We start from the raw sequence: 144,179 nt of genomic DNA on the forward strand, positions 1-144,179 counted from the left end.
TATATATATATATATATATATATATATATATATATATATATATATATATGTAGATTGTTCTGAGTTCGGGTTTTGCCCTGTGTAATATTTTGCATGTTTATGCGACGTTTCGGTGAAATCACATTCACCATCATCAGGCTGAAGTTTCCAAGCTTCGTGCTGTTGTAAAATGGAATGTTTGCAACTGTCATTTCTTCCTAGTATATAGTGTGGGGGTGGAGATTTGGTTTGAATGTAGCAAATAGATTGGGTGATTATGTTTCAGTGATCTGATTGGTTGGTGTAATCATAATTATTAGAAGGATTGACATGGTGATTTTTATGAAGTGTTTTTTGTTTAAGGCTGGTTTCCAAATTTCAAAATTCCAAATTCATAATTATTAGAAGGATTGACATGGTGATTTTTATGAAGTTTTTTTTTTGTTTAAGGCTGGTTTCCAAATTTCTGGTAGGCGGGACGTGTCATCTCTTTTATTTATGCAAAGGGGGCTCTTCTCAATTTCTATGGCTTCTAGAGCAATTCTTCTATATAAATTCTCTGTTTTGTGAAGTAATTTAGTTTTTTCAAAGTCAATTTCGTGCCCTGTTTTTTTAATGTGCTGGACAAGGGAGGAAGTCTTTTCTTCTTTTTTAACTGCATTCACATGTTCTGCAATGCGTTGGCTCACTCTTCGGTTGGTTTGTCCAATGTATGTGGCTGCACATGTTTTGCAAGGGATTTCATAGATTCCTTGGTATTCCAATTGGATTTTATCTTTGGGGCTCCTTAGGATATTAGATATTTTTTGGTTGGTGCAAAATGAAGTTTTGTTGTTATGTTTGTGCAGAATTATACTAATTTTTTCTGTGGTGCCCTTGATGTAAGGGAGGATGGTGGTACCATTGTCCTGTTCTTGATCTTGTTTTTTGGGGGGTGTCTCTTTTTTGATTAGGTTTGTGATTGTTTTCTCTTCGAATCCATTAGAAATTAATACATCTTTGAGTTTGTTCAATTCAGTTTTTAAGTGCTCATGGTCAGCTAAGCGTTTGGTTCTGGTGATGAGAGTTTTGGCCACTGAGGTGATTTGTGCGGGGTGGTGGTGTGAGTGTGCATTTAGATAATTATGAATTTGGAATTTTGAAATTTGGAAACCAGCCTTAAACAAAAAACACTTCATAAAAATCACCATGTCAATCCTTCTAATAATTATGAATTTTGAATTTTGAAATTTGGAAACCAGCCTTAAACAAAAAACACTTCATAAAAATCACCATGTCAATCCTTCTAATAATTATGATTACACCAACCAATCAGATCACTGAAACATAATCACCCAATCTATTTGCTACATTCAAACCAAATCTCCACCCCAACACTATATACTAGGAAGAAATGACAGTTGCAAACATTCCATTTTACAACAGCACGAAGCTTGGAAACTTCAGCCTGATGATGGCGAATGTGATTTCACCGAAACGTCGCATAAACATGCAAAATATTACACAGGGCAAAACCCGAACTCAGAACAATCTACATACATATACCCGTGAAAATTTACGAAAACATATATACAGTGGTCCCCCGATTATTGCGAGGGTTCCGTTCCAGGACCCCTCGCAACGATCGGTTTTTCACGAAGTAGCGCTGTGGAAGTAAAAACACCATCTGCGCATGCGCAGATGGTGTTTTTACTTCCACCGCAGCAGCGAGGAGCCGAAGATTGGGGTTTCCCCGCCGCCCACGCAAACTCCTCGCTGCTGCCGCGCCCGCCGCTGGTCTTGTCTGCCCGCCGCTTGTCCGCCGCCTGCCTGCCCGCGTGCCCGCCGCTCGCCCGCCCTTCGCCCGCCCACGCCGTTCGCTCGCGCCACTTCCCAGCTGAGTCCTGAAGCCAGAAGGCAAAGGCGAACTTCCGCGTTTGGCTTTGGGACTCAGCTGGGAAGCGGCGCTGGGGTTTCCATGCCGCCCACGCAAACTCCTCGCTGCCGCTCGCCCGCCCTTCGCCCGCCCATGCCGTTCACTCGCGCCGCTTCCCAGCTGAGTCCTGAAGCGAACTTCCGCGTTTGGCTTCAGGACTCAGCTGGGAAGCGGCGCTGGGGTTTCCCTGCCGCCCATGCAAACTCTTCGCTGATGCCCGCCGCTCGCCCTCCCGCCAGCAAGAGGGGGAAGACCCAGGGAAGCCGCCCAGCAGCTGATCTGCCCGGCGCCATCTGCGCATGCGTGGCCATAGAAAAAAGGGCGCGCAAAACTGTGTTTGCATTGAAATATATGTATTTATTTTGGGCACATGTACACTAAATACAACTTGTTATTTTTATGGTATTTTCTGTCAGATCCACAGTGACTTATTCATCCCAATTATTTCTAAGGAAAAAATCACCAAATCCCTAAAATGACCATTCATATTTCTTCCTGCTATAATTTGACAATAAATAAAATACTTGTGAAATAGTAGCATGGCACTGATGCAGTTAGAACAACAACAACAAAAATCAGTAACATGTTTATATTTCATATATTTCATGTTTTCACTGTCAAGGAAATATTCTCTATATGAAAACATAGCAGTGGTTGTAATATGTAAATTCAAGTGTGAAGTTGTAATTTAAGAAAGTTGCAGCAAGCAGCAGAACCTTCACTTATATCCAGATGCTCCTCCAAATATTTCAGGCAAATTTAGCATTTTCAAAGTTGTATGTCTAAAAATAAATAAATAAGCAGAAACGAAATTGCATTATTATTTATTGCCTATTGCGCAACCTCATTTCCAGCACCCCATTTTCCACATATCAAAAATTTTCATTTGAGTGAATATAGAGCTCAAACATAAAACATAGAATAATAAAGTTGATATGGATCTTTGAGGTCATCTAGTCCAAACCCCTGCTCGAGAAGAAGATCCTATACCTGCCTGGGATGGCGAACCTTTTCAGCACCAAGTGCCAAAAAGGGAACATGTCATGCTTGTTTGAGTTGCGATCAGGAAGAGGTGGCCAGGGGACACCCCCCCCCCCAGAAAAATTAACTTCTGATTCCTGGCACACACGTTAAACCAATCCTCCATGGACTGCACTGGCTCCGAATTGGTCTCTGGGCACAATTTAAGGTGTTGATCATTACATTTAAAGCTTAGGGCCAGGTTATCTTTGAGACCGCTTTCTGCCACACAACTCCCAGCGACCAATGGAGATCCCACAGAGTTAGTCTCCTCCAGGTCCCGTCAGCTAAACAGTGTCAGCTGGCGGGCCCGCAGGGGAGAGCCTTCTCTGTAGCTGCCAATTGGATTCTCTGGAACCAATTACCTCCAGAATATATGACTGCCTCCATCCTGTTGGCCTTCCGAAAAACAGTTAAGACCTGGCTTTTTCAGCAGCCATGGGAGTCGTTGAACTCATGGTTATTATCTGTGAGATTCGGCCATGGAATGATATGTATGAGTTTTAATTTAATTTAATTTAAGATGTTTCAATGATTTTATTCTGTTGTTAAGCCGCCTGGAGTCCTTTGGGAGTTGGGTGACATATAAAATTAATTAATTAATTAATTAATTAATTAATGCTAACTCCCCCCCCCAACAGGCAGAAAAAAATTGTTTCCTCTGGGGAAAAAAAATAGGTGAAATAGTTTTTGATTTAAAATATATGTGCATTCCACTAGAGGGCAGAATGTGCTATTAAACAATGAGTAAACTTCATAATTTGTAGTCAATAAAGATTTGTTGAAATATTTTGTTTGTTCTTTGTACTAGAAGATCTAATATATAATATATATATAATATATCTTAAGATAGTGAACTGCAACTGCAACTAATTGCATCAAAATTTAAGAAACTTTCTGCGGACATACGGTAGGTTAAATTTAATACATTTAAGTAAAACACGATGTTCAGATTGAAATGCAAGCAGACATCTGGTTACATTTTTGACACTATTACTCATGTCATGAAATTAAGTGATATTCTTGATAAGGGTCATGTATATCATAATAATCAGTAACTACTTTGTGCTATAAAGCATTAAAGAGCAAAGATGGAAAAAAGAAAAAAATATAAGCTGGAAAAGATTAAATAAAAATTATATTGAATCAAATTATCGATAATAACATTAATTAATATGAAGATGAAATGTTGTATTTATCCAAATGGTTTACTTTCCTCAATTATGAAGTGAATCAGTAGAAACTTTTAAACTAACTGAGTCTGTTAAGCCCAGTTTCTGTAATATTTAATGATTGCATACAGATATAAATTATCATACAATGGAGAATAACTCTTCAAATATGTACATAATTACTGGGTGTGGCTAAGTTTTCTCTTTTGAAGAAATCTCAATCACAGGAGTTCCTCTTATTGCATCTATAAAAGTTAGTTACTTTCAACACAAAGATTCTTCATTCCCTCTATAAATCCTTCCCCCCCCTTCTGAAACAGTATACTTAATTAATATTAGCATATCCTGGAAAGTTGTTATCAACCTATCAGTTTATACCCAATTCTTCGGAGAGGAGTGGCATACAAATATAATAATAATAATAATAATAATAATAATAATAATAATAATAATAATAATAATAATAATAATCCTCCATGGACGCTGGGCGCAGTGCCAAAGGATCTCAGCGGACATTTGAAAACCATCGGAATTGACAAAATCTCCATCTGTCAATTGCAAAAGGCCGCTTTACTGGGATCGGCAAACATAATTCAGTCTTAGGTGCTTGGGAAGCGCCCGACTGGTGATGAAATACGAAATCCAGCATAGTGATCTTGTTTGCTGTGTTGTATTGACATAATAATAATAGTAATATTAATAGTAATACTAATAGTAATACTAATAATACTAATACTAATATTAATAATACTAATACTAATACTACTACCAGTGTTCCCTCTAATTTTTTGGGGGGGTGGGCGGAAAAGTATAGTGTCTGAGCGGCAGTCCCTTCGGGACTGGGCGGCACAGAAATAATAAATAAATAAATAAATAAATAAATAAATAAACAAACAAACAAACAAACAAACAAACAAACAAATAAAAAACCCACCCTGTTTTGCCTCAGAGAATTTCAAAATAAAATACTGTACTGTGTGTCTATAACAGTGAGCTCATAATAGGGCAACTCTATCAATATCAAAATGCCACTTAAATAGTTGAGCTAGTTTCAAACTAGATTTTGATTTTCTTTCTCTCTTCCTTACTCCCATTCTTTTTCTTTCTCTTTTCCTTCCTCTCTTTTTTCTATCTGTTTCTCTCTCTTCCTCTCTTCCTCTCTCTCTCCTTCCCTCTCACTCTTTCCCTCTCGGCTTCTGGGCAGATTTGGAAAACTCTGAGCTGATGATGATTTTTAAGTGAGCGATTGCTCACTGCTCGGCTTAGAGGGAACTATGACTACTACTACTACTACTACTACTAATAATAATAATAATACTAATACTAATAATAATAATGCCATATTAGTCATCCTGAAGCCGAAGAAAATATAAATGTAATAAATGTATTACATTTAGAATTGAAAAAGTAAAAATTCAGCAGAGAGTTGTAGGTTTTTTGCTGTTTGCTTTGGCTGAAGAAGCAGATTTTACTAAATCGACATTAGTCTTGACTGGCTTTGTTAACAGAGTGTAAAAATGAACATAAAAGATTGGAGGGATAAAATGTAACTTTTGCTACTGAAACAGAAAACATGTAAACATTTGGGGGACAGAGGGCATAGAAATAGAAATAACAGAGTTGGAAGGGACCTTGTAGGCAGGGGTGGGCTACTGCCCGGACGGGGTGGGGGGAAGCAGTGGAGTAGCGAAAATGAAGCTTCACCCCAGAGCACCCAATTTGCACTGAAAGATGTTGAAAGAAAATGCAAGGCATCCTGCATAAGCCATGCCCAAAATGTCGTAGTAAAAATTTTGGAAGCCCTTCACTGCTTGTAGGTCATCTAGTCCAACCCCCTTCTTACACAGGAAACCCTACACTACTTCAGACAAATGGTTATCCAACATCTTCTTTCCAACTTTCAGTATTGGAACGTTCACAACATCTGGAGGAAGCTGTTCCACTGATTAATTGTTCTAACTGTCAGGAAATTTCTCCTTAGTTCTAAGTTGCTTCTGCCCTTGTTTAGTTTCCACCCGTTGCTTCTTGTTCTACCCTCAGGTGCTGTGGAGAATAGTTTGATTCCCTTTTCTTTGTGGCAACCCCTGAGATTTCAGCTTTCTATCTCTGCATCCCAAATCCTCTGCTTTCAGTTTGTGGTCCAGCTAAAGCTCAAAGGCAGTCATCTCCTTAATTCAAAAATCTGATAATTACATAGAGTTAACTTGGAAAATGCCTCCAAAACTTTTGACGCCTTCCATCTTTTAGCACGTTAAGCACTAGAGGCATAAAGAACAAAGATAACAATAAAGTTCCTTGGTTCCTCTATTTGTTGTTCCTTGAGGCCAATTAAAATGATATGTACCAGCTTTGGAGTTGTAGAAAACTATCTTGGCACCAGAAGTCTTAATAAGGAATAGGGAGGATACACCTCTGACAGATGGTTAAGACCAGCAGTCTGGTCAACTGCCAGACTTTGCATAAGTGTTTCATATAGCCACATTAAAAAAAGCAATATAGTAAAGCCAAAAAATATCTAATATTACATATCACGACCGCAGCCAGAATTACCTTCACCCAATATTGGAAAAATACAGAAAACCCCTCAGAAAAAGCAGTAATTAATAAAATATATAATTGTTCCAAAATGGACAAACTGACAATGGAATTAAGGGGCCAAAAAGATTCATAGTATTATGAAATATGAGCACAATGGCACAAAAGATACATAAAAATCAGTAAAATAAAAAATATAAATATGTCAATATGAATGACTTGATTTTGTGACTGTTTGAAATAATACAAATATTACTGTAATTAATTAATATGCATAATAAGATTTAATGAAATATCTGATGTAGCAATGCAGAAATACTGAATGTTTGCTGATATTATAATTTCTTTGTTGTTGTTTTGTTTGTTTTTATTATTATTTATTTTTGTTGTTATTTATTTGTCTGTTTTAAAATATATTTGAAAACCAATAAAACCTTTTCAAAATAAAAAGTGTCCATAGTCAGATTACTTTTGGACACTATTATTAGAGCCAAGGATCATCTCAGAGAGCTAATAGATACATAAAGGAAACTCAGTTTGAAAGAACTGGACCTGTTGACCAAACCATAATGACAGTATAGGATGGTCCAAATGGCTAACAGCAGCTATGCCATTCTCAATCTCCAAGAGTTATTTGAGCACATCAGTAATTGATCAGTGAAACATCACAAACAAGAATGGGTTTCTCTTACCTTCTCTATTGGTTCTGAAGTGCACATTTACTTATTTATTTATTCGTTCATTCATTCATTCATTCATTCATTCATTCATTCATTCATTCATTCATTCATTCATTCATTCATTCATAGAAACGTAGAAGCCTGACGGCAGAAAAAGACCTCATGGTCCATCTAGTCTGCCCTTATACTATTTTCTGTATTTTATCTTAGGATGGATATATGTTTATCCCAGGCATGTTTAAATTCAGTTACTGTGGATTTATCTACCAAGTCTACTGGAAGTTTGTTCCAAGGATCTACTACTTTTTCAGTAAAATAATATTTTCTCATGTTGCTTTTGATCTTTCCCCCAACTAACTTCAGATTGTGTCCCCTTGTTCTTGTGTTCACTTTCCTATTAAAAACACTTCCCTCCTGGACCTTATTTAACCCTTTAATATATTTAAATGTTTCGATCATGTCCCCCCTTTTCCTTCTGTCCTCCAGACTATACAGATTGAGTTCATTAAGTCTTTCCTGATACGTTTTATGTTTAAGACCTTCCACCATTCTTGTAGCCCGTCTTTGGACCCGTTCAATTTTGTCAATATCTTTTTGTAGGTGAGGTCTCATTCATTCATTTATTAGATTTGTATGCCGCCCATCTCCGTAGACTCGGGGCAGCTAACAACAATAATAAAACAGCATATGACAAATCTAATATTTAACATAATTAAAAAACCCTTATTAAAAACCAAACATACACACAAACATACCCTGCATAAATTGTATAGGCCTATGGGGAAAGGAATATCTCAATTTCCCCATAAAACATATCAATATCTCTGGGAGGAGCTGGTTCCAAAGGGTTGGGGCCGCCACAGAGAAGGCTCTTCCCCTGGGTCCCGCCAAACGACATAGTTTATGCAGTTTTCTTGACAGCATTTTCAGAAGTGGTTTGCCATTGTCTACTTCCTAGGTTGAGGAAGGTCATTCTGCTAGATTGCATGCCTAAAGCAGGACTGGAAGTCAAGTTTTCTTAATCCAACACTTTAATCACTGGATCATCCTGACTTTCTCAACTTTATATAGGAATTCTTTGTCATAAAGAAGCATGAATTTCAATATACAAGTGACCTCAACCTACATTAAGAATCTCACAGGTATGTAAAGAGAGTTATATTTAAAATGAAGTCATTGGCAGGAATAAATCTGATATGTGTCTAATGCATCCTACCATTTTTAACAGGACAATTAAACCTTGAAGAAATTTAAGAATGAATATTTCACTTTATTATTCTTTTTGGTGCAAAAGTGCCAACTATTTTCCTGTGTTTTAAGTATTGAAAAACTTGCAAACATATGTGAAAACAGAAGCTACTAGCTGGTGCCAACCCAGGATGGTGAAGAAAAGAAAGATAAAATTCCTCCAGATCAGCAACTTTGTATTTTGATAACTCAGCTATATTTTTCATGCAATTCATTTTTATTGCTGTATTATATAACCAATCAATAATTCATTATTGCTCACCTCTATTCAGATGCCTTAGGACATTTCATAAGTGACATTTTAAAGGCAAGTTAACAGCTTACGCGAGTAATTTGGGATATCTCGAGATATGAATGATTTTTTTTTCTTTCCCCAAACAATTTCCTTGCTGCTATCAGAATAACAGAGTTGGAAAGGTCCTTAGAGGTCTTCTAATCCAACCCCCTGCTCAAACAGGAGAACCTATATCATTCTGGACAAGGGGTTCTCCAGTCTCTTCTTAAAAGCCTCCAGGAATGGATACCCTCAACTCTGAAGGCAAGTCATTCTACTGGTTAATTGTTAGGTAAATTCTTCTAAGTTCTAGGTTGATTAGTTCCCACCCATTGTTTGGTGGTGGTGCTTCTGGTGCTTTGAAAAATAGGTTGTCCCTCTCTTCTTTGCAGCAGCACCAGAATGACGATATTTCAATTAATAATATTATGAATTAATATTAATAATATTCTATTTAATTAATTAACTGGACAGTTAATTTCTAAATGGGAATATTGTGGGAAAAACTTTGCAAAGAAACTTTGCAAAACAATAATAATAAAAAATACCAGGAGACACCAGAGTCAAAGAAAAAGAACTGGGAAAAAATCACAAAATATTGTGACCTGACATCAAACTACGTGATTAGGGATGAAACATGTGATGGTGCTATTTATTGTCATTGAGACGCTTCTAAAGAATTTTACAAAACACATGAAGAAATTGCAGCTTTCTGCAATAACACTAGCAGAACAGCAAAAAACTGCATTAGTAATACATTTTAAGAGGATACTTGGTTGGTACCTAGGACGCTGGCAGCAACCCGTATCAACCATTAGCACCAGTATGTATGTATAACACATCTTTAAATGTTCAGTTGACTGAGTTTCATATTTAATGAATAAAAGAGATTGTGATGGTGATGGTGATGGTGATGGTGATGATAATAATAATGATGATGATAATAATAATAATAATAATAATAATAATAATAATAATAATAATAATAATAACAACAACAACAACAGCAACAACAACAATGTGGAAAGAAAAAATTGTGGATTATTGATGTTGCCATACCAGGTGACAGCCGAATTGATGAAAAACTTTGCCGATTTCAGGATCTTAAAATTGAACTACAATGACTCTGGCATAAACTAGTACAGCTGGTCCCAGTGGTAATCGGAACACAGAGCTGTGCCTAAAGACTTCAGCCAGTATTTAAAAACAATAAACCTTGACAAAATCATGATCTGTCAGTTGCAAAAGGCCACCATACTTGGATCTGCGCGCATCATTCAAAAATATATCACACAGTCCTAGACGCTTTGGGAAGTGTTTGACGTGATATTGTGATAGAAATCCAGCATATAAATCTCATTTGCTGTGCATTACTGTTTTTTTGTGATGATGATGATGATGATAATGATGATGATAATAATAATAATAACAGCAGCAGCAACAACAAGAAGAACAACAGTAATGTTGTTGCTGTTATTATTGCACAATCAGACAAAAGTTTAAACTGGGCTTGGCATTTTTGTTCATCTATAGAAGTACATGCACATAGTTACACCTACACCAGTTGTTCCATATCAAACCTTTAAAGAAAAGGAATGTTTAATCTTTTCTTAATTGTGTTTTATGTTAGCCAGAGCCCAGTAGGGCTGCCAGCTTCCATTTTCCCTTGCAGGGGGTTGCAGGAGGCCCTGGCAGCCGATAACAGTGCTTGGAAGAGAGTTTGGGTTAGGATTAGGATTAGGGAGAGTGCTCAGGCCATCACTGGTGACCCCTACACAAATGACATCAAGTTGGTTAAGCCCAGCCTGGTCACACCTACCCCAGACCCTGGAAGTCAAACAAAATCCTGATGCAGTCCTCAATGAAATCAAGTTTGACACCCCTGTTTTATAGAAACATAGAAACATAGAAGATTGACGGCAGAAAAAGACCTCATGGTCCATCTAGTCTGCCCTTATACTATTTCCTGTATTTTATCTTAGGATGGATCTATGTTTATCCCAGGCATGTTTAAATTCAGTTACTGTGGATTTACCAACCACGTCTGCTGGAAGTTTGTTCCAAGGATCTGCTACTCTTTCAGTAAAATATTTTACTTATTCATTCATCTATCCAAAAAATGTTTTTAGGGTGAATGTACATGCTTACTGTACGAACATACTAATCCCCAGGAATCATATAATCATTTATAATCTATGGCACAAATTACAGTTTAAAACTGCCGTAGACAACACAAGGTAAAATTTTGAGTACAGTGTCACTTTTATTCTTTGATGTGAAAATCTTCAGTAAGATTTCATCCTGCAGCACAGTTCTCACCATGTACTGTATATTCACAAATAAGTCATATGATACACTATGGGATGGAGCTTAATTCTTATTTTGGATTAAATGTCTTAAACATTTTTACCTGTCTACGCAATCTTAAATGTAAAGCCTTTTGCAACATTCTACCAGGAGAGGGTGATATTGACCTATGAGTTTCTAATACAAGGCCTATTCTTCAATTAATGCAGTTTGGTTTTGATCTGAGAGTTTGTACACATGATCTTAGAACATAGAATTTGATTATTAAAAAACGCAATCATTAACTCAAAACATTTTTCATGAAATTCTGATAGTATGAGTAAATTATATTTACAGAGAAAAATATGTAACATCATCTAGTCATTATATTTACAGAGAAAAATATGTAACAATAACATCTACATATGATACATTTTCAGAACAATTCATTGTATATGTTTTTGAGTTTTTCGGTCCAAAAAACCATCTCTCTCTCTCTCTCTCTCTCTCTCTCTCTCTCTCTCTCTCTCTCTCTCTCTCTCTCCCCCCCCTCCCTCCCTCTCTCTCTCATTATCTCTTTCTCTTTTAATGAGAATCCTATTGTGTTTACATTCCATATTTTTAACTCAGTGATATAATTATTATTTAAAAAGCAAACGCAAAATCCTCAAACCAGCTTTCATTAGATAATTAAATCACAACAATGCTATTTCCAAGATGTATGAGTGAACAATTCCAATCTTTTCATTTTTGTTTTACTGCACTACTTACACAATAAATATTGGAAATAAATATTCGAAGGTATAAGGCTTGTTCATGAAGATAATAAGTCACAAAGGCACTCCAGTTAACCATTGGCTGAGGATTTGGTCTCACATCAGGTCTTCCATATCATAGGTAACCCACCCATTAAGGGCTACTGTTTTGATTTTTTTAACATAAACATAACATTTCTCTTGAGAGAATAGGAGACCTCATATCTGAAAAGCTAATAGTGCACTGAATAGGGAGTTTAAAATAATAGCTGGGATGGTTCCAATCTATTCAGCTACAATTGGACCATCACTCTACGCATGTGTGGATGTGTCATTAATTCTTGTTCAGAATCCAGGGATGATACAGATGACTGATCTCCTTCCCTTTTTATCCATCATCTCTTGTCCACTTTAAAGCTTTAATTGTTCATTTCTTAGTTTGCCTCCAATATTCCTCTCTTGGATTTTTGTCTCTATCTTTTTTTCTTTTTTCTTTTACAAACAATACAGTTTCTGCACAAAGTGTTGTCCAGGTCACATTTGATAGTCATACATAGTTTTTCTAGTACATAATCAATTCCATTATTATCTCTCCATTTCAATTACAACCCATAATATTATCCATATATATTTCTTTATCTTAACTTATTTTCTTTTTATTACATATATAATTTCGCTAATCGCCCAAATTTCTGGTCCCTTTCACTCACATCAATAAATTGTATTATTTACTGCATACATTTCTCATATTTTCTATATTTCTGTATTTCAACTTCTATCTGTATTTTATTTAATTCAATTTATTTCAGATTGTCTTTCAAAATGAAGCTAATTTCTTTTACTCATTCCATCTATTTTCTGTTTTACTCTAGTCAGTATTCATCTTCTTCTCCAGGTCTTATATTTAAAAACTTCTTAATTCAATTAACAATGCACGTTTAACTACAGCAAGCTCCTCAACCTATTTTTTTCTATTAGTTCGGTTTTGTCCTAAATTTTCTTAAATCCTTTAGGCACATATTTTCTCCCCATCTTTAATTATCCATTTTCCTTTAATCTCTCCAAAATTCTGCTTCTTGCTAAATGTCTCCTTTTACCCCATTCCTTTTGTTATGTCCAGGAGTACCAATGACAGGAGATGCCTAGAAAGGCTCCATACAGGAAGTGTTATGAGAACAGGAAAGGGCACCGGGAGAGGGGCGGTAACCTAGCGACCGGGGAAAATAAGGGACAATCATTGGTTCGTTCCTCAGCCAGCTGGTAGTTAAATAGGGAAACCCCGAGGAGGTTTGACAGTTGAATACTGACTGTTGTATTAACGTTATGTTTATGTTGGAATAAAGCAGTTCAAGCAAAGCCGAAATTACGTGTCCGAATCTGTACAAAGCCACTTCACCTTTAACTTCTTATTTTTCTTCTTTTTTTCTTTTTCTTATTCTTGTAGCTTTTCTCTCTAATCCTTTCTCTTTTAAAAAATGTATTGTTTTGTGGTGCTCCCACCCCAAGTTTTTCTAATCTTTCCCCACCAATTTGCTTTTTATCCTTTGTTTAATACCTTTTTCAGTACTTTTTTTGTCTTTCACCTTTTCACTCACCACTTTAAACTCCACTGAAATCATTCAGGTTTTTGTATTCCACTTCTTCCTCTATTACATTGTTTTCTTGTTCCTCATTTCTCTTAACCACCCTCTCTTCTATTTTCTGCTCAAAATCCTCAAATACAGTTTTTGACTCTTCTATTCTTTCCTATCCAATTTCTAATTTTTAATCACCTTTTACAATTTCACCCACAGTTTTTAACGTAGCAAATAATTCTTCATACATCCAATCCTCCAAGTTGCCTATGTATGGTTTTTATATTATATCACACTAATTTCAAACTTAAGGTCCATATTGTATTTTCCTTTTAATTTTGTTCAATTTATTTTTAACTTCAGTTCAAATAATAATCCAATCCAATCGAATTATAAGAGTTTATTTATCTTCCACCACTACGAAAAGAACAAAATCAAACAGTCTGGGCAAAGCAAGACACTCCATAAAAGAAGAAGACTCCCTAAAAATTTTCAGGTTTTCCTCTTATTTTCTTGCAATTGAAGGTCACACAGCTGTACTTTTTCTTTTATAATCCACAAGTTGTTACAATTGTTGCAATATTTTCCTCTCACCAGTAGATGGCACTGTCCATTTCACAATATGCTTCCAGGTGATTGTCAAAAATATCCAATAATTATTTTAAATCCACAAAAACAAAGGGCTTTCTTTTTCACCAATTTCTACTTCCTGTTATTTTTATTTCTCCAATTTAAAACTGTATCCAAAGTGAAAGGGATCTTCTTAGGCTTTAAAGTTTTAGTCTCAATTTTTTTTACCTTTTCTTTTGGCTGTTCCCAGGTGCCAATTAGCTGCTATTCCAGCTTATAGAAATTCTTTAAAAATCCAAATTGAAAAATTGTTTTTACCTGTGATATGGTCTTTTTCTTACCCACTCACTTTGTCCATTCACCACTCCTGAGCAAACACTTAGTCTGATTGCCCCAGCTTTGAAGCGGGCATTTAATAAGAGCCGCCATTCCCACCATTAATTCAAAGAGCTGTCTCTGATTGCTCAAGAAACATGCCTGCTCCTCTCAGTTGTCCAAGATGTCTTTCCTTCTTCACCGTTCCTTCAAGACGGTTTTAGGCTGAAGCCCCCTGGCAGCAGTTCATAAGTCTGGTTATTTATGAAGATCATCAGAGCTTCGCTTTTTCCAGCCTGCCCTGCTGTGATGCTTACGGTTTCTTGGATTTTTATCTCTATTTTGACCACTCATTTTAAACATTTCTCCTTTGCCCTACTCCATTGTCTACTTTTCAAAATATCTACACTTGCCCCATCTCTCTTCCAATAAAATCTTGTGAGCCGCCCCGAGTTTGCGGAGAGGGGCGGCATATAAATCCAATAAATCTAAATCTTCCTGAAACTTCAGTTCCTTTTTTAATTCCCTTAAAATACTCTCCCCTTCACTTATTTCATTAGACATTCTTGTTTTTCTTGTTAGCTTCTTCTTGCAATCTCATTTTATTTGTTGGCTTTTCTGTCCTGTTTTTTCATCTACTCTTTCAATTGACTCCTCCTCTTCTTGGTCACTCCTTGTCTTTTGTATCATGAGCTAGGGTGGCACAGTGGTTAGAGTGCAGCCCTGCAGGCTACTTCAGCTAACTACTTGCTGTAGTTCAGCAGTTCAAATCTCACCACTGGCTCAAGATTGACTCACCCTTCCATCCTTCCGAGGTAGGTAAAATGAGGACCCAGATTGTTGGGGGCAATTCATGATTCTTTAAACCACTTAGAGAGGGCTGTAAAAGTAGTATGAAGCAGTATATAAACCTAAATGTTATTGCTATTGCTATTTCCAGCTCTCCATCTAACATAGACATGGTCTTTACTTCCTTCCTTCTCCTTCTCCTCCTCTTTAAACATAGAGATGACATTTGCTGCCCTTCTGGATCTAAACAGTTTTGCAGAGGTTTTCAACAACACTAAAAGTGATTTTTGCTGGATGGGGACATATATATTATTTGTATGTTATTTTTTTAGTCCTATGATACTCTATGTGTGGAATTCTCACCTAGGTACTAAAAAGTCCAGTTGCAAATTAGATTCCATATCAAGATGAGCACAAAAAGGACATCTTTAAGACCCTAGTTCAGGTTGAAAGAATTATTTCACTTTTTAAAAATCTCAATTTCTCAAGGTAAACTAGGAGACTTATCTGAGCCCACAGAAATGAGATAGAAAGATAGAAAGCACATTAGAATCAAATTAATAATCTAATCTGCTGTTCTGAATTGCTCAACAAAAAGATTAGTTCTACCAGTGATGCGTTAACTTCATTAAGAACGTTTCCAGGTAAGGTTAAGGAAGGGCAACAAATTCATAATAAAATCTTGCGGTATCCTAAATAATAAGAAAGCTTGTGTGACAATAAATGTGTTAATCTACAAGGTGCCACAGAATGTTTTTGCTTTATTTATTAATTGGACTTTTATGCCGTCTACGGAGAGGGGCGGCATATAACTCCAATTAATAAATATTGACACAACTCCACTGAACTATTCAGTATGGTTAGGAATAGCCAACACTCCAGAAGACAAGCTCAAGGTCCAAAAAGATCTGAACATTTCAACATAGATAAAAATAAGTTTTTACACTTATGCAAGAAGAACCAACAACAGGTACAGACTAGGGGAAACATAGCTTGATGCCAATATCTATGACAGGGATCTTGGAGTCCTAGTGCAGTGTTTCCCAACCTTGGCAACTTGAAGATATTTGGACTTCAACTCCCAGAATTCCCCAGCTGGCATCCGCCGGCTGGGGAATTCTGGGAGTTGAAGTCCAAATATCTTCAAGTTGCCAAGGTTGGGAAACACTGTCCTAGTGGACAATCACTTAAATATGAGCCAACAGTGAGTAGCAGCAGCCAAAAAAGCTAATGCAATCCTAGGCTACACTAATAGAGGGACAGAACAGAGATCACATGAAGTTTTAGTACCACTTTACAAGACCTTAGTAAGACCATATTTGGAATGCATCATTCTCATCACCACAAAATTTTAAAAAAAAGATGTTGAGACCCTGGAAGGAGTCCAGAGAAGAGCAACAAGAATGACTAGGGAGCTGGATGCTAAAACATATGAGGAAAGGTTACAGGAATTGAGTATGTCTAGTCTAATGAAAAGAAGGATTAGGTGAAACACAATAGCAAATGGGACTTTTACAAGGTGTAGGAAGGGTGTGTCAAACTACACTGCACAAAAAAAATAAAGGGAACACTTAAACAGCACAATATAATTCCCAGTAAATCAAACTTCTATGAAATCAAACTGTCCACTTAGGAAGCAATGCTGACTGACAATCAATTTCACATGCTGTTGTACACATTCAACTTTGTACAGAACAAATTATTGAATGAGAATATTTCATTCATTTAGATCTAGGATGTGTTATTTGAGTGTTCCCTTTATTTTCCCAAAGCATCAAAAGGCAAGGCAAGAAACAATGAATAGAAGCTAACCAAGGAGAGAAGCAACCTAGAATGAAGGAGAAAAGTCATAAGGGTTGGAGTAATCAGCCAAAAGGAATAACTTGCCTTTGGGAGTTGTGGGTGCTCCACAACTGGGAGGCTTTCAAAAAGACAATCAGACAATCATTTATCTGAAATTGTATAGGGTCTCTTGCTTGAGCACACAGTTGGACCAAATGACCTCCAATGACCCTTCCAACTCTATGTTCCATGCCACTGAATCCTAGTGAGAGCCCATTTGGTGTCATGGTTAAGACATTGAACTAGAAAGTAGGAAACCATGAGTTCAAGCACCTCCGCCCCTGATATTTAGCCTCCTAAGAAGGTGGCAATGACAAGCCACTTCCAAAATCTTGCCAAGAAAATTCAAGGGACTTGTCCAGGAAATCATTAAGACATACATACATGTTCATATTCATATTGTCTCTTTCCCCCCCCCATTCCTTCCCTCCCTCCCTCCTTTTTTCTCTTTTTCTTTCTCTCTCTCCTTCCCTCCCTCCCTCCCTCTCTCTCTCTCTAAGCAGTAGAGTCCATCCTGCTATCATTTGGCTGATCTTTGAAAGATTGTCTACTGTTGGCCTCTCCCCTTACAGACCTTTCTAAGGAGTCTGTAAGGGGAATGCATTAGTGCACCATTATGCCTACCGCCCCTGTCCTACTGTCCTCTTTTATCATTATTTTTACTTATGTTATATTACGTTTATACAAACTACTATCCTATACATGTTTGACAAAAAAACAAACAAATAAATAAATAAACAAGCAAACAAACAAACAAAGAAAGAAAGAAACAAATAGATAAATGGGGTGCAAAATGGCATGGATTTTGATCTACCCAAATGCCCTTGAAAACATGCCCAGAGTCCCTTGATCATCACACAATAATACAGTTTACAACCACAGTCAGAAAATTCCCCCTAAAAGTATCCCTGAAGTAATTTGATTTAAAGACAAGCATCAACAAACACAGCATAGTTGTCTCTTCTGCAGTAGCCTTTGTGCATGCAATTATATATCTGCTCTATCCCCAATGATTCATGAATACACAGATGCTTTTGCGTGTAAAGCTGTACAGTGGTACCTCTACCTACAAACTCCTCTACTTACAAACTTTTTCTAGATAAGAACCGGGTGTTCAAGATTTTTTTGCCTCTTCTCAAGAATCGTTTTCTACTTACAAACCTGAGCCTCCAAAACTGTAACAGGAAAAGGCAGGGAGAAGCCTCCATGGGGCCTCTCTAGGAATCTTCTGGGAGGAAACAGGGCCAAAAAGGTGGGGAGAAGCCTCTGTGGGGTCTCTCTAGAAATCTCCTGGAAGGAAACAGGGCCGGAAAAGGTGGGGAGAAGCCTCTGTGGGACTTCTCTAGGAATCTCCTGGAAGGAAACAGGGCCTCCACCCTCCCTGTGGTTTCCCCAATTGCACACATTATTTCCTTTTACATTGATTCCTATGGGAAAAAATTGCTTCTTCTTACAAACTTTTCTACTTAAGAACCTGGTCACGGAATGAATTAAGTTCTTAAGTAGAGGCACCACTGTACTTTCAAAGGTGTCCCCAGCAGTGACATCCTTACAGATTTTTAGGCTTAAATTGCATCATGATCATTATCTTTTGGGTAAAGATTCCCATCATAGATCACAAAGTGAACTTTTATACAGATGCTTTTAGGGAAGTTACTGTTTGGAAACTAGCCATACTTTGCAAGCTTGAGAAATTGAAATTCTGGGTGGAGGCCAAATAAAGATAAACACTGTTCCAAACATGGAAAATCCTATGAATACTGTGGTTAAAAACAGAGAAATTGCAAATCCAATATCATAGCTGAATGTACATTTAAGCTCTTGGTCATTTACTGACACAGTAAAACGTATTTAGAAGCTGTGTTATACAGGATCATACTCTCATTAATGGTAATTTATAATCTCCAGTTTGCCAACAAATATGACTACAGACATATTTCAGTACATGTTTATTCTAATTCCCAAGACTATTCATAGACCATTGCAATGCTATTTTCTCCATTATACTGCTCTAGGTTTGATTGGCTTTTTTTTGTCCAGTGTTGAAATTACAGGTATTATTTACATTTTTAAAATAAATATTTAATATAGGAAACTGTCTCAAAGATCCATTTTACTCAAATGTATCTTAGCCCTTATTCCACATTCTAATACACATCATTATTCTCTCATTTTCCTGAGTAAATGGTTGCTTTAAACAATTTCCAAGCTGGAAATGATAGAAGCAGCCAACTCAATCTTTCTGTATACCAGTATTTTAACATAAAATAAATGCCTGACAAATTTCAGTTGTTTCTCCTTTTTATTTTGCTGGAAGTTATGGTAAGTTGAGAGATACCTTAGTTTCTCAATGGCCACATACTACATGTTTGCATGTAGTACTTACCATGCATACAGTCCTACACTCTTGCAAATTTGCATTGTGTCACGTTTCAATGAAGTTAGCTACCCACTGTGTATTATATAGTATTATGATACAGTATAAGTTAGTAAAGGAATGACTAGTTAGTACCTTGGCAATGTCTTATATCAACAGCAAAAAAACAGGAGTCAGGGATAGATCCAAAATGAGTACACATTTATTCTATGAATCCTTTAAAAAAGACTCTAAGCTACTAAAGATCAGGGCAAATTGATGGTAGGGAAGAGTCAATGGAATTCAAGGAGGATTGGACTTAGGTCTCTTGTGGATGCGAAGGGACTTGAGACTGATGACGTCATTCCTTCAGACACAGCCTGGACATCTCCTACATCTGTTTCATGATTAAAGATAGCAATACTGCTTCTTTTCAGTCATTTGAATATTACTGATCTTTCATTTAAATAAGACAGTAACATAGACAGAAGGAAACCATAAATATATAATTCCAAATAAATAATATAACTAGACAAAATTAAAATATTTTAGTTTGATGGATGTGTTTGTTGTCCTGTACAAATGGCATGAGTGAAGCTTAAGTCCATTTTAATTTTTCCCTCTCTCAAGGTGAAGCCATAATGATCTTCATTTTATTTAGGAGCTACAGATACACACTCCAGTGAGGTAGTAAGCTAATGTTGGGTGATCTTCTTCAATCCTTGATTAGCATTCATAGCTTAAATAATGTCCTTCTCACTGATTTAGTCAGGCATAGAAAATTATACACTGGATGCACCCAACTGTGAATATCGGGACTGTATGCAAACATATGAATAAAAAAGAGAGATAAAGTTGGTATTCTAATAAAAATCCTTAGAATTGCTATTAGAAAATAAAATTAGATAGGACTCCAGTAGAGAAAATGAGTGACTTCATACAGAATAGCTAAATGCATGATCAAACAACAACACAATGAATAACAACACAGTGGCATTTGGGATCTTCCCAAGGGATGGTTTTTGTAGAACCGGCTAAACACAATCCATTAAAAAAATATAATTTGTTTAAAAAGGGGGTTTCTAAAATGCAGGTTGAAAGAGTCAAATTTTATTTATTTTATTATTTATATATTTATTTTGTCCAATACACAATGAGGGTTTTAGTGGGTATATATCTATATACACATAGTAAAATACATGATGAAGGTTATAGAGGAGATACTCATAATAAAATATATCTAAGAAATAATAGAAAAGAAGATATAATAATAGAACATATCAATGAAAAATAGAAGAAGAGATATAGGAATAGAAGAAAGGTATAGGAGATATAGGAGAGCAATAGGACAGGGGACGGAAGGCACTCTAGTGCACTTGTACTCGCCCCTTACTGACCTCTTAGGAATCTGGATAGGTCAACCATAGATAATCTAAGGGTAAAGTGTTGGGGGTTTGGGGATGACACTATGGAGTCCTGTAATGAGTTCCAGTAACTCGGTTACTGAAGTCATATTTTTTACAGTCAAGTTTGGAGCAGTTAATATTAAGTTTAAATCCGTTGTGTGCTCTTGTGTTGTTGTGGTTGAAGCTGAAGTAGTCGCTGACAGGCAGGACATTGCAGCATATGATCTTGTGGGCAATACTTAGATCTTGTTTAAGACGTCTTAGTTCTAAACTTTCTAGGCCCAGGATTGAAAGTCTAGTCTCATAGGGCATTCTATTTCGAGTGGAGGAGTGAAGGGCTCTTCTGGTGAAGTATCTTTGGACATTTTCAAGGGTGTTAATGTCTGAGATGCATTATGGGTTCCAAACAGATGAGCTGTATTTGAGGATGGGTCTGGCAAAAGTTTTGTAAGCTCTGGTAAGTAGTGTGAGATTGCCAGAGCAGAAGCTACGTGGGATTAGGTTTACAACTCTTGAAGCCTTCTTGGCTATATTGTTGCAGTGGGTTTTGGCACTTAAATCTAATTTATCTAATTTGTATGCCATAAATCAGACGATGTACTAACAAAAAGTATATGCCCCCTTGAAAAACAAAAATTGGAGTAGGATAACCCAAACTGTTTGCAGGATCTGCCATGCTTTTCCCAGTTTTTTGACTTTCAGTTTCGTTTGCCCAAAATATCCAGTATAGTCAATACATTTGGAGAGGACCTGGCTGTATTTATGAGACCTCTAATGAATTATTAAACTTCTCTTTCTGAAATAAGATTATACAATTGTTTGGAAGAGGATGTCATTTTCTGATTACTCAAAATAAGTTTCAGGAAGTTCGGAGTTGTAGTCCTGCAAGTCCCCATATCAGTTAGGCAAGGAAACTTGCTGATCCTTTTACTGGGATTAATGCCAAGTATCTAAAGCTATGTTGTTTAAAATTTTGATGAAGCCACTGAGGAAGCATTCGAAACACATCTAGCCTACCTCGTGTCAAGGTTTCCTTGGAACATTTTTTTTAAAGTGTACTTCATATTACGCTCTCAGCAAAGAGGGCAGGACCTTAACCAGAGGACATTTCACTCAAGGACTGCTGCAGACAACTTAGAATTTATAAGGACTATATTTTATGCATGCTTACAGAATAATTTTAGCAGTATTTGCTCCTGAATAATATCTCTTTTTTTAAAAAAAACCTTCCATTTTTTCTTTTATCCAAAACATTAAAATACAAAAAAAAGACAGAAACAAAACTAGACAAGAATATATTTTTAAAAAGTGAATTTAAAAAAAACCTTCCATATAATATCCCCCTTAGTTGAACATTGATAAATCTATTGCAACAATAATAGCTTCACCCTTAAAAAGCATGTCCAAAATTTTTATATATATGACGGTCTTGGTATATTCGGGTTTTTTCCCTTGTAGGATTTAGAAATTTCTGGCGACGTTTCGACGAGGTCTCACTCGTCATCTTCAGGCTGGTGTTTCTGTCCTTGTTTTCAGGTGAACACTGCGAGACCTGAGCTGCCTTCCTTCTATAAATACTGGTGGCTGGGTGTGGTTTGATGGCTCAGCAATTGCCTGCTGTGTAGAAACTTCCTGGTGAGTCAGCCGTCTCCCGAAGCCAAACGCCAAACCCAAACTTCCGCGTTTGGCGTTCGGAGGCTGCTGGGAAGCCGCACGGCTGTTTTAAAAGGTGACAGCTGGGCTGGGGGGGCTTCCCAGCAACCCCCCCAGCCCGGCTGTGACCTTTTAAAGCAGCCGCGCTTCCCGAAGCTGAACGCCAAACCCAAACTTCCGTGTTTGGCGTTCGGAGGCTGCTTGGAAGCGGCGCGGCTGTTTTAAAAGGTGACAGCCGGGCTGGGGGGCTTCCCAGCAACCCCCCCAGCCCGGCTGTGACCTTTTAAAACAGCCGCGCCGCTTCCCAGCCGTCTCCCGAAGCCGAACGATAAACCCAAACTTCCGCGTTCGGCATTCGGAGGATGCTGGGAAGCCCCGCCGCCTGGCTGTCACCTTTTAAAACAGCCTGGGGGCTTCTCGGCGGCCTCCCGAACGCCGAACCCAGAAGTTCGGGTTTGGCGTTCGGCGTTGGGGAGGTCACTGAGAAGCCCCCAGGCTGTTTTAAAAGGTGACAGCTGGGCGGCAGCGTTTTTTTTTGCGGGTTTTTCTTTTGGTTGCACAGATTAATTGACTTTACATTGTTTCCTATGGGAAACAATGTTTCGTCTTACGAACGTTTCGTCTTATGAACCTCCCTCTGGAACCAATTAGGTTCGTATCTTGAGGTTCCACTGTATATATATATATATATATATATATATATATATATATATATATATATATATATGACGGTCTTGATATATTTGGGTTTCTTCCCGTGTAGGATTTGGAAATTTCTGTCGACGTTTCGATGAGGTCCCACTCATCATCTTCAGGCTGGTGTTTCTGTCCTTGTTCTAAGGCGAACACTGCGAGATAGAAAAACTTCCGATAGAAAAACATCCCCAAAATATGAACAAGAGGGATGATACCTCCCGCCTACCAGACATCTGGAAACCAGCCCTCAAACGTAACCCAGCCATAAAAACAGAAGCTAGACTCAGAACACATATTGCAAAACAATCAAGTAGCCTGAAAGCTCCAACTACTCAGGATATCATGCCTAATCAACAACCATTAACTAATCAGCATACTTCAGCTACATCAACGACCCCAGATGTTACCCCACTGACTCACCAGGAAGTTTCTACACAGCAGGCAATTGCTGAGCCATCAAACCACACCCAGCCACCAGTATTTATAGAAGGAAGGCAGCTTAGGTCTCGCAGTATTTGCCTTAGAACAAGGACAGAAACACCAGCCTGAAGATGATGAGTGGGACCTCATCGAAACGTCGCCAGAAATTTCCAAATCCTACACGGGAAGAAACCCGAATATACCAAGACCATCATACCTGTACCAGTGAAAATCTACGAAAACAAATATATATATATATATATATATATATATATATATATATATATATATATGTAACATGTTTAAGCTGAATTTGAAAATTAAGGGAGACTAGGATAGATCTATTTCGGCCTTATTTTGGCCTCATCAGCTAGCCATACCCACTGGGACTTGAACCTGCAACCTTTGCCTTGTAAGGCAGAGAATTATCCTCTAGGCTACAGTATCCAATCCCTTCAGCTCTGTACCAGGGAAGGGTTACATTTTGTGTCGAATCACCCTGGTATATTGAAGGAACATCACAGCTCCTTTTTTGCCTCTCGGCCCAACCCAGGGCCATTTCCAAGGCAGTTAATTTTATTGATAGCCGACAATTCTATCTGTATGTGTCACATGTTTAAGCTGAATTTGAAAATTAAGGGAGACTAGGATAGATCTATTTCGGCCTTATTTTGGCCTCATCAGCTAGCCATACCCACTGGGACTTGAACCTGCAACCTTTGCCTTGTAAGGCAGAGAATTATCCTCTAGGCTACAGTATCCAATCCCTTCAGCTCTGTACCAGGGAAGGGTTACATTTTGTGTCGAATCACCCTGGTATATTGAAGGAACATCACAGCTCCTTTTTTGCTTCTCGGCCCAACCCAGGGCCATTTCCAAGGCAGTTAATTTTATTGATAGCCGACAATTCTATCTGTATGTGTCACATGTTTAAGCTGAATTTGAAAATTAAGGGAGACTAGGATAGATCTATTTCGGCCTTATTTTGGCCTCATCAGCTAGCCATACCCACTGGGACTTGAACCTGCAACCTTTGCCTTGTAAGGCAGAGAATTATCCTCTAGGCTACAGTATCCAATCCCTTCAGCTCTGTACCAGGGAAGGGTTACATTTTGTGTCGAATCACCCTGGTATATTGAAGGAACATCACAGCTCCTTTTTTGCCTCTCGGCCCAACCCAGGGCCATTTCCAAGGCAGTTAATTTTATTGATAGCCGACAATTCTATCTGTATGTGTCACATGTTTAAGCTGAATTTGAAAATTAAGGGAGACTAGGATAGATCTATTTCGGCCTTATTTTGGCCTCATCAGCTAGCCATACCCACTGGGACTTGAACCTGCAACCTTTGCCTTGTAAGGCAGAGAATTATCCTCTAGGCTACAGTATCCAATCCCTTCAGCTCTGTACCAGGGAAGGGTTACATTTTGTGTCGAATCACCCTGGTATATTGAAGGAACATCACAGCTCCTTTTTTGCTTCTCGGCCCAACCCAGGGCCATTTCCAAGGCAGTTAATTTTATTGATAGCCGACAATTCTATCTGTATGTGTCACATGTTTAAGCTGAATTTGAAAATTAAGGGAGACTAGGATAGATCTATTTCGGCCTTATTTTGGCCTCATCAGCTAGCCATACCCACTGGGACTTGAACCTGCAACCTTTGCCTTGTAAGGCAGAGAATTATCCTCTAGGCTACAGTATCCAATCCCTTCAGCTCTGTACCAGGGAAGGGTTACATTTTGTGTCGAATCACCCTGGTATATTGAAGGAACATCACAGCTCCTTTTTTGCCTCTCGGCAATATATATATATATATATATATATATATATATATATATATATATATATATATATCCAATGTTTTTTTAGCTGGAATTTTAAAATTAAGGGAGACTAGGATGGTCCCATTTCGGCCTTGTTCTGGCCTCATCAGCTAGCCACACCCTTCCTTACTGGGATTTGATCCGGTGGACTCTGCCTTGTAAGGCAGAGAATTAGCAATTTTTTTAGCAATAAAAACACACACACACACACACACACACACACACACATATATATATATAGGGGTGGGCTACTGGCCGGATGGGGGGGAACACAGTGGGGTATCAAAAATGAATATATGAAGGGAAAAAAGTTTACAGGTTAAACAACAGCAAAATTAAAGCTCAAGATCCTTTGTTATTAGTCTGTTATTATAATTTATTTGTACAAAGTTTACAATGTTTTTTTTTATTTACCATAAATTACCCCAGTCATTATCTCTGATATGTCATGGATCAAAAAAACCTTTTCTTCTACTGTTTTTAAATTGTTTAATATTGTATCTGATTGGGAATCAACCTGATTCTTCCCTGGACTTTGCAATGTTTTATTAGATTTTATTTATGTTCATTTTTGTTTTGCTACTCAAGGAACATCCTAGATTGCCAATTTCACTCCACTCCGTAAAAGCTTCTTTGCATTGTTTACATACTGGTAATGTGGCAACTCTGGAGAGGAAAGTGGTGGGTTGATGTTTGGTTTTTTTGTTTTTTGTTTTGGAGGCACAGGTTTGTTTGACTTTCATGTTTGTTTCTCAAAAGCTTGACATTTCAGCTTTGAGCCATCTTTGTGGGCAGAATCAAATGAGATGCTTTGCAATCTCTGGAACCACCCAAAGAGCTCCTTTGTTCTCATGGAACCCAGGTGACCAGCAAACATTCCAGGACATGCAAGAACTTAATCCACTTAATTGAATTTCTGAATATCTATGCCCAAAGGAATTCTTCTATATACTCTCAGAACAATTAGTAGAACTTAAAATCAGTATCATCAACACATACTATGGAGCTCCGCTAGAAATTTATGTGTTTTTTATAACAGGAAAGAGGAACATTTCTTTTGCCATGGGCTCTCTAGTTGTATTGTCACAGCTTCGTTTTACAAAATATGGTAGAAAGAAGGGTATTAGTGTTCTGAAAATACATGATATTATTTATTGATACTCCGCATATCTTCCAGACAATTTTAGTTTAACCAGGCAAGCAAAGAGAAAAAATAAGGATGTTCGGGATTCTGAAGGCGCAAGTAGTTGGCTGAGCAGAATTTTGCTTTACTCCCACCTTTATTTTGCAAAAAACTGAGATTCAGTCAAAACAATGTACTTCTACTATAAGATTTTCCAATCTTTCTCCTTTACTTAGGTATGCCCAGGGTGGGCTACTGCCCGGATTGGGGGGAACACAGTGGGGTAGCGAAAATGGAGCTCCACCCCAGAGCACCCAATTTGCAATGAAAGATGTTGAAAGAAAATGCATAAGCCACGCCCACAGTGTGGTAGTAAAAATTTTGGTAGCCCTTCACTGGGTACGCCGTACATGTTTCTAGCTTTCTTCTCTGTCTTTTCAAATACTGATTACCCCCGGAAGCCGAGTAACGACGCTGAGACATGTTGTGGATTAAAAATGGGTCATTTATTGAATTAACATAAATTTAAATAAATTTGCATAAATTTGCATACGTCAATTTCAATATTTAAATTCAGAACACACTAAGGACCTGCAGAGGCCAGAACTAACGGGGCGGAAATTCCTACCATAACATTCCTTGGCAACATTGGGCAAAAACTCCCTGCTGACCCAGGTGAAGGTACCACCTTCACCTGGGTCCAGGCCACGCCCCTTCGTCGTGTGGGAGGAGTCCACCCTCCAATCCCTGTGGGAATTGGATCCGGTGATTCCCATGGACATCCTCTCTCCAATCCCCGATGTTGTTTCAACCTCTAGTTCCTGGAGAGAGGCGGTCCATCACCCTTTAGGATGCCCAAAAGGAGAATGCGCAGTTGCTTCTAATTGCCCATTTCCGCCCCTAACCTGCCAAACCCCAATGACCAAAGGGAGGCCTATACCACTAAGTGCGCCGCACCCCCTAACCAATCCAGTCCATACCCTCAGTGTGGAATAGGCGAAAAAACGGCCGCCTCTAAAGGGGAGGCCGCAAAAAATTCCTATTCGGCCCCGAGGCGACCTCCTTAGGACACACTGTTGATAGCGGAGGGTGGGCGGGTGTTCGCTTTAAGAGCCAAGGCAAGGGGGAGGTCTTGTCCAGATTGCCCTTAAATAGGGCGATCTAAGACCTCCCACAAAACCCAACAGGCAGCGCGCCGCCCTGGCGCACTGCCAAAAGCCGAATTTCCGGGTTCCGAGGAACCCGGAAGTCCGGACTTGGAAGAGCTGTCGGCAGCGTCTCCCGGCCCCGCAGGTAATTTCGGCTGGCGCTAAAACCGCCAGCCGTGCATATATGAAAAATACAAGAACATTTTCCTTACAGATACATAAAGATTCATTATTTTGTTAAAGGAATATTGCATGGACAGTACTTGTGTCTCCACTTATAAAGAAGACCAAAAAAGAAAGTGTTTGGACTCTTCTTGATTCTATTTACCAATCAAAAACTTCCAAGCCAGATCGTCTGCCCCAGGCAATAAGCTTTCATCCAAATGTCCGTTCTACAGAATAGTTTTGGTTTCACGTACATTATAGGATGTGGCTCTTTTTTATTTCAATTTCTGTATAACAGCATTGCCTAATTTTGATGGACTCAAAGGGACTGATCTGGAATGCCCGCTTATAGGCATTGCCACAAAATAATTGAGATGGTGAGAAGACAATGAAAGAACTAAGCTTCTACTATCTATCCCTTTATTTTTACACATACACATACACACAAACACACACACGCACACATACATCCTCTTTCCAACAGGCATTGCAAGAAAGGAAGGAAGGAAGGAAGTAAAAGTGAAAGAGAGAAAGGAAGGAAGGAAGGAAAAGAGAAAAGGAGGAAGGAAGGAAAATAGAAAGAAAGAAAGAAAGAAAGAAAGAAAAAGAAAGAGAGAGAGAGAGAGAGAAAGAAAGAAAGAGAGAGAAAGAAAGAAAGAAAGAAAGAAAGAAAGAGAGAGAGAAAAGAAAGAAAGGAAGAAAGGAAGGGATGGAGGGAGGTAAGGTAGTAAGGAAAGAAGGAAGGTAGAAAATTTTTAAAAAATTGTTTAGAAGTTTCGAAATGTGTCAATTACACAATCATTATATGCAGAATTTTCATATCCATCAATGAGATGTTCCCAAATACACTTATTCTTGTTTGTGTTTTCTTTTTCTCTTGAGAAACTATTAAGCAAGATACTATTTATTCTTCAGCAGTTGACGCATTAGACAAACAAAGAAAAACATGCAGCAGTTGAATGTGGATCATCATGGGAATAGAAGTCACTATCTTTTTAATCTTTCTCTGTTTTGAACAATACCGTGTTTGAATGTGATGGAATTCTAGTCTATGCAAGCAGATCACCATGTATTCAAAGATAAATCCCATAGCTGGGCAAAGGTATAATGCATTTCCATTGATTTTAGAGGCTATGGTGTGTTTTCAGGTAAGATATGAGCATTATTATGCTTTATGGCTGCACTTCTGTTTTAGCTTTACGCATCCCAGTGGAGCTGACTTTGATAGACAAAATTCATTGCAGAAAATTTCAAAGCAAACAAATACACCAATTAATTGTTTGAGTAGACCCCTGGGCATTACTACAACCAGAAACTACATTGAAGTTAAATTCTGAGAAAGCAGTCTGAATAGTTGTGGCTGAATTCCCAAGGTGGTGCCAAATTCAGCTATAATAGTATAGGTCATTGCACAATAAGAAACTGAAGTAATACAGGAGATTCATTCTTCTCTTTCATATTCATTATGCTCTCTCATGCCGAAACCAATGAGATTTAAATCCTTCCCTTTCACCAGATCAGGCCTGATATAAAGTCACTTAATGCTATCAATTCTATTTTCTTGCAGGCACAATAAAAGGAGAACAAGAATACAACCAGAGAAGGTGATGTCTCCGTAGTTGATTAATTTGTGTTGGCAAGTTACACCAAATAATAAAAACAAATCTGATTTCTCAGATGAAGTATATGTATGAGATTTAGTAATGTATTGCACTATTTTCTTATAACATTTGGTACCCTGTTTGTTACTCTGCCAGTTCGTCTCTGATATACCTGGTACAGAGCTGAAAGGATTGGATACTGTAGTCTACAGGTTAATTCTCAGCCTTACAAGGCAAAGGTTGCAGGTTCAAGTCCCAGTGAGGGTATGGCTAGCTGATGAGGCCAAAATAAGGCCAAAATAGATCTATCCTAGTCTCCCTTAATTTTCAAATTCAGCAAAAAAACAAAACAACACATATAGATAGAATTGTCGGCTATCAATAAAATTAACTGCCTTGGAAATGGCCCTGGGTTGGGCCGAGAGGCAAAAAAGGAGCTGTGATGTTCCTTCAATATACCAGGGTGATTCGACACAAAATGTAACCCTTCCCTGGTACAGAGCTGAAAGGATTGGATTCTGTAGCCTAGAGGTTAATTCTCTGCCTTACAAGGCAAAGGTTGCAGGTTCAAGTTCCAGTGAGTGTATGGCTAGCTGATGAGGCCGAAATAAGGCCGAAATAGATCTATCCTAGTCTCCCTTAATTTTCAAATTCAGCAAAAAAACAAAACAACACATATAGATAGAATTGTCGGCTATGAATAAAATTAACTGCCTTGGAAATGGCCTTGGGTTGGGCCGAGAGGCAAAAAAGGAGCTGTGATGTTCCTTCAATATACCAGGGTGATTCGACACAAAATGTAACCCTTCCCTGGTACAGAGCTGAAAGGATTGGATACTGTAGCCTAGAGGTTAATTCTCTGCCTTACAAGGCAAAGGTTGCAGGTTCAAGTCCCAGTGAGGGTATGGTTATCTGATGAGGCCAAAATAAGGCCGAAATACATCTATCCTAGTCTCCCTTAATTTTCAAATTCAGCAAAAAAACAAAACAAAACGACAGAGAATGAGATGGCTGAATAGAGTCATTGAAGCAGTCTGTGTGAGTTTAAATGAACTCCAGGGGGATGGTAGAGGACAGGAAGTCCTGGAAAACATAATAACATAAGAAGAGGCATGATGAATCAGGCCAAAGCCCATCGAGTCCAGCATTATGTGTCATACAGTGGCCCACCAATTGTACATGGTGATCTTGAGCAGAAAGGGAAGGCAAAACCCTCCCTTTCCCTTGACTCCCAACAAATGGTACCCAAGGGAATCCTGCCTGCTTCAACCAACATAGAGGCAGCACTAGGATATCTATTTCTAATCCGGCCTTGAAGCTATCCAGGCTGACACCTGTCACAAACTCTTCTGGAGTGAATTCCATAAACCAATGATCCTCTGGGTGAATAACATTTTCCTTTATTTGTCCATGTTGTTCATGGGGTTGTGATGGGTTGGATACAACTTTGTAACATGACTTTGCGACTAACCACAGCCACCATAACAAATCCCTTGCTTTGGGGTGACTAAGTGGAGTTGAGCATTTACTGGCCAGGTGCCCTTCTTGATGCCTCCTCAAGATTCACAGTAGATATTTTCCCTTTGTGCCCTGATAGAGAAACATATGTTTCTAGGATTGAAAAACATACGTCTCTAGGATTGAACTCTCAGCCTTCCAAGTGGGATACAAGCGTCTTCACCTCTAGGTCACTGGGCCACATATATAAGTAGCTATGGTAATATGTTAATAATCTGTGAGCTATCAACAAATAGAATGAGATTCCAACATCCCTCTAAGAGGGAGAGGGACAATTTCAAAATGTGATCAACCAACCAAGCAACCAACAAAACCACCAACCAACCAACCAACCAACCAACCAACCAACCAACCAACCAACCAACCAACCAACCAACCAACCAAGTAATGTTACATTTATTGATCCAAAAACCAACTCCAAAACTTTTCTGCTCATTGATGAGGGCATAGACTAATCAATCAATCAATCAATATTATAAACATAAAAATAAAATATACATAAATCTCATATTTGTGCCTTTTCAATCAATTTCTTAAAAACTTGATCAAATAGAGCTGAATGTATGAACGTTACCAAATGTTCATTTATAGGAGTTGTTTAAAAGTAGATATTCATGATGTCTAGATTCCAGAGCATGTTGTAAATGCTTAGCTGACCATGAGAAATCCTAAGAAAAGCTACCTAGAGTTTGATTCTTGATCAATAGCATGTGTGTGCAATAATTCTGTTGTATATCATTTTCATAATATTATAGTCTCAGGCTAGTTACCCATGCTTTATATATTCTGTTGCTTATCATTGGCAGACCAACTGAAGAACACAGAGATACTGCAACCTCACGCTTATATCATGTGATTATGGTATCTGTTAATGTATTGCAACTATGCAGAGAAGCCCGATTGTTACCCAAGTTGACTAAGCACTGATTGGATCGTCAAGCAAAGCCAGAGGAGCCAAAGCCAATCCTACCTTGCATGTAGGATTGAAGTATTTATATCTACTTTGTTGCTCCTTGAGAGCATCTTCTAACAACTATATACATATAAAGGGGCTTGCTAAGATTTTCTAAATATCCTAGCTAAACATTATAATTATTATTTAGACCAGCCTTCTCATTGGTGAATAGAAATTCTGCAAATGGATGACAACAGGTAAGATGTATATTCCATAATGTTTCTCTAATATGATAGGCAGGACTGGATATTGTAGTCATATCTGGAATTTTCTGGAGAAAGCTGCTCTGTAATGCTGTATGGGTTTTGTAGTCTGGTTTACCTTGTAAGACTAATAATGGATCTCTGACCATAGAAAATTTCATTTCTGCAGGGTCTAATCTGGGTCAGTCAGCAGGACCAGAGGTTGCCAGTGACTGACCCAGATTGGATCATGCAATATTATCCTGGGACACATATATTTATATTCATTAATTAATTTCATTTCATTTGGAAGGTCAACCTAAATCATAGGTTTCATATTCTAGATATGCAATTTAGCAAAAGATAATATATATTTCATTTATATATTACGTGTGGGTTTCCAATGAAAATTGGCAAACTTGATCAGGAAGAATAAAATTTCCATATTATTATTTAAAAACCAGCCACCATTTGAATTTTCTGGTCATTTTTTTCAGTAACAATAATAACAAAGAATATTTGGAGCATTGTTAGTGTAATTTATAAGTGCCCTTCTTTTTAAATAAATATCTACTGCTCTGCAACATTTGTTATTTTTTAAACAGTACAAATTTTAGATTTTAACATGGACAGTGAAATTTTAAATTATCATCTCCCCCCCCCTCTCAAACCCCACCAAAATATCTAAATCCATGTAACCTTTTTCTGATTATACCAAGTTTTCTTATTGAGGCATAATTCTTGTAATGTTCCATAAAAAATTGAGCATGTAGAGACACCAAAGCAAATATTAAATCCATGGCTGAATTAATTCCATTAATCATACTGTTCTGTCTTACAAATCTAAGACAATTCAAAATGTTCAAATATATTTTTCATCCCCAAGATTACTGTGACTATATATTTAACACTGCTTAACGGAAGGTATATAATATTTTATTAACAACTTGGTTATGATGAATATATTTTTCGTATAATAATTTCGTATAGTGTACTTAAAACATTTTGAGTATATAAAGCCTTATATGGCTTCTGGCAATATCAGGAATGCCTTAGAGCTTTCCCACTTTGTTGTAGACTTAGTTGTTGCCTTTCAGTCAATAGGTTGGGGTTGAGAATCAGATCTTTGGGCTGAATTAGATTGGCTTAAATTCTATCCAACCTCACCTGAAGAGTAATATGACTAACGTAATGTATGTGTGAAATGGTCAGAACACACCTAAACTATATTAGCATGTTGAATTCTGTTTCAGTACATTTAAAAAAAACTTTCTTACCAACTTACTTTTCTCAGCCACTCTGGTGTGCTAGGATTAAACTGCTCAAGGCCACCCAGGGATCTATTTCACCTAAGACAGGTTTGAACGAGAAAGTTCTGAAATCTATATTTGCCCACTTTGACACACTGAATCTCAAAAAGTAATTACAAACATTGTAGATTCCCATCACAGAAATGTTTAATAGTTGCAACTACTGACTCACTGCCACCCACAATTCTTCTTTAAGAAATTATTATTATTATTATTATTATTATTATTATTATTATTATTATTATTATTATTATTATTATTATGTCAATACAACACAGCAAACGAGATCACTATGCTGGATTTTGTATTTCATCACCAGTCGAGCGCTTCCCAAGCACCTAGGACTGGGTGATGGAGCAGCGAATTATGTTTGCCGATCCCAGTAAAGCATCCTTTTGCAATTGACAGATGGAGATTTTGTCAATTCCGATGGTTTTCAAATGTCCGCTGAGATCCTTCGTATTTCACTAATTTCTCTAGCTGCTTCTCCTCAATTCTGCTGTCCCCTGGGATTGCAATGTCGATGATCCATACTTTCTTTTCCTCCACAATCAGGATGTCTGGTGTGTTATGCTTCAGAATTCGGTCAGTCTGAAGTCGGAAGTCCCACAGTAGTTTTGCTTGCTCATTTTCGACCACTTTTTGGGGCTTATGATCCCACCAGTTCTTTGCTACTGGGAAATGGTAGTTCCAGCACAAGTTCCAGTGGATCATCTGTGCCACAGCATCATGTCTATGCTTGTAGTCAGACTGACTACAATATATTATTATTATTATTATTATTATTATTATTATTATTATTATTATTATTATTATATTATTATTATTATTATATAATATATTATTATATTAATATTGTTACTATACAGTGTGTTTTAATGAGAATAGACTGGAAAAGGGCCATTTACTAGAGCTAGAAGAAGAAGAAAAAGGAAAAAAACTTTAATGACTGCTAGATAACATTTTCGGTAATCTTTCTACTGCCGAAGATGTCAATATTTTTGCAGCCCGCTATCCAAACTCCTTTTCATTAGGAGTTAAAGCTTCTAAAGTTCATTAAAGTTGAAGTTTCATGCATTTAAAATGTACATTTAAATACTTATACAGTGTGTGTATGTATGTATGTATGTATGTATGTATGTATGTATGTATGTATGTATATATGTATATATGCACGGAAGGGCTACCAAATTTTTTGCTACCACACTGTGGCCGTGGCGTATGCAGGACACGCTGCATTTTCTTTTAATATCTTTCAGTGCAAATTGGATTCTCTGGGGTCGAGTTCCATTTTCGCTACCCCACTGCGTCCCCCCCCATCCGGGCAGTAGCCCACCCATGTATGTATGTGTGTATGTATGTATGTATGTATGTGTGTATATATATATATATATATATATATATATATATATATATATATATATGTCACATGTTTTTGATGAATTTGAAAATTAAGGGAGACTAGGATAGATCTATTTCGGCCTTATTTTGGCCTCATCAGCTAGCCAGACCCTCACTGGGACTTGAACTTGCAACCTTGGCCTTGTAAGGAAGAGAACTAACCTCTAGGCTACAGTATCCAATTCCTTCAGCTGTGTGTGTGTGTGTGTGTGTGTGTGTATGTATGTATGTATGTATGTGTATACGTACATACATACATACATACATACATACATATATAGTAATACCTCATGATACGAGCTTAATTGGTGCAAGGAGGAGGTTCGTAAGACGAAAGGTTCGTAAGACGAAACATTGTTTCCCATAGGAAACAATGTAAAGTCAATTAATCCGTGCAACCAAAAAACCCCCCGCAAAAGAATGGCTTTCGGTGACTGCTGGGAAGCCGCGCGGCTGTTTTAAAAGGTGACAGCCGGCCTGGGGGGCTTCCCAGCACCCCCCCGATCACGAGTTCGGGGTTCGGGGGGGTGCTGGGAAGCCCCCCAGGCCGGCTGCAACCTTTTAAAACAGCCACGCGGCTTCCCAGCTGTCTCCCGAAGCCGAACGTGGAAGTTCGGCTTTGGCGTTCGGCTTTGGGAGACAGCTGGGAAGCCGCACGGCTGTTTTAAAAGGTGACAGCCGGCCTGGGGGGCTTCCGAGCAACCTCCCGAACTGAACCCGGGGTTCAGAAATATGTTGCCTCTTCTTACGAACTTTGTTCGAGTTACGAACCGGCATTCGGGAGGCTTCTGGGAAGCCCCGCCGCCCGGCTGTCACCTTTTAAAACAGCCGCGCGGCTTCCCAGCAGTCTCCGAACGCCGGTTCGTAACTCGAAAAAAGTTCGTAAGAAGAGGCAAAATTTTTCTGAACCCCGGGTTCGTATCACGAGTTGTTCGTAAGACGAGGGGTTCGTATCTTGAGGTACCACTGTATATATATATAATATTATGAATATATATTAAATTATATTAAACATATTAAATATATATTTAATATATTTATTTTTAAATATTGAGCAAAAAAAGTGTGATACCATACAGAATATATTTTGTCGGCTATGACTAAAATTAACTGCATTGAAATGACCCTGGGTTGGGCCGAGAGACAAAAAGGAAGCTGTGACACTCTTTCAATATACCAGGGTGATCCAACAGAAAAAACATATAGCCCCTCCCTGGTACAAAGCTGAAGGGATCAAACCCTGTGGCCTAGAGGTTAATTCTCTACCTTTCAAGGCAGAAGCTGCAGGAACAAATCTCAGTAAGGGTATGGCTAGCTGATGACGCCAGAACAAGGCCGAAATAGTGCTATCCTAGTCTCCCTTAAATTTAAAAATTCAGCAAAAAACATGTGATACATACTTTATGTGTATACATACATACATACATACATACATACATACATACATACGTATACATGTGTGTGTGTATATATATGAATGATGATAGACAGACAGACAGACATATGATGGATCGGTACAGTGAGATAGCAAGAGAGAGATAGTGTGTGTATGTATGTATGTATGTATGTATGTATGTATGTATGTATGTAAGTATGTAAGTATGTATGTAAGTAGGTAGGTATGTAGGTAGGTAAGTAGGTATACCCTGTTTTTCCCAAAATAAAGCATTCCCGGATAAGAAGCCTAATAAGGTTTTCGAGCGCAATAAGGCCAAGCATTTATTTAAAAAATATAAGACAGGGTTTTATTTTTAGGGAAACACAGTATATACAGATAGAGGGGGGTGGAAGAGGGAGGGAGGGAGAGAGAGAGAGAGAGAACAATAAAATATAAAATGAATAACAAAATTAAATAAATAAATAAAAATACAATACAATATTAAAATGAATAAAATAAAATAGCTAATACATGCTCTATTAAAATGGCATAGTAAAAAAAAAACCAGCATGGGACAGGATTAGTTATTACATAGAGAGCAACACAAACCCTACCAACAACAACCACTTAGCATTTTTAGATATAGCTCATATAAAGTGACCAGATTTTTAAGTTGCTGAAGCGGGACAATATTGATGGGGGGGTGGGGGTGACAAAAATAATTCTTTATTTTTTTCTCTCTCATCCTCTCTCCATTTCTCTCTGGGGGACGCCCTTACCTCTCTGTGATGTACAGGCAGCATCCTGCAAGCATGGCCTCAGGCTGAAGCCTATCCTGAGAGAGACACAGGAAGTACTGGGAGACACAGGAAGTGCAACCTGGAAGACACAGGAAGTACACAGGAAGTCACTATAGAGAAGAGAGAGAGATTTTTTTTTATTTGTCATACAAATATAGTATTGTATTTAATATTTAATATGTTTGTGAGTGACATAGGGGAAGGTTTGGTAGGGAAGGTTTGCCTATTTGCCGATGACTCTAAAGTGTGCAATGGGGTTGATATTCCTGGAGGCGTCTGTAATATGGTAAATGATTTAGCTTTACTAGATAAATGGTCAAAGCAATGGAAACTGCAGTTTAATGTTTCCAAATGTAAAATAATGCACTTGGGAAAAAGGAATCCTCAATCCGAGTATTGTATTGGCAGTTCTGTGTTAGCAAATACTTCAGAAGAAAAGGATTTAGGGGTAGTGATTTCTGACAGTCTCAAAATGGGTGAACAGTGCAGTCAGGCGGTAGGGAAAGCAAGTAGGATGCTTGGCTGCATAGCTAGAGGTATAACAAGCAGGAAGAGGGAGATTATGATCCCGCTATATAGAATGCTGGTGAGACCTCATTTGGAATACTGTGTTCAGTTCTGGAGACCTCACCTACAAAAAGATATTGACAAAATTGAACGGGTCCAAAGACGGGCTACAAGAATGGTGGAAGATCTTAAGCATAAAACGTATCAGGAAAGACTTAATGAACTCAATCTGTATAGTCTGGAGGACAGAAGGAAAAGGGGGGACATGATCGAAACATTTAAATATATTAAAGGGTTAAATAAGGTCCAGGAGGGAAGTGTTTTTAATAGGAAAGTGAACACAAGAACAAGGGGACACAATCTGAAGTTAGTTGGGGGAAAGATCAAAAGCAACATGAGAAAATATTATTTTACTGAAAGAGTAGTAGATCCTTGGAACAAACTTCCAGCAGACGTGGTAGATAAATCCACAGTAACTGAATTTAAACATGCCTGGGATAAACATATATCCATCCTAAGATAAAATACAGAAAATAGTATAAGGGCAGACTAGATGGACCAGGAGGTCTTTTTCTGCCGTCAGACTTCTATGTTTCTATGTATTGTAGTATGTTTAACATAATATAAGTATAAAGTAGAGATAGAAAAGTTAAAAAATACATTAGGACAGGAACAGTAGGCACAAAGGTGCAATTTCTGAAAAGGCGCAGGACCCAGGACAGATTAGGAAAAAGCGTGACTGTCCCGCAGAAAGCGAGACGTCTGGTCACCTTAAGCTCATACCACGTAATGAGTTGACATACATTTCCAAAAATAAAAAATTTTCATCTGTAAAAATATGACTCCAGGGCAATAAGTCATACCAATTAAATAGGTCTTAACCAGTAATGGGCTGCAAATCCCATAGCTACTGGTTTGTGTGCATGCTTGCGCATGTGCAACACACATCTGCAAATGCACAGAAGCATCCAGGATGGGTGGGTGGAGTCTCCCACCACCATTACTATTGGTTCATAGATCCGGTCCATAGCGGTATCAACCTACGGTAATCTTGATTATAAACAAATGACAAAAGATTCCCATTCTTCATAACAAACAAATAAACAAACAGACAAGCTGTTAAGCATTATACACTTTTAAGAGGTAATAATTTTAATTTCCCCCCCCCCAGATAAACAGATACGCTGCCAATAATTTATGATGGTCATTACTGTCCAGGAATGTAAAATGTACGAATATTGACATTATGGGATTTAAGTGATAAAAATGCATTACGTTACTAACACACATATTACAGTTGCAATGCAATAAAAATATAATAACCGTGCTCTTAATTTCTTTTCAGATCTCACAAAAGTTATTTCCAGAGACCCTCTGCACATTTACAGTGTAAAGGATTTTTGAAGGATCTTTTATTTGTGGCGCAGCATTTATCCAATTGATTTATACACTCCTGGGTTGTATTTATTTATTTATATATTTAAGGGGAAAAAATATAAAATTCAATCTCTCTTAGTTGGGAGAAAATAATTTGGATTTCCACCGAAAACTCATCAGCATGGGAAGATAAATGTATAGTATCCAAAGGTCACGATCATAACTCAGAAAGAATGAAGATGTACTTTATTGCTCAGATAGATTAACTAACACATAGTTTATGCATGGTATGTTTGTGTGTATGTTTTGCTTTTTAAATAAGGTTTTTTTAGATATTTTAAATATTAGATATTAGATTTGTTATTGTACATTGTTTTTTTTACTATGAGCCGCCCCGAGTCTACAGAGAGGGGCAGCATACAAATCTAATTAATAATAATAATAATAATAATAATAATAATAATAATAATAATAATAACAACAACTACTACTACTACTACTACTACTACTACTACTACTGTGGGACTTCCGACGTCAGACTGACCGAATTCTGAAGCATAACACACCAGACATTGTGATCGTGGAGAAAAAGAAAGTATGGATTATCGACATCGCAATCCCAGGAGACAGCAGAATTGAGGAGAAGCAGCTAGAAAAATTAGTGAAATACGAAGATGTAAAAATCGAGCTGCAATGACTCTGGCATAAGCCCGTGAAAGTGGTCCCAGTGGTACTTGGCACGCTGGGTGCAGTACCAAAGGATCTCAGCGGACATTTGAAAACCATCGGAATTGACAAAATCTCCATCTGTCAATTGCAAAAGGTCGCTTTACTGGGATAGGCAAACATAATTCGCCGCTACATCATGCAGTCCTAGGTGCTTGGGAAGCGCCCGACTGGTGATGAAATACGAAATCCAGCATAGTGATCTCATTTGCTGTGTTGTACTGACATAATAATAATAATATATTGCGTGCATGCACACACGCACACTCTCACACACTTTCTCTCACACACAGAGAGACGATAGCAGATTATACAAGAAAACTCAACACAGTTAAAATGCCTCCTGCCTAGCACTGTGGTGGTGAACCTATGGCACGCTTGCCACAGATGGCACGAAGAGCCCTCTCAGCAGGCTTGCAAGTCCTTGCCCCAGCTCAACTCTGCCACGCATGCTTATGCACCTCCCACCGGCCAGCTGGTTATCGGTTTTCTTCTGCGCATGCACGAGGTGGGATGGGCCATGTTTGCAAGGATCACACATGCATGCATGGGGAGGGGCTTGGAAGCTCACACAGTATGTGCATTGCAATATGGGTGTGCGTGTATGCAGATGTGCTTTTGCACATGCGTCTGCTTTTGGCACTCAGTTCTGAAAAGATTATCCATCACTGGAGTAGTACATCAAGAGATGCCTTGAATCTAAATGTTCATTTAATATCAAGGTTTAAATGATGAACGGGAACTGTTGCTAGGCAAAATAGGAGCAAAGCCATAAAAAATTGGTCAGAACAATCATAGATAATAGAAGGAAAAAAGTAAAGTTATAATAACCACAACAGAAAGAAAAAGTCTTTACTTCCAAATTGATCATAAACAAAACAATTGGTGCCTCCAAGTTCTGAAGCATGTTAGAGGTCAGAGAAACTGAATTCCCTCTTTGCCTTCTTTTACTTTCCTCAAAAAACCCTTGTCATTCTTTCTATAAATGTCCCATCTCTGTCTTTAGGCTAATTGTATAATCTGATGGATGCTGTGTGAAACGTACTTTTATTTCTCAAAGCGCTTCTGTTCTTACATTTGTGGATTTAATAATACTTTAAATTAAGTATCACCTTGTGTCCATGTGTCTCTAGTATCTTATACAACACACAGGAATCCAGGGAAATCCATATAAAAATATGTACAAGAAATATGTATTATTAATAGCTCCCCAGAACAGAAACACATTTATAGATATCCAGTTAAAATATATACTCAATAGCTTATTCCAAACATGTCCCATCACTCTGCATCCTTCTTGAAAGGATGTATTGCACTACAATACAATATATTATTGTGGAAGACAAAGAGACTGGATTTGTGGAGATTACTTTAGGGTTGACACGTGAGTCATCCAAGGAAGGGATTAGTGGCTAAAACATGAACAGTTGCAGAAACTGAGTATGTCTAGTTTAATGAAAAGAAGGACCAGGGGAGACATAAAGGAAGGAGGTGTTCAAAAAGTCAAGATGGTAGAATCTTTTTATATGAGTTCCATGTGCAACATAAATAATAAAGAGGTTGAGAGGCATCACACGGTCAAGGATGACATCTTCACTTTTTTGACATACAACACCCTGATAATAACCCTGAAATCATCATCAGTTTCTGAGATCTTCTTCTTGAATGATTACACTGGGGAACAGCAATTTCGTTGTCATAAATCTGTGACTTGTTTCAACTTTTTTTGGCCTCTGGATCCAAAAATAACCACAGTTTTTGTCTATTACGTCAATTTTTTAAGCTACAGGATACCCTAAAAAGTCATACAAATTGTGCATATAATAGAAAGAAAAGTAAAAACCTACTAAATATACTGTTTACAAAGAATAATTTTATTCATATAAAGGCTATAATAGTTACTGCAAGTTAAATTGTGTTCATACAAATAGTTTTTTTTTAATTGAATGGTATTTATACTATTAAGGTAAACAATTTCATTTATAGCTTTTTCTGGAATGTTTAATCTGTGGACATTCTCACTTGATGCTCCAATAGTCAGTCATCATATGTACATCCCATCTACCTTGAAACCGTGTCTCCATGACTTTCAAATCTTGGTGGAATCGCTCAATGCAATTTGATGCTCATGTTGCAACCTAGAGTGGTCACATTCTCATAAGGTGTAGAGAAAGAACTTGACATGGTAGAAGAAAACTAACTACAGTTTTGAAACCAGCATGCCTAATTAACTATAAAAAAGCTCAAAACCAAACTCAATAGAAATTGTGTTTCAAATTGTTCCCCAGTGTTATGTGTCATTAAGTAATTTTCAACTCCTGGCAACCACAAATATTTCCTTCATACAATCTGTCCCTAACCTTCAGGTCTTCCTCTGGACTCCTCCTGAGTTCATCCACCTTGAGGTTGGCCATTGTCTCCTCCTCTTTCCCTCCATCCTTCACATCTGTAGAGCAGCAGTAAAATCTACTTCCCTTCCTTTCTGGTTTGGAAGCACATGCTTTTTCGCCCTCTACGCATGCACAGAATTCTTTGTGCATGCACAGAGGGTTAAAAATAAGAAAATGGTGACATCCAGGTGGGTGGGCGGAGCTTTGCGCTGCCACTGGTTTGCCAAACCACCGGCAGCTGCCGCTACAAGTACACCTGGACTGGGTCGAACCAGTAGCATTTCACCTCTGTATTAGAGGCTCCTCTATAAAAATTATACCAGACTTTCATAGCCCAAAGATTTCAAAATATAATAGCGAGAGTTAACAGCATGACATTTAGGCCAGTCTCATTGTTACATATATTGAGTACTTGTAAGAGAAGATTCTTAAGATACTAAATGCCAACAGCAAAATTCGGATAATCAAATGGTATTTTTTTGCTGTCTAACTGCAATTATCTGACTAGGCTGCTGCTATCTGCCTATTATATAGCTCTTTTTTTTGCCACAGTAGCTTAAATTTACAGGCCAAGTACCTGAAGGAGATTCCCTCACTAAATGTAAATACTTTGTTTTACTAAAAACTAAGCTGATTGTCTCTTATTTTCCACAGTTTAAGTCTCATTTAATGGCCTGTAGTTAAAGACTTAATAAACTGGAATTAAATACAACAGGCACCCATGAGTGTTTCAGTACAGGTTTCCTCTGTATTAAAATTCAGTAACAACAAAATGTAGCTGAAATGTTAAACTGATGTTGTACCACTGGAACATTAAATAAAAATTCCTTTTGCAAAGTATATACTATGAATAGTGGATGAAAACAACAGTGTAGCAGTCTGTGTCTTAGATAATTCAATTGAGCTATAAAAGAGAGAGAAAATATGGCAGAGGAACTAAAGGATTGGACTAGAAGAAAAATATGGATTCAACTCTCCTACCATCAGCTGAAGTTATCTCCAAGAGTTCATCATTTATATGTGTAGAAACTTCCTGGTGAGTCAGTGGGGTAACATCTGGGGTCGTTGATGTAGCTGAAGTATGCTGATTAGTTAATGGTTGTTGATTAGGCGTGATATCCTGAGTAGTTGAGGAAGTTTCTACACAGCAGGCAATTGCTGAGCCATCAAACCACACCCAGCCACCAGTATTTATAGAAGGAAGGCAGCTCAGGTCTCACAGTGTTCGCCTTAGAACAAGGACAGAAACACCAGCCTGAAGATGATGAGTGGGACCTCGTTGAAACGTCGCCAGAAATTTCCAAATCCTACATGGGAAGAAACCCGTCATACCTGTACCCATGAAAATCTACGAAAACATATATATATAATATATATATATATATGTTTATTTATTTTGTCAAATACGTATTGGTAGTATACCAAGATATAACAATGTTTATATACATGATACTAGTATGAGAGGCATATTAAAGAGAAAATGGAGAAGACACACAGAGACACAGACAAATAAACTTAATAATTCATACAAGTTACAATGAATCAGCATATTGTATATGCACACATAAACAAAAAGAGACTTGACATTTTAAAAACATTTTCATTTTTGAAGCTGCAATTATTCAGTTATGACTGGTTCTCAGATCATTTTATTTTTACCATTTATTGCAAACTCTAATTTGACAATGGCAAATCAACATTGGAGGAACATAAGAAGAGCCATGCTGAATCAGGCCAAAGCCCATCGAGTCCAGCATTCTGTGTCACACAGTGGCCCACCAATTGTACATAGGGATCTTGAGCAGAAAGAGAAGGCAAAACCCTCTGTCAGCCTTAATAGCTTCAAGGCAGGATTAGACAATTTCATGGATGCCAAGTGTATTGGTGGTCATAGTTCCCTCTAAGCTGAGCAGTGAACAATCGCTCACTTAAAAATCATCATCAAATCAGAGTTTTCCAAACCTGCCCAGAAGCCGAGAAGGAAAGAGTGAGAGGGAAGGGGAGAGAGAGGAAGAGAGAAAGAGAGAGAAACAGATAGAAAAAAGAGAGGAAGGAAAAGAGAAAGAAAAAGAATGGGAGTAAGGAAGAGAGAAAGAAAATCAAAATCTAGTTTGAAACTAGCTCAACTATTTAAGTGGCATTTTGATATTGAAAGAGTTGCCCTATTATGAGCTCACTGTTATAGACACACAGTACAGTATTTTATTTTGAAATTCTCTGAGGCAAAACAGGGTGGGTTTTTTGTTTGTTTGTTTGTTTATTTATTTGTTTGTTTATTATTTATTTATTTATTTTTCATTTATTTATTTATTTATTTATTTATTTTATTTATTCTGTGCCGCCCAGTCCCGAAGGGACTGCTGCTCAGACACTATACTTTTCCGCCCACCCCCCCAAAAAATTAGAGGGAACACTGTTGGTGGTTATTGAAACGGATGTCCAAGTGCCACCTCTATGTTGGCTGAGGCAGGCAGGATTCCCTTGGGTACCATTTGTTGGGGGTCAGGGGAAAGGGAGGGCTTTGCCTTCTCTTTCTGCTCAAGATCCCAAAGGACAATTGGTCGGCTACTGTGTGACACAGAATGCTGGACTTGATGGGCTTTGGCTTGATTCAGCATGGCTCTTCTTATATGTTTTAAATAAATGAATGGGCTTTATCACAGGAATGCAGTTAAGACTGAGTTCCTGGCGCTCATTCTGGACATAGATTACAGCTAGATCTAAAGAGAAAAATAACTGATTTTGTGATGTTTTAAAACCTGTGTTTCCTCATGTATGCCTGATTTTGAATAAAGAGTGGGATTTAATCATAAAATGAGTGGTTTCTGAGTTGGGGTTTGCTCCGGAGGCCCTTGCCTAGATCAGAAGCTATCTATCTTGCCACTCCAGGGGAAATGTTGCATCTAAGCTTGAGAACTTCATCTGGAGCAGCAGGTGAGCTGAAAACAGGTAAGAATAGAATAGAATAGAATAGAATAGAATAGAATAGAATAGAATTCTTTATTGGCACACAAGGAATTTGTCTTTGGTGCATATGCTATCAGTGTACATAAAAGAAAAGATACATTTGTCAAGAATCATAAGATATAACACTTAATGATTGTCATAGGGTAGAAATAAGCAATCAGGAAACAATATTGATATAAATCGTAAGGATACAAGCAACAAGTTACAGTCATACAGTCATAAGTGGGAGGAAATGGGTGATAGGAATGATGAGAAGACCAATGACCAATAGCATGTGACCCGAAGCCAAGTTTGAGTCCCTGTAAAAAAATTTCCCTGCATATATGAAACTTGAAATTTCATGACTTTTCATCATTTCAGGGGTTCTCTCTATGAGAATTTTTTTTGGGGTGTGGGGGGTTTCTTTCTTTCTGAAAAACAAAAAGTCACACTTCTTGTGTTCCCGGGTCACCCTGACCCGGACCGAAAACTCTTCATTTGAAGTGCTTATGTTTGGTCACTTTGAATACTTTTTTCACTTGGAAAGTAGTCCACACATTTCTGCACACAATGATATGAAAATTGAAATGAAAAAAGTAATTCTTATTGGTTTATTTTGCTGATAGAATGCGTGCCCCCCCCCATTTTTGTGAAATATTTTTCAATTTATGGATAGTTTTGCTTGCAAAATGTGTTCAATTTTACTAAAGTTAGTGTGGGATTGGTAGTTTGAACATTTCTGAATATAATAAAAATATAAATGAACTGAAAGAAATTGTTCTTATTGGTTGTTTACAATCATAAATAAGCCCCCCCCTTGGCTGCTTGCAAACATTTTCACTTTATATTTACGCAAGCTTCAAATCCGAAATATTTTTAATATCTTATGCATTCATTTACTCAATTTAACATTGCTGATCATCAAAAAAACATTTTTGGGGTGGTGGCTAATTCTTTTCTGGGCAAAAAAAAATCATCACTTGAGTCTGTTTCTGGTCGTATATGACCGGACCAAAAAGAATTTTTTTAGGTACTTGAATTTGATCTTTTTGAAAACTTCTTCAACTGGAAAACTAGTTTGAACATTTATGAACATAATGATATGAAAATTGAACTGAAACAATTGAGGCTTATATTTTTACTTTTATCAAAAAAAACCTCCCCCCGTGTTTTTTGAATTTAGTTTCAATTTATACTTTTTTTAGGCTACAAATCTCTAAGGAATATTCCCCCAAAAGTTTTGATATACTAAATTGAACAATCCTGAACATAAGAAAAATAGAAATGAACTGAAAAAATGATTCTTATTGGTTTATTTTTCCACAAAAGGGCCACCCCCCCGGCCTTATAAACCTAAAACAAATCCACAAACATGGGGGGGAGGCACATTTATGTGCAAAATAAACCAATAAGGATTAATTTTTTCAGTTCAATTTTCATTCCATTGTGTGCAGAAATGTTCAAACTTGTTTCCAGGTGAAAAAAGCTTTCAAAAAGACCAAATATAAGTACCTAAAATGATCAATTTGCAGTCCGGGTCAAATAGACCCGGGAACATAACATTAGGGAGTTTTTTCGAACAGAACAGCAGGGTTAAATTCCATTGGAAAGTCTTGGGCCAGTCCTTCCCTGTCAGTCCAGAAATTGGCCTTTTACTATACTTAGCTAAAAGAGCATGCTAAAAAAAAAACGCTTCAAAAATTAGAAATAGATCTATATTCCCAAAATTTTAAAAAGAAACAAAAGAACTTGAACGTAACTTGAATATGTTATGTGCAAAAAGCATGGTTTCAGATCAACTCAGGATTTGCATATGGCTTAGAATCATGGAAAATGTGAGGTATGACTAACACAATTCCCATTTCTTTTTACCGTTCTATTTTATAAACAAGGCTATATTTGGATCTCAACCTTTATTTAAGCATTATCTATATTCTAATTTGAATGTTCTTTCCTTCTTGAATGTCTATGGTATGTCACAAAATGGGTGCTATATTTTCCTTAAAATGTACAAAGTTTCCAGCAGTTCGAATTCTGGAAATCAGCCTTATTTTAAAACAGTGTTTCAAAAATATTTCATCATATACAATTATAGTGACTTTAAAAAAGTGATTTAACAAGGTAGAGGAAGAGAACTAAATAAGGCAGAACATTTTGGGGTTTTTTTCTTTTAAAGTGTTACTCACTAGAAGCAAATCTACTGAATACATTATGTCTATAAATGTAAGTAAACATAGAAATGTTCTTCTTATTTGAGGTCAAACCTGAGAATCAGGTATTTTTAGTAGCATGACATGCAGACCTCAATTCTATTAATGCTTGCCGGCGTGAAACATATGTATAAACAATTAAACTAAAACCTGGATTTTCTTGTTTCAGCTCCACCCCTTTTTTCTTTTGCATTGAACATTTTAATAACATAAGCCTGAGAACACAAACACTTTCAAAGCCTGCCCAGTTGAAAAGTGAAACATAAAAAAAGAAAACGGAAGAAATGTTAACAAAAAGACAACAAATAAATTCAAAAGAAATTGTTCTATGAGCTATAGTTTTAGGATAGAATTTAATTAAAAGAAAAGATATTCAAGTTTTTTGTTTAAATTGCTGAATTCATAGCTGGTTTGTCAATCTCTCCGTCCACCCACCCACCCATTTTCTAATCTTCTATCTACTGTATCTATCTATCTATCTATCTATCTATCTATCTATCTATCTATCTATCTATCTATCTATCTATCTATCTATCTATCTATCTATCCATCCATCCATCCATCCATCCATCCATCCATCCATCCATCCATCCATCCATCCATCCATCTATCTATCTATCTATCTATCTATCATCTATCTATCACATTCTACATCGCACACCTCACCTAGGTGACTCTGGGCATTTTACAATAAAATTTAAATGGACTGTAAGCACCATCCATGCATTTTTTAAAAATGTTGTAATTCTTTTTAATAGTGTGAAAAATGTGAACATTTTTAAATCAAAATATGTAATTAATTCAGCAGACTTCTTTTTCTTTCTTCTGACATTCACTGTAGTAGTAGTAGTAATAGTAGTAGTAGTAGTAGTAACAACAACAACAACAACCATCACCAAGTTGGAAGGGACCTTGGAGGTCTTCTAGTCCAACCCCCTGCTTAGGCAGGAAACCCTACACTACTTCAGACAAATTGTTATCCAACATCTTAAAAACTTCCAGTGTTGAGCATTCACAACTTCTGGAGGCAAGCTGTTCCACTGATTAATTGTTCCAACAGGAAATTTCTCCTTAGTACTAAGTTGCTTCTCTCCTTGTTTAGTTTCCATCCATTGCTTCTTGCCCAACCCTCAGCTGCTTTGGAGAATAGTTTGACTCCCTCTTATTTGGGGAAACCCCAGAGGTATTGGAGCACTGCTATCATGTTTTCATTAGTCCTTCTTTTCATTAAACTAGACATACTCAGTTCCTGCAACCATTCTTCATATGTTTTAGCCTCCAGTCCCCTAATAATCTTTGTTGCTCTTCTCTGCACTCTTTCTAGAGTCTTGGTGGTTAAGAGCTGACCTAGAAACCAGGAGACTGTGAGTTCTAGTCTCCTTAGCCTGGAAAATCTGGTCTGGTGACTATGGGCCATTGGGTGGGTCACTCATTCAGTCCAACTCATGTTGTGGGGAAAGGAGTATGAAGTAGTATTGCAGGTCAATGTTCATTGCCTTGAGTTGTACATACATACAATCAGATTTGATGGCATGGCATTGGATAATGCAATATAACATGCCTCAGCAAAACCAAACCATTATAACAATGGCAATATTAGTTTCTACCTTAGGCTGTTGAAGTTATTTGCATTGTGTGATGAAATGCAACCTGGATCCGGTACAGCAGCAATAACATTTCACTCATCATCCTCATCCCATCCTCATTCTGAATTAACTGCTTATTTGTAGTCAGTAGAAAGAAAATAATCCCATTCAAATCATACTTGCATTATTCATGGTGGAAAAAAATGACATACAATTTACAGAGCAAAAATAATAATTTAAAAAAACAACAGCAAAAAAGAACTGTTTTATACTGCAATTTAAATAATGCATGCCATGTTACTTGATTTTTTTTCCCCAGCTAACATTTCTTAGCAGATATATGGAAATTGTTCAGTAAAGGTTGTCACTTAAAATTGTACACGATCCTTGTTTGGATTCTGCATTCAGTGCTGTCGGTGTCAGTTCTCCATTAATTTCACTGCCAGCAAGACATCCAAAAGAAAGCTAACTTTGAATAAAAACTATGTTTTTCATGAAGTTTTATTAATGAATATTTCCCATCCGGCCTGATGTCTCTGCATTTTCCCCAAAGAATTAAGAGATTGGCAAGATAGAAAAACTCTTCTCTGCAATCATTGCAATGTGATTAAAAATAAAACAACGTTTCAGAGAAATATAGTTTAGATACGTCAGTTCGAACAATTTGCCCTTTTTGGTTATCCACTTTGTAGCCTCTTCGAATAGATGTATAATCATCACACAGAAATATAGGAAAAAACATGGCAGAAAAGACCTAGTGTTCATCAAGTCTCCCATTTATTATTGTTTTTAATTATTATTTTTTGTATTTTACTTATTTTTATTTTAAATTTTTTATTCAATGCTGGGCATGTTTATCCAAGCATGTTTGAATTCATATATGCTAAAATAGGAAAATCAACTTGAACAGCTGCAAACAAGGAACTTAGGCAGAAATGATTTGAAAATAATATGGTATGTATAAAATTTAGTAGATTAGTAATTGAATATATGATTATATCAACCAAATGAAGTAGAGTAGAGTGGAGCGGAGCGGAGTGGCCGGAGCAGAACAGAATATAACAGAACAGAACAGACTAGAACAATAGAGTTGGAAGGACCTTGGAAGTCATCTAGTCCAGCTTCCTCCTCAAGCAGGAGACCCTATGACATTTTAGACAAATGGTTGTCCAGTCTCTTTTAGAAAGCCTTCAGTGATGGAGCCTCCACAACAATTCCACTATTTGGTTGCTCCTGCTGTTAGGAATTTGGCATAATAGGCATACTGCAGATACCATCAGCTAGGGACCTATATTGAGTGGGCCTCAGAAGATGTGCCTTCTCTGCCATGATACATACTCATGGAACAGAGGTGGGTTGCTCCCGGTTTGGACCGGTTCTATAGAACTGGTAGCGCGGATTTGCCCCTACTCGCCGAAATCAGAGCAATTGCCAGCTGACCATGCTCCTGGACCTGTTATCGCATTGGCATAAACATTTTTAATTTTCCTTCACTTGCAATTTGAATCTTTAGCTTTTATGCTCTTTATTCATTTGCATTCTCATATTTTGTAACAGTTGTCTTTCCAGTTCTTGTTTTTATTAGATTGTTTTATTAGAATTCCTTTTGGTGAGATAGGCAGCTATATAAATCTGATTAATAAGTAAATGCATAAATATTCCACCAAGTATTTTATCAACCCTCCCCCCAAAAACCAAAACCCACCTCTGCTTATTTAAATAAATGAATGAATAATGCTACTTTATAAATACTGAAAAAGGATTAAGTGGGCTTTTTTCCCAGTGGGACCAGTCTATAAGGGCAACCTGGTCTATCCAATTATGGGATGGAGCATACAACTTCCATTTTCACTTTATGTAGGCAGTCCCTTTCTTTGCCAGTAAAGCATAAATTTAACTCTGAAAAGGGATCTTTAATTGAAATAAGGAATAGATTGGTAAAATTAAAGTGGTTATGTGTGAATGGATAATTTCAATACTTGGCTGAAGAGAAGAAAGGACCAAACACACACAGAGAGAATGAGGACACTCACATATTTCAATTAAGCTTTCTGAACCAAGTGTTAATACTAGACCTTATCAGATAACAGTAATCCTGTTCAGTCATTAATAAATTATGACTTCCTTTAAGAAGAAAAATATTTCTGTTCAACTGCATGGTTTATACCAGTGATTTTCAACCTTTTTTGAGCCGCGGCACATTTTTTACATTTACGAAACCCTGGGGCACATTGAGTGGCGGGGGGGGGGGGGCGACTAAAAAAAGTTTGGACAAAAAAATTCTCTCTCTCTCTTCCTCCCTTTCACTCTATTTCTTTCTCCCTCCCTCTTTCTCTCCCTTCCTCTTTCTTTCTCTCCCCTTCCTCTTTCTTTCTTTCTTTCTTTCTCTCTCTCTCCATCCCTCTTTCTTTCTCTTCCTTTCTTCCTCTCTTTTTTGGTCTCTTTCTCTCTCCCTCCCTCCCTCCCTCTATGTCTTTCTCTCTCTCCTTCCATCCCTCCCTCTATGTCTTTCTCTATTTTCTTCCCTCCCTCTCTTTTTCTCTCTCTCTTGCTCTCTCTCTCTTTCTTTCTCTCGTTCTCTATCTCTCTCTTTCTTTCTTTCTTTCTTTCTTTCTCTCTCTCTTGTTCTCTTTCTCGCTCGCTCGCTCTTTCTCTCTCTTGCTTTCTTTCTCTCTCTTGCTTTCTTTCTTTCTCTCTCTCTTGCTTTCTTTCTCTCTGAGCTTCGCGGCACACCTGACCATGTCTCGCGGCACACTAGTGTGCCACGACACACTGGTTGAAAAACACTGGTTTATACAGTAGATGTATAGAGGGAGATTAGATTAGAATTCTTTATTGGCAAGTGTGATTGGACACACAAAGGATTTGCCTTTGGTGCATATGTTCACAGTGTACATAAAAAGCCATGTCCACATTGTGGTAGTAAAAAATTTGGTAGCCCTTCACAGGTCATAGGGTACATATAAGCAATCAAATTATGCTAGGAAACAATCAATATAAATCTTAAGTATAAAAGCAACAAATTACAGTCATACAGTCATAAGTGGCAGGATGTGGGCGATAGGAATGGTGAGAAGGCTAATAGTAATAGTTATGCAGACTTAGTAAATAGTTTGACAGTATTGGGTCAGTGAAGGGATAATATGGTATGGGAAACCAAAACAGTCAGTTGGTCCACTCAGTTAACAAACTAAATTCTTAAAAGTATTCAAGGATGTACAGGGGTTAAACTAACTAACATAGTGAATTGTGTTATGGAAATACCTAATGGCCTGTTGGCCTGTTTTGCATGCTTAATGCTCTGAGCAAAAAGGACTGGGGAGAAACAGCAGCTTAAAAAGCAAACCTCTCTCAAGAGCACTATGATTTAATATACAAAGAGTAGTTCTGTTTTGCTTGGCTTCGGTGTTAATCTATTTGATGCCGTCCAAATTTCAATGGTCTCCAAACAGGCTAAGACATCAAAGCCAGATCCAGCCTTGGCATAACTCACTCCAAAGTCTACCAGCACAAAATTGCTTTCCAATTCCAGGGATCCAATCATATCTGTTACTGGACAAGGGCTAGTTACGGCTTGTTAGTCTTCTGACTGAATGATTTATGGGTTACAAAGCATTCCCTAATAAAGGAAGTAGGTGTGGACATTGTGTTTCACCAATGTTTCTTTTTTACTCAGTTATATGATTGGTTCCTGCAAGAATGATCAGACTGGTTGGATTAGTGGTTGATTAAGTTAAGAACACTATGGGATGTAGAACTTTTCTTTTGCAAATGTCTATCCTGACCTGATGGATATCTTCAAAAGAGTAATCTCAACAGGAGAAGGAGTTACTTTAATTCAATCAGTACCTGTCAAACAAGATAAAATAGAATAGAGAGGTGAAATGAATAAAACATAAAATTATAAATATTAAATCTGTGAAGTTATTAAATGAATCTAAATGACTAAAGCTGCTAACTTTTGAAAATTAAAAAAAACAAGTAAGTGTCATAGTATTTTATAGTATGTTGAGGAACTTGTCCCATTTTCATTCCTTTATCCAGAGATGTAATTTTTGCACAGGTTATTGATGCCCAACTGGGACTTCTACCTGCAGTGATCCCTTTGGGGATAAGCCCATCTTGGATGTATAGTGCAAAAGATTACTGATATCATTTTTACTGGAATAGGAAGTGTTCTATCGGGCTCTCTAGTAGAATCCTCCCAAAAATTCACAGGTACAAATTTCAGATACACACACGTTTGAAAATTCAAAACAATGTTCTTTGTAATGAAAATTCACTTAAACTAAGCCCTTTTTTGGTATAGAAAAGAGCACTCCTCTCCAAACAAACTGGTAATTTGTACAAGTCCCTTATCAGTTCTGTGATACTTAGCTTGCAGCTGTGAGGCAATTCACAGTCCTTCTTCTTTCACAAAGTGAAACACACTTTGCCCTGGTTTAGTTTCAAAGCAGGAAAAAATCAGCACACAAAAGGTCAAAGTCAGGAAAGCAGTCATGAAACATAAAGATCAGATAATCCTCCACAATGGCCAAACCCACACGCTGCTCTTTATAGCAACCTCATTAATTACCACAGCCCCACCCAACCACAGGTGGCCTCATTTTCTTTGATAATAATCTCTCAGTTGTTGTTGCCTATGCATAGCTCTCTGCATGCGTGGCTGTATCATTAACTCTTGTTCTGAATCCAAGGAGGAGCTAGATAATTGATCTCCTTCTGAGCTGTCTGCCACACTCTCCTCCTCCCTGTCACTCATGTCTTCTTGGTCAGAGGAGCCTTCATCAGCAGATTCCACCGGAGGCAAAACAGGCCTGCAGCATGTGGATGTCTCCCCAACATCCACAGTCCTTGGGGCAGGAGCTGGCCCAGAGCTAACCACAACAGGAAGGATACTTAATTTAAATTAAATTACAATCCCCCAAAGCAGAGTCAAATCATTAGAGCTTCACTTTTTTCTTTTTTTAAAAAAAATATCTACATTTATCTGCTATAAACTATATTCATCTGCTATCTTAACTTGATCTGGACTATGCCTGCATAGAGACAAGATCTTATTAGAACCTATGTTGCCAATCAGGATTCCAGATCAAACCATGATTTAGGGTCCTCTGCCTTGTTACAGATTCTACTTTGGTTAACACTGACACAGCAGTAAGAAGAACTTATTATAATTCTTGAGAATAGATTGATTCAAACTTCTGTCAAGTGAATCTCATTGCCCTTTCAGATTATAATATTTGTCATCAAGTGCTTCTGCTGAGATGGATCTTGAGCTGAATCTACAGATTTTGTAATCCATGTTGAGAATAGGACCAATTCAATTATTCTCATGAATTCTCATGCGTAGAACAGCTGGGAATAGCTACTATCAGAATGCATAACTAAGGACAAAGAATGGAGTTCTGAATTATAATACATCAAGGAAAGTTTTGTGCCAGCCTAGCAGCACATTCTGCTGAGAAATCAGCACCACATATGCCATTCAAAACCATATCAATCAAAGTGACTGGAATTTTATGCTTTCCATATTCTTGATAGAACAAATCATTAGTTATCTTGCTAAATATAATGTAATAGGAGATCCAGCTGCTGAACACAATAGAATACAATAAATGGAGCCAAATAAACTGTGTCATACAACAAGAGGCAGTTGAGTGGTGAGAAAAGACCGTTCTAAATGCACAGGTATAAAATAAGTAGCACCTGGATCAGCAATAAAAATTGTGTGGGGAACCTAAGTGTCCTAGTGGATCACTACTTAAGTATGAGCCAGCAGTGTGCTACAGATGTCAAAAAAGCCAATGAAGTTCTAGGCTGCATCAACAGAGGAATAACCTCAAGAACACAAGAAGTGATAGTACAACTCTATATTGTACTAGTGAGTCTACACTTAGAATACTGCATCTAATTTTAGTTGCCAGGATACAAAAAAGATGATAAGATCCTAGTAAGTGTTCTGTCTGGGTCACTCCGGAAGCTATGACCAACCCAAAAAGATAAGCCAGACACACCGGTTGAATCCAAACACAGTTTTAAAATGATAAAGAGAAAAGAAGCCAACAGAAAATGTCCTTACAGATCAGGAAAACAGTGGAACTCCAAATAGATACACGAATGCAATTGTTCATACAGAAACACAGGATTCTTAATGCCAAACGAGGCTGTTGCTAACAGACACCAACCTCCCATGGGTCTTCAAGACTGCTGGGCCACAAGCCAGGAACAAAAATGCTGAGAGAAAATGCAGATAACAGCAACTCCACTTTGATAACACTCCACGCTGCCGAAAGGGTTCGCATGCCTTATAAACCCTTCCCTGCTAATGAGGACCACACCCAAACCCCAGGTGTTCCTCATTCAGTGCTCATAATATCTACGTAACTGATTTCTCCTTTGATCTATGCATCTCTGTGGCATACTAATGATAGCTTGTGCTTCGTCATCCAGTGACTCCAGGGACTCCAGAGAATCCAAGCTACTTGCTGGAGATAGCCCTTCCCCAGGGCTCCCAGGCCTTTCTTCCTCGTCACTTTCCTGACTGCTATCTCCCCTGTCTGGCTGAAAAGAACCCTCCCCTCTGCTCTCAGACTCCCCCGGGCATGGGGCCAGCAGAGATGCAGCTGGTCTTTGATCTGGCTCAGGCTGAACAACAACAGTAAGAATGCAGAGAAGAGCAACGAAAATGATAAGGGGTCTGGAGACTAAACTGTTTGATGAACAGTTAAGAGAAAGTGTATACTGTAACAAAGATAAGGACTAGAGCTGACATAATAGCTGTCTTCTAATACTTAGGGAGCTGTGACAGAGAAGAATGGATTGATTTCTTTTCCAAACTACCTGAAGACACAGGAAGTAATGGTTGGAAGCTTGTTAAAGAGAAATCCAACTTGGAACTAAGCAGAAATTTCCTGACAATGAGACCAATTAACCAATCAAATAGTTTTCTTTCTGGAGCAGTGGAGGCAAGTTGTGAAAACTGGAGGTATTTAAGAAAAGATTGGACAACTATTTGTCCAGCATGATATAAGGATGCCTTGGATAAGGGGTTGGACTAGAACATAATAATAATAATAATAATAATAATAATAATAATAATAATAATAATAATAACAACAATAACAAAATAATAATAATAATAATAATAATAATAATAATAATAATAATAATAATAATAATAATAATAATAATAATGGCATAACAGCATGTTAGAAATAGCACTTTTTTTAACAGAGCCAACATATTGCCCCCACAATCCAGGTCCTCACTTTACTTACCTTGGAAAGATGGAAGGCTGAACCAACCTTGAGCCGGTGATGTGATTTGAAATGCTGACCTGTAGATCAGCTTTAGTGGGCTGCAGTACTGCACTCGACCTGCTACGCCACCTCGATCTCTAAGCTTCCTTCCATCCCTATGATTCTACATATAACACATGGCATGTGAAGCCTAATTCAGAGTCCAACATGAATGCAGAGCTGCTAAAATATCTTAAATATTATTAAATATTGAATATTAATCTTAAATACTATTTGAAAGATGTTACAGAAAACTACAGCTCCTCTATTATGTTAATTCTTGTCATCATTACACCCACATATTCAAGAAAACCATTCTACACTGAATCTATTTAACGTGGAAACCAAGGCCACACTTAAATACATTTGCCAATGTAAGCGTTCAATGTTGCACGTTGCTTTCGTTTTTGGCACATCCATGTTTTCCTTGGAGACATTTATTAACACCTCCACTTTGCTTGCTTTGATGTAATCATTTAGACTGATTACATTTTCCACCCCATTCATTTTCCACAAAGCACGACTACTACTTTTTCATGGTAAATGCAAATGATCTATGTTTTTTTTTAATGTAGCATGTGATGCATTATTATTATTACTATGCTGTTGTTGTAATTGTTTATTGCATTGGAGTGTACATAACTGACTTGAGGTTGAATTTGCCTCAGGGTAAAAGGAAATAATGAATGAATGAAACATAATTCTAACTAGAAGAACATCTAATGTCATGAGCATTTAAAACAGTTAAATGTTCAAAATGAAAGGACTGGAAGTGGAGCCCTGAGGGACGGGAGGAGGGAGGGAGAGAGAAGAGATCGTTTCCAAGCTATAACTTATTGAAGAACATAATTAACAGAGTGAAGAGAGTGGATCAATAATGTTACTAAGTAAAATGTGGAGCCACAAGGATCACTGAGTCAAGTTAACACATTTCCATGATAACTAATATGCAGCGACTTTTTTAAAATTTAAATAGTAGAGAGCAAATCTTACTGAAGCATTGGATAAGAAGATGCTCTTCCTAATCAAATATCAACTGACCACCATTTTCTACTTTATGTTATGTTATTTATGTTATTATTTATTATTTACAAACGTATACAGCTGCAACGTCCTGCCTGTCGGCGACTACTTCAGCTTCAACCACAACTACACAAGACTACACAGCATATTTAAACTTAATATTAACTGCTCCAAACTTGACTATAAAAAATTCGACTTCAGTAACCGAGTTGTCGAAGCGTGGAACTTATTACTGGACTCCATAGTGTCATCCCCAAACCCCCAGCACTTTACCCTTAGATTATCCACGGTTGACCTATCCAGATTCCTAAGAGGTCAGTAAGGGGCATGCATAAGTGCACTAGAGTGCCTTCTGTCCCCTGTCCTATTGCTCTCCTATATCTCCTATACCTTTCTTCTATTCCTATACCTCTTCTTCTATTCTTTCATTTATATGTTTTATTCCTGTATCTTCTGTTCTCTTCTTTCTTAGATATATTTTACTATGAGTATATCCTCTATAACCTTCATTATGTATTTTACTATGTGTATACTCACTAAAACCCTAATTGTGTATTGGACAAAATCAATCAATCAATCAATCAATCAATCAATTTCATATGCCTGACTCTAGATGACCCACAATGAAAACATGATTAAAACACATTTGAAAACAAATGAAATTAATAACAACAGAAGTCACATAAAATAACATAGCAGTTGAGAATACTCATTTAACATAACCATGACCAAGAAATAAGCTCATCCAAACTGCAGTAGTGTGGTGGCTCACAAAGTTAGGATACTGGTCATCACAATTGGCAGATTCATGTTCAAGACCTAGTTGCTGCTATGTGGCACGATGGGTTGTCATCGCTCCAGCAGATTAAGAAGTTAGAAAGCAGGTGACCATAAATAGACAGATGGGTACCACTTTAAGTTGGTAGGCAACTAATGGGGACATGAAAGCTCCCCTCCCCAACTGGGCATCCCTGGGTAACAGGGATGTAACTGGTTGATCCAAAAATGCTTCAGTGCTTCTGACATTAGGAAAAAATCCCGTAATATCAGAGTTGATGGCAAAACCAAATTTTACACACCTTAACAAAGACCAGCAGAATCAAAGGAAGTCCAGTCTCTGGAGCAATGATGATCCAGACAGCAGATGCCATAGTAAAAAAAGATTATCTTCTTGAGCCCTGCCAGATGACACCCTCTTTTAGATGTGATCCAGTGCATGTGATATCTAATAGGACAAGTAAACACTGAACAAACATGCATGTTGTCAGCATTCCAAGTAATACACCTATAGCAATCAGAACTTGGAGGCAAGTAGATTCCTCAAAGAACAGTTTTGTTTGGAGATATCATATTGTCACAGACTAGTCTTGTGAAAACCAACTCTGAGAGTTACTGTGGTTTCCACCTAATTAAAAAGGGAAAAATTCCCTTTCCCCCGCAGTCTGCATTGGTTGCCGATCAGTTTCCGGTCACAATTCAAAGTATTGGTTATGACCTATAAAGCCCTTCATGGCACCGGACCAGAATATCTCCGGGACCGCCTTTTGCCACACGAATCCCAGCGACCAGTTAGGTCCCACAGAGTTGGCCTTCTCCGTGTCCCGTCAACTAAACAATGTTGTTTGGCAGGACCCAGGGGAAGAGCCTTCTCTGTGGCGGCCCCGACCCTTTGGAACCAACTCCTCCCAGATATCAGAGTTGCCCCCACCTTCCTTGCCTTTCGTAAACTCCTTAAAACCCACCTCTGTCATCAGGCATGGGGGAATTGAGACTTTCCCTGCCCCTAGGCTTATAAAATTTATGCATGGTATGTTAGTATGTATGATTGGTTTCTAAATTGGGGTTTTAAATTAACTTAAATATTAGATTTGTTTACATTGTATTATTATTGCTGTTAGCTGCCCTGAGTCTGCGGAGAGCGGCATACAAATCTGATTAATAATAATAATAATAATAATAATAATAATAATAATAATAATAATAATAAGGCACATTGTCCAATCAAGGTGCTAGCCAATAGCCTGGTTACTACTCTCCTTCTCCTCTCACCAGCCAGCTGTTGGAATGTCCTTGATTCACAAGAAAAAACTATTTTGTTTTGGCTACGAAAGCCCAGTTATTTCTATTCCCTGCTCGGTCTCCCTCAGCTCGTGTGGCAACACCAAAGCCTGGAAAATACCCTCATTATGTATTGGAATAGATAGATAGATAGATAGATAGATAGATAGATAGATAGATAGATAGATAGATAGATAGATAGATAGATAGATAGATAGATGATAGATGATAGATGATAGATGGATGGATGGATGATAGGTACGGTAGGTAGGTAGGTAGGTAGACAGACAGACAGACAGACAGACAGACAGACAGACAGACAGACAAACTAACTAACTAACAAACAGGCCTCAGTGAGACCAGCTTCAGGGTTGACACCTGTCCTCTGAGAAATCTGACGGAAGTGTCAGGTTTAAAATGACATAAACTGAAACAGAGTATTTTAACTGTCTAGCCTTACGATGTATGAACATATATATTCCTCTCATGCTGTGAAGGGAATAGGTAACTCTTCCTTCTTTATGTTCTGCATCTGCTCTGCGCCTATCATTAATTATGAGAAAACAAGTTACACAGCTGCATTAGACAAATTCATGGATAATAAAGCTATCAATGGCTAGTAGCTGTGATAATAATATCTCACCTGCAATGTGCATCAGTTAGTGAGGATTCATGGTCCTCTCGTATACGTAAGCATCTGGTTGCCATTGAGCACAGAAGAGTCTTATACCAAAGCTCTTCTTATTTTTGAATTTATTTGCATCAAGAGAATCTAGTTGGCTCGCAAAATACCGCAACATCTACCATGGTTCTCTGCGTTATTAATGCATAAAAAAAGAAAAAGCGTCCCTCCATTTAATGTTTGGTATTCATGAAATCGCCAGAAATACTGGCTGGTGGCTTAAATGCCAACTGGCTGTTGCATTGGGGCAACAGCCCCGCTCGTTTAAAATGCCGGGTGGCCCCTTTGAGCAGCTGGCTCACCTTGGCTCCTAGCGCCCAGAATGTCATCACTGGTGGCTGGGCATCCCCATGGCTTCATGGGAACTCCCAGCATTTTGCATGGCCCCCGGGCATGCACAGTCCGAGGCTGCCCTGTGCCACGTGGCTGGGTGACCCCAAGGGATCTTGGGATCACCTAGCATGAGCCTTCTGTCCGCCTTCTGCTGCACGAATCCCAGCGACCGGTTAGGTCCCACAGAGTTGGTCTCCTCTGCGTCCCGTCAACTAAACAATGTCATCTGGCAGGACCCAGAGGAAGAGCCTTCTCTGTGGTGGCTCCGACACTCTGGAGTCAGCTCCCTCCAGAGATTAGAACTGCCCGCACCCTCCTTGCCTTTCGTAAACTCCTTAAAACTCACCTCTGTCATCAAGCGTGGGGGAACTGAAACATCTCCCCCTGCCTATGTAGTTTTTTTTGTATATGATATGACTGTATGTATGTTTTTTATATATTGGGGTTTCTTGTTTTTTAGACTTTTTAAATGTATTATTGTTATTTTAGATTCTAACTATTAGATTTGTCATTGTATATTGCTTTTATCATTGCTGTGAGCCGCCTCGAGTCTACAGAGAGAGGAGCGGTATACAAATCTAAATAATAATAATAATAATAATAATAATAATAATAATAATAATGCTGTTTGGGGCCTGCACAGGCCCACTAGGCCAAGGGAGACGGGCCCAATCCTTGATAAAAGGGGCCTGCTCTCTCTCGGCTCTGTCTTTTTGGATTTACCTTTGCTGGCACCCGCCTTCCCTCCCCTTGGGTCAGTATGATCTGGGGCGAGTAGGAATTTTTTGCAGCAGTAGCACTTTATGGCTTAACCGTTTTTTCGTGTACTCCACACTGATATTGGGGGCAGGATCGGTTAGGGGGTGGTTTTCCAGCTACCTTAGCTCATGCTCTCCTTCAAGGCACCTTTTGGAAGGGGAAGGGCTGCCTTTCCCCAGAAGCTCTGGGCATGTAGGGCCTGAGTGATGGAAAGGGGGTGCCCTTGGGGCTCATTTACTCAGGTCTTCCGATGGGGATCTGGGGGATGAGCCTGCCCACATACCTGCCACGCTCTCTACATGGGGCTACCTTTGAAAAGTGTTCTGAAACTTCAGATCGTGCAGAATACGGCCGCGAGAGCCATCGTGGGGCTTCCTAGATTCGCCCACGTTTCTGCAACACTCCGCGGCCTGAACTGGCTGCCGATCGGTTTCCGGTCACAATTCAAAGTGTTAGTAATGACCTTTAAAGCCCTACATGGCATTGGGCCAGAATACATCCGGAACCGCCTTCTACCCCACAAATCCCAGCGGCCGATAAGGTCCCACAGAGTTGGCCTTCTCCGGGTCCCGTCAACCAAACAATGTCGCTTGGAGGGACCCAGGGGAAGAGCCTTCTCTGTGGTGGCCCTGGCCCTCTGGAACCAACTCCCCCTAGAGATTAGAATGGCCCCCACCCTCCTTGTCTTTCGCAAATTACTTAAGACCCGCCAGGCATGGGGGAGTTAAGTTATGCTTTCCCCCTAGGCTATTACAAGTTATGCATGGTATGTTTGTGTGTATGTTTGGTTTTTTTATAATAAGGGTTTTTTAGTTGTTTTTATTAATTGGATTGTTCATGTTCTTTTACCACTGTTGTTAGCCACCCCGAGTCTGCGGAGAGGGGCGGCATACAAATCCAATAAATAGATAGATAGATAGATAGATAGATAGATAGATAGATAGATAGATAGATAGATAAATAAATAAATAAATAAATATCGTGTGGTGGAGAGCAGGGGAAGGTCCATGGTACCTTCCCCTTCCTTAGCAAGGAGTTTTTCGCCCAGAGCTGCTTAGAAATGTTATACGTTAGGCATTTCCGTTGCATTTAAGTTTTACCTCTGCAGGTCTATTTCATGTGTGTAAATAATAAAGTGACCCATTTATACCCAGTTCTTTGTCTCTGTGGTTCTTTCAGCTTCCAGTACAAGTTCAATTCAAATTTAGGAATACTTTTTTTTAACTTTATCTAAGATAGTTGGTTCTGTTCACAGTTCACCCTTTGGCATACCCATCACTATGCCAGCGGTGTTCATCACTGGCTATGTGCTTTGTGGTCATTGCAGCCATTAAAAATGCAAATGATGTATTTCTGTGATCACAGTCTATAAGCTGCAAGAGAACTATAGCCCAAATGTTGCCATTATCTCTTTGACAAAGCTTTCAGGTTATTATTATTATTATTATTAGAATAGGGCCTTTCAATACAGATTAAGAACATAACATTTGAAAGGGATGAAAGAAAGAAAAAATAGCCATTGGTTATATATAGTCTTTTTTAAAAAAATTAAATCACAATATGACCTTTGCAATTCAGGCAATAATAGGCCAGGCTGCCCGAGGAGCTGATAAAAACAGTATAAGGACATTGTCTTCTGAGAAGGGTCACCCACAACGGCCCAAAAATGACACAGCAAAATGATGCAAAAAAAGAAGAAAAGGCTTAGGAAAAGTTGATTAGTGTGTGTGGGAGAAAGAGAGAGGGAAGGGGAAGAAGCACATTAAAAAAATGAGTCACACATTCAATGCAAATTTATACTCTACCTATCCACCAACCATGTTCTCCTAGACCCAGCCCAATAGCTCTTTGAAGTACTCCCAATATTTGCATGTAAGTTGTAATAACTGGAGTAACGTAATGATCTAACCTCACATTTGTTTTGCTAACACTTCACAAAGGTGTGACTTCATATCCTCATCTTCCTTTCTTTTCTTGTTCTTTTTTTTCATGCCTATATTTCACTCCTTTTAAACTCTCCCCCATGCACAAGTTTAAGAGCAGTTTTTCTCTACAAATGGTCCTTAACATATATTTATAGATGTCACTGAGCTGTAGATAATGGGAAAGCCTATTATGCTTCCTTGGAGACTGTAAATGCACTTTAAGAGCAATTATACCTCTTAATTGAAAACAACAACAACTATAATCGTGAATTATTTTTCTTCTTTTCCCTTTTATTCTCCTCTTTCTCACACACATAAATTATAGGTTTTGAACAATTGCCCCTTTAAAAATGTTCCATAGGATGAAACACAGAAGGAAAAAAAAACTGTATTCAGACAAAATATTTGAATTCAAGTGATTGGTCTGAATCATTTCACTAATTGATTTTTTAGAAGAAAATACCAGCAGTGTTTAGAAATGTTAGTTAAATAATTATATGGCTCTTGATGGTAGACTTAATATCACAAGATCGGTCCTCTGTTATATTAATGTCTCCTCTCCCCGGCCCCAAAGGACATTATCTTTCTGTATGTAGTGATTTCTCCAAAGGTTTTCCACCAGCCTTATGGTTAAGCTTTGAAAGGGAGGGGGAAATGCTATTCCTTCTGATGTTTTCAAAATTAATTGCTGTAGAGATGCAAGCCCTTGTGCTCAGAGCCCTGGGTCTGTGGGAATATATTTACTCTGAGAATGGAAGTGCTCTGAAGATGTAAATTGTTTCAAGGATTCCTCTGTTGGTTTGGTTCATGCAAGACATCAAATTATTAAGCAATTTTAATTTGAAAGAAAATTGAACCAATGGGAGGAAACTAGAAAATGAAAGCATGGAAAAGACGTTAGCAGTGATGGGCTGCCAAAATTTTTACTGCCACCCTGTGGGCATGGCTTATTTTGTGGGGGTGGCTTGATGGTCATGTGACCAGGTGGGAGTGGTTTGATAATCATGGGACCGGGGTGGCTTAAAGATCATGTGACTGGGTGGAAGCGGCTTACCGACCAAGATAAGTTTTCAAATAGGTGCTTGGACTCTTTTTCCGTTGATTAAGGCACATTATTTGAATAGCCACAAAAAGGACAAATGATAGACAGCATTATTTGTTGAGGAGTACAGTAACACTTTAAGATTTTGTACTGAACCCATAAGGTTCAGTATGATAACAGATTAGGCAAGTAGCTCAGTTTTCTTTAATTGCTATAAAACTTCAGTTCTAGATAATGATTAAAATGATTAAAGCTTTTATGGGTAGAAAAACATACTATTTAATTATCTCATATTTTAAAAGTAATTAAGGATCATACTAAGGTACTGGAGATAGAAGGACAATAACAAAACTATTAAGTATTCAATAAATACTGCATAAACTTACTACTCCCACTGCACCCCCCACCAGTGGGGGCAGCAGACTGGATGTTAGGTAATTATTGGGTGTCTGGGTTAAGCCCTTGGAAAACCTAATCATTTGTCTGAAGTGGTGCAGGTTGGACTAGAAGACATCCAAGGTCCTTTCCAACTCTATTATTCTATTCTATTCTCATTCTGTCCAATGGAAGGAAAGCAATTTAATACTTTCAATGCTGATGTCTCTGTTCCTAACATGAAATAAAGTTTTCTATTGACTGGGCGGGGAAGCAACCAAAGTTCAAGGATTCATTAAGGTCCTTGCAATCACGAGCTGGGGATCCACCCTCTGCTTCTTTTTGATCAAGCTCTTAATATCAGTGAACAACCTCAATGAAACAAATGCTACGTTTCACAGATACTATCAGATTACCGTGGCATTGAAAACTGCAAGGTGGTGAAAGCAAAAGGACAAAAGCAAAGCTTTGTAAATATGGGCTCAGCTTCAGAGACAAAGAGAACAGTAAAGAAGCAAGAGGATGAAGCATTAGGAAGGATAATAAAAGCCTTGAACTGATTACATAGCAAGAGAGGGGAATTATGTTCAATGCATGATGTCAAGCATACACACAACTCCTTTTTCCTTTAACGTGGATTCACAAAATTATCGTGGCCATAATGGTTCCTTCAGTAATGGGTTGTAAATCCCATCACTACCAGTTTACTTTATCTCAGCATCTACTGTTGTCCTACTATCGCAGCACCATTGAGAGTGTCTTGACATACGGCATTCTAACTTGGTATGGGAGCAGCTCTGTAGTGAACAAAAAAGCTCTACAGAGAATTATTACAACTGCCCAGAACATCATTGGGCTCCAGCTACCTGCCCTGGATGACATCTTCACATCTCGCTGCTCTAGGAAGGTGCATAACATTCTCAAAGACTCTTCTCATCCTGCTTACAATCTTTTTGAACTGTTGCCTTCTGGCAGAAGATACAGAACAACAAGAACTTGGACCACGCGCTTCCTGAATAGTTTTTATCCCAGAGCTATACTCGCACTTAACAACGAACTAAAGGGTCACCATCAGTGAACTGTTGGACAATATTACTGTACTTGGTTTGTCATGTAGATGGCTGAGTGGTTTAGGGTGGGGAATTTGTAGTGGGTGGGACATTTTATTCTATTTTTTTATTCTATTTTTTATTCTATTTTTAAATTTACCTATTCTAATTTTATGTATGGTGGGACTGGTCTCTGGGTGTCACACGACTTTCGTTGCCAATGACAATTCGTTGTTTTGACAATAGTATTATTATTATTATTATTATTATTATTATTATTATTATTATTATTATTGCTTGCGGGCTGTTGGGCGGAGCCTCCCGCCGCTGCTACCAGTTCGCCGAACCAGGCCAAAATGAGAGCAACCCACCACTGGGTCCCTTTCAATCCTGATTCTATTAAAACCTGTTGCCACTTAGCAGAATGCCCGTCCTTTTTTTTTTGGGGGGGGGGGGGAGGAACTGAAGACTTGTTTCACAAGCAGTTTTGAATTTCAATTAAAGAGCATTGGAATTTTGACCAAAAACAAAAGAGTCAATAACCTCATTAGGAAATGAACAGCAATTTTGTGATTTATCCTTTGTTGAATCAAATAGTTAGGCTAAGAAAAACAAATGTGGTGCTGCTATGAGAAATCAGGTATAATCTTTTTTCAAGATAAGAACCCATGCATCTGCAAATTTATAGATAATTTGTAAAATAAGTATTTGTTACTTCTCAGTTTGAGTAGGTGTTGGTTTACAGATTGAATCATATTATGAAGTGAGTTGTGCTAGTGTTTTGGATTGGCACATTTCAATTACTTTCAAGGTTTATCTGACCATGGCACTATTTTGTTAGTCCCCCCCTCCCCCCTAAAACATTTATCTGTATATTTAAAATAACTCTTTGATTAATTTGGGTAGAGGAATTAAACTTTAATTAGAATCAAGATGGATATCCAAGAATATTTAACCAGAAACCTTTTACTGCTAGCAAGAAATCTTTGCTTACGAAGCATGTTCTTAATATATGGATATACATATATATACACAGATATAGATGTTTTGGAACAATGAATATGGAAGTTTTCTCCAAGTCAATCTTTATGCTTAACCGCTGAAAGGTTTTATTTTAAGAAACTTAGTAGAACTATTAAGATGATGGTCTTCTTCTTCTTCTTCTTCTTCTTCTTCTTCTTCTTCTTCTTCTTCTTCTTCTTCTTCTTCCTTCTTTCTTCTTCTTCCTCCTCATCCTCTTCTACTCCTCCTCTCCTCCTCCTCCTCCTCCTTCTTCTTCCTTTTCCTCCTTCTTCCTCTTCCTCCTTCTCCTTCTTCCTCTTCTTCTTCTCCATCTCCTTTTGTAGACCTTACAACCAGTAACGGGTTGCAGCGGGTATTGGCCACTCTATAGAGTAGTAGTAAACATGAAGATGCGTCTGCAGCTGCGCATCATTTGCAGGGAGGCGCACATGACCGTATGAAATTTGGCTTCTGCGCATGTGCAGGAAGCCAAATCTCTTGCAAGGACGCTCACGTGCATGAGGTTTCACCGATTTTTGGCATTTTTGGCAAAATCTCTCACAGGCGAGTATCCACATGTGAGATTTGGCTTCTGCACATGCCCAGGAAGCTGAATCTCATGTGGATTCACATCACCCACCCTCTGGATGCATGTCCACCCGCACCGGTCTCTGGGAGCGCCGGATATCAGGAAGCCTACAATGCTTACAATATAATCTTTAATCCTGATATTTCCTAGGGATTACTGTCTAACCAATTTCTCAACCTACAATTTTCTTACTTAGAAATAAAAGGGTCTCAAAGAATCCCTGAGTTTTGGGTGCTTGTCTCTCCTTTTGAAACTCCTTTGTTCCAAACTCATTCATTGTCCCAATCAGTCTAATGCACCTCTTTCTTGTGTACGTGGGTGGGTGGGTAATCTGCATTTCAAATTGCAGAAAAACAGCAACAAGAAGAAAAAGAACAAGAAAAAAAATTGCAGTCTGAATGTCAGGTCTCATTTGTAGTTTACATGGTGTTTTTTTTGTCTCTGCTCGAGAAGTAGAAATTATATATATTTGCATGAAAATAAAAGGAAGTTTTTCCATTCTTACATTTGACAAATTAGACACGATGCTGGGTTAATGAGCCATACACCAAACTCCAATAGTAAAATGAGAGTGAAAAAGTTGTGAAGTTGTCTGAATATATAAGACACATTGAAGGGGAGAAAAATTGATGCTGGGCAGCTGCTCATCTAATGTTAGAATCAGTGACTCCCCCCCAAAAATATCTTGAAGCAGATCCTTAAACCTCAGACACCTTTGCTTGGAAGTCAGTTCTAACCAGATATATCTTTAGTGCTGTAGGGTCAAAATTAATGGTAGGAGTGGTTCTTGTTTTTGAGTCAGTGTTGACTACTGGTAACTGCCTGGACAAGTCCCTGCAGTTTTCTTGGCAAGATTTTGAAGTTGTTTGCCCTTGGTTTCTTCCTGGGAATAAGAAAGAATGAGTGGTTCAAAGTCACCCAGTTGGCTTTGTGCCTAAAGTGGAACTAGAAGTCACAGTCTCTGAGTTTCTAGCCTGATGCCTTAACCTCTCATTCTGGCTCTCTAATTCTACTTTACTAGCTTACAATTAAAGGTATCCAGAAATATATTTTGCTTTGTCTGGAAAGAAAATCTTCTAGGAAATAAGTTATTATGTTTGTCATTCTTCTACCTGTTTTAACTGCCTACACGGAACATGAATCAATGCGTAATGTATAATGTGCTAATTTATGCAGCTAGAAATAACTGCCTCGTTCAGAGCATAGCAAACCAAAATTGGGATTGCCTTCCCACTTCATATGATTAAAATCAGATATTAAAGCATTATCCTAATTTAAGATAATCTGCCCTTGCATCCCTATCTCTATTTATCAAAAGGGTAAACCACTTCTTTAGCCACTGTGATGTGTGAATAGTTCACAGTAGGAAGAAAAAGAAAACCACAATGATAGCTAAGGTAGAATTTGTGCTGAGCTAAAATACAATCTCTTTATGAATGTGTGAAGAGCAGTGAGATAAAACATCTGGGATTCTTGAGTAATAAGTAAGATTGACACATCCAGATGTTATTAGTGAAAACCTGTTGAAATCAGAATTGTTTAAATGAATTGTGGGAAAATAATAAAGGAGTTCAACCCAAGAATAATCTAGGTTAGTCTTTTGTGTTTGAAAAAAACAACAACAGCCCTCTTCTCTTTAAGAGCAATTGAAACTTGGCACATCTACAAGAAACGTACGTTGCTTGAAATAATATAAGAAAAAAAATTCTATGCAAAATATAGGCACACCTGCATGTTTCAATGAAGCCCTTAGTAAATAGTAGCTGATACTTCCTATACATGGTACACACACTTGAGTATCTTTTTACGAACGTTCATGTTGTCAGGGTTTCAAACGATGCCCTAATTAAATTGATGAGCCTTAAGTCAAGCCTCAAAAGAAATCCAGTCATTTATTAGGAGCTCCATGTTGACAGATACCCAAATGAAGCCCTCTCTGACCCCATGTAATTTACGGCCTTAATCATGACCCCTCCCTCCAAGGTGTCATCAATCACATTTGCCAACAGAGCAATTTTGCACGCTGCAGAGATCACTCCCCTCCGGCTGCTATACGGTAACCTTGGAATACAGCCTTGAGAAAGATATGTCTGGAATGTATTCCTGTCTTTGGCTGCCATGTTGCTTCTTCGGTTTTCCCATCCCCCTGCTTATGGCGATTTGAGAGCAGGCCAGGGATTCTTTGTGACACATATATAGTTAGTATTTACATGCAATTATATACACACCATGCCTGGTTAGGGAAAAAAAAGGGGGAAAGTCCTGATACATCACATGATGATGTTGTGATGATGCAAGTTTGACACCCCTGCCCTATAGAATAAGTGTCAAATTTATCCAAAGAGTTGTTTGCAGTCTGTTTGTTTATCTGTTTGTTTTAATATGGGAGATATAGCTACCAGAGATAAAAAATCTGTCTTATCAACGCACTGAGTGACTTGATCAACAATATTTCAGGAGATTCCTAGAGTATCAAGTCAGAATAAGACTGGGTCTTAGGGTAGTCAGCCTGAAATGACAATTTCATTAGGGTTTGGCAGGGCATGTCTTACAATTTCTCTAGGAAGTGATAAGAGATATCTGGATCCATCACACATGAATCTAGCAACTATACTGTAATGCCTAAATCATTACAATAGAAATATAGGTATTTTAAAAACATTTCCCTTGAGCTCTCTGCAAACCAATCAAAATCTCTCATAAATATGAAACTGACCAGAGGTGGTATTCAGCCAGTTCTATCCAATTTGGGTGAAATTGTAGTGCTGCACCCTCCCAGACCTAATCACATCCCATTTATTCATGTTTTTGAGTCTGTACACATGTGCAAAAGGCTGTGCACTCACTTTTGTGAACCGGTAACAGGGGTGGGTTCTAACTTAGCTTGCTGCTGGTTTGCTTTCTCTTGTGCCGTGTGGCCACAATTTGTGGGTGCATGCATATAAAGCACGCATGCGCAGTGGCAAAAATCCACTTTTTTAAAAAAAGCCAAAAAACAAGATGGTGATGCTTGCGTTGTGCCAGAAAATCGGCTTCTGTGCATGCACAGAAGGAAAAAAACCCAGAATTTTTTTTAAAAAAATCTCCCCTCCAATTTTTTTTAAATCCCCAAAAAAGATTGCAGTGCCCACAGACTGGAAGAATTATTTGACATCATCGTGACATTACCAGTGGTTTGATACCAATTTGGGTGAACCGGTCCGAACCAGGAGGAATCCAAATCTGGAAAGTAAGTGAATACCATCCCTGAAACTGACAAATTATACAATTTTATGTATTATTCAGAAAGGCCAAGGCTTTGTCTAGAACAGCGATGGCGAACCCTTTTTTCCTTGGGTGCCAAAAGAGCACGGGTGCACACTATCGCACATTCATGAATGCTCACACCCATAATTCAATGCTTCTCTCATAATTCAACAGCTTCGCTCCCCCCACCCCGGAGTCCTCTGGAGGCTGGAAATGGACACCTCCCAATTTCTGGTTTGTTTATTTATTTATTTTGTCCAATACATAATACACATTGAAGAGAATAGATATGTAATAATATAAGTAAAGAAAAGAATAGAAGAAAAGATATAAAAGTATAAGTGAAACTATTTTAAAGGAAGAAAAGATAAATGAGATAAGGAGAGACAATTGGACAGGGGACGGAAGGCACACTGGTGCACTTATGCATTCCCCTTACTGACCTCTAAGGAACCTGGAGAGGTCAATAGTGGATAGTCTAAGGGGAAAATGTTGGGGGTTAGGGGTTGACACCACTGAGTCAGGTAATGAGTTCCACACTTTGACAACTCGGTTGCTGAAGTCATATTTTTTACAGTCAAGTTTGGAGCAGTTAATATTAAGTTTGAATCTGTTGCGTGCTCTTGTGTTGTTGCGATTGAAGCTGAAATAGTCATTGACAGGTAGAACATTGCAGCATATGATCTTGTGGGCAATACTTAGATCGTGTTTTAGGCGACGTAGTTCTAAGCTTTCTAGACCTAGGATTGATAGTCTGCTTTCGTAGGGTATTCTGTTTCGAGTGGAGGAGTGAAGGCTCGTGTTTTGCCCTCCCCAGTCTCCAAAGGCTTTCCTGGAGCTGGGGGAGGCTAAAAACACCCTCCTCCATCCCCCCAGAGGCTCTCTGGAAGCCAAAAACGCCCTCCCAGAGCCTCTGTGTGAGCCAAAAATCAGCTGGCCAGCACACACATGCATGTTGGAACTGAGCTAGAGCATCAGCACCCGTATCAACAGATATGGCTCTGCATGCCACCTGTGGCACCTGTGCCATAGGTTCGCCATTACTGGTCTAGAGCAACAATGTCTCAAAAATACTCTTTTTTTTCTGAATAACCCGTAGTAGTAAATTACAGGAAGCTCTCATCTTGTGAAAATAATTAGCATTGACCAACCAGGAAGCTCTTCCTCTAGGTGTTTCTGCAGCTTAGGATTTCTCTGGCTCTGTCTTCACATGTGCTGGTTGATAAACCTCTAGGATAGGATCTGAATCACCATTAGCCAGATGATATCGCATCCCGATATCATCACACTATTGTTAGTAGGGTGGAGCTGTGTCTGATTCCCTGATTGCTCCATCTTGACCCTCCCTCTAATTTGAGGATGACTCTTCAGCCCAGGGCATAACATTAAAGGGAATATATAACATCAAAGATGTATGAAGTGGAAGCCTTTCCTATTTCAGAGGATCCTGAAAAGAAAGTTGTCACAACCATGCCAACTGTTTTCAGGACTCCTTTGTCAGGGTTCCAAATAGCATCCGAAACTAAATCAGAGTCTGAGGCATGGATTTCCTCAAAGTTCCAATTTATTAACAGAGCCATGTTGGCACATCTGTGAGAAACCCAAATCAAAAAGCCAGTAGCACAAAGATGAAACCAATTTCTACAAGGCCTGGGAGAAATGGTACCATTGGCTAAGACAACCCCCCCCCCCCTAAATATTATTCAAAAATAAGATTGTACAACAATGATTTCATGTACTGGCAACACACCATGAAAGGAAAACAAACTTTTCACATAACTTATAAAAGACATTGATCGACGCAACCTTTAGACACACAATGAACATTACTACAAGTCTATGGAGAGGGGCGGCATATAAATAAATAAATAAATAAATGAATGAATGAATGAATGAAGGAAGGAAGGAAGGAAGGAAGGAACAAACAAACAAACAAACAAACAAACAAATACTAACAAAACCCTAAAATATTGAGTTCATGGACACGAAACACCAACAATATCTACAAAAAATTAACTAACACCATACAATGAACTAACAAAAAACCAAGGGAAATTTACACCAATTACATATTTAAATCAGAGATCATATATTACGGAAGTGCATGTCTTCTCCTTTTCTCATCCCTTTCTCAACCCCCCTTTTCTTTTTTCTTTCCCCTAACTTTCTGCTATATCTTTTCTATTCTCTCTCTTTCTTTCCTTCTCTCTTTTCTTCTACAGTACTTCTCTCATAATACAACATATATGATTGATATGTCATGTATTATATTTATATTTCTCTGTTTCATTTTTAACGCATATATTTAATACAGATATTAAAAAAAAAAAAAAAGCCAGTAGGGTTTCTCCGCCAAGTTCATTCCCTTTTTCCCACACCCACAAGTTCATAACATTGACCAGTCATCTTTGACCAACGTGTCCATTACTCCCATCAGCTTCCGGGCAGCTACTGAACAAAGGATGACCTTGACAATATAGAAGGAATTTGTTATGACTACTTCTCTACATCCCCCATGCAGCATACCTCCCCGAGACCTATTATATTGCACAGAATCGGCCTCCTCCAGGTCCCATTGACTAAACAATGTAGGTTGGTAGGACTACGGAGGAGGGCCTTTTCTATTGCTGCCCCACTCTATGCAACCAACTCCCTCCCCAATGTTTGTACTGCTCCCACCCAACTGGCTTTTCGAAAAGCTGTTAAAACCTGGCTTTGTTGACAGGTCTGGGGGGCGTGAACTTTAAAATCAGACGTGCCCGAATTATGTTTGTCTGGTATGTGTGTTTGCTAGATTGGGGTTTTTGTTAGGAGGGGTTATAATGGATTTGTTTGGGTCATGGGGTTTTATTTATTGTCGTTGTTCGACTTCTTTTTATTATTGTACTATTGCATAGGGCACAATTCAAGGTGTTGGTTATCACCTATAAAGCCCTATATAGCTTAAGGCCCTGTTGGTTATCACCTATAAAGCCCTATATGGCTTAAGACCAAACTATCTACAGGACCATCTCCTGCCACGTACCTTCCAGAGGCCAATTAGAGCACACTGAGTCAACCCCCTACAGGTCCCGTCAACTAAACAATGCAGGTTGGTGGGACCATGGGGGAGAGCCTTCTCTGTTGCTGTCCCAGCTCTATGGAATCAACTCCCCCCCGAGGTCCATATGGCCCCCACCCTGCTGGCTTTTCGTAAGGCCACGAAGACCTGGCTATGCCAGCAAGCCTGGGGGTCCTGATATTAACAATGTCCCTGGCCACATAGATGAATGTGTTAGATTGGTGTGTATGCCTGTTGGATTTGTGATATTGTATTACTGTTATGAGCCGCTCCGAATCCTCGGAGAGGGGCAGCATACAAATCTAATAAATTATTATTATTATTATTATTATTATTATTATTATTATTATGTCCATTTTATACTAGTTTCATTAGGATTTTAGACATTGGATAATATTTTTGACTGCTTCTATAGTTTTGTAACTCTTTTATTGCTGTAAGTCACTCTGAGTCCTTCGGCATTGGGTGGCATAGAAGTCTAATTAATTAATTAATTAAACTTGTTTTTTTAACAAGTTTAAATAAGTTTGATTTTTTATTGTTTACATCTCCACCCCATGCCCAGTCAACGAAGCGGTGGAAGTGATGTGCCGGTGCCTGGAGGCTGTTGGGGCCTGGATGGGTGTCAACAGACTCAAGCTCAACCCGGATAAGACGGAGTGGCTATGGGTTTTGCCTCCCAAGGACAATTCCATCTGTCCGTCCATTACCCTGGGGGGGGGAAAATTATTGACCCCCTCAGAGAGGGTCCGCAACTTGGGCGTCCTCCTCGATCCACAGCTCACATTAGAAAACCATCTCTCAACTGTGGCGAGGGGGGCGTTTGCCCATGTTCGCCTGGTGCACCAGTTGCGGCCCTATCTGGACCGGGACTCATTGCTCACAGTCACTCATGCCCTCATCACCTCGAGGTTCGACTACTGTAATGCTCTCTACATGGGGCTACCTTTGAAAAGTGTTCGGAAACTTCAGATCGTGCAGAATGCAGCTGCGAGAGCAGTCATGGGCTTACCCAGGTATGCCCATGTTTCACCATCACTCCGCAGTCTGCATTGGCTGCCGATCAGTTTCCGGTCACAATTCAAAGTGTTGGTTATGACCTTTAAAGCCCTTCATGGCATCGGACCAGAATATCTCCGAGACCGCCTTCTGCTGCACGAATCCCAGTGACCGATTAGGTCCCACAGAGTGGGCCTCCTCCGGGTCCCGTCAACTAAACAATGTCGGTTGGCGGGCCCCAGGGGGAGAGCCTTCTCTGTGGCGGCACCGACTCTCTGGAACCAACTCCCCCCGGAGATCAGAACTGCCCCTACTCTTCCTGCCTTCCATAAACTTCTCAAAACCCACCTTTGCCGTCAGGCATGGGGAAACTAAACATCTCCCCCTGGGCCCGCTGAATTTATACATGGTATGCTTGTGTGTGTGTATGTTAGTATAGGGGTTTTTTAAACTTTTAATATTTTAATTAATTGGATTATGTATTGGATTGTTTTTTCACTTGTTGTGAGCCGCCCCGAGTCTTCGGAGAGGGGCGGCATACAAATCCAAATAATAAATAAATAAATAAAATTGTTTTAAGCCGCCCTGAGTCCTTCGAGATTGGGTGGCATAGAAGTCAAATTAATGAATTAAATAAATAAATGAATGAATAAATAAACAAACAAATAAATAAATTTCCTCCCATGTTGACTGTATGACTGTAACTTGTTGCTTATATCCTAAGATTTTTATTAATATTGTTTCTTCATTGCTTATTTGACCCCTATGACAATCATTAAGTGTCGTACCACATGATTCTTGACAAATGTATCTTTTTCTTTTATGTACGCTGAGAGCATATGCACCAAGACAAATTCCTTGTGTGTCCAATCACACTTGGACAATAAAATTCTATTCTATTCTATTCTATAAATAAATAAATAAGTTTGTTTTTTAACAAGTTTAAATAAGTTTGTTTTTTTATTGTTGTAAACTGCCCTTTGTCTTATGGAATTGGGCGGCATAGAAGTCGAATAAATTAGATTAAATTAAATTAAACAGCTCCTCCCAAGTTCCCACAGCAAGAATACATCCTAAAGCATAAAATGTGGCAGGCCAAACGAAGTCAACCATGGCTTCGATCTGACATCCTGCTGATCACCAAGTTTTGAAACTACATCAGACTTGTAAAAGTAACAAACATCTCATTACATTTGAATCAGACCAAATCACTGACGTTTAATCGGAATTACTTTAACAAGTATGCTCATTCCGGAAGAATGGTGCCTTTTTGTTATTTTTTAAAAAAATGAAATAAGAAGAGCAGAAAGAAAATGATCTCATGCCCACAGTAGGGTTTTCAGAAGGTAATGTAGGGTGTGGCAGGGATAGTCTAATACGTTTTTCAGAGAAATGAAGCAACTTAAATCTGTCCTTTTTGTTTATCTTGAAACATTGGTCTCTTTTGAAAGAATCTTCTTTCTTCTTCCAATCCTTTCCCTTTGGGTGTTGGCAAAAAAAAAAAAGCCTTCCCTGCAGAGTGAGGGTGGAACACCTAATTAATTTGAAACTGATTCTGGCATTTTATAATGTTTTCTTTTGACTGAATTTTCATCTTGAGGGAATAAAATAATGAATCTTAAATTCCGGCACTGGAAAAGACCTCTGTTAACCTTAGCTTGCAGAGAATAGTAATAACCGCTTGAATGGTTTGTGAAGCCTTAGATGTTCTTTCCAGTTAGACAACTTTTACTGGAAAATACACATGTGACATTTTCTTTAGAGCCTGTGTCCTTCTTTTTCCCCAAGTATTATTCTTGGCTTTCGTGAGTATCAAGAAAGTGTTATATATGTTAGGTCTGTGAAAAATCACCTGTCCTACTGCAAGGACCAGATTTTAATGGATTGGTAACAGCCCAGTTAGACTCTGATCAGTCCAAAGATGATCCATTCTGACTTGCCCTCATTACCTCGTGCCCTCATCACCTCGAGGCTCGACTACTGTAACACTCTCTACATGGGGCTACCTTTGAAAAGTGTTCGGAAACTTCAGATCGTGCAGAATGCAGCTGCGAGAGCAATCATGGGCTTTCTCAAACATGCCCATGTCACACCAACACTCCGCAGTCCGCATTGGTTGCCGATCAGTTTCCAGTCACAATTCAAAGTGTTGGTTATGACCTATAAAGCCCTTCATGGCATCAGACCAGAATATCTCCGGGACCACCTTCTGCCGCACGAATCCCAGCGGCCAGTTAGGTCCCACAGAGTGGGTCTTCTCCAGGTCCCGTCAACTAAACAATGCCACTTGCCGGGACCCAGGGGAAGAGCCTTCTCTGTGGCGGCCCCGGCCCTCTGGAACCAACTCCCCCCAGAGATTAGAATTGCCCCCACCCTCCTTGCCTTTCGTAAGCTACTTAAAACCCACCTCTGCCACCAGGCATGGGGGAATTAAGACTTCTTCTCCCCCTAGGCCGTTACAACTGAATACATGGTATGTTTGTATGTATGTTTGGTTTTTATATATTAAGGGGTTTTAATTTGCTTTTAGTATTGGATTTTATTGTATAGTAAGCCCTCACCTATCGCTGGTGTTACGTTCCAGGCCGGGCCGTGATAGGGAATTTATCGACTGATAGTACTTATTTAAGTATTTATATTGTAATTGGTAAGTTTTCATTGTTTTAACTGTTTATAAACCCTTCCCACACAGTATTTATTTTAGATACAGTATTTAAATACAGTATTTACAATTTTAGATATATTTTTTTTAAAAAACCTGCCGATCGAGTTCCGCGGGCTGTTTAAATCTGCCGGTATAGCGAGGGACTACTGTATATTGTTCATGATTGTTGTTAGCCGCCCCGAGTTTTCGGAGAGGGGCGGCATATAAATCCAATAAAACTTGAAACTTGTACCTGGTTTGGAGAAAGCTTTAGGAAAATTAAAATGCTAGTCCCACATTCATAGCTATCTATATGGTTCTCTCATTTCTTCTTGAATTGAAAAGGTTGTTGAGAGACCTAATCTATATGATACTTTAAAAAGGGGGAAAAAAATTGATTATATACCATCCAGTTGGTGCTGAATGTTAATGACTACATAGATTTTCTCTATCAATGATACTGAGGGCTTACTCCCCATTTTTTAAATAATAATAATAATGCCTGTGTTTGCAGAATCTTTTTAAGGAAAGTAATGAAGCCCTAGCAAACACGTAACAGGGAAAGTCTGTTCCAAATTGACTTGAGATGTTTATAAAGACCTTGTAAAAATGATTCAGGTCAGAAAACTATCCTCCCCCCCCCTTTCCTTTTATAACTCTGTTCGCAAGTTAGCTATTGTCAATTTCAAAGCCCGTGAGAGCATTTGCTTTGGATAAGTGTTGACATTCATTCAGAATAATCTCTCAAGACTCGTAGTCCAGTTCTGTTTATGGCAATATCAGCAAGTCAGTGCATTTTTTTAAAGAAAATACAGTTTTGTAAACAATGCTACTGGCAATAAAAATGAAGAAAAGATTCAATGACTGTTGGGCTCAACTGAAACCGGAATTCCTGACAAGAAATTGTATTCAAGATAGAATCAGAAAAGCAAAAGAGTTGAAAGGGCTCTTCCACCACTGTAATTATGGGTTAAAATTCCCATTGTTAATAAGATAGGAACATTTGTCTTCATTTGCTTTGCTGTTAAATAATACATTTTCCCCCTGACTGTCCACAACTGGTTCAATCATTGGAAACAGTGAGGAAAATATAAAGCTCTTCATGGCACCGGACCAGATTATCTCAGGGACCACCTTCTGCTGTACAAATCCCAGCGACCGGTTAGGTCCCACAGAGTGGGTCTTCTCCGGGTCCCGTCAACTAAACAATGTTGCTTGGCGGGACCCAGGGGAAGAGCCTTCTCTGTGGTGGCCCCGGCCCTCTGGAACCAACTCCCCCCAGAGATTAGAATTGCCCCCACCCTCCTCACCTTTTGAAGCTGCTTAAAACCCACCTCTGCCGCCAGGCATGGGGGAATTGAGATACTTTCCCCCTAGGCCTTTACAATTTTATGCATAGTATGTCTGTCTGTATGTTTGGTTTTTATAATAATGGGTTTTTAACTGTTTTTTAGTATTGGATTATTATTATATGCTGTTTTCTTATTGCTGTTAGCTGCACCGAGTCTCCGGAGAGGGGTGGCATACAAATCCAATAAATAAATAAATAAATAAAAATAGTCCAGTACTAAGAGGCAGCCTTACTAACTTTCTACTTATTCTTAGTGGTTAGAATGCATTATCGCAGGCTAATTCTGCTGAGAGCTGATTGCCAGCAGTTCTGCAGTTCGAGTCTCACTGGCTCATGGTTGACTCTGCCTTCCATCCTTCCGAGGTCGGTCAAATGAGGATCCAGATTGTTGGGGGCAATATGCTGACTCTGTAAACCACTTAGAGAGGGCTGCAAAGCAGTGTGAAGCAGTATATAAGTCTAAGTGCTATTACTATTGATATAAATTATCCACCATTTTTTCTCAGGTGTGATGAATAATGTTTTCCTATTATCAGCACTGGGCAGCACTGGCTCTCTGGAACTGAATTAACAGTGCAGGTGAAGATGCACAGAAAAAAAACCATCGGCTTGACACGATCCATATCATTCTGAGCCATTTAAAATGCTGCATATAAAAAAAGGATATGGATGGAAAATGGGAGAAGAGATGCATAAACAAATAATATAAGGCCATTCACTCATAGGAATTGTATGAAAAGGACGAATGATAATAAAAAAAATCCTAAGCCTTATGAGATATCAAAAGCAGGAAAAAATGTCTAGATTTTTTAGGGCTTCTTTTTGGCAATAATTTGATTGGATTGGATTGGATTGGATTTGTATGCCGCCCCTCTCCGTAGACTCGGGGCGGCTAACAACAGTAGTAAACAGCATATGACAATCCAATATAAACAGTTAAAAACCCCTATTGTAAAACCAACATACATACAGAAATACCATGCATAAAATTGTAAAGGCCTAGGGGGAAAGAGTATGTCAATTCCCCCATGCCTGGCAGCAGAGGTGGGTTTTAAGAAGCTTACGAAAGGCAAGGAGGGTGGGAGCAATTCTAATCTTTGGGGGGAGTTGGTTCAAGAGGGTCGGGGCCACCACAGAGAAGGCTCTTCTCCTGGGTCCTGCCAAGCAACATTGTTTAGTTGACAGGACCCAGAGAAAACCCACTCTGTGGGACCTAACTGGTCACTGGGATTCGTGCAGCAGAAGGCGGTCCCTGAGATAGTCTGGTCCGGTGCCATGAATAATCATGGCTTAAAGAGAAAAGCCAAAAAAAAAAAGTGTAAGAAGAAAGTGATGGTAATGGCTAATGGAGAGAAACAAAATTTGTAAACTTCTCTTGCATCTCTTTTCACCTTAGAGGGAAATGGGAGTTCTGGATGGTCATCCTTGTCATGGATTGTAAAACTCCATTTGAACTTTACACCGCGGAGGTGATGGATTTAAGAGACCCAAGCATTGTTATTTCAAAACATGCTTTCTTTTATTATAAAAGTAGAAAACAAAACAAAGCTCACATCATGGAGTCTTAAGAACAACAGGAGCAACAAGACGGAAATGACGAGGAGGATATTACATAAAATATGGGAGGTGATTAATGACAAGGCACATATGTTAACTGTTTAATTACTGAATGTCTCTGTGGCTGGCAATATTCACCATCACAATCCTTACAACAATGAGAGAAAGAGGGAGACTTAGCTGACAAGAGACAAGGAGAAGGCAGGGAAGCCTCCATGGGGCCTCTCTAAGAATCTCCTAGGAGGAAACAGGGCCTCAACCCTCCCTGTAGTTTCCCCAATTGCACACATTATTTGCTTTTACATTGATTCCTATGGGAAAAATTGCTTCTTCTTACAAACTTTTCTACTTAAGAACCTGGTCATGGAACCAATTAAGTTCATAAGTAGAGATACCACTGTATATGAGTTTTCCTTTTGCTGAGGAATTTTGCACTTCAAACAGAAGCTTATTATTTGTCTGTCAGAAATGCACTGATAGTACTTGCCCTGAACAGGTGACTTCTAAAATTCCTTCCAATCCCATAATTTGATGGTAATCCAACCATCTTTTATTTTATCTCAAATTGCAAAACACTCTTTTATTTTTATCTTTATTACCATTTATATCTTTTTAAAGGGCTAATTGTTATTCTAACGCTATTACCTGAGAAATAATATGCCTCTAGGGAAATTATCCAACAATTTTCAAAAGCAGGATTCCCACTTAGCAGTGACAATAGCGCAGCTATTGAAAAAGTCAAATCTTTCTTTGCGGTTTAATTGAAGGGTAGGAAACAAAACTTCTGCAGACCAATGGAGAGAAATTTGTTCAAAGAAGACAAATTAGCCACACAGCATCTTGGCCACTTCATAATTATGCTTAAAAAGAAAAAACACTCACCAACCTATGCAATTTTTTCCAATAGTCTCTTTCATTCAATTGAAAAAGTGCTAGGTAAGACAATGCAAAAGCATTTGTCATTCAGCATATGCATCTAAATGGAAAACAACTATTTTGAAGCTAGAATGACCATAGAAACCTCATTTCTATAGTTCCATCATATTGAGACACTTTCAGTCCTTGAACATATGAAAGAGTTTGAAGAGAGCTTACCAGATTTGGCCTCAAGCATCATACCTGTTGGACACTTTGTAAGGCTGATACCACAGCTGGACGGTTAAGCGGCAATCGAGAACATAGGAACATAAGAAGAGCCATGTTAAATCAGGCCAAGGCCCATTGAGTCCAGCATTCTGGGTCACACGGTGGCCCACCAATTGTAAACAGGGATCTTGAGCAGAAAGAGAAGGCATAATCCTCCCATTCCCTGGACACCCAAGAAATGGTACTCAAAGGAATCCTGCCTGCCTCAACCAACACAGAGGCGGCACATGGACATCCATTTCAAGAAGCTTTGTTTCTCCTATTGAATGAACAGTAACCTCCTGCTCAGTTGGAAATTGTGTTTTCCCGAAAGTGCTAATGTACCTGGGTTGCAAAAATAGATAACCACTATTTGGTGGAAAATATCCTGAGCTTCCAATCTCTCTTAGGGGCCCTCTATCATTAATATGAATTTCTGCAGCCCAAATGTCAAAATAGATTCTTCCTTCCTTCCTTCCTTCCTTCCTTCCTTCCTTCCTTCCTTCCTTCCTCCATCCCTCCCTCCCCCTCCCTCCCTCTCTCCCTCCTTCCTTCCCACTAAAATTTAAAGCTTTGGTTTCAGCTAGTACTTGTATAATTCTGGAGCAATGAAAGGTAAACAGAAGGAGAAATCATATTAAGAGATTGATTTAAATGTCTATGACATGCATTCATCAGCAAAATTCATAAAATGCCCAATTTAGAGTAGGGTTAAATGTATCAATTTCTCTTTTGGCATACAAGACATCAGAAAAGTCATAAATGTTTAGGGCACCAAATTCATATCTTGATATTGAGTGACAATAATTTCTGAGATTACCCTTGGAAAGGAAAAGAAAATGCATTAACTGTAGCAGCTGAATAATTTGTATCCTTCCTAGATAAAATATTACACATCAACAATTCTTCTGTTTGAGGGGGGGGGGGAGAACCCATGGTGATTTTGTATATGTATGTGTGTGTGGGGGGGGTTATTTTATTTTATTTTATTTGCAAAGGTCAGCCAAAGATCTAAATCTGTAGCAGAACCCATGCCCAGATTTTAATCAAAGGGAGTAATGCTTGAGATTTAGATTCCTATAATGATTAATAACTTTGATGCATGAATCTGATCTATGCCTACATTTTGAAAATCTGGAAGAATTTTTTTACTGCGGGGCTTATTTATGAAGAACTTTGCATAAAGCTGAATGACAAAGCTACTTTGATACTACTTTGATGTTAATGCATGAATGAAACCTCACCACTAATAAAAATCCTGTAGCTTTGGCAACTATCCAGTGCAGGGTCCTATGTCATAAGAATGTCATAGAACAGGGATGTAAAACTCAAAGCCTGAGGACTAGTGATGGGCGAACCCAACGGTGTTCAGGTTCGGCAAGTTCAGCCGAATTTTACGCAAAATTTGGCCGAACCTGAACCAAACCCGAACTCGAACCCAAACGGGGAATCCCTCCCATGAAGAGATTCCGGGGGCGGAGCTTTGACGTCACCGGCATGTTGCTAAGGACGTCAAGGTGATCACTTCCTGGATTCCATGGAATCCAGGAAGTGATCACCTTGGTGTCCTTAGCAACCTGCCGGTGACCTCAAAGCTCCACCCCCGGAATCTCTTCATGGGAGGGATTCCCCAGCTCCTTCAAAGGGAGGTCTTCACGTAAAAATAAACATTGTTATTTTTACGAAACAGGACACCGCAGATTCATGCAATCAAAGGGCGGTCCTTTCACGTAAAAATAAACATGTTTATTTTTACGTGAAGACCTCCCTTTGAAGGAGCTGGGGAATCCCTCCCACAAAGAGATTCCGGGGCAGATCTTTGACGTCACCAGCAGGTTGCTAAGGACGCCGAGGTAATCACTTCCTGGATTCCATGGAATCCAGGAAGTGATCACCTTGGCGTCCTTAGCAAGGTGCCGGTGACATCAAAGCTCCGAACACGACCCCGAACTTTGGAAAAAGTTTGTGTTCGGCATACTGAACACCGCAAAATTCGGTACGGACCCAAATTGCGCAGGTTCAGTTTGCCCATCACTACTGAGGACCAAATCTGGCCCACAAGTCGCTTAGAACTGACCCGCGAGGCTGTCTTGGAAACAGCAAAGGATTCACCCAAGTGACTCTGCCATTGAAAATGAAGCTCAGGAGGGCTGTGCATGGCCTTCCCGACCTCCATTTTTGCTGAGATGACCTCCTGCAGCCCTCTGCCTGAGAAAATGGAGCATGAGAGGGCTGTGTAGCCCTCCTGACCTCTGTTTTTGCTGATAAAGTGTTTGGACAGGCACCAATACAAGTGAAATTGAGCTGGCTATAGCCACCCTGGCCACATCCCATCAAGATGAAACACAACCCTGTTGTTAAGCAGTGCGCAGAGTGATCTCTGAGTTTTCAAAGATATACATACACAGAGGAAACGTGGAATTCTAGTGGATATCCAGCTGATAGCTCAGAGAGTAATGGTTCGGTAATATAAGTCAGATACATTAAGTGTATAAAATATTATTGACTTTGGCAAATATCTTAGTCAATAACAGTCCTAGTCTTCTGCCGCATGAATCCCAGCGACCAATTAGGTCACACAGAGTTGGCCTTCTCCGGGTTCCATCAACTAAACAATGTCGATTGGCGGGCCCCGGGGAGAGCCTTCTCTATGGTGGCCCCGGTCCTTTGGAATCAACTCCCTCCAGAGATTAGAACCGCTCCCACCCTCCTTGCCTTTCATAAACTGCTAAAGACCCACCTATGTCGCCAGGCATGGGGGAATTATGATACCCCCCAGGCATATATAGTTTATGCATGGAATGATTGTGTTGCATGGTTTTCATGTTGGGTTTTAAATGTTTTTTAATATTAGATTTGTTATACTGTGTTATTTTCTTGTAAGCTGCTCCAAGTCCACGGAGAGGGGCGGCATACAAATCTAATAAATTAAATTAAATTAAATCAGTCAATACATATACAATATTATAACTCTTACTTGTTCAGCTTACAAATACATAAACCATTATTCAATACAGTGATACCTTGTCTTACAAACTTAATTGGTTCCGGGACGAGGTTCTTAAGGTGAAAAGTTTGTAAGACGAAACAATGTTTCCCATAGGAATAAATGAAAAAGCGATTAATGCGTGCAAGCCCAAAATTTACCCCTTTTGCCAGCCGAAGCGCCCGTTTTTGCGCTGCTGGGAGTCCCCTGATTGCAGCATCGCAAAAACACAGAGGTCCGGAGTGGGGTTTTGAGGACTTTGGTGTTTTTGTGATGCTTGCGATGCTGCGATTTCACTGATGCTCCCTTCACTGGGAAACCCCACCTCTGGACTTCCGTTGCTAGCGAAGCACCCGTTTTTGCGCTGCTGGGATTCCCCTGAAGCATCACAAAAACACGGAAGTCCGGAGGTGGGGTTTTCCATGGAGGGGAGCCTCAGAGGAATCCCAGCAGTGAAAAAACGGGTGCTTCGCTGGCAACGGAAGTCCAGAGGCGGGGCATCCCAGTGGCGGCGGTGGGTTTGTAAGGTGAAAATAGTTTGTAAGAAGAGGCAAAAAAATCTTAAACCCCAGGTTTGTATCTCGAAAAGTTTGTATATTGAGGCGTTTGTAAGACGAGGTATCACTGCACACAGTTTCTACTACAGCAGTCACAAAGAATATAACAGAAATAGCAGAGAGAGAGAGAGAGAGAGAGAGAACCACGCTTATGCCTCTCTCTTATGGCAATCTGCAACGCTAACTCTTAAAACAATAGTATTTCAATGCATTTAACCATACATTGTTGGTTTGTTTTATGTATTGCCAAACCCAACCCTTTATGCACATAGTACTAACAAAATCAATATTACTCCATTTGTTTACAATTAGAAAATCCCATTCCATTTAAATGCTAGTGAGTAATGACCAGAGATGTCAACAAAGAAGCAAAGCAAGATATACTCCTCCATGCAGCCTTAATAATAGCAGGAATCACCCAAACAACAAACCTTGTTCAATGTGCACGCTACTTGGTTCCCCAATAAAACTGAAGAATAATAATAAATAAACCTTAAAGGGGTTTGCTGCTATACAAAGGCTATTTCCAAGTATCTTTGTACTGCTCCCAATTACGTCTCAATCAGTTTTTCAATTTCACAGTTATGTGTTGCTTTGAATTTTCCGAGTCTAATTTTTCTTCCAAGACAGGTGGTTTGCCAATTCACAACAAAACTGGAGAGCTCCCTGATATTTCCTCTTCTGACATGGACTTTAAAATAAACAATTTTTGCAAACGTTTGAAAAACAGTCAGTTAAAAACCAATTTGATGACCTCTCCAGTACGCCGCACCTGAGTTTTCAAAAGTAAAAAGTGCACATATCTATTTACTACTAAGAATGTCATGACTTCCAGGTAGGTGAAATAGTGTATCAAAAGGCATTTTTTTAAAAAAATCTAGGTGCTTTGAATGTATCTGAAAAAATGCATCCAAAATCCAAAATCTGTAAGCCCCGAGGGAATGAAATTTGATAATATGGTTGATTCAGTGTTGCTGGCTGCTGCTACATTGCTGCTGTGGTCATGGGATCTTCACTTTCATTGTTCTGTGTTGCCAAAACACTTTCACTGTTGTGGAAGGGAAGGTTTCCAATACTCGCTGTCAGATTTCCACATGGAAACTCAATAGAGATGTGACTCCCACTTTCTGCCTTTGGCCCTTCTGTGATTGGATTCGGGAACACTTTTGAAATGATGACCCAACCCTGTGCCCAGGCTGGCTAGTCCTTCACAAAATAGACATTATTTCCATCCAAAATTTGATGCCACTATAGGCACACACCTGTTCTAATTAAATAATCTGAAGGAGGAAACTGGAATCACATCCTTTCAAAGCTCTTAATACATTGTGACAAAATTGTCCTTTCATCTGACAGGTAATTAATGACTGGATAAGCATCTCTGGGTGGTGAGTGGGTCTGCTTGGATTATTGGCTGTACAGCTGTATGTAACAAGGATTTGCATAGACACTGCTGATTGGCTAATCTATAGATTTCACTGGACCCATGGCAGGACAAACATTTTTAATCACACCTGCTCTAAATGGCTTGTGGTTGTGACCATGCACACATCAATGACATAGGAGACCATCCAAGCCCTCCATTCACAACCCATGGTCTCCAAACATTATTGTATTAGATAATGGGACCCAACTGATGATGAAGAACATGGTGTCATTTCAGGCAGAACTGGGCATCAGACACAACCTCATCTCGCCGTTCAATATAGCCAGCAATGGCCAAGTAGAGAGAATGGTGAGGATGACCAAAGAGGCACTCACTCACCAGGGAAGAAAGAATCGACCAGTTCCTGCTGGCCCAGCACATTACACCATGCATGGCCACTAACCAAAGCCCAGCTGAAAGGTTAATGGGATGCAAACTGTACTCCCAGCTATACTGGCTGAACCCCAACTGCAATCCAGAGAAACCCTTGGACTCTAGCATTATAGTCCGGTCATTGGGAATAGATGATCTCATTTTTGCCCATAACTATGTAGGAGATCCCAAGTGGATGAAACCCAAATTCCTCTCAATCACTGGTCCAAAACCATACCAAGTAGAAATAGAAGATGGACGAGTATGGAGGTGGCACATAGATCAGCTCAGAAGGAGGCTGGGAGACTCCTGATTATGCCAGCCAGATGAGCCACCACCTCCTACAAGACAAGAGCAACCAAAGTCTCCACCCCAAGAGGCCTCCAAAACACTGGTTCATGGATCTCCACACAGCAGACCAGCCCTGCCCAAGGGACCCTATGCTCAACACCAGGCAAGACGAGTGGACACCTACCAAGAGCAGCTGGAATACAGTGGTGTTATCCAGGACCGGAGGACAATAACTCAGGAGAGGAGGCCGCTGCGCCCAACAGCAGGTTCCAGATATTTCCACAGGAGGAGAATGGAGCAACAGATGACCTGTCCGCCGCTGGTTAGTTTCTGATGACTATTGAATTGTGCAGGCCCAGTAGGACTGTACCGCATTCCGCATACATGTGTGATTATGTGTCGTATATTAATATGCATTTTGATTGTGCACAGACTAAGAGGGGAGGGGGTGTTATGTATGGCCGAAGGTAGCTAAGTTTTGCATAGCCACCGCTAATTGGCTAATCTAGTGGCGGGAGAAATAAACTGCTGTCATTGACCAGCTTGGTTACAGGCAATCCCTTAAAAGCGGCTTCCCTACAGCCGGCCATCAATTTGTACTGCAATCCAGCTAAGTTTAATAAAGGTGCTGAACTGCTCCTACATTTCTTCTCTTCATTCTATAACATTGATGACCAATTCAGGAGCAACCAGACCCTACAAATACCCGAGAATTTCCTTAGTCCCAGAAATGAATATCCGTTGCTTTGAGAAAACAGATTTTACTTTCAGGAGCTTCAGGTGTTGGGCTGGGTTATGTTTTGGTTGGGAAAGAGGGCAGGGGTAAGAAGAGGAGGAGGAGAAATAATTGGCAGGAGGAAGAGGAGGAGGAGGAGTTGAGTTTTCCTAAGGTGGAGCTGCATCTTGTATGAAATATCCCTGGCAGATTGAAACCCTGTGATGGGGAAGGGCTTAAAGGCTGAGTCAAAAGGCTAGAAGTCTTTCTTTATTTGCGCCTATATCTTCCCCCTCCCCAGCCTCCCGCCGTCTCTGACCAACCGATCTAACCAAAAGAAAGACCAGAGAGAAAGAGGAAAGGGACATCATCGCCGCCGCTTGGATCCTTTTCAAAAGAAACGGCAGGCAAGAAGTCTCCCGCGCTCGGCTTCCAGATCCTACCCAGCGCCTCTTTCATTTCCCTGCACCCCGAAAGCCCGCAAACGGTTAACTGACATGCAGAAAGTCAGCCGAGCTGGGAAGTCTGCTGTGCATGTTAATTGAGGCGAAGGGATAACTGTTTACAGGATGGTCTAGTAGTAGCTGCCCTTCCTCCTTCCTTCCTTCCTTCCTCTCTCCCTCCCTCCTTCTTCCTCCTCCTCTCGCGGCTACCCGGGATGTTTGGCTCTGCTGTTCCTTTTGGACCCAGGATTTTCACTTCTCGGGACTAGAGAGCTACGCGGGAGTTACCCTTCTCGGAGTTGGAAAAAAATAAATTAATTAAAGGGAAGGAAGGAAAGTCTGCGGTTTTTTTGAGAAGGGAAGGGATTTCTCTCGGCAGGGCTGACCCTGTGCCATAACCGACTTTGTCAGTGGGTGTAGCTGCTGTGCAGGTAAGGACGCGTTCTCTCGCCGGCGATTAACTAAGGCAACCGCGTTTCATGCGGGGCGATCACCTTATGGACGATCCCCTGGTTTTTTTGTCAGTAACTAAGAGGAGAATAAAGTCATTTGCGGGGAGATACCTTCGGATTCCTTCGGTTTTTTGGGTGTGTGTGTATGTGTTGTCTTGCGTGGATGAAATGCCGGAGCATTTAAAACTGCAAGGAGAAGCCTAGCCTCCAAGAGAAGCATGGGGGGGGGGGAAGTGGAGAAATGACCCGCATATGAGAAAGGGAGAGTTTGAAAAGAAATGCTACAGTTCGGCTACGATTAACTGTCGAGCTGGGCAGATAAACGCGGGGACCTACCAGGGTAGATTTACCCAACCCTCGTTTTTGTTAGCCGAAAACTTTGGGCTTCGGGGAATCTTCCTAGTTTGTAAATAATGGCCTCCCTCTAAAGGAAAACCCCATTGGGGACGCTTTGGGGCATCGTGTGGAGGTTTTTGTCTTGGCGTCCTTTGGAACAGATGGGTTTGCGAGCCTTTTACGCCAAGAGGGGATGTTGCTGTGGTGTAGGTTGCAACATTTTGGCCAAAACCCCCGACTCAGGTCGGGGAAACTCCTCCTGACGATGAGATTTCCCCTCGAACTCGCTTCCTCTCCTTTCACGCTTGAAATGGAACCGTTTATTTCTGGCGATTCGGCAGGACGGATTGCTTCAATTAAAATACAAATCAGCCCGTTATGAGTCACATTTCTGTAACCTGCAATGTTAATTAAATTAATTGATGTCACTTGGCATGCCTTCTGCTCGGTACATTTATAATATGAGGTTAGCTACTGCGAGGGTTACAGAGATCTATGATCGGTCAGGGGAAAGTATTAACAAGAAAAATTGCATGCCACACACACATAAAAGCAGGCATTTTTTTTAATGTACAGTTGTATTACCAGTGGCTCTGGAAGACTGGGGTGTACTCAAAGAGTAGATTATTTTTTTAAAAAAACCCTTAGCTATCCTTTTCATAAACACTAAGTCTTTTTCTGCAGAGAGACCAACTATGTGAATTAAAGACTGATGGATTGCAGTATGCTTAGGAAAGGATGGCAATAGTTAACATAGGAATACTCTCCATTTGAGGAAAACAAGGATGGAAAACTTTAATCCCTCAAAGTATGTACATGTACTGTATGTGTGTGTGTTTGTGTGTTTGCATACACACACACACAAAGTGATTTTCAATGCAACCCCAGACTGATTTACTTATATTAATTCTGCCCAAGGTTATAATCCTATGTGTAGAAGGCATACCCTTTCCCCATGGATAAATAATCCATGAAGAAATAAACCAAAGATTTTGATGCAGATAAGAGTATCTAAGAATCCAGTATTGGTGAAATTAGATTGTTAGGTAGAAATATTGGATACTGCAAGTGAATACTTTCTGCTTCTAGGAGTGGTAGGAAGCAGGATACTTTGAATGCCTCTAGATCTGCATGCGGTGTCTTGCTCATCCTCTGAGATGCTGGGGTTGGTGGAGGGAATTCAAGGAGGACTATTTAAATCAAACCAAGATTAAACCAAGATATCAATGCCTTGGTTTCAAAAGGTATCATATGCATATGTGTGTGTGTAAATTCTGGTGTGAACAAAAATAGATCAGCAAAAGATTACTAAGCTAAGAAATATATTTAGAAACATTGAAATGATAATACTATAGATATTTATCTAGGGGTACACTCTGTTAACCTCCTTGTGACCTGTACTACTTTACCATTAATTTGCCTGTAAAATATTCCAATGGAAAGGAATATATATGGAACAGTAGAATCTTTGGTTCTCTCTGAGATTGGTTGTCTGCCTGCAGATGTTCCATCACCCAACTAGGTAACATTATCATTAACACTGTTGATGTTATGTAGGTGGATAATGTCTGCAAGTGAACAACTGATCTCAAAGTGCACCAAGGGCTCCAGATGTTTAAAATGTCCCAGAGAGGGCCATTGATAAGTGCAGTCCCTATTTAATTAGTTTTGCTAAATGTCCATATTCTCTCTTGAGCCCTCGGAGAGGGGCGGCATACAAATCTAATATATTATTATTATTATTATTATTATTATTATTATTATTATTATTATTATTATTATTATTATTGAAAATTTTCTGCAAAAAAAAATGAAAATCCACATCATTTTAAAAAAACTTTCAAAGTTAATTCAGATGAGCAGTGGACATGCTTATTCAGAAGATTTATCCGGTTTCATAGAATGTACTCTTAAGTAAATGTGTGAAGACTGCAGCCAATATGCAGCCATAAGGGCATCTTAGCGGAAACAGGATGCATCCAATCTAACATATTGTTTCCTGTCATGGCTAATAAACCAAATGCCCCTAGAAAAAACCCCCAAAGTCTCAAATCTGATATCTCTTTCTCCACCACTGTTTAGTTGTGTGACTTTCCATAACCTTCATTGCAGTTGGGTGAAACGTTTGCCACAAATCATCTTGATTGAATAAACTCAATTAATGCACAGCAACAGATTATGTGACATTTACATAGAATATGGATTATCTAAACTTGGGAGACTTATAAGATCAGGCACATGCTTGTAGTGAAGTGGAAGGGGAACAATTACATTTTCACGTAGCTTTCCTGTCTATGTCAAATTGTTTCTTTTTTTAAAGTGAGGTGGACTATATTTAGTTAAAACAGTCATTTTTAGTTGATTTCTCAACTTCAGCAACAACTTTCCAAACAGATGATGGTCACACACTGAATTCATTGGGAATTATTTCAAGAAAGAGTATCTTAAGCACACACACTGTTTACTATTGTAGTAGAGTAGCTTTGATTGATTGCTTTGTAGTAAAGAATTGGCCTCCCCTTTGCCTAAAACAAAAAACAAGAAAACCAAACCCCAAACACTTGCTTGATGTATCTGAAAAAAATCTTTTGTTTTTATGCTTAGCAATTTTTCCCTTTGAAAAGTTGTCTCTTCACAAATTGCTGCTATAAGACAATGGGAGATGATCAACAAATGCATTGTATAAAGAGAAATCAATGTTTGCAACTGTAAATTATTCTTCACATTTAAAAGTGAAGGAATGGGAATAGAATAGAATAGAATAGAATAGTTCGAAGGGACTTTGGAGGTCTTCTAGTCCAACCCCCTGCTTAAGCAGGAAACCCTATAACAGTGATGGAAAATCTTTTTTGCCTTGGGTACCAAAAGAGCGCAGGCGTATGCTATCGTGCATGCGCAAGTGCCCACACCCATAATTCAATGCCTGGGTAGGGCGAAAACAGCTTCCCTGCCCCCCCAGGGCCTCTGGAGGCCAGAAACGACCTGTTCCCCAACTTCTGCTGGGCCTAGTAGGCTCATGTTTTGCCTTCCCCAGGCTCCAAAGGTTTCCCTGGAGCTGGGGGAAGGTAAAACCGCACTCCCCCATCCTTCAGGAGGCTCTCTGGAAGCCAAAAATGCCCTCCCAGAGCCTCTGTGTGAGTCAAAAATCAGCTGGCCAGCACACACATGCACATTGGAGCTGAGTTAGGGCAATGATTCATGTGCCAGCAGATATGGCTCTGCATGCCACCTATGGCACCCACGCCATAGGTTCGCCATCACTGCCCTATACCATTTCAGACAAATGGTTATCCAATCTCTTCTTAAAAACTTCCTGTTTTGGAGCATTCATAACTTTAAATGTAAATTTAAGAAAACGTATCCTTCACTAATTTTCATGTCTGAAATCAGGGTTTTATAAATAATGTTAATCAAAGTACTGCAGCAGTATTATCCCAATGTACACAGCAGATTGACGTTAATGACATTGTTTGTTGACAATCGCACACCTGTCCCTTTGCATATCTCTTTTATGTCTATTTTTCCCGCCACTCTTCTTTACTTCCTCTAGTTTTGGGTTACAATAGACCTAGAATTATTTCTTAATTTTTAATGTTACTTTCAAAGTTTTACAGGGGCATCCTGCAAGTCAACAGTATTCATAGCTCATTGTCCTATGACGGGGACCAGTTAAATAGATTGACCTTACCTGAGGTGCATGATAGATGTTTGGGAATTCAAAGCCTCCATTTGCAGTTCTGAATTGCAAAATGAATTGGGAGCTGTGGCGGTACAACTATTATTTGCTCTGCATCTATTTCTCTCTCTTTCTTTCTTCACTGTGTCTTTGTATTTGGATTAAAACAAACAAACAACGCTGCCCCCCCATATTGCCATTTTGTAATTCATTCTTGAAGAATAACCTCAGGCATCAAAATAGGAAAAAGTAGATAGTATTAAAAAAAAAAAAACCTAGCCTTCAAACAAGAGATATTTTAAAAATGTATTTATTTATTTGTGCCTCTGGATAAATGTTAATTCCTGGTGACTACCTGGATAAGATTCTGCAGTTTTCTTGGGAAGATTGATTTTCCATTACTTGATTACAAGGACTGAGAAAGAGCGATGGGCCAAGGTTCACTCAGTTGTTTTTGCACCTAAGGAGGGACTAGAACTCAGAGTCTCGGGTTTCTAACCTGATGCCAATTTGAAGAGATCTGGACTTCAACTCCTAGAATTCCCCAGCCAGTGAAGGTTGGGAAACAATGCCTTAACTATTACTCCATCCTGACTCTTATATCTAGGAATTCTTTTTTTTTTTTCTTATTTCTTCGTCGCCTTATTTTAACTTTTTAATTTCGTATTTGAATTTATTTGTGGGAGTAATAATCTGTTCTCTCTATTTTCCACTCTTTAAGACTTCTCCAATTTTTTCTTTGTGCTTCCTCTTTTGTGGAGGTGCTGCTATGTCCGAGTGCCAGTAGAATCCGGTCCCCGGATCTTTGCGTCTGGCGCTGCGGGGCAATCCTGCACCTGGGGGCAGCAGCAAATACCCCCTCCAGTGCACGGAGACCCCCTGTTCTAGATTGGACTCTCCGGGTCCGATTGTATCGCTAAATCGCGACCACCAGGGCGAAAACGGAGGTCTGGGGACGGAGCTCCATCTCCAGCCTCCCGACGTGGCTCGCAGCCACCGGAAGTTCCTATTTGACTCTTATATCTAGAAAGTATCATTAGAAACTCCTAGAATTTATTGTCCCAAAAGTGAACTTTCTCTGCTTTCCCTTAAAGACTTTTTGCTTCTTATCCAAGAAGCTTCTGCAGTTCTGAAGAAATCTCTTGGATGAGAAGAGAAATTTGGAAGAAGGCCCAGTTGCCTCTTGAAAAAGCATTTTTGGGACAACCATGACCTGGATGACTGAGAATCTTCATAGATGCAGAGGTCCTCAAATTTTGCACCTTTAAGACTTGTGGACTTCAACTCCCAGAATTCCCCAGCCAGCTCTACTCCAGCTATGCTGACTGGAGAATTCTGGGAGTTGAAGTCCACAAGTCTTAAAGTTGCCAAGTTTGAAGACCTCTGATCTAGAGTTTAATATAACCTGCTGAGGGACTTGATATGTTTTATGCATTTTGAACTAACCTGCAGGGCTGCCATAGCTACAGTATTTCCTTCTAATAAGATTGATTAAGAACATGAAATTCCTTTTTTATTGAATTTACTTCTGCTGAACTGTTTAAAATATGTTTCCCATTAAATAAGAATCCAAAGGTAGACAAACTATTTTTTGGTACTCAGGGAGAACATGATGGTGAAAGCAACCAGAATCACCTGCAAATATACTGCTCAAATAAATTAAAGGGAACAGTAAAAAAACACATCCTAGATCTGAATGAATGAAATATTCTAATTGAATACTTTGTTCTGTACAAAAGAAATGTAAAATTGATTGTCAATCAGTCTTGCTTCCTAAGTGGACAGTTTGATTTCACAGAAGTTTGATTTGCTTGGATTTATATTGTGTTGTTTAAGTGTTCCCTTTATTTTTTTGAGCAGTGTAGTTTCAAACAGAAGCTTTAGGGCTAGTGATCTATGTTATAATAACCCCTGCTAGACTGATTGCGTTTCCTTGGGAATGATGGGATAAGGGTTCAAGGATTCTGGGGGAGGTCAGACTAGTGCTGTTTTCTGCTGTACCAAATCTCTAAAATTGACCTCCTCTTAACTCCTCCCTCCAATCTAGCTGAAGATTCCACTGCAGGCTTGATATGCTGGGATGCCTAACACCATCTACATTATATTCCTTGGTTTCTCCATTGATTTCCATGGATAATTCTCCTTGCTATTCCAGATCATTTTTTAACAAGTAGTTTCTTAGTGAGCTGATGGTTGTTTATTTTTAATCACAGAGCAAGTACTTTATCCAGAGGCTTCTCTTTAATTTTAGTGCAGCTATTTCCTCTGCTTTCCTTCCCTATCACTCAACTACAATTTGCAATCTTTGTTCAATGGTATTTGGAGGTGGGGCTGCTTTGATCATGCCTTTCTGATTAAGAGCACTTTCACTGTGAATTTGGCAAGCTCATCTTTTCTTTCCTTTCGTCCATTTGGTTGTCAGTATACTCAACAATCAATACTTCTTGAGCTATTATCCCCATATATATGTGCCCTTATAAGTATCCCACATATAGGTAACCTTTAAGTCAATGGTTCTCAGCATTTCTAATGCTGCGACCCCTTAATACAGTTCTTCACGTTGTGGTGACCCCCCAACCATAAGTCTAGTACCAATTCTCCCAACAGAGCGTTAAGCTGATTGGCAGGATGGTCCGACAGACAACCCCACTATAAACGTCTGATTGGTGAAATTGTAAAAAATATATTCCAAGGTGCCAGAATAGAAACTTTAGTTTCTAACACCATGGGAAATTTGTCTTTTCCCATGGTCTTAGGCAACCCCAGTGAAATGGTTGTTCAACCCCAAAAGGGGTCCCAACTCCCAGGTTGAAAACCACTGCTTTAGGTTACCTTTTACACAGAAGCTTTCTTGTGTTTCTATAAATAGTTTTCTCAAGTCTTTTGGTAGAAACTTCATTACTTCCTCATAATTTATGTTCAGTCCTGAAATCTACAAATGATTTACTTTGGATGAAAAAAAATGTAATTAAATTTAGACTCACCAAGGAATATATTCCACTGAATTTGAGGTGTCTAGACCTATGAAATAGTGTTATATTTTTGCAGCTTTTTGCCTTTATGGTGTCCTGGTTTTAGAGCATCAGGATAATACTACCAAGGAACTCTAATTAGCATTTCCTGCTATAAAGTAAACAGTTACTATAGTTGCAGAATGAAGCACAATGACTATATGACACCATGTACATATAACTAGATCTTTAAACTAAGTTAACTAACTCCTGTCTATGTTTTCTTCAATCATCTGTAGCAGGAAATTTTTAAAGACCATATTTCTACTCAACATATGATGGACAACACAATTTTTGCCAGAAAAGCAATAAAAATAGATTTTCTTCAAATGTCAATCCCACTGCTTATAGAAATATGAGGCTATGCTAGTGGTAACAGCCCAAACTTTTCTTTTTTGAAGAAGCCATACCATGATCCAAGTAGGGGAATGTATCTCAAAGAATTGAAATGTTGCTCAGATATTTGGGGAAACTCTTTCAACCTTAGGCAATAATATTCTCAAATGTCAGGGTTATGTTTGCTTTGAACATCCAAATCCTAGAATAAAAAAACACAAGGCCATCAAGGATCAGGTTCCAGTCAATCAAATGTTTGGGAGAAAGGGGAATTGATCAGAGTCTGCGGAGAGGGGTGGCATACAAATCCAATAAATAAATAAATCCCACTCCTTGCTCATTCACGTGAGTTACAGATTAGAGATTACTAGCATTAGAAGGGACCTTGTGGGTCATCTAGTCCTAGTAAAGAATCAAATGTTCCTTTGACGAGGACAAAATCAATATTTTATTTCGAAGTTTGTTTCTGTGTGGTCCTCAGTGCTCTCTGAACTTGGTTGTTTTCTTCCAGGTATTTCATTACCCAGAGTAGGAAACATAGTTTAGGTATTGAAACACCTGCAAGAAAACAACCAGGTTCAGAAAGCACCATGGACCTTTCTTTCAGTCCTGAGGTACAAATAGTCTCCTTTATAAGTACAGTGATACCTTGTCTTACAAACTTAATTGGTTCCGGGACGAGGTTCTTAAGGTGAAACGTTTGTAAGATGAAACAATGTTTCCCATTGGAATCAATGGAAAAGCGATTAATGCGTGCAAGCCCAAAATTCATCCCTTTTACCAGCTGAAGCGCCCGTTTTTGCGCTGCTGGGATTTCCCTTACCTCCCCTCCATGGGAAACCCCACCTCCGGACTTCTGTGTTTTTGTGATACTGCAGGGGAATCCCAGCAGGGGAATCCCAACATCACAAAAACGTGCACTTCACTGGCAATGGAAGTCCAGAGGTGGGGTTTCTCAGCAAAGGCAGTATCAGTAAAATCACAGCATTGCAAAAACACTGAAGTCCTCAAAACCCCACCTCCGGACCTCTGTGTTTTTGTGATGCTGCAATTTCATTGAGGCTCCCCTTGCTGGGAAACCCCACCTCTGGGCTTCCGTTGCCAGCGAAGTGCCCGTTTTGCGCTGCTGGGATTTCCCTGCTGGGATTTCCCTGAAGCATCACAAAAACACGGAAGTCTGGAGGTGGGGTTTCCAATGGAGGGGAGCCTCAGGGGAATCCCAGCAGCACAAAAACGGGTGCTTCACTGGCAACAGAAGTCTGGAGGTGGGGCATCCAAGTGGTGGTGGTGGATTTGTAAGGTGAAAATAGTTTGTAAGAAGAGGCAAAAAAATCTTAAACCCCGGGTTTGTATCTCGAAAAGTCTGTATGACGAGGCGTTTGTAAGACAAGGTATCACTGTATTATTCTCTCCAGTTTTTATTTGGTTGTTGTTTCTTCTTTGACTCAATTTTTCTACTACATCTTTGATTATGTACCATTGCTAAATTCTCAAGGATAATATTCTTTGGGAGAGTGTTTTTATCCTTCTTCCTGTTTATACCAATCTCCTACCCCTAAACATGTAATACACACAGCATTTTATAAGTAGCAGCCCATTATTTTTTTTCTTAATGGTGAAAATAACCTTTATTTATTCCACAAAGAGCAGGTGAAGTCTTTCTTAGATTGATCTAGTGGCTTAGAATATACTCACATTCTTAAGGATAATTTTTTTAGGGGAAAAAAGCATTTAGAAGTGTATCTAGAAAACTACAGCATCAAAATGCAGTGGTTTGCTCAATGATCTGTTTAGATGAAGCATGTCCTTAATCTTTGAGTTCTTCCTTTCCCATAGTTATTCTATACTCTGAGCAGGTGTAGCTTCAAATTTAAACTTATTTAAATCACAGAGGGGCAATCTCCAATCCAACTGTCACATTAGGTTCTCTAACTTTATTTTTGTGAATTCCTGAAGCGCCTCCAAATCACATCACAACCAGTTTGGTATAATGGTTAAAAAGCTGACCTAGAAAGGAGGGGACTATTCTAGTTCCTTCTTGAAAGCCAACTTTGGGCTAGTCACTGACTTTCAACCCAACTCACCTCACAGAGTTATTGTCAAGGGGAAAATAAGAGAAGGGTGGACTAATAGGTATGTTCTCCATTTTAAGTTATTTATAATGAAGATGGGATAATTAATTAATTCAGTAAAATAAATCCCAGTAACCCCTCATTCTCTACGAAAATCAAGCATTTCAGATCTGTTGTTGAAGTCACTGGGTAATTTTGTATTTGTATCTATTCTATTCTATCTATTGGTATCTACTCTACTCTACTCTACTCTACCCTACCCTACTCTACCCTACTCTACGGCAAACTAAGGTACTTGTCTTCCATGCTGCTCCAGCTGTTCTTGTATCTGTCCCTAGTCCTGGTTGTAGTGATTTTACAGTGAAATGTGCTTGGTGTTCAATTCAGGTTTTAACCATCACTGCCTTTGATTGGTTATTCGCTTCCTTGAATTTTGTAGGGAAGGTAAACTTCACTGGCTGCCCCCTCCCACCCCCCAATCATATTTACCATCTCCTGCCTATTCCTTTTAGAAGTAGTTTCTTTTCTTTTCTCAGATGTTTGCACACCTGGATACCTTCATAGCCACTTCTCACATTCTCTCACTTGACACTAATGCACATACTTTATTGCATATCCCCACTTTATGTACCCAGCTACATTGATGTTGTAGTGATTAAAATAAAGGGAACATGGTCCCTTGCTCATTTGTTCTACTATGGTATGTAAAACATTGTGGAAGCAAGAAAGTGATGGTTACTTTCATAAAATGTGGACTTTGTAGCTTCATTCTTATATCTGTATGTTTAGGTTAGTATGATTCAGGGGTGGGTTTCTCTTACCTTTTCCTACTGGTGTGCTTGCTACGCTTGTGCACACATGCATCCCCAGCATGATTTTGCTTCTGCGCATGCGCAGAAGGACAATTTTCCTTCTGTGCATGCTCAGAGAGCCAAAAATCATCAAAAATTAGAAACAATAGATGGTGGCGTGCATGGACCGGCAAAGACAGACAGGAGCTGCTGTGCCAAAGTTGTGCAATCGCCGGGCCACTACCGGAATGGCGCACTGGACCACAACAGTAGGAACCCACCTCTGGTATGATTCATACAAGCAGATAGAAACTGAAAGGGTGAGCCCTGAAGGAATATATATGTACTAGCAGAAGAGGGAGGAAAAATATGGTGGCCAGGGGACATGAAACTATTATTTAGATCAACTAGGAAAAACTGACTAGATAAAAGTCTTCATCAACATGACCAGCTAAAAACATAGTATCTTAATAACTCCAATGAATGCCATCATGGTTGTGACCAGTGGTGAAATTTTTCTTTACCGGTTCGGTGGGCATGGCTTAGTGAGTGTGGCAGGGGAATGATACTGCAAAATCTCATTCCCACTCTACCCTGGGGCCATCCAAAGGTGGTATTTTCTGAACTATTTAATATTTCTGCTACCGGTTCCCCTGAACCTGTCAGAACCTGCTAAATTTCACTCTAGTAGTGACCAACCACCATGGGAATGGATATGTCACTTGTTGGGTCTAATTAGAGCTGGAGAAAACATTAATCTGGAATGAAGCATAATAAACTAATGACTTGGAAGATAGCCCAGGCCCTTTGAAGTAACACTTGAAAGCAGAGACAAGAGAAATAATAATAATAATAATAATAATAATAATAATAATAATAATAATAATAATAATATATTAGATTTGTATGCCGCCCCTCTCCGAGGACTTGGAGAAAGGTTTATAGTGAGCTGGGAGTGGGTAGAAGATTATGCCACCTATTGCTGCACTGGAAGAATAAAGAAGGGTAGGTCCACTGATGGACTGCTATCGGAACGGTAAGGGGTTAAGTACCAGTAGTGATTTTCGGGACATGCACAAAGCTGCATGCCTCTGACGTGTGCCCGCGTGTGCCCATCAGCACAAGATTTGACATTTGCGCATGCACAGTAAGTAAAATTCTGTGTGAAGACACTTGACTGAGCGAGATTTTGGCAACTTGTAGAACTGAAGGTCAGTGGTTCAAATCTCATCACCGGCTCAAGGTTGACTCAGCCTTCCATCCTTCCGAGGTGGGTAAAATGAGGACCCAGACTGTGGGGGCAATAGCCTAGCTCTGTTAAAAAAGTGCTATTGCTAACATGTTGTAAGCCGCCCTGAGTCTAAGGAGAAGGGCAGCATAAAAATCGAATAAATAAATAAATAAATTTTCACTGATTTTTTTGGTTCTGTGCATGCGCAGAAGCAAAAACATCAACGAACATCGCCGAAATCTCACACTTGCGCATGTCCTTGCACGAGATTTTGCTTGCTGTGCATGTGCAGAAGCCAAATTGCATACTGATGGGCATGTACGTGCTTTCTGGAGGCATGCACAACCTGTGACGGCCTTGGGGTGCACCGGTAGCGCTGAAGATAGCAGTCCTTCACTGGGTAGGCCATGCCAATGATGGAACGTGAATAAAATATGGATCTGATTGCTGTGCCATTTTTTAACTCCTCTGCTTTCAGAAGATAAAAAACAAAACTGAAATGCAGCCCATTATTGCATTGCCCAAAGAAATAATTATATCATCATGATAATAGCAATACAGTGGAATTTGTTTTTCTTGTTCTATCTTAAAATAATGGGCATACATCAGTGTGAATGTGTGAACTGGCTGGCCATTTCTTTTCTATGAATTATATATTATTTCCAGAGACATAACAAAAATATGTTACCTTGACATGCATCAGGCCTAGGGCATCTTGGATATTGATGCTAGGTTCAGTGTAACCTCTGGGTAGTTTTGCAGGAGAGGCGGAGTAACGACACAGACACAAGAGCTGGATTTAAAACTGGGTCCTTTTTATTAAAATAAATTTGCATAATTTATTTTAAATAGATTAGCATAATTATCATAATTAACTATAACCCTAACAAGGACACGCAGGGTCAAACAATTGCTTCCGGGGCGGAAAATGACGTATAATAAACTTCTGGGGCAACTTATGGGCGTAGCTCCATGCTAATCCAGGTGAGGGACCACTCCCTCACCTGAGACCTTGCCATGCACTTGCATGTGGGAGGTCCCGCCGGCTAACCCCTACAAGGGGAATTAAATGGGCAGGACCCAAAGACAGGTTCCCCCCAACTGCTCAGGTCGCCAAAACCACAAGCCTTTGGAGAGAACCTGTCAATGATCCCCAAAGATGCCCAACGGAGAACACGCAGTTGCTAAACCACCACCCAGTTTTCCGCCCCTAACCTGCCTACCCAAATGACCAAAGGTAAGCCAATTAACCTAAAACAGGTGCAAGCACCCCCTAACTGCTTATCCGTCTCCACAGTGTGGAATAGGCGGGAAAACGGTCCCGGCTATAATGCCAGGACCGCCAAAAATTCCTATTCGGCCCCATAAGGCGACCCCAGTGGCACACTGCAAGATAGGGAGGGCAGGAGGGTGTCTGCTGTGACGGAGTCCGGGCGAAAAGGCTGAACTCCAAGCCTGCCAGCCCTTTTATAGGGCTGGCTGGCTCCGCCCAGACACGTCACTGATCAGACCACTCTGGTCTGATCTCCGGCTGACATCTCGCGAAACCTCGCGAGATCTCAGCCGAAAACTTAAAATGGCGGCTGCACCGGTCTCTGTGTCCCCTGGCCTCCTGCAAAATGCGCCGGGGGATGAAGACCACTGGCGGTAATTTTGGACAAAGTTGGACTGAGGATTTTATTTGGGGGGAGGGTGTCCAGCCTTTTGTGCTGAAAAGTATTTAACCTCCAATTCTCTAAGAATGATTGTTTAAAGAGCATTTATTTATATTTATTTCATTGTATGTATAGCCCACCCATTCCTGATGGACTCTGGGCGGCATGTACAATAAAACCATATACAACAATAAAAACCCCATTCCAAAAATATTCATCATTTCTCATTTCTAGGCTGGAGCAGAGTGCTATAGCTTAACAGCCCAGGCCTGGCAGCAAATTTTTAAGGCTTTCCAGAAGGCCAAGAGGGCAGGGGCAGTACAGGTTTCCAGGCATAGCTGGTCCAGAGAAACAGAGCTGCCACAAAGAAGGCCCTTCCCTGCGGTCCCACCAATCGGCACAGTTGGCCCACAGGACCTCGAGAAGGCCAACCCTGTGGGTTCTGATCGACTGCTGGAAAGCATGAGGCTGTGAATTATCCCAGTTCAGCAGAACAAAAATGACTTCCCCAATGTGGAGTATGCCATAGTTCTACCGTAAATTTTCTGTCTCTCAAAGCTAAACTAAATTATTTTGGAAATTAGAAGCAATGTATCTAATTTCTCGGTTCTTGGTTTTCTCAGTTTTTAGACCAATGATGGTGAACCTTTTTCGACTCGGTTGCCAAAAGGATTGAGTGCACATGATAGCGTGCCCTCACATGCCCTCACTCATAATGCAATGCTCTCCTCCCCATGCATGTAGAAGGCCTCACTGAAGCCTCTGGACTTCCAGTAGGCCCATTGGGCTGTTTTTTGCTCTTGGCCAAAAAAGGCCTTGTGGAAGTTCGGAAACAAAATGGAAGCGGAGCTAGAGAGTTGCAACCAGGCCTTGCACACCTCACCAGCTGTCAAGGCTTTCCTGAAAGCCTCTCTAGCCAATAAAAGAGCTCTAGATCGATCCGGAGCTCTGTTATTGGTTGCAGAGGCCTTCAGAAAAGCCTTGCCAGCTGGTGAGGTGTGCAAGGCCTGGCTGCAACTATCCAAAACTGAAGAAGTTCCTGAAGACCTCTGACAGTGAAAGGGAGGCTGGGGGTGAGCACACAAGTGAACTTCTGGTTGGGCTGTTTTTCTCCATCCCCAGGAGGCTTGGAAAGCATCAGGAGGCTTCCCTGAGGTTTGTAAAGAGCAAAAACAGCCAAAAAGAAGGCTGAAAATCAGCTGGCCAGTGTGCACATAGGACAACGCCTCGCGTGCTCTCTGATATGGTTCTCTGTACTACCTTTCCCCATCACTATTTTAGACTATTTTATTTTATTGTCATACAATGAAATTAAATGCCATCTTTAATGTACATTTTAAGTATAAAAATAACTGTAGTTGTATAGAATCCTTTGCATTCTGTACAATTGAATTGAAAACCCCTGATACTGCATTAATATTGCATTATACAGCAGATGAGATGGAGCTTTAAGAATGTTTTGAACTTTCTTAATGCAGCGGGAGCTATAAAGCTCTTCCAAAGAGGGAAGAGGGCAACCAATGACCCTCTTGGCAAGGATATTTACCCTCTGGAGTGCTGTCCTATCTGCTACTGTGCAATTGGCAAACCGAACACAGGTGCAGTAAGTTAAAATACTGTTTGTGGTGCAGCGGTAGAAGGTCACCAGCAGTTTTTCATTCAGTCGTTGTTTCCTGAGAAGTCTCAGGTAGTATAACCTCTCTTGGGCCCATTTGACCAGTGCTGCAATGTGAGCGCCCTAGATCAGGTATCCTTTTATGATAACACTGAGAAACGTAAAGCTGGCCACTTGCCACTAGACTAGACAGGGATTGTAATATTTTTATGGATTAGAATGGCTTTTTTTTCATTAGATGATTTATGTATACTAAATTATGCTAACAGTTTGTTTTTCCACCAAAGTTGAAGGAAAAACTAAAATGTTTTCAATTTGTTGTACTTTTCAGACGCTGTTGGATTACCATGAAGCTCTGGATAATCGCATTAAGTTTAATGGGGGTTGCTTGTGATGTGCTCTATTCTGAACTGGCGTCATCTTCAACTGTTGGCTCTTGTGAAGACTTGTGCTTTTGTGAAGAAAAAGACAGCATCTTAATTATAAACTGTGAAGAAAAAGGCATCAAGGAGATATCTCAAGTACGTGTCCCACCATCCCGGCCTTTCCAACTTAGTCTTTTAAACAATAGTTTGACTATGTTACAGGTCAACGATTTTGCCAGCTTTATCAATGCGATCACATTGCACCTTGGATGTAACTACATTGTAGACATTGAACCAGGGGCATTTAATGGGCTAAGTCTCCTTAAAAAACTCCATATCAACCACAATTATTTAGAAATACTTAAGGAAGACACCTTCCATGGGCTAGAAAACCTGGAATTCCTTCAAGCAGACAACAACTTCATCACAATAATTGAATCAAGTGCCTTCAGCAAGCTCAATAGGCTTAAGGTGCTTATTTTAAATGATAATGCCATTGAATTTCTTCCCCCCAATGTATTTCGCTTTGTTCCATTAACTCACCTGGATCTTCGAGGGAACCAACTACAAACACTACCCTATGTCGGTTTTTTAGAACACATTGGCCGAATCCTAGAGCTTCAACTAGAAGACAACAAATGGATCTGTAATTGTGACCTACTGGAGTTAAAGAGTTGGTTAGAAAACATGCCTCCACAGTCCATAATAGGGGATGTTTTGTGCCACAACCCTCCCAGTTTGAAAGGTAACATTTTAAGCAGATTAAAAACAGAATCACTCTGTCCAACTCCACCCCCAAATGACCTTGATTCTCCATCAGGGTCATTGCCTTTGGTGATTACAACATCAATAAGTGATAGTCATCCCTCAACCAAGGTGATACCTATTTTTAAAACTCCCACCAAGGAATCCAGTTTAACACCCCATGTTACAAAACCAGCTACTCTTCTTCCTGGAGTATATTGTCCTATACCTTGTCAGTGTACCAGCAATATCCTTCCAGGGATTTTGATGCAATGTCAGGAACAAAACATTGAAAGCTTGTCAGATTTAGGTTCTCCTCCTCCGAATCCTAAAAAGTTGATTCTTGCCGGGAATATAATCCAGACGTTACTGAAATCGGATCTTGTGGGTTATGACAGTCTAGAGATGCTTCATTTGGGAAACAATCGCATTGAGATGTTAGAAGCAGGATCCTTTATAAATCTTACTGAATTGCAAAAATTATATCTAAATGGCAACCATCTCACTAAACTAAGCCGTAATTTGTTTTTAGGCCTGCAGCACCTTGAGTATTTGTACCTTGAATATAATGCCATCAAGGAGATATTACCTGGTACTTTTAGCCCAATGCCAAAACTTAAGGTCCTATACCTAAATAACAACCTCCTCCAAACTTTACCATCCCATATCTTTTCCGGAGTTCCGCTAGCCAGGCTGAATTTGAAAACCAACCAGTTTTCCCATTTGCCCATTAAAAATGTCTTAGATGATCTAGATCTGCTAGTGCAAATTGAATTAGAAGATAATCCCTGGGATTGCACTTGTGATTCGGTTGGACTACAACAATGGATACAAAAACTAAATAGGAATACAATGATGGGAGAAATTCTCTGTGCCTCTCCAAGACATCTGGCTAAAAAGGAACTGAAATCTCTGAACAACGATATGTTATGTCCCACTTTAATGAACAGTCCAGCTCTCCCAACTCACCCTAGCTTCCTAATCATCACCACGTCACCAACTACAACCAATGCAGCAGAAAGTATTCTGAAATCACTCACCGATGTTATCCCTCTCTCTGTTTTAATTCTGGGGCTCTTGGTTGTGTTTATAACAATGATTTTTTGTGCAGCTGGCATCGTTGTTCTCGTTCTGCATCGACGGAGGCGGCACAAAAAGAAACAGACTGAAGAACAAGTACGGGACAACAATCCACTCCAGCTCCAATACAGCATGTATGGTCATAAAACAACACACCATACTACCGAACGCCCAGTCTCAACTTTGTATGAACAACGTATGATCAGCCCCATGGTTCAAGTTTATCAAAGCCCAACTTTCAACTCCAACTTTGCAGATCATCAAGATGAAAGGGATGATAAGGACGGGAGTGATTCCAAACACCTTCGGCGAAGTCTCTTAGAGAGGGAGCACTCCTCTCCTCTCACTGGGGGTCCAAATGTCAAGTACAAAGCTGCGGACCAACCAGTTGATTTTTTGTCTTTCCAGGACACAAGCTCATTGTATAGGAACATCCTTGAGAAGGAGCGAGAACTCCAACAATTGGGGATAACGGAATATCTTCGAAAGAGCATCGCTCAGCTGCATCCTGAAATGGAAGTACATTATCCGAGAGCTCACGAAGAACTAAAACTGATGGAGACACTTATGCTCTCACGGCCGAGAAAAGTTTTACTAGAACAGACTAAAAATGAGTATTTTGAACTCAAGGCCAACCTGCATGCCGAACCTGACTACTTGGAGGTTTTGGAACAGCACACATGAAACGAAACGACACCTTCGAAGGCTTTGAATCAGAAACTCTTAGGTTTGTCTTACGTTTGAGAACTTTGTAAATAAAAGTGCCTTATAATATAATGTGTCACCAATCAGAACTTTTAAGCACAGCAGTAATCTGAGTGGAAAAGAAACTCTCAGGGATAACTGTGTGAAGCCATGGGAAAATTTTCAGACTACGTATATCTTACCCCCCATTTTAAATGTGAACTTTGTACAACTGGATTCTGAGAAAAAATTCAGTTTGCCTGGCCATATTCCTCTAGGTGTGTATTGCAGTCCCTAATGTTTCTTTTTTGATTGTTGATTTTGCTAAACAGATTTTTAAAACATTTGTTTCTCTGGTTCCCTTCTCATTTTTCCCATGTAGGCAATATTTAATTAAAAACCTACAAGGATCGACTTAGCCAGCTGCTAGGAAGTAGACAACATTAGTTATGGATGAATCCATATATATGAACCCATTCTACATGGCAGTAGTATATAATCATTATAAAGGGAACAATATGTTTTTGTTTCAAAAGGAAAAAAAATCATTTGTGAGCTTCCAAGGACTGCAGTATTTAGGTACCTTTAATTTTGGAATGTTGTTTATTTAAAAAAAAGAGAGAGGTTGGAATGGGAAAGTGGTATATTATGCAGGAATTTAAAAGGTATAATGGAAACCTTTTGTTACTTTCCCTCAATGGCATTTTAATCACATTTTGGGACAATCTTCAGTATAATGCTGCTATATAAACCCCTGTGCGACATTGGATTGACACTTGTACTTGGGAAGTTTGAAACGCTACTGAGAATTTCATGTAAATATATTAGGATATTGATGCACCCAATTTTTATTTTTATTTTTTACTGTATTTATATGATTGGCTCCAGTGGTAAGTTTTGATAACATCACTTTGCTGTGTCCAGTAAATTTCAGACTGCAAGTCAGATAAGAAATAAGCCATCAGGATTTGTTTCTGGCTGTGAACAATCTGTCTTTGCCATAATGACATGACAAAAGAGCATTTCTCAGTCCTCCCTTCCCCTCCTGCCCCCGAAATATCTGTTTAAATATGGTAGGCAAGTAAAATAAAGGAAAGTCACAAACCTAGGAAGTTGCATTGAGATTAGTTATTGTAATCTTATGGTTACATGCTTAGATATGTGCTTTTTGCAACATTTGTATGGGTATGCTAATGTTGCATACATAGATGTCAGTGGCTAACCATGTAAAGGTTAGCAAGCTCCACAACTTGGTGTGTACAGAATTGTGGTCAAGTCTAAATACAATGATGTTCTTTGTTATACTTGATCTCACGTGTAAACACAGCTCACATTTAATATGTCCTAATCTACCATCCCAACTTTGCTTTTAAGAAGAAGAAAAAAAGTTCAGTTCAATTCTGACTATTTCACAAGTCTGTCACTGTGTTTTTAAACACAGATTGGCTGCTCCCACAATTTAGATTTGTGTGTGTGCGCATGTGTGTGTGTGTGTGTGAAAGAGAGAGAGGGAGAGAGAAAGCGAGAGTGATAACAATAAAGTCTAAGCAGCACAGCAAAACTGTAGAGGTCAATGGAAGGTAGCACTAAAATAATGTCTAGAATTAAGGCAACCAGAAGCAGGACAAATTTATTTTACTATAAGATTTAGTTAGAATTATTTGTATTATTTATTCTGTACAATTTGTATCCTTTAAGTTTGAAATTACGATTATTATTCTTGGGTGCCTTTCAAGCAAATCAAAGAACTTAATCATGGTAAATAAAACTGATAATAAAGGGATCCTTTTTTAAAAAAAAAAACCACACTTCTTTGTATTAAGACTCCCTTGTTAATTTTCTCTCTCTCTCTCTTTTTAAAGTAAGCTCTGCATGCATGAGTTCAGATCCATTCTGAAATCAAATTGGAGTCTTCTCTTCGTTGCCATGCATACAGAGGTGTCTTGTTCTGGGGGCAAGACGGCAGTTAAATACCAGTGTACGATTGAAAAAATGCCAAAATGGTAATATGACCTGCATTTCCCCTCCTGATTAAGTTACCCTTTTGTAAACCAACCTCCCTTTGATAAATATCTCCTTACAAACTTACAAAAATCAGAAAGAGCCTAGTAACATCTTCTCTTAAAGATCCTAACAAATACTAGCTGGGAAATGTCTATATAAGTTATGACAGTCAGACTTATGAATGGCATCTACCATAAATAAATAATTTTAATAGCATCCCTGCTGATTGCTTACATAGTAACTTTGGCTTAGATGTAAAGTATTGATTTTCACAGGGAAAGTTCATCCCTAGAAAGCAAAGAAGAAAGACATTAACATCAAATATTTCATTTATTTATTTGATGCAGTGCTACAGAAAGCAAACTATATCTTCATATCTGCTTGACTATTTATTTTTGTTTGCACTGGATTTCTGTTTATGTATTCCAAATCAATATTCTCTCACTGATAACTCCAAGAATGTTGGACAGCAACTCTCAGAATTATATGTGAGCAAAAGTTGGTCAAAGTATTAGACTCCAAAAAATGAATATGGAGACATGAAATGGTTTAAGACTTATCCCTTTATGTAGATGAAGCATAATGGTCTGAAGCTATGCTATAGTTAGAGAATGGTGTACTTTATTTAGAATCTTAATATATTGAGTGAATACAGAGATTATATTTCTCTCCATTTCTACCAGAATGAAGAATCAATGTCTGAGTTGAGTTCTATATTAAAGGTAAAGGTTTTTCTGTGAGTCATATCCAACTTAGGGGCTCGTCTCTTTTTTTGGCCAAGGGAGCCAGCATTGTCTAAAGACAATTTACACGGTCATGTGGTCAGCAAGGGACACAGAATGCTGTTCCTGTCCCACCAAAGTGGTACCTATTAATCTACTTGCATTTGCATGCTTTCAAATGGCTAGGTGGTCAGGGGCTGGAACAAAGAACGGGAGTTGAACCCATTGCACAGAGCTTGAGTCTCAAACTTGGGCTGCCAATTTTCTAGCTGCAAACTCAACATTTTTAGCCAGTGAACCTACCCCCTCTCTCTGTCTCTCTGTCTCTCTCTATCTCAGAGACGGAGAGAGAAGAGAGGACTCTAACAGGGCATATTCTCATTATATTGTACTTTATCTCACTAAATCATATGTGTATGCCACAAATGTAGAAACATGATTTCTGAGTCCTTTATAAGCTTGAGGTGGCAAGTTGAGAGCTTTGTTTAACTATGATTCATGATTAACCTTATTCTTGATGATTCAGCAGGTATCTTTAAGTGACCTTCAAAATATACAATACCTGTAGTATCCATCTTCTCACCCTTCATCATCCGATTTTACCAAAATGTAATTGTGAATTTTAATTTTCCAGTTGAATTAACTGGATAACAAATAAATCAGCTGCCTTCAGAATCTAGGGGAAAACTAATTTGTTTTTCTTAATAATAATTAAAAAAAGACAATTCCTAACATCAGTGTTCCCTCTAATTTTTTTGGGGGGTGGGCGGAAAAGTATAGTGTCTGAGCGGCAGTCCCTTTGGGACTGGGCGGCACAGAAATAATAAATAAATAAACAAACAAACAAACAAACAAACAAACAAAAAACCCACCCTGTTTTGCCTCAGAGAATTTCAAAATAAAATACTGTACTGTGTGTCTATAACAGTGAGCTCATAATAGGGCAACTCTATCAATATCAAAATGCCACTTAAATAGTTGAGCTAGTTTCAAACTAGATTTTGATTTTCTTTTTCTCTTCCTTACTCCCATTCTTTTTCTTTCTCTTTTCCTTCCTCTCTCTTTTCTATCTGTTTCTCTCTCTTCCTCTCTTCCTCTCTCTCTCCTTCCCTCTCACTCTTTCCCTCTCGGCTTCTGGGCAGGTTTGGAAAACTCTGAGTTGATGATGATTTTTAAGTGAGCGATTGCTCACTGCTCAGCTTAGAGGGAACTATGTCCAACATTTAGAATGTCCTTTCTTGAGGTCTTGTCCTTTCTGGGGATATCATTGCTATCTAAAAGCAAAAACTTTGGATAAAGTCTGATTGAATGTAGTTTAGTTTAGTTTATTAGATTTGTTTGCCGCCCCTCTCCGCAGACTTCTTTGGCTATAAGGCTATAAGGTTCCATTTCATGATCATATGACTGAATAGGCTGACAGAGAAGTCAGCAGTATTATAAACAACTGAGCTTTCCAAAGCTCACTAATGTGATAAAGTTGCAAATACTCGTATATTGCAGATTATTATCAAAGGTGTTATTTCAAAGAAAAGCAGTTACAGGTAGTTCTCAACTTACAAATGCAACTGAGCCCCAAATTCCCATTGCTGACCTGTCCCTATTTTACAATCTTTCTTGCCAGAGTTGAATCACCACATTTTAAGTTAGTAATATGGTTGTTAAGTAAATCTGGCTTCTCCTTTGACTTGGTTGGTCAGAAGTTCACAAAAGGTGATCAAATGATTCCAGGATTCTTCAATTGTCATAAATACATGTAAGTTTCCAAGTGCCCAACTTTTGATCAGGTGACCCTGGGAAAATGCAGCAATGGTTGTAATTGTGAAAAACAGTCACAACTCACTGTTTTAAGGCTATAGTAACTTTGAAAAGTCATTAAATGAATGCTTGTAAGTCAAGAACCTGTACTCATCCCTCATTGAACATTGATGATCAAAGAGCCCCTAAAAGGAATTCTCTGGGCTAGTTGCATTTTTATGGAATTTAAAACAAAAAGGAAAGTTAAATTAGAATTGATGATAATCAAAATTTCTTCTGATGACTTGTAAAGAGAATGCACTAAACTCAGAAATATTTAGGAGCTGTTGTTCTTCTATTTATTTATTTTTGATTCCATTTCATCTTGCCAACAACAATTTGCTAAATGATGTTGCCAGTTGTATGCTTTGAGCCTAATCACCAAAAATCATTACCCATCAGGATCCCAAACTGGTGGGCTGTCATGCCTTTGACAGTTAAAAATAATGGATAACTTTGGCTAAATGAGACCATGAAATTGAATAAGACAACCAGAGACATGAAATGTTTAGATACAGAAAAAATAAGCTAAAAGTCACCAAACAGCTCTGCAAGAGAGATAAGATTATTTGTGTTAAATTTTCAAATAGAGCAATCTTTTGTTTGCAGCAAAAAGAGATCCCCGAAAATGTTTTCAAATTTGAGAGCTATTATTTTTAAACGTTCTTGATTGCTCTCTACTTGAGAAGACATTTTCTGTAGTTCTCATGATGTAGAAATGAGCATTGTAATAAAAAAGTTGCGTCCCTGAATAAGAATAGTAGTAGATTTTCGTGTTGTTAAAAATAAGAAAGAAAGAAAATAAGTGGCATTTTGTGTTTCTGAATTACAGCATATTGCAGAAATTAGACATAATAGATTTATAACTGAAAGTGACTAGATTTACACTAGTTCAGGCAAGTTTGAAATGAAAAGAGATAGATGTACCAGTAAGTAACTCTTTGCAATAATAAGAAAAGAATAAGGAGATTTCCCCCCCTGAATTTTAAGACTGACATATGTATGAGAACTACCCACATACATATTTTGACTTTTGTCTCTTCCTTAAACCTTTAAAAAAACAAAAACAACCCACCCTGTGGTCAGATACACTATGAAACAAAAAAAGAAGTTTTCTGCATAGAGCAGTTAAATTTTTGTCTTGTAACAACTAGTGTTGGGCGAACCCAACAGTGTTCAGGTTCGGCAAGTTCGTACGAACTTTATGCAAAATTTGGCCAAACCCGAACCCAAATGGGGAATCCCTCCCACGAAGAGATTCCAGGGGGCGGAGCTTTGACGTCACCGGCAGGTTGCTAAGGACACCAAGGTGATCACTTCCTGGATTCCATGGAATCCAGGAAGTGATCACCTTGGCATCCTTAGCAACCTGCCGGTGATGTCAAAGCTCCGCCCCCGGAATCTCTTCATGGGAGGGATTCCCCAGCTCCTTCAAATGGAGGTGTTCACGTAAAAATAAACATGTTCCGGTTCATGTTCGGCATACCGAACACTGCAAAATTCGGTACGGACCCGAATTGTGCGGGTTCAGTTCGCCCTTCACTAGTAACAACCTTCTCATTCTTCTGTTAATTAATAGAATTAGTTGATGAGAAAAAAACAACTCCTAAGAAGCTAATTCAGCTATAATGATAAAACTCTTGCCCAGTTCTATTTTCTCTTCACACGTTCAATGAAACTATGATTCTCTCTCTCCTTCTCCCTCTCCCCCTCTCTCTCTTCCTTCCTCTATCTCCCCCCTCTCTCCCTCCTTCCCTCTCTTCCTCTTCCTCTCTCCCCCCTTTCTCTACCTCCCCCCCTCTCTCATACAAATTTCATGCGGTTTTCAAGAATAATACATATATCCTGGTTTAACTCATATTCTCAAATTTATTAGTATTAATCTTGATGAACAAAATAATTTAGATAGTGATCTGCTGAGAAAAGGCAGTCTGGAATTCTAAAAAAACAACAACCCCAAACTTTAATTTAATTACAAATTATTTCCCTTATCATATTTTTTTATTATTTTCTTTGTTGCCACCATATATCTCATCAAGTTTTGTACCCCCATTGTAATTAGGCTTATAATTAAAGGTGAAGGAACTATAGTCAGATTCAGGGGAAATACACCATTACTGAATAATAGAATAGCCAATTGGTGCAACGTCAAGTCACAAATATATTTTGTTGGGCCTTTTTGTGATGTCACTCTCGTTGTTGTGTCCTATGTTATGCTTTTTCGGGAGGCAACTGGACTTTCTGTTTCTTCTTTAAACATCTATTTAAAGATGTTTTACTTCTCATCCAGCATGACACCTATAATGCTGTAAGCTTTATCATTGTCCCGGTTAAACTCACATACTGTACCTTCTTGGCATCGCCTTCATTGTCAGGATCCAATGCTGTTAGGTCAGGTGGGTTAATAACAATGTCCCAAAGTCCTCCACACTTCAAAAGCATGGCACACTTCGCTGACCAAGTATGATAGTTGCTCCCATTCAACTGAGTTATTGAGCAAACCTTACTGGACTGGAACGCTGCCATCTTAATAATACTATTACACAAATGAGTTTGCGGAGAGGGGGCGACATATAAATCCAATAAATCTAATCTAATCTAATCTAACTGGAATAAAAATAGACTGAACAACTTAACCACACATTCAATACACTCCTGGGCCCATAACCGTTGTTAGAATGTCTAGGTAATAAACCTTCAACAAACTTTAAGTAGAGTTAATGCAGCAATGTGGGTTAGTCAATCAATGAATCAGACTTAGTACAAAATAGAACAATATTATTATATACAAATGGGCAAATCAACAATAGTACTTACACAGCCCAAATGTCATACTCATATAATCCTAATAATGGTTTACAAAGCAGGTTAACGCACACAGCAAAATATACACACAGCAAATACAAATATCTCTAGTATAAACTCCCCCAAGAGGAACATTGTTGGCTCCTTTTTATGGCCAACCAGCAAATGATTCTTAAAAGTACAGTTTTAAACTTACATTGTTAGCTTCTGTATTACAACACCCAACATAGTTACATACGGTATACTAGCATCATCCAAGAAAATTTCTCAGCTCTGACTGGATGGTGGGGAATGGAAGGATTTATACTCCTTGCAGACAGCTGGCCATTTTCATTCTTTCACAGAGTCATTGATGCCGCTTGGATGTTTGTGACTTAATCAAATGAAAAAGAGTCGAGGCACGTATTTGAAAACTTATCTTGGTCGGTAAGTGTTGTGGTTAGCTCTGGCCCAGCTCCTGCCCCGAGGACTGTGGATGTGGGGGAGACATCCACATGCTGCAGCCCTGTTTTGCCCCCGGTGGAATTTGCTGATGAAGGCTCCTCTGACCAAGAAGACATGAGTGACAGGGAAGAGGAGAGTGTAGCAGACAGTGTGGAGTGTGGAGATCAATTATCTAGCTCCTCCTTGGATTCAGAACAAGAGTTAATGAGACAGTCACGCATGTGGAGAGCGATGCATAGGCAACAACAACTGAGAGATTATTATCAAAGAAAATGAGGCCACCTGTGGTTGGGTGGGGCTGTGGTAATTAGTGAGGCTGCTATAAAGAGCAGCCTGTGGGTTTGGCCATTGTGGAGGATTATCTGATTGTTGTGTTTCGTGACTGCTTTACTGACTTGGACCTTTTGTGTGCTGATTTTTCCCTGCTTTGAAACTAAACCAGGGCAAAGTGTGTTTCATTTGGGAAAAAAGAAGGACTGTGAATTGCCTCACAGCTGCAAGCTAAGTATCACAGAACTGATAAGGGACTTGTATAAATTACCAGTTTGTTTGGAGACCAGTGCTCTTTGCTATACCAAAAGAGGGCTTAGTTTAAGTGAATTTTCATTATAAAGAACATTGTTTTGAATTTTCAAACGTGTGTGTGTCTGAAATTTGTACCTGTGAATTTTTGGGAGGGGTCTACCAGAGAGCCCGACAGAACAGTAAGCCACTCCCACCCAGTCATATGACCTTCAAGCCACCCCTGGTCACATGATTGTCAAGCTAACCCCATCTGGTCACATAGCTGGCAAGCCATTGCTACCTGGTCACATGACCATAAAGTCACACCCACAAAATAAGCCACATCCACAGTGTGGCAGTAAAAATTTTGGCAGCCCATCACTGCCTGCTATCCAGTCAGAGCTGAAGAAGCTTCTTGGATGAAAAGCAAAACGTCTTTAAAGAAAAACCAGAAAGACCACTTGTCTCTTGAAAAAGCACATTTGAGGCAACCATGACCTGGATGTCTGAGAATCACCATAGACATCTGTCCTTGTTATGTTATTTCAATCACTTAAAAAAGCTAAATATATTGGATGTTCTGAAATAGAATGGAAAAAGAGTAGTCTTTATATTTTTCACTCCGTAGCACCTCTGAAACACCTCCAAATTTTCTGAATCAGGAATTCTACTCAGGATTGTATTGTATATAGAGAAGTTGATGACCTCATACTTACAAGAAGAATATTTAGCAAATGGATGTGTATCACAAATATAAAGAGAATGTTAATCTTTTACTCTAGTGCAAACATACCAAATACATACCACAATTTTTTTTCTAATTTTTTAATACACGTCCCAATTTAAAGCAATGGGCACAAGAAAACTGCCACACATTGTTGGGAAAAATGTGTTGTTTTGGACTAGAAACAGAGAGATTCTGTTCTAAGCCTAACCTCAGTCATGGAATCTCAGCGCGTGACTTTGGACCAGTAACTATCTCAGTAGAACTTACTTAAAAGATATGGGGGAAATTGGAAGATGGAATGATATATAACAGCCTTGAGTTCCTAAAAAAGAAGATTATAAATCTAACAGATTAATTAAAATTATATGCAAGAGTGTTTTTGCATAAACGTCTTTAGCAGCACTTGCAAACTGAGATTTGATCACTTGATCCCATACTTTAAATTAGAAATATGCCAAATTTTCCCACCCTTAGTTACAGTACATAAAAGGAAGGAAAAGAAAGTCATACAAAAGAAAAGTTGAATAAATCTCTTTAGCTTTAGGTTTGCTAAATATATTTGGGCTTGTAGCTTGTGGAAATGTATTCCCCTGTTCCTTGATGTTTCTACTTCCTTGCATAAGAGAAGTATTTTTTTTACCTCATTCTTGAAGGACTGCAAAATCATTTGTACTCATTAAAGTTTGTTGTTGTTGTTCTCAGGTTGCAGAATTTGGGGATTCAGTTGTTCTTTTTCTTGTTATATTTCTCTTTTCGTTTCTGCTTCTGAATATGAAAAGACCATAGAGAAGCATTCCATCCCAGTTGTTCTCCCGGGGAATAATAGAAAAATGTGGTATCAGAGATTCTCAATTTTTTATTATATCCTAAGGGGTTGCTGGCAAAATGATAGAAGATTTAGAAAGGATGTTCATTCTCATTCTTGAGTCATTTGATATCGGTGATAAGTCCTCTTACCCCTTTTTGAGGAGTAATTTCTTTTTCACACTGAAAATATTTTTAAATATGATTCCAAAACTGAGAGGTTTTTTTCCTGAACTGTACTGATTTGTGTCTGTCTGTCTGTCTGTCTGTCTGTCTTCTATCATCTATCTAAAAGATAAATGTAAAAGTTCCCCTCTCACATATGTGCTAGTAGTTCCTGACTCTAGGGGCTGGTACTGATCTCCATTTCAAGGCTAAAGAGCCAGAGCTGTCCGAAGAGGTCTCCATGGTCATGTGGCCAGCATGACTAAATGGCAAAGGTGCACAGAACGCTGTTACCTTCCCACCAAAGGTGGTCCCTATTTTTCTACTTGCATTTTTACATGCCTTTGAATTGCTAGGTTGGTGGGTGCTCACTCAGTTACATGGTGCTAGGGATTTGAACTGCTGAATTGGCAACCTTTCTGATCGATAAGCTCAGCGTCCTATCTATCTATCTATCTATCTATCTATCTATCTATCTATCTATCTATCTATCTATCAATCAGATCTATCTATCTACCTAGCTAGCTAGCTACCTACCAACCTATTCTAATCTATCTATCTATCTATCTATCTATCTATCTATCTATCTATCTATCTATCTATCTATCTATCTATCTATCTATCAGATCTATCTATCTATCTACCTAGCTAGCTAGCTACTTACCAACCTACTCTAATCTATCTATCTATCTATCTATCTATCTATCTATCTATCTATCTATCTATCTATCTATCTTCTAACATTAAATGTATATCAGTGGCGGGTTGCTACCAGTTCATGTGAGCAGGTAGTGGAAATTTGGCCCCATTCACTGAACGGGTAAGGATGGTCAGCTTGCCATTCTCCAAACTGATTTCTTAGTCGCCGCTGCTTGAAAGGGCTGACAATGAACCCTCTGCATTAGTGAAAGTCTTTGTCCCTACCAGTGTGTCCTCCAAGGCCTTTGTGGGTGCATGCATCCATTGGAGTGGGATTTGGCTCCTACGCATGCGCAGCAAATGAGATGTCATGTGAAGATGCATGTGAATGAGATTTCAGAGATTTTCACTGATATTTTTGCTTCTGCACATGGGGAGAAGCAAAAAACCAGTGAAACTTGCCAAAATCTGGCTCGCACAAGCATCTTCACACAAAATTTTGCTTGATGCGCATGCACAGAAGTCAAATCTCGCATGGGGCGCACATTGGGAATGCGTAGTTGCATATGCATCCTGAAAATCACTACTGGAGCAGAGCACCTGACCGTTCTGGTAGCAGGCCATCTATACTCTGCACATGCCCACAGGGTCAGTTCCCAGATATAATCCATGCAAAGCACACACTTCCGACATGATGTGCGCATTTCCGAACTGGTAGGGAAGGTAAAAGAAACCCACCCCTGATGTATATATAGGGCCACTTCACATAGGTGATTGTGGCTAGTGCATCCAATTAAATTTGAATCCATCTAGAGAAGGAATGGCCTCACCTCTTTCCAGAAATGTATAGTGCAAATGTTTAAGGCACCAGAGGTTCTCCATGAGTTTCATTTGTGTAGGCCTTGTGATTTTGGGTGTTCATGGTCCTTGCATAAATGCCTGCAATAATTTACACCTATAAAGTAGCACTGGAAAGGAAAGGAACATTGGTCAGAATGCACAATGCATTACATTTTTTAAAAAATAGCAAAAGCAATAGGATTTAGCCTTATATACCACTTCACAGTGCTTTACAGCCCTCTCTAAGCGGTTTACAGAAAGTAAACATATTGCCCCCAACAATCGGACTCCTAATTTTACTGACCTCGGAAGAATGGAAGGCTGAGTCAACCTTGAGCCTGGTGGGATTCGATCTGCCAAACTGCGGGCAGCCGGTGATCAGCAAATGTAGCCTGCAGTACTCCACCCTCCACCCAGGTCGAGCAATACCTTGCAACTTTTAGTAAATTAAGTCATTCAGAGGATATTGTAGTATAACAGTGTGTTTAATCCTCCTGTCCATCAAACAATCACTATTTTAGCCTCAATAATTGGCAAAGTTTTCCATGTATGTTTTTAAAGAAGGAATTTTTTTAAAAAAAATCCTCATCCATCTCATTTCAAAGGTTAAATTCATCCCATGAAAATGGAAAATACTATGATGCAGATTTGAATCTCCTTTGCCATGTTTTTGTTGAGATCTGAGTCTTTCATTTTCTAGATAAGCAGCAGATACTGTATGACTGCAGTTGAGAAGTGCTTATGTATTAAACAATCAAATTAACCAAATGGCAAAGATGGTTTAGAATTTACAGCAATTTTCTATTCCAAACAAAATAACACATAGAACAATAAAAGATAGAAACATATATTGGAGTTCCTGCTTGGCTAAAATGCATGTAAAAGTCTGAACAGAAGTTGGATAACATTTAAGCAGAGAATGACCCACTTCAGCTTTCAGAAGTCTTCCAAAAGGGTGCTCCAGGGGACATGGGAATGTAAGTAAAACAACTTTTGTAACTCTTGTACCACAACTTTTTCAAGATCCATGTTACTGCCCTAAGCAGTTGCTGTAGGGTCCCAGAAGAGCTTTAAAGAGTTGCAAACAGGTGCTATGTTTTCACATTTATTTTCTAAATATAATTTTGAAATCAGATTGAAAATGTTCCATGGTTATATTCTCAAGGTTCTTACAAATACCATAAACCCTTTCTTGTGTCAATTACCCTCTTCTTTTTCATAAGTTTTACTTTTTATTTTTTAAAAATAATAGCTCATCTAATGTAACAGCATTCACTGATGCAAATTGAGAGGAGGTAGACATAATGACTTCCCTACAAGGATTACTTTTTCATGCACTCAGAGACCAATGCTGAATCTGGGCATACATGCTACTAAAATGCTCCATTATGTTACACCTGGCTTCTTGAAATTGTCAGCAAACTCAATCACCTATCACAATTACACTTAGACTTGAAATTCTGAATAACTTTATTGTCACTTTGAGTGTACACTGGCATACATTAAAATGAAATTTCATTGCATACAGTTCTTAATGGGTCTCCCACTCTAATATACACTACATAAATATGACAAAATAGATAAATAAATACAAAATGATGCATATGCCCGCATATATTATATGACATGGAGAAACAATACAGTTTAGTTTGGATGTTACATGGCCAGAAAAACAATTCTTACTCATCATACCATGTTTGGTCTCCAACCAAGTTATAAAACTCAACTGCCTGCATGTGCTTGTTGTTGCTGTTGTTGTTTTGCAGTTTCTGCATATTTTGATATCTCTATGGTCATTCAGCTAAAAAATAAATACATATTTTAAAGGACAGAAAGCAACAACGTGGGATATTTATATAACATTATATAAAAATATTTGCCATATCCACCAATTTTTTTTCAGCTTATCCATATGATCTCCCCACAACAAACAGTCTTCCATTTATATTGATAGAAGTAGATATCATTCATTTTTGCTTCAGTATTTGATGTAATCAATTTCACTGCAGTTATAACCCCAGGATTTATATGCCCACTGTTTGCATATTTCACTCGAAACATTTTTTTTTTCATTTTATAATTGGGAAAAGCAGCTTTTGCTACAACCAATGTTACTTGTCTTAAGCCATCTTTTTCACTGATTATACAAGGTGGGATATAACTCAAAACTATTTTTCAGGGAAGCAAGGAAATAATATCTTTCACATGGTTTGTGGCAAACAAAGTAAGACAGGGAGATCTTCTTTTCAGGTGGAGCTTAAATTAAAAATGTTTCCACATCAAAGATTTACTGAGAAATTGTTACGTTTTATTCTCTCCATAAGCTACATGCTCCATAAGATGAACATCAAGAAAAGCATGTCAATCAACATTCAGAATTTCTTATGGTGTAGCGAATGAATTATTCCGGGCTTCTTTTAAAAATCAAATTTTAAGTATTACCACGTTTTTTAAAATAAAAAATAAGGGTAAGGTAAATTTGGGATGTGATGGCTCAGTGATTAAAGACACTGCCCTTGTCAGCTGACAGCCCAGGTTCAAGACCCGAGTGCTGCATGATGTAGTGAGCTTCCACTACTTACCCCAACTCCTGCCCACCTAGCAGTATAAAAGCATGCAATGCATGTAGGTAAATAGGTACCACTTCATTGGGAATGTAACATTGTTCCATGCGATTTTGGCATTTAGCCATGCTGGCCACATAATAATAATAATAATAATAATAATAATAATAATAATAATACATTTAATAATTTATTAGATTTGTATGCCGCCTCTCTCCGAAGACTCAGGGAAGCTCACAACATTAATGGCAATACAATATAGTACAAACCTAATATTAAAAAAGTAAAAAAACTAATTTAAAATACATTATCATAAAAAATATCTACTACACAGTCATACACACTCAATCATAATACAGAAGTCAGAGAAGGGGGGCATTAATCCCCCCACACCTGGTGACAGAGGTGAGACTTTAGCATTTTACGGAAGGATAGGAGGGTAGGGGTGGTTCAAATTTCCAGGGGGAGTTGATTCCAGGGGGACGGGGCCCACCAAATGACATTGTTTAGTTGATGGGACCCGGAGAGGGCCAACTCTGTGGGACCTAATCAGCTGTTTTTGTTGTTGCGAAGTACTACAATCCTGCTGAATATATGCATTGTGTAATTTGCACCACAGATATGCGGTGTTTATGTGTGTAGTGTAAGGGTGAGTGTGTGTGTGGGAGAGAGAGAGAGAGACAGGGAGAGAGAGAGAGAGATGCTACCTTTTAAAGTTATTGTTACATAGTTATTGTTACAGTGCTGAATGCCTTTACAATAGTAATACAGTAGTCCCTCGCTATACCGCGCTTCACCTACTGCGGCTTCACTTCATCGTGGGTTTTCAAGAAATATTAATGAGAAAAATCATTTGCGGATCTTCGCTGGTTCGCGGGTGTCTGAGGAAGTCGATCGGCAGATTTAAACAGCCTGCGGAACTCGATCGGCAGGTTTTTCAAAAAATATATATCTAAAATTGTAAATACTGTATTTAAACACTGTATCTAAAATAAATACTGTGTGGGAAGGGTTTATAAGCACTTAAAACAATGAAAACTTACCAAACAATTACAATATAAATACTTAAATAAGTACTATCAGTCGATAAATTCCCCATCGCGGATTTCACCTATCGCGGCCGGGTCTGGAACGTAACACCAGCAACAGGTGAGGTCTTACTGTAGCATCACATTATTTTATAAGAACTGCGGTGGTGTAGTGGTTAGAATGTAGTACTGCAGGCTACTTCTGCTGACTGCAGTTCAGCATTTCGATTCTCACCGACTCAAGGTTGACTCAACCATCCTTCCGAGGTCAGTAAAATGAAAACCCAAATTGCTGGGGAAAACATGCTGATACTGTAAACCGCTTAGAGAGGGCTATAAAGCACTGTGAAATTATATACAGTATGTCTAAGAGCTATTGCTATTGGAAACGGACATTAAAGACACAGCACTGAAAATCTAGATTTCTATTAATAATGGAATCTAGCTAATAAGAAATGGCTGCAAAGTCTCTGCAGCCTCCCAGGTTCTCTTTGTGCACATAGTGTGGCAAAAGTCTTTGTCAGCAGCCCATCAACAGCTTGCCTCTGCTGATGTGATGAGACAAATAGATAATGCTGACAACATTAGCAAAGAACTCATGGACAAGAAAGTGAAAAGGAGGTTGATACAGTCCGAGCCATTAAGAAGCAGAGCAAGATCATATTAAGAGAGAAAATAAGGGAAAATTTGGGTTTTTAAATTGCTCTACTCAGGGTGGGCTTCAAAAATTTTAGCAAGATGTTCTCTGCCTGGTTTGTTTGTTTGTTTGTTTGTTTGTTTGTTTGTTTGTCTGTCTGTCTGTCTATCTATCTATCTATCTATCTATCTATCTATCTATCTATCTATCTATTTATTTATTTATTGGATTTCTATGCCGCCCCTCTCCGTAGACTCGGGGCGGCTAACAACACTAATAAAAAACATCATGTAAATCCACTACTAAAAACAACTAAAAAACCCTTATTATAAAACTAAACATCCATACAAACAAACATACCATGCATAAATTGTAAAGGCCTAGGGGGAAAGAATGTCTTAATTCCCCCATGCCTGATGGCATAGGTGGGTTTTAAGGAGCTTACGAAAGGCAAGGATGGTGGGGGCAGTTCTAATCTCTGGGGGGAGTTGATTCAAGAGGGCCAGGGCCGCCACAGAGAAGGCTTTTCCCCTGGGCCCCGCCAAGCGACATTGTTTTGTTGACGGGACCCGGAGAAGGCCCATTCTGTGGGACCTAACTGGTGGCGAACCTGGGCAAACGCCCCCCTCGCCACAGCTGAAAGATGTTTCTCTAATGTGAGCTGTGGTTGCTGGATGGGCGTGGCTAAGGGTGGGTTACTGCCTGGATTGGGGGAGAATGCAGTGGGGTAGTGAAAATGAAGCTCCACCCCAGAGCACCCATTTTGCACTGAAAGATGTTGAAAAAAAATGCAGGTGTCCTGCATAAGCCACGCCCACAGTGTGGTAGTAAACATTTTGGTAACCCTTCATTGGGTGTAGCTATATTGGGCTTGGCCTAGTCAGTTTTCTGCACCATGGCGGTGTGTGTGTTTTTGCCCTGCCTGGGCTCTGGAGGCTATCCTTGAGGCTCTGGGTGGGTGAAAACAGCCTCCCCAGGCACCGGGGGCCCTCAGTAGGCTAGAAACAGGCCCATTTCCAGCCTTCCTGAACTTCTAATGGGCTTGTTTTTCACCCTCCCTGAGCCTCCCCATGCACCCTGCACTTACCTACATCCAAAATGGGCTTTGTGGGGACTCCTGGAAGGGGAGGGGAGGATGGGCGGGGCCAGCCAAGAGTGGAATTTGGAGTTCTCCAAACAGCAATGAAACTTAGCTAGAGGTTCTCCTGAACCCCTGCAAAGCCCCTGCAGCCCAGCTCTGGTTCTACTCCATTGCTCTCATCGGATAATGAAAAGAATCTGAAGTTGTCTTTTTCGGAGAAGGTATTTGAGGAATGGAAAGCAAGTCAATGTATCAGAATTCCTCCCTTGCCCTGCTCCAACAAGTCATCACAAATATTGAATTGCAGCAAATCATTGAGTAGCACTGTGAATTCAATAAGAAGTATTAATTTGGTTCAGGAAAAAACAAAAACAAGACACAATTTCCTTGATGCATGAAAGCAGCTGAATAATGAAACCATTTCAGCTTGTTTCCAAGTTTCAATTGCTCCATTGCAACAGATTGATTCAGATTGAAGATTCCATTGAGTTCATTTAGAATCAAATCTCTGAATTAAAACTTCGCATAACTGTGCATGAAGTACTTCCCAACGACAGTATGTTTTACGGGAGTACATATACAGTGACATGTTTTAGTATAACTCAATGACTTTTTTTCCCATTTTAGTCTCTGATTGACAGTGCGTCAAGTTATAATTCAGCAGGATATTTACTGCCATTGAGAAACCAAAGTCTCCCATAGTCAGAACAGCTGGAAAGGAGGGTTTGAGGCAAAGAATCACTTCTGACCCCATGTCTCTCTATGTGGCTCTATTCATTCAAGCATTAATCTTGCTGATGTTTATGGTATACGGGCCAGAAAACTATTAAACCCTAGCAGTCTTTGCCTGCGTATACATTAATCATACTAAGGCCAGACACTGTTGGGTATAGAAGACAGCTGGTATATCAATATACAGTTTACAAAAGGAATGGGTTACAAAAAAATCCCTTCTTCCCTCCTCCTTCTCCTCCTTCTCCTCCCTCTTCTTTTCCTCCTTCTCCTATTCAACACCACCTCTTCTTTCTATTGCTCTGAAGCTCAAAAGCGTCTAAACGCAGCCAGAATGACTGTCTTAGATGTGAGGAGTATGTTGAATACAGGAAAGGGTAGGCCATCCATTAAAGAGCATGGTGGCTAATATTGTTGGGTTGATGATCATCAAGCCTGCATTCGAGACCCGAATGCGGCTGTGTGGCAGGGTGAGCTCTTGTTCTTGCTCCTGCTGAGCTAGTAATTCAAAAGCATGTACTCACAAGTAGGTATATAGCAGTTGTTACTCTTTGATGGGCACATTAATGAGGAAATGAAAGAGCCCTACAACTGGGCATATCTCAGGCAATGGTAATGTCAGCAGCTAATTATTTCAACCCAGAAGTGCCTTAGATGTTACCAACGTGAATGCAGGCACAAGGCCATCCATTCAAAAGAGACCCTATACAAGTTTCTATTTTATGGCAAATCTTCCTTTAAAGATAGCATCAGCCCCTGAGATGCAAGTGTTCTATCTGTTAGTGAAAATGATCTAATTAGCAAGATAATCCTGACCTTCATGCATGCATGAATGACATTTTCTCACATAGCTATCTTTTATGATCAGAAGTTGTATATTCAATAGAAGCTGTAATTTTCTCCCTTCTGAATAATACACCCAAATCAAATTTCAACAGAAAAGAAAATAGAAGGAGAGAGGTTATGTGAGTGTTCTGTCTTCCAGTGCCATTAAGAAGCACCATCCAAGCACACTAGGCTGCCAATAGGAGGCTATGTTGAGAGGAATAGTTCCAAAGATAACAACACAAATAAAGAGGACACGCTACAGTTGTTATTGTTTACTGTGGGGGTGTGTATGTGTGACTGTGTGACTGAGCCTGAAAAGGATGAGAGAAGGAGTAACTGGGATGGGCGAGGCAGGGAGGGCAGGGGCAGGGCAAGTCAGTGGTACAGTTTATTTATTTATATTTATTTATTGGATTTGTATGCCACCCCTCTCCGCAGACTCGGGGCGGCTAACAACAATGATAAAAACAGCACGTGACAATCCAATAATAAAACAACTAAAAACCCTTATTATAAAACCAAACATACACACAAACATACCATGCATAACTTGTAATGGCCTAGGGGGTAAGGAATATCTCAACTCCCCCATGCCTGGCGGTATAAATGAGTCTTGAGTAGTTTACGAAAGACAGGGAGGGTGGGGGCAATTCTAATCTCCGGGGGGAGTTGGTTCTAGAGGGCTGGGGCAGCCACAGAGAAGGCTCTTCCCCTGGGTCCCGCCAAACGACATTGTTTAGTCTACAAGACCCGGAGAAGGCCAACTCTGTGGGACCTTATCGGTTGCTGGGATTCTTGCGATAGCAGGCGGTTCCGGAGATAATCTGGTCCAATGCCATGTAGGGCTTTAAAGGTCATGACCAACACTTTGAATTGTGACCGGAAACTGATCGGCAGCCAATGCAAGCCACGGAGTGTTGAGGAAAACGTGGGCGAATCTTGGAAGCCCCACGATGGCTCTTGCGGCTGCATTCTGCATGATCTGAAGTTTCCGAACACTTTTCAGAGGTAGCCCCATGTAGAGTAATCGAACCTCGAGGTGATGAGGGCATGAGTGGCCGAGTTGTGCATAATTGCCAGCACAGGTTCTATAGAATCTGATTGAACCTGATAAATATCACCTGTGATGTTGACGTTTTCCTATGGAGACAACCATGCTTCACTCTAAACCAGGCGTCCTCAGACTTGGCAACTTTAAGACTTGCGGACTTCAACTTTCAGTATTCTTCAGCCACCTGGAGAATTCTGGGAGTTGAAGTCCGCAAGTCTTAAAGTTGCCAAGTTTGAAGACCTCTGCTCTAAGCTGTTCATTCACTGTCTCATAAAAAAATGTGGGCAGCCATCACTACACAGGAAAGCTGATTAAACAACTGTCCCAATCAATTCAATGGAAGGAGAGTACCAGTATGGAATATCCCAAATGGTACTGAGTCATTTTCTTCTCTCAAGATTGTTTTATTTTGTGTGTGTGTGCATCTCTGTGTTATATTCAGTTAGCTTTATTTAAAAGTTCCTTTCATTCGTGTTTTCTTAACTGGCTTTACTAATGGTTAATTGATGAAGAATTAAATTGCCTACTGTTTGTTGCCATGCAATTCTTTTAAGCAGTTGAACGTAAGCCATAAAAATAACTCTCTGAAGTTGTTAATAAAATAATTTTTGACACAGAACACATGTTCTTACCCTTGGGCTATTTCTGTGCAAGTAAATGAAAGGCACAAAAGCACCCAACCCTTGCACATTTTACAACAGTGTTGTGGCAGTCTCATTAGATACTACAGACTAATAAATAATTAAACACACTCTTCTCTCCTCAAGTACCATGGAGCGGTTGTCTAAGGATAAATAAGGGGAGGTTCTCATTTCCATTCTCCTTGACCAAAAGGAAATTCTCATTTGTCTGAAGAGATCTCGCAAGTTCACTTTCAAATTTTAAGCATTAGGGCAAGGATGTCAAACTCACATCATCAAGTATTCGGAAACTCCAGATCGTGCAGAATGCAGTTGCGAGAGCAATCATGGGCTTTCCCAAAAATGCCCATGTCACACCAACACTCCGCAGTCTGCATTGATTGCCGATCAAAGTGTTGGTTATGACCTATAAAGCCCTTCATGGCACCGGACCAGATTATCTCCGGGACCGCCTTCTGCTGCACGAATCCCAGTGACCGATTAGGTCCCACAGAGTGGGCCTTCTCTAGGTCCCGTCAACTAAACAATGTCGTTTGGCGGGACCCAGGGGAAGAGCCTTCTCTGTGGCGGCCCCGGCCCTCTGGAACCAACTCCCCCCAGAGATCAGAATTGCCCCCAACCTCCTCGCCTTTCGTAAGCTCCTTAAAACCCACCTCTTCCATCAGGCATGGGGGAACTGAGATATTCTTTCCCCCTGGGCCTCTACAGTTTATGCATGGTATGTCTGTATGTATGTCTGGTTTTTATAATAAGGGTTTTTTAGTTGTTTTATTATTGGATTGCTGCATACTGTTTTATCACTATTGTTAGCTGCCCTGAGTCCACGGAGAGGGGCGGCATACAAATCCAATAAATAAAATAAAATAAATAAATAAATAAATCAAGGTGGCATCACGTGACGTATTGGCTCATTTTTCCCTTCACAAAACTAGGCATGGGTGTGGCTAGCACATGATGCATTCACCCGTGGGTCAGGAGTTTGACAGTCCTGGATTAGGGGAATTATCAAATGAAGAAAGAAATGTATGGCCTGATCAAACCAATCATTTAAAACAGGGGCAGTTCAACTCACATATTTTGGAATCTTTCTCTGTTTGTCTATTGCCAACCTTTCAGATCTCAGGGACCATTAGGTTCATAATTTTTTATATCGATACATCATTCTATATATACATATACAGTAATCCCTCGCTACTTCACGGCTCATCTTTCACAGATTCGCTACTTCACTGGTTTTCAAAGGGGGCTTAAATCCATTAAAGCCATTAAAAATTTTAAATCCATTAAAAATTCATAAAGTACTTCTACAGTACAACTGTACTCTATGAAAGAAACGTGTAGGATATCACATGTAGTTCCAGCTGAGAAACATTATAGAATGACTGTTTAATGCAAAAGGTGGGGTTTAAAAGTCCAAATACTTGTTAAATACATAAAAAATATCTTTCCTCTACTTCACGGAACTTCGTTTTTCACGGGTGGTTGGAACGCATCCCCCACGAAAAAAGTGGGATCACTGTACAACAACAAGAATAATTTATTTATTTATTAGATTTGTATGCCGCCCCTCTCCGTAGACTCGGGGCGGCTCACAGCAATAATAAACAATATATAACAAATCTAATAATTTAAAAGAAACACTAAAAGCCCCATTATTAAAAACAAACATACATACAAGCATACCATACATTAACTGTATAGGTTCAATTTCAATGGTGTTCGATATATGCACATATAAAAGACAAAATTTGTCAACCATATTGTTGACTATTGCTATCAAGCAACCTCATATTAGGTATTTGTGTCTAGTACTTAGAATTGTGTGTTTATTTTCTTTAGTTCTATATACTATATTTGTATTGATTTTGGATATTTCTGAGGAAGGTACGAGTTCGTTTTTAGGGGTTTTATGTTCCATCGATTTATGGTGCAGTGTTTCTCTATTTTCATTATGTTTGGGTAAGAAAGGAAGAAGTGTCTAGTTTTACTTTTCATTTAGGTTTTTAATGCATTTTTTTCTGTTTGAGCCATTTGTACCAATTTTCCCATATCTTGTAAAATTCGGATTTGTCTTTTTCCTGCATTTCCTAAGTCATTTCTGCACATTCAAGGACCTTAATGATGAAGCTTAAAGTTGTGGGGGCTGGTTCTGTTTTCCAATTTTGCACATATAGTAATCTTACCACCATTATAATATGGAGGATTAAGTATTAAACCCCGAGTCTACGGAGAAGGGCGGCATACAAATCTAATAAATAAATAAAATAAATAAATAAATTTGTCTTCATTTTTTTAAAAAAATATACTTTATTAATTTATTAAGAATGGGGAAAGGGGATGGGGGTACAAAAAGAAAGATAGGAGGGGTATGAGGCAAGCAATCTTTTTATACAGTAGCACATATATATTGTTGTATATTCATCTCAAACGTTTATCTATAGATAATTATTTTACGTTCAATATTCATATTTACACAGTCTTGTAAAGTTCTACAAGGCCTGGGAAAAATGGTTCAGATGGCTATCCAACTCTAAAGATGACAAAGCGAAAAACAACCAAAATTCCTTAATATGAACCAAAATAAAGATATGTATAACCAAAAATCGGACCAAAAATAACTCAATCCCTGTCTGAGTTCAATCCATTTGACAACTATTAGAAATCTACTAATATTACAACTTATGATTAAATTTTACTAACAAAAACAATAAATATAATCCATCTAAGTCGTCACAACCCAAACGCCTGCTTGCTTGCAGGTACTACCTCTCATCTTGCTATCTCTCTCTTCTCTCTCTTTTTTCTCTTTTTTTCCCTCCCTTTTCTCCCTTTCTATCCTTTCTTCTCCCACATTACTGTTGGATTATCAAATATTACAGCTATAAGATATTTAAATAAGAACTCTGAATATGAAATATTTACATATGGACAAATACCTGAAATGTATACACAATAATATATATAAGCTGTGATATAACAATATTGTTTACCCCACTCCCCTCCCACTTTTCTTTTCTGTACTCCCATCCCCCTTTCCCCCTGTTTTATTCCTTTTTGTATAAATTAATAAAGTATATTTTTTTTAAAATATTCATATTTACATAGTCTTATATCTATAAAATATAGTAGTTTAAGAATAAAGTAGAGCTTTGCTATATGCATTTATAGATAGGCATTATAGTAAAGATCTTAGATGAGATAAGAAAAGAAAGGGGAGGTAGTACCTGCATGCTAGCAGGAATATGTATTGTGACAACTTAGTTTAGTTATGTTTATTAATTTTGTGGATAAAATATATTTGTGAGTTATGTTATTAGTATATTGTCAGTAATTATCGGATGGATTGAACTCAGACAGAGATTGTGTCAGATTTGATCAGAATTTCTGTTGTGTTCATTTTTAAATTTCTGCCTTGTAATATCAAGAAGGAAATACCAATGCATCTTTCTATTGCTGCCTGCTTCACTGCCTACTGCCCACTATGCAGCTTTCTCAGGTTTCCCCAAATGGTCTTGTTTCATATTCTCCTTCCCCTCCTCCCCTCTCTCTCCTCTTCCTGCCCTGTCACCCATCCAGTCACATCCCTGCCACTGTCCCTTGGGGGCTGCATCTCTTTGCACCTCGACTTGAAACCTCCTTTCACTCTTGTCACTTTAAGGTGACAGAACTGCCGCTGAATCAGCCAGCACTGTCTCTAAGAGAGAGAAGAAAGCATAGAAAGAGACATTTGCAGGGCTATCCGTAGCATCGTTTTCTGTTTCCGTAATCACTGGGGCTGCACCTAGCTGTCTTTGAATGACAGGCTTGGAGTTGCACTCCGAAGGAAAAATAAAAGAAAGAAATGGGAGGGGTCATGACATACACTAATTTTGATTGATTGGTTGTGTGTTTAACAGTCAACATAATTGTACCCATATACAGTATTTGACAATCTTTCCTTTCTGTCTCATTAAGCATTGACAGTTAGTCTTCGGAGAGGGGCGGCATACAAATCTAAGTAATAAATAAATAAATAAATAAATAACATTTCAGGGGGCCTTGGTGGAGGAGGCCAGGCCTCTGCCTTATAAGACTAAGTGGTAATATTTAACCTAGTGAATATGTGTATTAGTGGACAGCAAACTCTTTTTTGTTTCTAGTTATTATTTATTTATTTATTGGATTTGTATGCCACCCCTCTCCGTAGACTCGAGGCGGCTAACAACAGTAATAAAAACAGCATATAACAATCTAATATTAAAACAGTTAAAAACCCTTATTATAAAACCAAACATACATACAGACATACCATGCATAAAATTGAAAAAGCCTAGGGGGAGAGAGTATTTCAGTTCCCCCATGCCTGGCGGCAGAGGTGGGTTTTAAGAAGCTTACGAAAGGCAAGGAGGGTGGGGGCAATTCTAATCTCTGGGGGGAGCTGGTTCCAGAGGGCAGGGGCCACCACAGAGAAGGCTCTTCCCCTGGATCCCACCAAGTGACATTGTTTAGTTGACGGGACCCAGAGAAGACCCACTCTGTGGGACCTAACTGGTCACTGGGATTTGTGCAGCAGAAGGCGGTCCCTGAGATAATCTGGTCCGGAGCCATGAAGGACTTTATAGGTCATAACCAACACTTTGAATTGTGACCGGAAACTGATCAGCAACCAATGCAGACTGTGGAGTGTTGAGGTAACATGGGCATATTTGGGAAAGCCCATGATTGCTCTCGCAGCTACATTCTGCATGACCTGAAGTTTCCAAACACTTTTCAAAGGTTGCCCCATGTAGAGAGCATTACAGTAGTCGAGCCTCGAGGTGATGAGGGCATGAGTGATGGTATTAATGCTAGACACTGAAAGTCATGAAGCATCATAGCTGTATGCTCTAATAGAAAGATACGAGAGAGAGGCTGTTGGTAAATAGGGTTGTTATGACCGGCAAGTTGCTAATCAGATAGATGAAAAGATAATGCAAGATTCAAAGTTACAGTTTTAGACTTGGAATGCTGCTGAAATGAACCATTTTCAAGTGTCAGTTGATGTCATCATTCCCATAAGTAGTATCGACTTCTCTGTACAACACACATCTGGACAAAATTTGAACGCTTTGACATAGCTCACATTAAATATAGGGGATGAAGGAGGTTAGACAGGAACTGTTTGTATACACTGTATATTTCAAAATCTTTTTGACATATTGTCTGGAAGAATCAAGCAAATAAACTAGAGAAGGATACATTCTAAGTGATTTTAACACAAACAAACAGGCAAGAATAGTTTCTTAATTTTAGAAGTTTACTTCTTTAGCTTTCACTGGAAGTTTCTTTCAGAAGAGTAAAACATCAAATAATTTTGGTCAGATTGCAAAAACACATATTCATAAAGCAATGTAAACATTAACTTTCTTTACATTTCTTCTATGTTCCACATGTTTTTTTTAAATTTATGCCTTTCGAAATTGCAAGAAAATTGTAATGTAAATTGATTAATTTTGCCACATAGTCGTTTTTCACTCCTAGCAACCATATAGATTTTCTCCTTGATGATCTATCTGTAATCTGTACTTTCCAGTTCGAAAGGTCAAAGTTTCAAATTTTAAAATTGATAACATAGTAAAGCCAATGTCCTTGAAAATATTTTCATGCTCAGACCTGCAAGAAATACTTGCTCACCAAAATTTTCTGCAACTTGAAATGAAGCTTATGCATTTTGCAATCAATTGATCAATAACAATAGAGAGTAAAGGAAGAAGCATTCTTAGAATCATTGGTAACAAAGAAAGCAATCCTTTTCTTTATTTTTTGGGAAGGGCTTATGAGTATGAATTCATTAGTATTGAATTAACAAAAGGCAATTAAAGCTTTATTTCTTTTATTTGTAAAGGTAAGCCTAGATATTGAACTGAAGATCTTAAGTTTCCCTATAACTGCAATTACCACTGATCTATTTTTGGGAACAAAACAAACAATGCACAATCCACTATGCATTATGAATGTTACATAACATTGTGAAAGTAATAGTGTGCATTATTAAGAGACATGCATTTTGAATACATAAAACAGTTATAGATATTGTTTATAAAGTAGAATTTGAAACACATTTTATTTTCCAATAAAAGTGTGTATGTGTGTGTGTGCATGTGTATGAGAGAGAGAGAGAGAAAGAGAAAGAGAGAGAGAAAGAGGCAGGCAGGGAGGGAGGGAGGGAGACACACACAGAGAGATGTAATATGGACAAAGAATATGATAAGGCCAATAGGCAATAATCACGTTTTTTAGCATTGGCACACCAAACATTTCTTTGAGTTTAGTGCGGTTTATAATGAAGTCCCCAATCACCAACATTGGTAGGTAACCAAGGAATATCAGATTGACATTAGCAGTAGCAGCAGCATCATGAAACAAACCCCTATACTTTTCTATATGAATTGTGATATTCCACAAACACATGGGTGTTATCCTCAATAAATGGAATGTGACTTTCAATTTAAAAGTTGCTCATCCACATTAAATTGTGTCACATTCATTTACATATTCATCTATTTTTTCTACTGATTATGCTCTACAGGATGTACTGTACAACAGTATTACACTTAGAAGCAGTGATGGGCTCCTATGGATATGGTCACGTACACAGTACAGGTAGCAAAATTTGGAGCTCCATCCCAGAACACTCAATTTGCACTGAAAGATGTTGAAACAAAAGGCATAAGCCATACCCACAGTGTGGTAGTAAAAATTTTGGTAGCCCATCCCTGCTTAAAAGGGACACCCTTTATGGGAAATCAAATAAGTTGGTTTCTGGATAATTTCATCCCCTTTGTATGGGGGCACACTTTAGAAAGAAATCCACAAAGCCATACAGTTATTTGTATCTTGTCTGACCACAGAAAGATGTCTTCTCTCAGAGGTAGAAACTAAAGTTTCTCATAACGCTTCTGAACTATCTTAGAAATTTCCATAGTAATTCTTTTCCATCACTAAATCCCAATATTAGAAAGATGGAAATGGGGCTATGTCTAGAATTAGCATACATCCTCACTCCAGCTCTAGGCTAGCCATGGTCTTACTTAAATTATTTCCTAGTGATTTCATGGAATATGGTTTGTATAATAAGTTTGCTGCAGAGGAGAAGGAGAGAGAAAAACAAAAAATATAACCCTGAAATGTTTTCCCATCTCACTTCTGATTTTTGGGCTTATGTTCTGTATTCATTAAACCAGTCTGCAACATGAGTTCAGATTATTCCAAACTGCCATCAGTCAGTCCTACTGTACACTTGCTGTGGACAAGTATCCCACCCAGAAGCATACTGTGAAGTTTATCTTGTTTTTTGCTTTAATGTAAACGATATTATATCAGTTGTGGTCACCACACTTCAAAAAAGATATTGAAAGTCTGGAGAAGGTGCAGAAAAGAGCAACCAAAATGATCAGGGGTCTAGAAACCAAGACTTACGAAGAGAGACTGCGGGAACTGGGCATGGATAGCCTAGAGAAAAGGAGGGCCAGAGCGGACATGATAGCTGTATACAGGTATACGAGGGGTTTCCACAGAGAGGAGGGGATCACTTTATTCTCCAGGGCACCGGAGGGCCGGACGAGGAACAACGGCTGGAAGCTGACCAAGGAGAGATTCAACATGGAGATGAGGAACTTCCTGAGGGTCAGAGCGATCAACCAATGGAACAACCTACCGGTGGACGTTGTGAACTCCAACACTGTGGACATTTTAAAGAGGAAATTGAACTGCCATTTGGCTAGGATGCTATAGGGTTCCTGCTTAGGCAGGGGGTTGGACTTGATGACCCGCATGGTCCCTTCCAACTCTAACAATAAATAAATAAATAAATAAATAAATAAATAAATAAATAAATAAATAAATAAATAAATAAATAAATAAATAAATAAATAAATAAATAAATAAATAAACAAACAAACAAACAAACAAACAAACAAACAAACAAACAAACAAACAAACAAACAAACAAACAAACAAACATATTGTCACAAATCTGGTAACATTTCAACTATGCCTCAATAAATTGAGAAAGCTGTGCAACGTTTTGATGGGATTAGCTTCCTTACCTTAACTTTTGCTTCTGATAATTAATTTCTTTGCATGCTATTAATTAGAGAAATAGTCAAAGAAAGGTGACTAAACTATAACCTAAGATAAAATACAGGAAATAGTATAAGGGCAGACTAGATGGACGATGAGGTCTTTTTCTGCCATCAATCTTCTATGTTTCTATATTGAGCTAGACCAGAGATAGAAAGAGAGAAGATACTTTGTGTATGTTAGAGACACACACAGAGAGAAAGAGGGATACAAACAGAAAAAGAGAGGGAGGGAGCAAGACAGGGAAAGAGAGAGATTTAAATATATTAAAACTAGACGCATCAAAATTATTTGTAACCTCAGATTTTTCTAAATAACTTTTCTTTTAGCATTATATTACTCTAATTCTTGTTTACATCAAAACAACAAACAGTTTTAAAAAGAAAACAGTTTAATTCTTACCTTATTGGTAAAGGAAAATAGACTTAGTTTACATTTTTAATTATCTTTTTTGGAACATCGATTATCATCAAACATAATTGCTAGGAGAGGTGTACCCATGTCCTTAAAAAGAGGTGGGGATAAATTTATCCTTTCTCTAGATTAAGACGATCATAGGGTGTGAGAAACAATAACATATCAAAAGGGATTTACTGCATCTTGGAAGCTGCAGAGAAAAAAAAATGTTGCAATCTTATTTAGAAATGTAGCCTTTGTTTATTTTGTTTTGTGTTGGCATGTAGGCAAGAAAAAAGTAGGCTTTTTATTTATTGTGCAGTCCTTTACACCCTCAGACTTTGTTTTCTTTTTAAGAGTTTTCAGAAGTTGGTTTGCCATTGCCTGCTTCTGAGGGCTGAGAGAGAGTGACTGGCCCAAGGAAACTACTTTCTACCACTTCCTTCCTTCCTTCCTTCCTTCCTTCCTTCCTTCCTTCCTTCCTTCCTTCCTTCCTTCCTTCCTTCTTTCTTTCTTTCTTTCTTTCTTTCTTTCTATATTTCTTTCTTTCTTTCTTTCTTTCTTTCTTCCTTCCTTCATTCATTCATTTATTTATTTATTTGATTTGTATGCGGCCCCCCTCTGTGGACTCGGGGCGGCTAACAACAGTGATAAAAACAGCATGTTTATAAAACTAAACATACATACAAACATACCATGCATAAATTGTAGAGGCCTAGGGGGAAAGAATATCTCAGTTCCCCCATGCCTGACGGCAGAGGTGGGTTTTAAGGAGCTTACGAAAGGTGAGGAGGGTGGGGGCAATTCTAATCTCTGGGGGGAGTTGGTTCCAGAGGGCCGGGGCCGCCACAGAGAAGGCTCTTCCCCTGGGTCCCGCCAAACAACATTGTTTAGTCAACGGGACCCGGAGAAGGCAGCTCAACAGCTAATCGTTTCCAAAACTCTAATTTTGACATGGATGAATGCTTGGATAATAAGACCTATAGCTGGAAGAAAATGGAAACAGGGCCTTAATACCAACAGTCCTTTTCCTATCACCTCTTCCTCCAAAGTTTTAAGAAACATCACTTGCTCTATACCAGTGATGGCGAATCTTTTCTCCCTCAGCTGCCAAAAGAGCATACACACATGCTATCAAACATGCGCCAGGGCCCACACCCATAATTCAATGCCTGGGGAGAGCGAAAACAGCTTCCCCCGCCCCCTGGAGGCCCTCTGGAGACTAGAAATAGCCTGTTTTCCAACTTCTGGTGGGTCCAGTAGGCTCGTGTTTTGCCCTCCCAAGGCTCCAAAGGCTTCCCTGCAGCCAGGGAGGGTAAACACGTCCTCCTTATCCCCCTGGAGGCTCTCTGGAAGCCAAAAATGCCCTCCCAGAGCCTCTGTGCAAGCAAAAAATCAGGTGGCCAGCACACACATGCACGTTGGAGCTTAACTAGACCAATGGCTTCTGTGCCAGGAGATATGACTCTGCGTGCCACCTGTGGCACCGTGCCATAGGTTTGCTGTCACTGGTCTATGCACTTTGTTCTGCAAAATATACAGAATAAGGTTTTCTGCTCTTCTAATCTATAGCCTTCAGGACTTCTGTGATGTTAAAATTCTTCAACCAATATTCCAAACAATTTTAGGGATGAAACTCCATAAGAAACTCATACACAAATTTAATCATATTTTATTTCTAGAGGAACAAAAAATCACTTAGTTCAATAGGAGGTGATGATGATGATGATGATGATGATGATGATGATGATGAAGATGATGATGAAGATGATGATGATGGTGATGATGCTATTCATTCAGTTGTGTCTGACTCTTGGTGATGCTGTGGGCCGGGTCTAGCAACATCTTTTGATCCTGCACTACTTCTTTGAGTTTATTTAATGCTCTGGCTGATGTCAGCTTTGATGGTCACCAGCCATACTTTTCTTTGATGGCCTGGTTTATTTATTTTATTTATTTATTTATTTATTTATTTATTTATTTATTTATATTCATTTATCCAATACACAATACATATGGAAGAGAATAGACATGAAGTAATATATATATAAAGATAATATGTAAAAATAGAGGAGAAGATATATGAAAGGAAAAAAAATATATGATATATGAGATAAAGGAAAGACAATTGGACAGGGGTGAAAGGCACACTAGTGCACTTATGTACGCCCCTTACTGACCTCTTAGAAACCTGGAGAGGTCAATCGTGGATAGTCTAAGGGAGAAATGTTGGGGGTTGTGGGTTGACACTATTGAGTCCGGTAATGAGTTCCATGCTTTGACAACTCGATTGTTAAAGTCATATTTTTTACAGTCAAGTTTGGAGCGGATAATATTAAGTTTGAATCTGTTGCGTGCTCTTGTGTTGTTGCGGTTGAAGCTGAAATAGTCATTGACCGGTAGGATGTTGCAGCATATGATCTTGTGGGCAATACTTAAATTGTGTTTTAGCCGCCGTAGTTCTAAGCTTTCTAGACCCAGGATTGTTAGTCTATTTGCATAGGGTATTCTGTTTCGAGTGGAGGAGTGAAGGGCTCTTTCCTCTTATCACTAACTTTTCTAAACATAACTTGTTTCTCCAGTGAATTTCCATGCATGAGAGGCCAAAATAAGAGAGGCACAGTTTCATTATTTTTCTTTCCAGCGACGTATCTGCTGTTATGTGCTCCAGTACTTGCTTGTTGATCATCTTTGTTGTCCAAGAAATACACAGGAGCCTTCCACAGCACCACAGCTCAAGCAAGTCAAGTTTATTCCTGTCTTGTTTTTCTAAGGTCCATCAGCAGGGTTTACTATTAGAAAAATAGTTTCAGAATCTAGACTGGGGGGGAAAACAGGTTGTGGAACATTTATCACAAAAAAGTGATAAAAACCAGCCACTTTCCACACCATGAAGCACAGCTTATTATGGTGTTTTTTGGATTTTGAATGTATTTTGCTTTTTCAACTTCCTCTTATTTATAAATCTGTAAATTGCAGTTCCCATGGATTCCATATAGTAAAAGCATTTACCCTTATGTACCACCTTACAGAGCTTTGCAGCACTCTCTGGGAGGTTTACAATACAGTGGTACCTCTACTTACGAACTTAATTCGCTCAGTGACCAGGTTCTTAAGTAGAAAAGTTTGTAAGAAGAAATAATTTTTCCCATAGGAGTCAATGTAAAAGCAAATTGCAATTGGGGAAACCACAGGGAAGGTGGAGGCCGGGTTCCTAGAGAGGCCCCACAGAGGCTTCTCCCTGCCTTTTCCAGCCATGTTTCCTCCCAGGAGATTCCTAGAGAGTCCCCACAGAGACTTCTCCCTGCCTTTTCCAGCCATGTTTCCTCCCAGGAGATTCCTAGAGAGGTCCCACAGAGGCTTCTCCCTGCCTTTTCCAGTTACAGTTTCGGAGGCTCGGATTTGTAAGTGGAAAATGGTTCTTGAGAAGAACCATTGCTGAACACCTGGTTCTTATCTATAAAAGTTTGTAAGTAGAGGCATTCGTAGGTAGAGGTACCACTGTATAAGCATTATTTGCATAGTGCCCCTAACATTCTGGGCCCTCATTTACTGACCTTGGAAGGATTGAAGGCTGAGTTAATTTTGAACCTCCCCGGGATCGAACTCCAGGTTGTGGGAAGAGTTAGCCTACATTGCTGCATTTTAACCACTGCACCACCAGGGCTGTTCTTCATTTACAAATAAAACTTCAATTAAATTGGTGTGAATGTTTGAAAACCATAGGCTCATGGGGGGAGGGGGAATCAATTGGGTATGTTAACTTCTTAACTAGCATGAAATTTGTTATATTGTTTTAACATTAAATGTATTTCCTGGATCGTACCTTTTATTCATCCTAAGAAATAAATTGTCATAGAAACAGAATAGCCTAGGAAACTTAAGCATTTCTACATCCTCTCAGTTCTAATAGGATTACAAGTGAGTGAACCCTAAGACCTTCATTTCTAGTTAAAATGTGATGCCAGAAAGCATTATCTTACGGAGAACACTTTCTCCTGTGTCTGGATCAAACTATGGACTGAAGCAGGGGTGAAATTCAAAATTTCCCCTGACCGGTTCTGAGGGTGTGGCTTAGTAGACATGGCAGGGGAAGGATACTGCAAAATCCACATTACCTCCCCACTCCAGGGAAAGATTCTGCAAAATCTCCATTCTCACCCCAGTCCAGGGGAAGGATACTGCAAAATCTTTATTCCCACTTCACTCTGGAGTCAGCCAGAGTTGGTATTTTCCAGTACTCTGAACTACTCAATCAATCAATCAAATTTATTTGATTAGTCAATCGACCATATCAAAGCAAAAACAGGGACCCCATCGGTCGTCATAAAACTGTGCCTGGTTAAAATACAATATAATTGGATAAAATAAAAAGAATTTGGATAAATAAGTTAAAATGCAGTATAATATGCTAAAATTGAGTAGTAAAACATGAGAATATAACTCATGAAAAGGATTATATTAAACAAATGTAAGGTTCTGAAATAAAATATTCTTAAAAACCCTGCTGTTCTGTTCGGGTCGTATGTGACCCGAAGCCAAGTTTGAGTCCCTGTAAAAAATTTTCCCTGCATATCTGAAACTTGAAATTTCATGTAGTTTCATCATTTCAGGGGTTCTCTCTATGAGAATTTTTTTGGGGGGGTGGGGGGCTTAGTTTTTGCTGGGCAAAAAAAGTTACAAATCTTCTGTTCCCGGGTCACCCTGACCCGGACCGAAAACTCTTCATTTGCAGTGCTTATGTTTGGTCTTTTTGAAAGCTTTTTTCACTTGGAAAGTAGTCTGAACATTTCTGCACACAATGATATGAAAATTGAAATGAAAAAAGTAAATCTTATTGGTTTATTTTGCGGATATAATGCACCCCCCCATTTTTGTGAAATTTTTTTCAATTTATGGATAGTTTTGCTTGCAAAATGCATTCTATTTTACTAAAGTTGGTGTGGGATTGGTAGCTTGAACATTTCTGAATATAAGAAAAAAATAAAGGAACTGAAAAAAATGATTCTTATTGGTTTTTTAACATCAGAAATAAGGCCTCCCCCCTCCCCTTGGCTGCTTGCAACCATTTTCACTTTTTATTTTTTTATGCTCCAAATCCGAAATAGTCTTTAAAATCTTAGGCATTCATTTACTCAATTTAACAATGCTGATCATCAAAAAAATATTTGTCGAGGTGGGGGAAAAATTTTTTTTCTGGGCAAAAAAAAAGTCACGTTTAGTCTGTTCGGGTCATATAGACCCGGACCAAAATGATTTTTTTTAGGTACTTGAATTTGGTCTTTTTGAAAACTTTTTCAACTGGAAAACTAGTTTGAACATTTATGAACATAATGATATGAAAATTGAACGGGAAAAATTGAGACTTATATTTTTATTTTGATCAAAAAGCCCCTCCCCCCATCCTTTTTTAATTTCGTGTCAATTTCTATTTTTTAAGGCTACAAATCCCTAAGGAATTTTCCCCCAAAAGGTTTGATATACTAAATTGAACATTTCTGAATATAAGAAAAATATAAATGAACTGAAAAAAATGGTTCTTATTGGTTTATTTTTGCCACAAAAGGGCCACACACCCCTCGGCCTTGCTGTGTGCCATTATTGTCACTGTTTATACATATTTGTCTAGAAATATTTGGAATATCCTTTTGAAAATCAACCACATTGTAGCCAGAGAACTAATTTTATGAAACAAATCCATTTTACTAAAAAAAAGTATGTAAGTTTGAAATTAACAGCATAATTTTTATATAAATTGAAATAATTGAGGCATACTTTATGTGCAAAATAAACCAATATGCATCAATTTTTCCAGTTCAATTTTCATATCATTATGTTCAGAAATGTTCAAGCTACCAATCCCACACCAACTTTAGTAAAATAGAATGTATTTTTCTAGCAAAACTATCCATAAAGTGAAGACTATTTAAAAAAAACGGGGGGGCGTGCATTTCATCAACAAAATAAACCAATATGCATCAATTTTTCCAGTTCAATTTTCATATCATTATGTTCAGAAATGTTCAAGCTACCAATCCCATACCAACTTTAGTAAAATAGAATGTATTTTGCAGGCATAATTATCAATAAACCTAAAGAAAATTCACAAAAACGGGGGGGGGAGGCATATTTATGTGCAAAATAAACCAATAAGGATTAATTTCTTCAGTTCAATTTTCATATCATTGTGTGCAGAAATGTTCAGACTACTTTCCAAGTGAAAAAAGTATTCAAATTGACCAAACATAAGCACTGCAAATGAAGAGTTTTGGGTCCGGGTCAGGGTGACCCGGGAACAGAAGATTTGTTACTTTTCTTAAACAGAACAGCAGGGTTAAGTGAATTCATCTCCTTTGCATGCCACCCCAATATGTTCTATAAATCGTGTTCTTATCTGAACAGTCCTGACTATAAACCTAATGGTTCTAGAAACTACATATATATTTGTACCCTGAAGAAAGTAATATAATTGTTTATTACAGTCTCAGCGTATGATTGTGTCAAGTACTACTACCCAAAATGTCTGCTACCGGTTCTCCAGAACCTGACAGAACCGGCTAAATTTCACCCCTGAACTGAACTTGTTTAGGGTTTGTTACAGGGAAGGCAAACATTTGTGCATGGAATGTGCTCATCTTTAAATCTTAGTTAAAGCTTTGGTATTTTTCTGCAAACTCTAGATTTTTGTGGGAGATGCGTTCCGAGACCACCCGCGAAAGTTGAATTTCCGCGAAGTAGAGATGTGGAAGTAAATACACTATTTTTGGCTATGAACAGTATCACATGCCATCCCTTAACACTTTAAACCCCTAAATTGCAATTTCCCATTCCCTTAGCAACTATTTAGATTATTACTCATTATGTTTCTTTATTAAAGTTTAATAAAACAAATATTTATTAAAGGTGGACAAAAGTTTGGTGATGACATATGATGTCATCGGGCGGGAAAAACTGTGGCATAGGGGGGGAACCGCAAAGTATTTTTTAATTAATATTTTTGAAAAACCGTGGTATAGACTTTTTGCGAAGTTCGAACCCGCGAAAATTGAGGGAACACTGTATATCAAATTTGGAGTATTGGAATATAATAAAGACATGTTTGAGTGGCAATTCAGCACTGCCTGTAATTTTTTTCTATTTAATATACAAGGGCCAAGGCAGACAATGATGGTCTTGCAGTATTAATTGTTAAAACTACTCCCTTATGTCTATAATTTTAGAAATTGGACTATTATATTGCTGCTATTATCATTCTCTTTATTATGCTCACTGATGAAATACCCGTGTTAAACTAAATATAATCTTCTATACAACAATAAGAATGTTCTCATATCCACTTATCTATATAATTTACTGTTAAAATATTCATGAACAAGGTCAGCCAATGAATAGGCATCACAACTAAATCAGTCAATGGGATAAACACCTCTAAGTCTGTGTGGAGTATCAAAACTGAAAAACTAAATAGACTGGGCATGGCTCAGCCCACTCTGTAATTTCTTGTCCATTCTGAACTCTGCTGAAATGAAACTAACTGTTCTCTGCAGCCTGTAACTACTTGAAGAAACATCTACATTGGTATTGTAAGTACAGTGGTACCTTTACTTAAGAATGCCTCTCCTTAAGAATTTTTCTAGATAAAAACCAGGTGCTCGAGATTTTTTTGCCTCTACTTAAGAACCATTTTTTACGTAAGAACCCGAGTCCAGAAAAATTTCCCAGGAAATTTGAGAGTGGCACAAAGGCCCGGACAGTTTCCTGCCATTCCCCCTTTAATCCTGGTCATCTAGAGCTTTTCTGGGCTGCTGGAGGAGCCTTTTGGTGGCGCTTAAGGAGGCTTTGGCAGCCCAGAGCAAACGGGGCGTTTTTCTTTCTCTGGGCGCTTGGAGAGGGAATAAACCACTTTGCTGTGGTGAATCCCTTGCGCTGCCTCCCATACACCCGGTGCGAGGTTGCCTCCTGGAGTGTCTGGGCATGGAAAGGAAAAAGGGGGCACTCATCTCACTTTCTTCCTTCGACAGCGGCTGTCCTCCTCCTCCTCTTCTTCCTCCTCTTCCTCCCACCCAAATTCCGAGGTTTAGTTGTTTCCTAATGGGTTTGCATGCATTATTTGCTTTTAAATTGATTTCTATTGCTTCTACTTAAGAATGTTTCTACTTAAGAACCTGGTCACGGAATGAATTAAGTTCTTTAATGGAGGTAACACTGTATATATATTAGGTTTATATAGAAGTTAATGAATCCAGAGCTGATCCAGAAGTTAATGAATCAGTCACTTTTGTGTGCTTCTGCATATTGATTTTTATGCAACAAATTCTGACATTTACCATTTATAAAGACTGGGGGAAAATTGATTCAATAGTTATTTCAATTGAGAGAAAATAAATTAGGAACAAATCTGAGATTGCTTAAGATTGCAAAGATATACTTATTGCAGAGACACTGCAGTTATATTAACTCATGAAATAGGTCTCTGGAGAGGCTGATATGCTTTATATTAAAATTAGAAATATCTCTCGCTATCCTAAGTTGGTATTGCTCAGGTGCCCTCTTCCAAGGCTGTATTTTAATGAATTGTTATTCATTTAAATGTTTTGATGCCCTGTTTAAATCCTCTGTGATTGCAAGACCACGATGTGCAGTGACCCAAAGTGAAAATAGTAAGGAAAAACATTTGAGACCTTGAAATTATAGTAAATAATTTATAATATATAGATTTTATTATAGTTGGGAACATTATAAGGAAAGTTCTGAGAAAATGCATCAATGTAGACTAATCGTTTACTGAATGTTCCATTGTTGTTTTAAGAACCATTCTTCACCACTTTACTGGATAGCCAGAGGGAAGCATGAGTTATCCATCGATAAATAGAAAGGTAGGGGAAAAAAATATAATACTTAACTGCAAAAGTCTGGATAAAATCATTTTCAGAGGGGTCATGTCCTCTTTTTTGCTCCCATTTTTTGCTGTCTCTTTCTTTCCTTTTACAAACCACCTTCTAAGGAAATCTTAGGATGGGAAGAGAGAGTGAAAAAATAGAGCCTAAAACTGAGAATGTCATTTTTGAGAATAAAATTAAGGTTGTGCAGGATCTGTGGGTAAAGTAAAAAATAATAATGCTCATCATCTATTCTACAACATCTGCCCGAATGTTCAAATCCTTCCTCAAAATGTTGCTCTTTATAACGTCTGAGGTATTTTGCATATTACAATGAAGCCACTGACACTGATTGATTGGGGTTATGCTGTGGCATGTGATGTTCAGAGATCCTCACAGGGTGATGGTGAAGACAAGAGATGAAACTGCTGAAGAGTTCAGGATAAATGATTGAAAGAAATGACTGATCCTCTCCCCTTTTAACATCTGCTGACAGAAGTAGTTACGGTATCTCATTCTGCCTAACAATTCATTCTTCATCTACTTGGATAGAGAAAAGCTGCCAAGGAAGAAAATACTGAACTGACAAAATACCTCATCTATGGTATCAGGTGATCTCAGAATAGGAAGGGCTTGGACTCACGGTGAAGTTAAATAAAAATTGGGCAATCCAGTAATTTTGGAAGTAAATTCTTAAGTGGTTCATGAAGAAACTCCATGCAGGCAAGATAACTTGAGGGTTTTTGTTTTTCATTATATTTCATTATATATATTTTTATATCCCAGAAGTTTTAATATGCCATAAGTTTATCACAAAATGGTGTTCCTGACAGGATTTGGGCTTGGTGACTCTAAATATAAATGTGAGCATTTTAGTGTAAATACTTGCCTCCAAATCTCAACTGCTCTGTCCTACACATTGGGAAGAAGAATCTGAACTCCAAATACGAACTGAATAATCAAATTATCACAGATAATCCCCACTTGGTTAAAGACCTTGCTATACTAATAACAAAAGATTTGAGTGCCAAAGCCCACTGCAACAATATAGCCAAGAAGGCTTCAAGAGTTGTAAACCTAATCCTATGTAGCTTCTGCTCTGGCAATCTCACACTGCTTACCAGAGCTTACAAAACTTTTGCCTGACCCATCCTCGAATATAGCTCATCCGTTTGGAACCCATATCGCATCTCAGACATTAAC

General features: G+C 39.0%; 1 protein-coding gene and 1 long non-coding RNA gene across 3 annotated transcripts; one reads left to right on the top strand and one right to left on the bottom strand.

Moving 5' to 3' along the window:
- Nucleotides 1-2,612: 2,612 nt before the first annotated feature.
- LOC139166976 (uncharacterized) lies at nucleotides 2,613-95,060 on the bottom strand. Its single transcript, XR_011559065.1, has 3 exons — nucleotides 94,992-95,060; nucleotides 36,870-36,969; nucleotides 2,613-2,676 (listed from the first exon to the last, which is right to left on the bottom strand). It is a non-coding gene; the product is annotated as an uncharacterized lncRNA (long non-coding RNA).
- On the top strand, nucleotides 87,322-107,394 carry SLITRK6 (SLIT and NTRK like family member 6). Of its 2 annotated transcripts, none has more exons than XM_070751303.1 (2): nucleotides 87,322-87,974; nucleotides 103,050-107,394. In XM_070751303.1, the coding sequence occupies exon 2, from the start codon at nucleotides 103,066-103,068 to the stop codon at nucleotides 105,589-105,591; it is 2,526 nt and encodes an 841-aa protein (XP_070607404.1). In that variant the 5' UTR covers nucleotides 87,322-87,974; nucleotides 103,050-103,065; the 3' UTR covers nucleotides 105,592-107,394. The 2 variants fall into 2 exon arrangements, with proteins under 2 accessions (XP_070607404.1, XP_070607405.1); XM_070751304.1 differs by having other exon boundaries at nucleotides 87,328-87,507.
- The last annotated feature ends 36,785 nt before the right edge of the window (nucleotides 107,395-144,179 follow it).

The sequence above is a fragment of the Erythrolamprus reginae genome, chromosome 4, assembly GCF_031021105.1.
Source record: "Erythrolamprus reginae isolate rEryReg1 chromosome 4, rEryReg1.hap1, whole genome shotgun sequence".
Classification (NCBI taxonomy): domain Eukaryota; kingdom Metazoa; phylum Chordata; class Lepidosauria; order Squamata; family Dipsadidae; genus Erythrolamprus; species Erythrolamprus reginae.

Excerpts from the sequence above, each read along its gene's own strand:
- SLITRK6 (XM_070751303.1), top strand. The coding sequence starts at position 103,066 with ATGAAGCTCTGGATAATCGCATTAAGTTTAATGGGGGTTGCTTGTGAT.